Raw genomic sequence first — 124,903 nt, 5'->3', positions numbered from 1 at the left:
ATGATTAACATAAAGGTGGGTGAAGAATGATTGAAGTCAACTAGTTTTTGGAGGATTGTGTTTGTGTCCATAAAGAAAAACAAACAAAACAAAACAAACCCAATTCAGCTTTTATGTGTATATATTTGTTGGGGGAAAATATTGAATCAAAAAAAAAAAAAAAAAAAAAAAACTGGGAGACAAAAAAGAAAAAGAAAGAAGAGACAAGTAAGGACAAGACATTTGGGTTTGGGAACTGTGCAATTGTTGGGCCATCTCAGCCCAGCCCAGCCCATTATCCCACCATCTGTCTCTGTATTTCATCATCATTCACTTCTTTTTTAAATCAATGTGAGAGAAATTACTTTTTTCTTTTTAAGATGATGAGAGAGAAAGAGCATTGTTTGATGTTTCCAAGGTCAGAGAGAAAGAGAGAAAGAGAGAAAGAGAGAAAGAGAGAGAGAGAGAGAGACATTGTTTTCAAGGTCAGAGAGAAAGATGTAGACAGACATGTGAATTCAGAGAAGGCATGTGAATTTTAAAATTGTTTATAATATATAACATCACAACATCCCATTATTAAACATTTTCCAAAATGTCACTATTCCTCATATTTTCTTTACCCTAAAATTCCATTTGGTATTCATAAAAAATACACCACCTTTTCCCCCCTTCAATATCTCATCAATACTTTTTCTTAAATATTGACCATGCAAATGTAAATACACATCATAAGAAACACTTTTTATTCCTTTCTTTTCTTCATGAAAAAAAAAAAAACCCCCTTTTTATTCCTTTAATATTTTCAAAACTTGAAACGAGCTAGTACTCAACGAATATATTATACGTCTTATAAGTATATATATATATATATATATATATATATGAGAGAGAATATACAATTTTTCTTTCTTTTTTTTTCCCACTTTTTTAGAGAAAAATAAATATCGGGTGAGAGAAGAGAGACATGTGATGATGTGGATGGTAATAGTAGAAGAAGAGGATGCTAAAATATTGTACATTTATTATAATTTGCTAAAGCCATAGAATTGTGTGTGTTATTATTATATGTAATTTTTCTTTATTCTTAAGCAATCCTTGTGAGGTTATTTTCTTCCTTACAAAACAATAAATATGACAATCTTAATTATTTACCATATTAATGCAATAATAAAGAAGCTCTATCTTATTTATTTATTTATTTATTTTAATATATATCAATGAAAATATCGAAACTATTTTTGGTAGAAAAAATAATGGAACACCAACCACAATATAATAGAAAATAGGTCAAATAAAAAAAAAATGCAAGATTCTAAATTCTAATTTCTACCACTAAGAGACTTCAACGTTTCTATGATAAATTGTACTCTTTTTTTCTTTAATCTCATATTTTCCAAAATTTTATGAAAAGAAAATGAAATAAAACCAAAAAAGTATTATTGATGATTATAATTAGAAATGGTTTTCATGGGCAAATAAAAATAAAAATAATAATGACCCCACAGTTGAAGGAGGACAAACAAGAGAAACCATAAATTTTTTAATGATTGAAAAATGTAAAAATAAAATCAATATAATTGAAAGAAATGAAATTATTAAATCCCATTTGGATGAAAGAAATTACTCAAAATGTTACATTATCATTTGTTTACTCATTTCCCATGTGGATATGATTATATTTGGTATATTCTTCGCTTTCCTTAGCTCATTAGTCGTTCAAATGTCTTCTTCTATATCTCTTTAATCTCATTGCCAATTAATTTACTCATTTTTTTCTTCATGTATGTATATATATATTATATCGAGTTTATACCAAAATCAGTTTAGTTCAAAAGTACTTTTATTTATTGAAAGTTGATATTTCATTCATTTTCTTATTTGAATAATGCATGTGATTTGTAATCATTAGTATATAATATAACTTATAATGAGAGGAGATTGATCACTGTATGTTACATTTTTATCATAGAGAATAGCAACGGTAAGAGTTACAATTAATTCGAAACTATTCTTTATGTGCAACTTCGATTTACGAGATGGAAATGATATTTTTTAATAAAGAAGTATACATGAAATATTAAGATCGACCCAACTAATAAACAATATATGCATTTTTTGTCTTTGAAAATTAAACTATGACATTCTTTTATATATATATATATATAGTATTGAATTTTGAGAGAAAATTCAGATGTTTAATTAAGAAAAATGAAAAACTAAACGATTATTAAACCAAACCCTAAAACATTCTTGTTTTGATGCATCGTTAACGTTCCGTTTGAGTATCTTTTTCCAAAAAAAAAAAAACTCTTGTTAGAATCCAAACTTTTATTACCATAGTTTGCATTCGAGGACTTGTTTTACGTGATTACGAGTTAAGTGGTTCCAAATTCACAAACCTCCAATAATACTAAAATAAATATATATAGAATGAGACGGTTAGATGATATAAAAATATATTATATCCTTCTCATATAAAAGAAAATTCATGATAACTAATTTAACCTTATAAAATGTCAAAGTACATATTCCATGTAAGAAAAGAGGTAAGAACATAAGAATAATCTTCATCTCTTATAATGAGATATCAATTACTACATATTTAATCTTTTCCCCTTGCTTTTGAGGGGAAAAAAAAAGATTAAGAAAGAAAGTAGTTGTTTACTAATTCTAACCCTGCCATGGCTTCTGGATTTGAGGGTGAAGATTGGAGGAATTAGGAACAATACAATTTCCAAAACCAGTAAGGCTTAGAATATCTCCATGGGAAAGAGGGCGAAGTCCCAAGAAATCTCTGGTTAAACCGTCGCTTCGACCGCCTGAAGCCGGGGCAGTGGTGGGGATGATGGGTACGTTGTGATGATGCTGATGATGATGCATAGCTGCGAAAGCGGTGTCGGGGAAGGAGGAGTTGTGTTGTTGGAGGAAGTTAGGATGAGAAGGAGAAGGAGAAGATAGGGAATTGTTAATAATGTCGTGAAGAAAAGTGGTGGAAGCCGAAGCGGAAGCAGAAGCAGTAGCAGAAGCAGAAGCAGCAGCTTTATTCCCGTAATCAGTACAACTACTACTGCTACAACTCACAGCTCCTCCTCCTCCTCCTCCACCTCCACCTCCTCCTCCTCTACCAATTTCAACATCACCTGACCATAATCCTATCTCTCCAAAATTACCTGTCAAACCAAAATGGTATATCAGAGCCAAATTATCTACAAAATCATAAAGGAATCGAAATGGACATAATGAGAAATTATTTGTCATCATTCTCATGTTAGAAGTTTGAATGCCATAAGCTATTAATTTATGCTTTTGGGTGAGAATTTCTACAATATTATTTCTCATCAATAAATAAAAGTGTTGGGATTATATGATCAGTAAACAATCCTATAATATGGTCACTTCCTGTAGCTTAATTAACATTAACAATTAGAATTCAATATATGTATGAATAAAAGATTTTTTTTTTTGAGAAAGAAATATAAGATAAAGGCAAAATTTTACGTAGATAAGAAAGAATTTATAGTGTTAAAAAGAATATTATAAAAAGGAAAAGAAAAAGTGGATTAGAATGTGAATTAGAACCTGTAGACACGTGAAGAAGGTTGTGGGGCCTTGGGAAAGAGCCACTCGTGGTAGTGGTACTACTCATGGTCGCACCCATCTGGGCTGCCTTCTGCAGCAGTGCAGTCGCTGATATATGTGAAGACGATTGGTATAACTCACAAGGATGATTAGGATTATTAGGAGTACCAACGCCAACACCAACACTTCTCCTGTTGGCCCCGCACCCCCTACTACTACTATTACTACTAGGGTTAGGGTTTACAGTTTCATCATTGTTCTCCCCTTGGCCGCCACTCCCCACCATCAGATGATCTGATGATGGCTGTAGCCACGGTGGAATTTCCACTCTCAAATGGTTGTTGTTGTTGCTGTTGTTGGTGTCGTCGAAATCTCGTTTAAGAGCGAGATTATTACAAAATTGATGATCTTGTGAATTACTATTATTGTTATTGTGGTTGTAAGATGAGAGAAGAGGGTTTAATGCCATTGCTGATCTTGCACTTTCATCTGCTAATGCATCACAGAAAGCTCTATGTGTAATGAAACTATCTCTCCTGCATCATAGAGAGAGAAACAATAATAAAAAGAAAAACACACAAAAGCCAAAGATATGTCAAATAGTACAAAGACAAATTTAGAAGAGCTGTAAACAGAAATCACTTTCAATTTTTTATTTTCCTTTTTTTGTGTAAAATAATTTAATTTCTAAGGTAAAAAATATACATTTTTAATTACAATTCCACATTGGTACCTACGTTTCAAAATATAACACAAAGTTAGTTCTTAAAGTTTACATTTTTACTCTTGGAAAGTAAAAACCATGTGAAGTACTACATTTTGTAATGTAGGGACGAAATTAAGATAAATTATGTAACCCATTTAAAGGTTATAAGATTAAATTATGTAAAAAAGTATTTTCTCACAAACACTCTCTAATTAAGGGAATATAGTTACTAATAATGAATATGTGAAAAAGACAAGACAAATATTACACATACCAAGATTGAAATGAAGACTTTAATTAATCAAGAAGAGAAAGATATGATTCATGATAATAAATGCAAATTAATTGAGAACAATTATACCATAATAATGTGGGGAGAGAGATTAATCAATGAATGAAATAACTATAATTGAATTATTAAAAAAAAATACCTTGAAAAGAGAGTGCCACAGTCACATCTATACTCTTTAGTGCCACAGATCTTGGAATGAGCTTTCCAATCAGATTGAACAGCATATTTCTTAGAGCATTTATCACATTTCCATTTCTTTTCACCATGCTTTCTACAAAAGTGCTTCTTAATTCCTGTTAAATCTCCAAGTGCTCTTGATGGATCGTGATGAACACAACTCACTTCTGGACAAACATATACTTTCTTCTTTATTATCTCTTTGTTTGATCTTTGCTTTAGTTTCCATGGCAAATTGTGTCCTCTTCTATGTAGTTGTAGATTCTGATCTCTCTGAAACCCTTTGTTGCATATCTCACACACAAACCTATTCGTCGCCATCAATGTCTTCGGCGATAACGCTATCACTTCAGCATCTGGGTCTACATAATTCAATTCAATCTAAAAACGTCAAAATCTATTATAACCCAGATTCTCATATACATGAATTATCAAAACATTAAACTTACTATAATCTATAAATTCCGATGAATCAAACTGTTAAACTTACTCTAACCCAGATATTCATATGAATCAAAATATTAACTTTACCTATCGAAACGTTAGATTTACGGCAATTCATAGACTAATTTATAGGTTTGATGAAGGACGAAGCGTCGTAACACAAAACCCAGATGAACAAAAGAAAAGGGTAGAATTCAGTGTAATTCTTCATCGGTGGCTCGAGCAGTGTACTCGATTCTAACATGGTATATTAGAGCTAGCTAGCTAGAATCTTACCGGGATTTCCAGGAAGGTTGCGCTTCTTCTTAGGAGGAGGAGGTTGTTGTTGTTGGGTTGTTTGAGGAGCAAAATACTGATTGGGAAATTCAGATTTATTAGCAGAAGAAACACTAGCAGTAGCTTCACCAGATGCAGAAGTCAAATTGGACAAATTTTCATCCATCACTACAATTTGTTGTTGTTGTTGTTGAGACAAAAAATTACCTTTCATCATCATCTTAAAATATTATGAAATTTAAAAAAAAAAAAAAAAACCCTTCCTATAATGGCTTCATGAGAGATAACAAAAAAAAAAAAAAAACAGATCTAATCAAGAAGAAACAATTCTTGTATTTTGAGTAATTAACAAAAAAAATTTCCAAGATCTAATTCAAGACAAAAAAAAAAAAGGAAAAATTATAAGATGTATATATGCTCTTTAGTGCATTCAATCTTGGATTTGGCTCCAACCAAAGAGACAACTTTTAGTTTTTTTGAAAGCTCAAAAGAAACAAGCAGCCTGCTGTTTAATAGAGAGAGAGAGAGAGAGAGAGAGAGAGAACTCAAACACTCTGCTCTTTTTTCTTTCTTTTTTCAAATTAAAATTAAAATCAAAATCTTGAACTATATGATATAAGAAAGAAAGAAAAGAAAGAAAAGAAAGAAAAATACAAAACCCAGTTCTTGAAATTCTAGAAAGAGAAAAAGAAGAAAAAGAGAGAGAGAGAGAGAGAGAGAGAGAGATATGGATGAGAAATGAAGAAACCCTGTGGAATGTAATCACAAAAACACAATTCTAAAAGATAAACTCTCAAATATACCCTCAAAAAATAAATATATAATATTATTATCATTAGAAAAAAAAAGCCATCAGGAACCCTACGGCTAATTCTGACGTTGCACTTTCTGTCGTCTTTTCCCTTTCTTATTATTTTGTATTAACATTGTTGTATATCAACTTTAATCTTACCCTTATTTTTCCTTCTTCTTCTAAACATTCAAAATACGTCGTCTTACTATGATTCAAACACATATATATACACAAAATCAGTACGTATCTTTTATATTGAAAATTCTTCTAAAAATATTTATAATTAAATATAACAAAATTTCACAATATAATAGCGAAACTACGAAACATACATTATAATATTTTGGTATATTTAAAAACATAGTTCGACCCATATCGTACTGCAATATGACTTAAAAGATTTGTAATGTTTTTGAAACGGCCGATACATGGCTAGTTCTCATCAATTTTATCCGTGCTTATGTATTTTGAATTTCTCTCTCGTATTCTCTCTAATAGTAAATTAGTTTTTATCCCTATCCATTAACGTATAACTAACACATTCTTGATGAATCACATAATTTTTCTCGATTAATTTAATTATTAAAAATGAAACAAACCGTCAAACAAGAATGTGAATATACTTCAACTGATCGTAATTTAACGTCTTAATAGAAGAAATGAGTTTATAACGCCTTAATAATCTTTGAGGCTTGTTCATGTTCACTAGTTCAATTTCTCTCCAATTTAACAAAAAGTTACAAATGAAATCTGATAAAACAAATTAGAAATCGAAATATACAAATTATGTACGTTGTTCACTAACCACATATATGTTAACTATATCTACGAGTTCTATTCAAGAGAATAATACATAACATTCTAATATTAATTATTACTAAAGTTGAAGAATCCAATATGAACAAATAGAAAGTTTGTTAAGTTTATTAAGTAATAAAAATTATTGGGGTTTGTTTTTTCGTTTTTTTTCCCCTAAAACTACCCTTTTCCCTTTATTTGAATCTGATAGAAAGTTGGACAATTTTTTCTCAGCTTACCCTAATGTTTAATCACTATCACCTTTCCTTTCTCTCTTCCCCTAAAGTAAACAAAAAAGAATATATATATATATATATGAATATGGAATATGGTATGAATATTATTATGCATTTAATTTTGATACACTTCCAAGGAATCAAACTCATCATCATTATTATGTTTGCATGCAATTGAAATCCAAATATATATCATTGGTTCATTAATTATTATATTCTTTTTACTTTGTTTTTTCTTTTTCCCATTAATTTTCTTTCTTACTATATGATCTTTCTTTTTCCATCATTTTTTTGTCACATCTTTTATTTCTTTCTTTTTGTTTGGTATACAGCAAGGAAATTTAGTGCAATCCATTATCAATTAAAGTGTCATGTTGTGTTATGCAAATCACTCAGACTTTTATTAATTCATTTTTTTTATAGTTAAGGATAATAATGAATGTTTTAATGATTGTATGATATATATATATATATATATATATATATATATATATATATAGGTGGCCACAATTGGGAGTCGTGTAGTATATAAAGCTACTTTGCTGGCTTCGAAGTGTCTCTAAAGTTAATTTGTTTTCAACCTGTGTGTTCTTTTTTCTTTTGAAATGACACTTGTTATTTTATTGTAGTTACTTGTGTTTAATTAAATATTTTTGTTTTCGAAACGATGACAGATCAATAGTATTCATTCTTGAAAAATGGATTAAACAGAATTGTGAACACAAGGAAGAAAAGAAGAACAATCGTTGATGTCAAAAACCTACAAAACAATATATACTTCTATGTAAATGTGTACTACTTGCTGCAATGCCTTGGTGCCTAAGTAAGAGACTTTCTGTTGTGACAAACATTTTTAGGATGCAAATGAATTTACTAATTTATAGAATTTTTTTTATCTAGGTATCTAAATCACGGTTCGAAGTCAAATTACGTTTATTATCGACCCAAATGCATGGAATGAGGCATGCAACTGCATGCACTACCCGTACCAAATGGTGAACCTTAGCTTCGACTCCATCCTAAATCGAGTCGGTCATTTAAGCTTTTTTCCCTCATTCTCAATAGTTGTGTTGGGGAACACACATTGAAAGAAAAACTCCAACCTCTTCTTTTAGTCGAAGATGAGAGCAAGTTAGTTTCCCTTTGACCCAACCTTTCTTCTTCTATCTATGTCCTACTAGGTCATGGGTGTAAAATTTCGCTCGAGTTTCATCATCTATCTAACTATGTCTTGGTCCAAGTAAAGTCAAACATCCACTCTCTATTCCAAATCTATCCTTAACAACCATAATTTCAAATGATGAGAAATTTTAAAATTTATCAAACGGTAATTAAAAATGGGTTAGTTTTGAGCAGGTTAGGGAGACTTCAAATAGTATATTGAGAAAAAACAATTAAGTTATTAAAGAATATGATTGAAAATTGAAAACCCTAATTATATATAGATTAATGTGACATCAGTAGGTATTATTAGAGCTTAATTAATCAAAGATTATGACTTGAGTTTTACGATGTCCAATGCAGAAAAGAAAAGAAATGCAATTAGTTGACTCTTATGTCAAAAAGTTTGGCCAATTTTGTGACCCCTTAACTGAAGGCCACCCGAAATTGACCCCATTCTACACCCTCAGCCCTCACCTATATATTACATTCCAATTTCTTTTTAACTTATTATCAACTTTCAACAATAACACTTTTTCTTTTCTTTCCTTTTTATAATTATTCTACACCTCCTAATTTAATTCTTCAATTTCTTCAAATAACTATAATAACTTTATGGATTGTTCATTATTCCAAGTATTCAATCATTATTCTTAGACCTACTAACATTATATAGTTGACTCTTCATGTCAAAAACTAGTTAGAGAAAAATTCAATCATTTTTTTAAAACCCTTTTTAACATATCAATTTTTACTAAATAATAAATCCCTCGTAGTCATTATTAGTGTAAATATCGTATAAATCCTTGAAGTAGTAGATTGAAGGTGTTAATCAAAATTTCAAAATATTTTGTTTCTAAGACCCATTGTGTTGACTCAAAACTCTTAATTTTGTGAATATAAGTAAACAATTCATGAAACATATATTTTGCTATGAAAATCTAAAAGCTCCATGTGTTATATATACAAACATAGTTGTGATTCCTAAACCTCAAGAGTATGACAATAAATCAACATTACTCATTTGTCTCTATTGGGTTTTATTCTTGAATTAAATTATATTAATGGGTATAATTTGAGAAACTTAAAAAGCTGGAAAATGCATGAAAAAACAATACTTAAAAAATAAATTAAAGGAAGATAATATGAGGATGTACCATTAGGAAGTACAATATTTCTAGGATTCTTAGTCTGGCTCTTATTTTTAGGTCCCGTGAACTACTTGTGATTGTGGCCTTGCAACCATATAGTATTTTTTTTCCCCTTAGACAAAAAAAGTAGATGTAAATTCTGGAAATGAAATAAATATATATATACATACACAGTTAATTAATTATCTCTATCACATGTATAAAAAATTAATTATGGTCTTTAATTGATTACTATTTGAGTCTTCCAAACGTTTTCAAAAGTAGTAGGTTAGTTCGGTGATTGTTTTATTTCGTTGCTAATTAGTATTCATCTACCCTAATAATCTATTTCAACCAACGACTTATATGACCTAGGCACATACCTTATGTTTGCACGAGGATTTATATGTTAAATAATAGAAAATACTAGAATTGTTTATCCTTTTAATTTATAACATCATTTTTATTAATTGACTCCATAACCTAATCTATCTAATATGTATTAAGAAAGAGGGGGTTTTTTCTTCTTGTATGGAAGGATTTGAGATCATTAAGAAAAAGTGGAAGATGGAGAGTGTTTAAAGTATGTTATAATAATAAAGATAATTAGAGTTAAAAGTAGGAAAAAGGGAATAATTAGAGAGTGATTAAGAAGTGATTAAGAGAAAGAAAGAAAAGGGGAGAAGAGATTGGAGGTTATATGGGAAAGGTTTTACGAAGGGTGAGAATAAGGAAGCCCTGTGCGCCCAAAATTGGATGGGAAGTGACTGAATAGAAGAGAGAGAAAGGCTAATGATAAAAATCTGAATCACAAGCACTGAGCCTTCACGAGAAGGCATAACCCAAGTTTTAGGGTCCCACATTGAATGATTGTTCAATATAATTTTAAAGATTCCCAATTAAAAATATATATACTTTCCTTTTTCTTTTTATTTTATGGTTCAAAATCAAAACATCTATTAAACCCTTTCTAAATCACATTTTATTATTTCATACCATCACAAATAGAAATTGGATTGAAAAGCCTATTTTAGGCACACAACATAGATAGACGATGTACGATGCTTGTTCGAATACGATGAACAAGTCAATCGCTCAAAATTTGAAAGCGGCGAAACCTTCATTCGTGTTCTTGAAAAAATTGTTTATAAAACGTGAGAAATAAAGAAATTCATCGAAATCATCTATTAGTTGTATGGAAAAAGGATTTGCTCGCAAAAAGTGCGACAATACTTAAACGAAAATTCATCTACTATGCATTTTCTATAGTACATTTTAAACATTTTTAGTTTTGATAAACTTACATATGAAAATATTGAAATGTCACACCCCAAGCTTTCTAATTTAAAAATTTAAGTAAAGTAACTAACAAGACTAAATACAAAATATAAAGGTAAGATAAATTCAACAATTTGTGCATAGAACCACACATAAATAAGGCCCATGTGACACACAACACATTTCTACTTCTTGAATTGTGTTTCATACCAACAAAATAGTATTAATAATTATAAATCAAGAAATTTGAAATAATTTAAAATTTCAATAATTACATTAGTTAACTCTAACAAAGAATCAAACTTATCTAAAATAATATACTCTTTTTATTGTATATATTTATAATTTAATTGATTTGATTTGATTTATAATTTAAAGGAGAGGGAAAGAAATAGAAAAATGAGAAGGGGTGGGGACATGGCTAATCAAGCGGTGGAAAATGTATGGGGTAATGACAAACGATGGGAGTCAACGGCTAATGATGACTTTCAGGAGCACGCTGCTTTTTTCTTATTCTATTGTTATTTTTTACTATTCATTATATTAAAAAAAAAGTTATAGTAAGTAAAAAATAAAAACCCATCATTTTATTTATTTATTTATTTCGGTAAATTGTCAGAAGAGAAGAGAAGAGAAAAAAAGAAAGAAAGAAGGAAAATAGTGTTGTTAATAATATTTGAGGGTGTGTGTGAGTGTCTAGTTCTTCTCTACATGCATGCTCGTGAGAGTGACCTGTGAGGGAAGCCGTACTTGACCCGACAACCACACGTGTCATTCGAAGAGTGGTCTGTGAGGAGCAGACTCCTTCACGGTGCCTGACTGGAGAGGGAATGGGGGCGGCATAATTCCTTTTGACACTTGCTTTCCCTGGGCCCCTCCTTTTACCCAATCCGCTTATCGTACGGCCATCTTTTTTTAAATCTTTTTTTCTTATTACAATATTATATGGCTTAAATTATTTCCTGATCAAATCATAATTATTATATTTTTGAAATTTCATAACCCAATCATATCAAATATTTCCATTCATTTTTTTCAAAAAATCCTTTTACATTTTCCTTTCTTTTTTTCTTTCCCTACTTCCTATTATATCAAATAATTTTGACTTTCTTTTCCTTTTTCCTTATTTGCTATTTAAATAATTTTAGATCTCTAAAAAGTTCATAAAAAATTTTCAATATACTTATCAATTTGCAAAATACAAATGTGTTCGAAATTATATTTGACAATTAAAACATAATTCTCTACGTACTTACTAGATGTAATATAAAAAATTTAAAAATCATACTTAGACTATTTTTTGGCTTGAAGGATCTATTCATTTAAAATTAATAATTAGAAAATACGACGACCTATTATGATTTTGAAAGTTTATAAAAAAAATAAGAAAATTATTTGAGGTAATCTTTCTAATGTTAAATATTGGATTTTTTTAATTTTTTACTTAAGTAAATACAATAACGTTTTGTTGAGAGTGTGTGAGGATGAAATTATTCACAAATACATTGTTTTTTTTGTTTTTTTTCTCTCTAAAATAGTTCAATAGTGTAAAAGTATTTTTAAGGAAGAAAAAAAAGTGTAAATTTTGTCAAATCAAATCCCATCATGATTTACCCCTTTTTCCTTCCAAAATTATAGGGAGACATGTGGGTCTTATTTTGTTAGAGATTTTATTTTTCTTTTTTGCTATTTAATAAAATAAATTATAATTCTCAACCTAAATTACAAATGATAAAATTGTACTTACTTATAAAATCTAATTTCAAATATATGAAATATAATGGTTTCTTTTCCCTCTTTTGAGTAACAATATGCGTGCAGTAATTCATACATGAAACCTCTGCATTTTATTGCATAAGAGATTTGGTTAGGATTATAAATAAATGTTTGGATTGACTTTTTTTAATACAACAATTGTGAGGATGAGAGATCTAATCTACCAATTTTATTCTAAATTGATTGATGATACACAAATTTATCGTCCTTAGGATCGATGGTTTTGGTTTTTAGCTCGGATACAAAGAGAGAAAAATACATAAACATGGAATGGAAGTTTTTCATTAGTGTTATTAATTTATTGTTTTCTAAGAAACAAAAAAGCTTGATTGTGACTTTTGAGCTATGTTTGGCAACCCGTTTAGTGTTGTCCAGTAAAAAGTTACTGTATTCCAGCTTTGGGCTCACTGTGGGCGATCCAAACATAGATTGGTGTCTAATACTAATGGGCTTCGGCCCATATCACTACTCTCGTGGATAGGCCCAAATCATCTCTAACTTTTATATATGTATGTATATTTATGTATAGCTTCACATTTTTGGTCAAATAGACGTAGAAAAAAAAAATGTTGTTATTGTTAGGTATGTGTTTTGTTAAACAAAGTCTAACATCTATTAGTAATTCGATGATTAACAAAGACGTGACACATAGTAACTAAAATTAATTGATAATAAATGATTTATTAATTAACCAATAATAATATTGAAAGTTGTCATTTTCAACCAAGTCCCGAACATTTGAGAGGTTACGTAGACTTGTAGAGAAAATCTTTACATGTCCCTTTTATCTTTACGTTTTTTACAAATTCCTACATTATTGTTTATCGATGGTTGTGACTCTTCTAATGAAATCTTAATGGACTTAGAGTACATTTGATATTAGTGGGATCCAACTCTTCAAAATAAAAAATATATAAAAGAATATTAAAATATTAATTGCTAGAATTACTAGTACATTTTTTCTCTCTAAGATTTTTTTTTCTTGTTGAGAAGAGGATAATAAAAATAAATAAAAATAAAAAACATTACATTATCTAACTTCTCCTTTTTATTTATTATATGTTTAGAAATTACTATTAAAAAGAAACTAATTGAAACGTTTATTAGTAATTAAAAAAATAGAGAAGATATATCGTCGTAATTAATTGGTTTTAAGATCGAACTATAATATTACTCGTAAAACTAGTAAAAACTATATATATCTATACATATCCTCATATATGTATGGTTTTGATATATATAAGCCATATTTAGGTCACAAAGAAAATGAAATGATCATCAAATGGATGGATAAGCACTTCTCCAAGTAAAAGCAATCTCAAATTAAGATCTTTATTTATCTTCAAATTTGATAAGTATCAACCCAACGACCCACCATTTCTATTTCTTAGTTTCTTCCTTTTTCCTCTCTCTATCGTATATATATAACCAATCACAATCAAAACTATATTTACATTTATAGCTATTTGGCCAAAAACCCAAATATATAATTTAATAACTTCTTCTTCTTCACAAATATAATCAATATCCCCTCTCTTCAATGGCTTCTTATTCATCCTCTCTTTGCTTCTTGAATAATATCTTTCTCTTGATCTTTCTCTTATTTGGCCATGAATTTTTGCAACTCCAAGCTCTTCACCATGTTTATAGAGCTTCTCATAGAACATCTCACTTTGTTCTTCATCAGCACCAACAACAACCTTACAGAACTTCCTATCATTTTCAACCTCCCAAGAATTGGATTAATGGTACTTTGTGTCAATTTCTTTTCTTCTTTTTCTTTTGGGTTTTCTTCTTTCTCATTGAAGTTTGAAGCGTTTTTCTTTGACATGTGATATGGCTATGGAATTCACTGCAAAAATGCAGATCCAAATGGTAAGTTGCTAATAATTCCTCCTTAATTTTGTTCTTCTTTTTTTTTTCTAACTTTTTCTACATTTCTCTACCTTACAAACTCAATCTTTTTTCTTTTTACCAATATTTGGTGCATTCTATTTTTATTTTGATAACTTGTGAGATGGGGATAAAACCTCTTGTTTGAAAAATTTTGTATACGTATTTGATATCAATTGAGTTATATATACTCGTTTTATTTGGTTACTAATTTAATTTGGCGGAAGATATCAATAACAGCTCAAGCAACCATTTGTTGAGATCAACTAATATAAACAAAGTATTAAAATAAAAATTTATTGAGAGTATTTACAATTTGGAAACCAAAGTTATAGTCTAATTCCAAATATATCATTATTGTTGTATATCTAATTTTGGAACATTACAGGTCCAATGATATACAAAGGAATTTATCATTTCTTTTACCAATACAATCCAAAAGGAGCAGTGTGGGGGAACATTGTGTGGGCTCACTCCACATCAACGGACCTGATCAATTGGGAACCCCATGATCACGCCATCTTCCCATCTCAGCCGTCTGATATCAACGGCTGCTGGTCGGGATCCGCCACCATCCTCCCCGGGGAGAAACCGGCGATTTTGTACACAGGAATTAACCCTAAAAACCAACAAGTTCAAAACTTGGCTGTCCCCAAGAACCTCTCTGACCCATATCTAAGAGAATGGGTCAAATCCCCAAAAAACCCTCTCATGGCCCCCACCCCACAAAACCACATCAATGTCAGCTCCTTCCGGGACCCCACCACCGCCTGGCTGGGTCGCGACGGGGAGTGGCGAGTCATCATTGGGAGCAAAATTGATGCCCGTGGACTCGCTATCATGTACCGAAGTAAAGATTTCGTCAGGTGGAATCAGGTTGCGTTAAACTATACCAATATATATGTATTGAGATATCAAAACATATCATTTTTGCGATTAAGGTATATTTAAAAGTAATTTAGGTTCTTTTTATAGGTTGACCACCCTCTACGTTACAAGGATGACATGGGAATGTGGGAGTGTCCAGATTTCTTCCCTGTGGCAAAAACCGGTCGAACTGGTGTGGAGATGAAAGTGTCTGGATCGCACGTGAAGCACATACTGAAGGTGAGCTTGGATGATACCAAGCACGACGTTTATACGGTTGGAACATATAATTGGAAAAAAGACATTTACATTCCAAATAAAGGATCAATAGAAGGTTACAATGGGTTAAGATATGATTATGGGAAGTATTATGCTTCAAAAACATTCTTTGACAGCCAGAAGAAGAGAAGGGTTTTGTGGGGTTGGGTCAATGAATCTTCAAGTGTCGATGATGATATCAAGAAGGGTTGGTCCGGTGTCCAGGTAATTTTGATTCATTTCTTAAGATCCCGTTTGATAATTGTTTTGTAAAAAATATTGTCAGTCCAAATATTGGCTATATGCTCTATTGAAAATTAAACTTATGAACGATTGGCTATACTCTATATGTAATTTCATTCTTTCCTTATTATTTGGTTACGATCGATTTTTGTAGGCAATTCCAAGGGCTATTTGGCTAGATGCATCTGGAAAACAACTCATTCAATGGCCAATTGTAGAAATTCAAAAGCTTCGAAACAACAAAGTTAAATTGACAAATGAAGTTTTGAAGAAAGGATCAACCATTGAAGTGAAAGGTGTAACAGCGGCACAGGTATAATAATTTTTTGTTTTTTCAAAAGTTTCACCATAATCAACGAGTTTTAGATTTTGAGTTAGAGCTTTAACATAGTATTAAGTGTGTTCAATCAAAATTTAATCTTTCGGACTAGGCTTTGAATAAGTTTTTCCTGTATAATACACACAACTAAGCCTAGATCGTATCCAAATTTTTGTTTAACATAATATATAACACTTAAATTATTGTATTGTTAATTAAATAAACGTACAACCTAAAACTTTCTAGGTTCAATGAGGGTGATTTGAACATTTCTAAAGCACTAGAAGACAGATATGTCAAAAATGGCATAACCAAGGGGTTGTTTGATTTAGGGATCTTTGGTTTTGTTTTTTTGTTGATATATAGATATAATTACAGGCAGATGTGGAGATTTCATTCAAAGTGGAAAATTTGAAGAAAGCTGAAATATTGAAACCTGAATGGAAAGACCCACAGTTGCTTTGTAGCCAAAAGGGAACATCGTCAACTACAGAAGGTGGATCAGTTGGTCCATTTGGGCTTTTAGTTTTGGCTTCAAATGACCTCAAAGAGTACACTTCTGTCTTCTTTACAGTATTCAAAAAACCACACAAATATGTTGTTCTCATGTGTAGTGACCAAAGCAGGTACGATCCATATACTATTAGTACAAATGAGAGATTTGAGTTGAGCTCAACTATTTTGACGAGTTGAATGATACAAATATATAGAGACATGAGATAAGATAGGATAATAAAAATAAGTAATTAATGCTAAACCATATATTTATTCACTTTTAAACTCTTTTTACTAAATGTATTTTAGGTCTTCTCTTCACTCGAATAATGACAAGACGACATATGGAGCATTCTTAGACGTGGATCCAACTCGTGAAAATATTTCACTAAGAAGCTTGGTGAGATTATTCTATTTTCGTTAATTAATTTATGCATCATCTTCATCCACATATATCCATTAAGAGAAATATATTCGGTAATGGTCGTAGTTTAAATTATACGCCTTCATATAAGCATTTCTATAATTGCTATAAGTTTAAGGTCCAATCTTAACATTGTTTGAAGCTTAAAAATAAGACCGTCAAACTTATATGATCAACAATTGTGAAACAATTACAGATCGATCACTCAATAGTAGAAAGCTTTGGAATTAAAGGAAAGGGTTGCATAACAGCAAGAGTTTATCCCACATTAGCCATTGGAGACAATGTTAGTCTCTATGCTTTCAACAATGGAACAGACAGTGTCACCATTACAAAACTCACTGCTTGGAGCATGAAGAAAGCTCATATCAATTGATCCAAAATCCCAACTACTAACTTTATTAGGATGGAAATTAAATGAGTGAGGACATAATATATATTTTTTCCCCATTTTTTTTTCTCATTTGTGTGTATTATTATGTAGTGGGTTTTGAATAAACCCAATTTGGGTAATTAAATTTTCTTTACCCTAAATTTTGTGGTAGGTTTTAATTACCTACTTAATTATACTTAAAAAGTTGTATTTTACGTTTAAAGAGTGTTTTTCATTAAATAAATGAAAGTTAAAGTGATGGTAATTTAGATTGTTTAAAGTGTGGTTCTAGCTAGTTTTGGGTAAAAATTAACAAATGTACATTAGTAAATTTAACATGATAAGATGTATAATTTATTTTAATTAAGAAAAACGAATTTTTGTATTACAATAAGTTAACCTAAATATAATTAAGTTAATAACCGAGTTAAATGTGAAACAAAGATGAGATTAAACAAAGATCAAACTCCAACTAGACAATTTTTTTTTAGTGATTACTAGGTATCAATATATAAGTTTTTTCTCTTAATTTTTTTTGGGTGTAAGCTAAGATTTGAGTATTTTCTAATAGTTTATATGATGGTTTGTCTCATTAGGTTATGTCAACTTGTTGAAAAAAAAATTATACTTCCATGTTACTAAGTATACAACACAAAAGAAAAAGAGAATTAAATATATATTCTGCATTAAAAAAGAAAAAAAAGCTAAGAAATAAATATATTAATTCTTAAATAAGTTTAGGGTTTAACAATTAATTAATTAGTCAAACTTACCAAACAATATTTAGGCTCATAATCCAATAGAAAAGCATGTTATCATTAGTATTATAAAAAGTACTTTTAATTCAAAACATACATTAATGCTTTTCTTTAATGAGACCCTCAATCATAAAAGTCAAATTAATTCTCTATGATTAAAAAAGCACATTGCCTTTTTGAAAATTCCAAGTCTTGTTTAGTCCATAATTTAGTCTCTCTTTCATACTCTTCTCACATTATAAATTTAATAAATTTAAAATAATAACTTATCGATTTAAACGTTTAACTTTTAAAATTGTAAACCATTTAAACTTCGAAGTAATAGTTATATATCAAGATTTATATTATATTTAAAATATATGTGGGTATTATTTAAAAAGCTAAAATGGAGAAGAAAGGTGGAGAAAATAAACGCTACTAGAAATTTGGATTTTCAACAATACAATTTTTACATCATTGAAGCTCCTGTTAAGAAAGGCTATTTAACGACACTGCTTAGATGACACCCATTGACACAATAAATATGTCACTATCTATTGAGGCTAATATATTATCATTCAACACTCTTACGTTAACATTTTAAATGTATCACCATTATCTATAACTCGACACCAATATATTGTCATTAATACTCTTATATTGACGCTTTAAATGTGTCACAGTTATCTATAATTCGACATAAAAAATATTTTCTTTTTTAGTTTTTTACTACACGTCATGTTTAAATGTTTCGTTATATATAATTCTTGTCAAGAAATGTGCTCTCACAACACTGTTAGACTTTAAACTTTTATAAGTTTATCAATTTTAAATCGTCTATTAAATTTTTTATTTACATGAATATCAGTTGATTGATACGACCACTGACTATTTAAATAGACCGTCGTGCATGAAAATAAGCTTCTAACTAGTTTTGTGACCAATAAAAATTAAGAAGTGTTCCATTTTGCTAATATGAGTTATAGGGTGAGATGTAAAAAACTCCTTAATTAATTACTAATACAATCTATTAATGTTTTTTAAATGATAAAAGTAATAGTTGTTTCAATGATGCTGTTTAGTATATTATTATTTCATCTCATATTGATCATTAAAACTAAATTAACATTTTTTTTCTTATAGCTTAATTTATAAGTATAATTTCATATTTCAATTCCTATATTTATTATTTTAATATTATTTGAAATTAAAATCATACACCAATATAATATATATACCTATATTTAATTAATATGATCTCTTTTTAGTTCAAACAAATTTAATATGAAATTAATTAGTTTATCAAAATACAATATTATTATTCAATAGCAAAATAAATTAAAATATTTATAAGTTATAACAAAATTTTGAATTATATTATAAATGTTACAAATAGACGCATATCAGTGTTTACCAATGTTTATTATTGATAGAATCTGAATTTTGGTATATGTTGTAAATATTGTCAAATTTGTTATTTTTTACAATTCTCTTATTATTTTCTTAAAAGTAATTAATTAAGACAAATGGTTAATATATGTATTTAATAGTTAGAAAAATAATGTTTGTGGTTTGAAGACTAAAAAAGTAGAAACATTTTTTAAAATAACAAAATAAATTAAAGTATTTACAAGCTATAACAAAATTTTGGATTCTATCACGAATAGTCTTTTATCACTATAACATATCAATAACTATCAGTGATAGAATTTTCTATAGGTTGTAAATATTTTGTAAAATTCGCTATTTTTTAAAATTTCTCTAAAAACTATGGTTAAATAAGAATGAAATTTAATAAGAATGAAATTTAATTAGAAGTTACATAAAATTATGTAATCAAGTGTATATATATATATATATAGTAATTAGAGTCCTAAACGTAATGTCTAAATCAAATAAAAGGTTGAATGTTGCTTCATGACTCATCTTTATATCTATTTTTTATAAATTCTTGAAAGTTAAAAGAATAGATAAGTTGTTTATAGTGAGATGTGGTTTTCTTTTTAGATCATAAAGTCAACAATAAATTTTTCAATGATGTAGATAGCCCAAAGTAGAATAGTCTAAAAACTTCTTTTTTAAAAAATTAATCATTCTAGTCTAATAACTTAAACCTCTCAAATTCAACATTATTTCTTGAATATTAATTAAATTACTATGTAGTTGAAAAAAAAATCCAAAATAATCCAAAGTTAGTTTAGAATATTATTAATTCTACGTCTAGCTACAATCGAGCAAGACGTGTGTGTCAGCGTGTTTCTCCTCTTTATCTCGAAGCCAAAGAGATTACATTATGAGTCGATTTTATAAGGTAAAGACAAAGTATATATGTTGATGATCAATATGTTCATCTAACTATTCACTTCTTATTTTTACTAAAAAATAATTCTAAATTATCGTATATTCATATCAATTAATTAATATATATCTTTAAACAATTGATTTATTTGACATTCTTGTAAAATTTATAAATCTTATATAATACAAATTTGAACGTTTTTGGTTTCTTTTGATAAATTTGTTTTTGAAAAGTAATCTTATAATTAAAGACCACGTCTACATCTAAATTCCACACTTATAAATATTTATTCTGCTATTTATTTTCTACTAATGCTTTTGAAAATGTAATTTTTACTTCCGGCTAGAAATTAGTATAAATTTCAAAAACAGAAAATTAAAAATAAAATTACTTAGTATTTAATTGAATTTACAGAAAATTAAAAATAAAATTACTTAGTATTTAATTGAATTTACAGCATATTTGTGATTTTAAAAGTATAAAATATGTAATAATTTCTTACGACTACTCGTAATTTATAATTTATTTAATAAAATTTAAACATGTATAACATATTTGCATCTGCAAAAATAGCAACAACAAAAAAAATTATGATAATTAGGTCCATGTCATTATATTTTTTAAATTGTAAAAATAGCAAATTTAAAAGTAAATAAGTGTTTGATAGCCGTCCGATAATTGTCTGATATCATTAATTACTTGTCAGACTTGTCATATTTGCAATATGCAAAAATAAATATCAAAATAGTTTTTTCTAAATTTTTTTCTAATTTGATGCAATTTTCCTATTTATTTTATACTAATTTTTTGTTTGAAAAATATCAAAATAGTTTATATTAGCAACTCTCTCACCAAAACAACATCCATCAATTTTATTTTATATAAAATAAATCGAATAACTTTCTAACAAAACAAAAACAATGGTAATACTCTCAATATGAGAATCTAAAAACCTAAATTTTACGAAGGCGTAAACTACCTTTGAAACGAGGATTTTAAGATGCTCAAGAATTTCTAGCTGTCCATTTCATGATTTTTTTTTATTCCCAGGAAGAAAACAATCCTCTCAAATTTAGTCAACAATTATACAAAAGCATCAATATGACATATCAATACAAACCCATTGTTTTAAGTTGTTAGCTCGTCACAAACGTGGTAATCCAAAAATCGAGTCCATAATTTTCCTTTTTATTCCCACAAACCAAACCGTCCCCCAAAGACTTAGACACAAACATCAAATTGACTTATTAATATACAAATTCACCCTTTCAAGTTTCTTGATTTTGCCTTTTCTCTCTCTCTAAAAAAGACCAATCAAAATCAGAATTTTAGTTATAAATATATATCTGAAATACCCAATACTGAGTTAACAAATTCCTCTCCAATGGCTTCCATCTCTCTCTGTTTCATCTCTTTCCTCTGTTTCTTGTTTGGCCATGGAGTTTTTCAACTTCAAGCTTCTCACCATGTTCACAAACCTCAAACTTCTACCTCTCTTCCTTATCATTATCATCATCGACAACCTTATAGAACTTCCTACCATTTTCAACCTCCCAAGAATTGGATCAATGGTTTTTTTTCTTCTTCTCTCACTTTCTTCTTCTTCATTTCTTTCAATTTTTGCTTTTTGCTTCTGGGTTTTTTCTCTCCACTAACTTTTCTCTTTTACATGTGCTTTGATAATGAAATTCACTCGAAATCATTCTCAGATCCAAATGGTTAGTTCCACCTCCTCTGTTTTCTTTTCTAAATTTTTTGCTACATTTGTTCAATTATTCAACATAAATAAATACTAAGATTATTACAAATTTGGTTCTTGGGGTTTTTTTCAATACCAAAATGTTGGATATTTCAGGTCCAATGATATACAAAGGAATTTATCATCTGTTTTACCAATACAACCCAAAAGGAGCAGTGTGGGGCAACATTGTGTGGGCTCACTCCACATCAACGGACCTGATCAATTGGGAACCCCATGATCACGCCATCTTCCCATCTCAGCCGTCTGATATCAACGGCTGCTGGTCAGGATCCGCCACCATCCTCCCCGGGGAGAAACCGGCGATTTTGTACACAGGAATTAACCCTAAAAACCAACAAGTTCAAAACTTGGCTGTCCCCAAGAACCTCTCTGACCCATATCTAAGAGAATGGGTCAAATCCCCAAAAAACCCTCTCATGGCCCCCACCCCACAAAACCAAATTAATGCCAGCTCCTTCCGAGACCCCACCACCGCCTGGCTCGGTCCCAACGGGGAGTGGCGAGTCATTGTTGGAAACAAAGTTCACACTCGTGGACTCGCCCTCATGTTCCAAAGTAAAGATTTCATCAAGTGGGATCAGGTTATGTTAAACTACCACTAAATTTAAAGTAGTATCTACCTATCTCTATTTTTACTTACGACTTTTAAACTTTTCTTGAGTTAAAGCTCGAGTAAAGTTATACTTTCTAATATATAATATTATGTGTGGATGAAATAGATGCAACCTAGAATGCACTCAAGTATTGTTTTGAGTTTTCTATATATATTCAACTTGTAACACCGTTTTGGTCTTTGATATATATAGGTTGACCATCCGCTTCATTATGCTGATGGGTCGGGAATGTGGGAATGTCCAGATTTCTACCCGGTAGCAAAGACCGGTCGAAGAGGGGTTGACACGACCGTGAATGGAAAGAACGTGAAGCATGTATTGAAGGTGAGTTTGGATGATACAAGGCACGACGTATATACGATCGGAACATATGATGTGGAAAAAGATATTTACGTACCAAACAAAGGATCAATAGAAGGTTACAGTGGATTGAGATATGATTATGGGAAATATTATGCTTCAAAAACTTTCTATGACGGACAAAAGAAGAGGAGAGTTTTGTGGGGTTGGGTGAATGAATCATCAAGTGTTGAAGATGATATCAAGAAAGGATGGTCTGGCATCCAGGTAATTTTTCAAATCTCCAAGTCAATGATCCAATCCCATTTTCACTTTTTCACCATTAAAAAAGAATATTTCTATATTATATATATATATGTATATATGTTGATGTTGAAAAGAAAAGTCTTGAAACCTACCGACATGAAAAGTGATGGATTTGAATTCTATTTTGTTTTTATTTTACTTCAGTTTCTCAAGGGTTTTATGTTTTAAGTAAACTGAGTAAAAAAATTATATAAATTTATATTTTCAGTCATTAAAAAAATGACATTTATATATAAAAAATTGTATAAAATAGAACCCTTAACAAAATCTTTAAACTTCATACAAAAATCAAGTTTTGTTTTATGAAATGTAAACATGTTATGTCAAATTAATTAACTAGTTAATAATAGTTTATGTTTCCTCTAATGTTTATTAGTTAACTTGTTTATAAATATATTACAAAGTACTTTAGTAGAATCCATTATTTTTTTAAAAAAAATTGTCTTTAAAAGGTTTACAAAAATAGACTCTTAATTTTCTTAATCAAAATCACATTATCCATATTAAAAAAAAAAAGATAAGGATTTAAGAACATAATAGTAAAGTATTGAAGACCAGAGAAGAATCAAAATTGGAATAAGCCATAAACTCTAGACCAAAATAGTTATTTTAAAATGTCAAGAATTAAAGTTAAGAATGAAAATTTTATATTGTTATTATTATATATTTGTAGGGTCACATATGGATTTGATGAAAACTATTTATTTATTGATTTATTTGAAGGGAATTCCAAGAACAATTTGGTTGGATGCTTCTGGGAAGCAATTAATTCAATGGCCAATTGAGGAGATACAAAAGCTTAGAAAGAACAAAGTTACATTGACAAACAAAGTATTGAAGAAAGGATCTACGATTGAAGTAAAAGGTGTAACACCGTCGCAGGTAAAAATTAAGAGTCCGTTTGAATTAAACACAAACAGTTGAAGTTTAGTTGTTTTTTAATTCTTTCATTATAATTACTACAGGCAGATGTTGAGGTTTCATTTAAAGTGAAAAACTTGAAGAAAGCTCAAATTTTGAAACCTCAATATTGGGAAAACCCACAAGTGCTTTGTAGTCAAAAGGGAAGAGCAGCAACTACAAAGGGTGGAGTTGGTCCATTTGGACTTCTAGTTTTGGCTTCAAATGACTTCAAAGAGTACACTTCTGTCTCCTTTACCATATTCAAAAAACAAAGCAAATACGTTGCCCTTATGTGTAGCGACCAAAGCAGGTATGACCATTTATTTAAGGGATTGAAACAACATTATTGTAACAATGAAATATTGTGATAGTTTAATTGAATAATTTATGTTACTTTAAGAACCTTTTTTTTGTGTGGATAGATCTTCGTTAAACCCGACTAATGACAAGACAACATATGGAGCGTTCTTGGATGTAGATGTCGATAGTGAAGATCTTTCGCTGAGAAGTTTGGTGAGATTCTTATGAATTATTATTTATTTGGTTGTATTAAGTTTGTTTTCTTTTGTTCTCTACTGAGTTTTGATATTATATAATCAAGCTGAATTTATGGAATCAATTTGTTCAAAAAAAAAAAAAAGCTTAAATGGGGTTTGGCTTTAGGACAAAGAAGTTGGTTGAAAAAGTGATTTTACACATGAATTATTCTTAGTACACCATTTAATAATCAATTTAAAAATTGCATACACTTGTGTGTATAACATGCAACACCTCGTATTCATAATTTTATTTTCACCGCACGTGAACTATTTGGAATATAGATAGTTTATGTCTACGTATATAATCTATGAATATATTGTCGACAAGAGTTTAGTTTAACTGATATCGATTTGTTTTTTAGCACAAGAGATCCTGAACTAAAATTGAACAAACTCTAAAGTGGAGGAACTAATGATATTTTAACTAAAAAAGAACTTGTAGTAGTTAAACAAGGTGAAAAAGAAATTTAGTTCGGTTTAATCATATTACAATTGTTAGCTTTTGTTGTTACCAATATAATGCACCGTCCTTTTTATAAAAAAGAAATTGTTGTTTAAACGAAGAAATAACAAAGGAACAAATGCAACTAAACTCGAACCATTTATGTTTCTATTTGATCATATTTGTGAACTAATTGCACATGAAAATTTGTGAAACGTTTACAGATTGATCACTCAGTTGTTGAAAGCTTTGGATTAAAGGGGAAAGGTTGCATAACAGCAAGAGTTTATCCAACGTTGGCCATTGGAGACAATGTTGGTCTCTATGCTTTCAACAATGGAACAGAGAGTGTCACCATTACAAAGCTCACTGCTTGGAGCATGAAGAAAGCTCGTATCAATTAAATAGAAGACAGAAATTTGATAAACCATAATTGTTTACTCTTTTTATGCACTTGGACAAGCCAATTGGTAATTGAATAAAAGATCCCTTCTAACTTTTATAAATATATATATATATATAATGTTTAGTGTGACTTCTGTTGAAACTGTCTTGGATTTGCCACTAAATTATGTGTAGGTTGTGTAATCCATGTGATAACTCTGCCTTTCCCATGTGCTCAAGCTGTTCCCTTTTGTGTTTTCTTGTGATGATTAAAAAACGTATCAAAATAGAGTGAAACCCACGTTTTATCTCTCACACAAAAGAAGGAAGAAAAAAGCTAATGAAACTGTACAATTGTTGATCCGATGATACGATTCTCCTTTTGAATGATTTGGTCACATGATCATGAACATCATCATCATCCTACAAACAAAGGGTCCAAGTAGACAAACATCTAAAGATATATCTCCTTTTAACTTTTTTATCCTCTCCTATGGAAGCAGTTGAGAAAAGTTACAATGTTTCAGGTGAATTCATTATTCGCGAATGTGATCACAAAAGAAAGTAGAGATTCGAACCAAAGATATGTTCACCATTCTATTTTATCAATCAAATCATTTCATGTCTCAAAGAAAGAAAAACAACAAAAATAAAAAGAGAATGAAAAATTGTCTACAATATTTATATTACACTTAAAAAATCTCGAACTGCACAGCAACTAAGATGGATAACACTCGTGCCTGTTGAAAATCAATCATCACTTTCTTCACCAAAGAAACCATCTAGGAAAAGTCTGCTCAATACCAATATGGATGAAATCTCTCAGGCATTGAACCACCATTTCCTTCGTATCCTTTTCCATATCCATTAATTCCATATCCAACAGAGGGGGTACCGTAGCCGTTCATCCCATATCTACCGTTCATATACATGGAAGCACCATAACCAAAACCATAGTTGTATGCACCGTAAAAACTGGCGTAGTTTACACCAAAGCCACCATACGGTGCATATAAATCATAAGGACCAAAATCTGTGCCAATTATATCATCATATAAACCTCCACATCTATACATGTCATATCCTGAAGTCTGTCCACTGTTACTATTGAAATCATAAGCAACTCTTTTTGGTACAGCCTTCTTAATTTCCACCTGCATTTGGTGGTGTTGACATACAGAAGTTCTGTAAACAATCTCATAAAGTTTTTTTTTCATGTAAGCAAAATATATATAGAACTTACCTGCTTGCCTCCAAGCTCGTGTATTCTATCACCAGAAAAGATATTTTCAACTGAATCTTCATTCTCAAAAGTGATAAATCCAAATCCTCTTGATCGCTTCGTTTTATAATCTATCATGATTTGGTGTTCTATAATTCTACCAAAAGAAGAGAAGTAATCCTTAAACTCCTCTGCAATGTTTACGAGACATCCAAACACAGCATCTTTCAATTAATATTAATTCTGAAATCAAGAATCAATCATAAAAGAAAATATATATTGACTTTATACAATAATACTACCTTCAGTTAAACCAGGTGGTATTCCTCCAACAAAAATCTTTTTTGTTCTTGATACCATTTTGTCATTCATATCAGCCCTAGGAACTGTCCTCTTCACTTCCACCTGATAATGATATAAAAATATTTCATTGACCATTACCCATCGTATAGATAACAAGCTTAGAATTACAAAAAAGAAACTTATGCTACCGCTCTGCCATCTATAATATGATCTATCTTCAGAACCATGTCAGCAATGGCAGGATCGCAGAATGTTACAAAACCGAACCCGCGTGGCCTCCCAGTGTGTTTGTCTATCATTATGACTGAATCTGCTATCTCCCCGTACTTGCTAAAGTAATCACGAAACGTATCTGAATACCAAATAATAATAATAGATAAATCGTTTCTAAGACATGTATGTCAGGATGATGACAGTTAGAATTCAGAAAGAATAACTTGGAATTAATAACATATTAGCACAATGGCAATGTGACAAAGGAAAGATTATTTTTTCTTTTCCTAAGGATGCCTGGGAGATGGGATTGGGGGACATCCAACCCAAGAAGAGTTATTTCATGTCAACAAGTCTTATGATTACAACAAACATGGGGCATGGGATTTGAACACCAATTATCATTGAGCTATGCTAACGTTAACTAGTTGGAATTAGCAGCATTATCAAATGAGCATAAATCCAATAATTTATGCAACAAGGGAATGACATCTATTTAGGCCCCAAGCAACATAATCAAGATGCACATGAAGTTAATGAGGGAATTAGAAGACAAAATAAAAAGGGCTCTATAGTGGGAACTGGGAACTGATAACAAGACAATGAATAAAAGCTAGACTAATAACAAGAAGACTTGTACAACTATAGAAACATATTTTAGTTGATTTATCTAACATTAGATGTTTTCCTTTTCCTTTTTTTTTTCTTTGGTAGTTCTAGCTTAAAGAAACTGTTCATCTTATAAGAAAAATAATGTATCAAAGATTCTATCTTTCGTCATATGACTTAAATACAAAAAAACCATAAAGATTAATCGTTAACGAACAAAAAGGACCTGTTTTTTTTCTAGAGTATCCCCAAATCCCCAGCAATCAATAACTTACTAAATTTACATTTACCTTCAGTGGTCTCCCAAGCGACACCTCCAACGAAAAGTTTGCTAACAAATAAGAAAAAAAAATGTGTTAAGCTCCAAAAAGGTTTGATTCAACAACTAATTCCCCATAAATTATGAGTGTATTTATTTACCAGAATGACAAAAAGGAACCATAAAAACTAACCCACTGGAAGAAGAGTCATACTGAGTCGTTGAATTCTTAATTTCACTTCTTGTACTATCTACATTTGCTTGTTCCAATTCATTCCCCATATCAAATTGTTTCTGCTGATCGTACATTTGGGCCAAATTTTCGCCATTGCAAGCGTTGAAATCAGGATTGTAATGCCTTTCTCCCGCCATTGAAGCCGGAAATTCTTTGTACTAATTTATGAAAACTATAATCTACCCGTTTATTTTTTTCAAAATGTTTCTCCTCTACTAAGTAAAACCCTAACAGAGGAAGGGCTTCTCGCGCGGAAACAGAGCTATCGTTTTCAGTTTTGAATTGATATGATTCCGATTTATTAGTTATCATTCTGAAAAAAATCAGAAAGTTGGGCCGTCAGCCCATCAAGTTCTTTATACATTTAATGGACTTATTAAATATGGGTCCAAATTCAATACGGAAAGACATGGACCTGCTGGCCCAATAAATACTTTTTTGTGGGCCTTTTTCTATCGTTTGAGCCACTATTGAATCAGTGACGATTGATATTTTATTTTTTGAAAATTTCTTTTTAAGTACAATTAGAGTCAGGGATTTGAACTCGGGATCTTAGATGTAAATTAAGTTCAACTCGTGCTGGCAATGGGTAATAGATTAAAGTAGTTTTACAACTAATATCTATTAACTAATAAATTTTGATTGAGGTGGATAACTGATTTAAGTACAACTATAGTGAAGGATTTGAACCCAAAATCTATTGTCGACAACAAACAATTAGTTAAGCTTAGCTCGAGTTGACAGTTAAAAATTGATATTAATGAAATGTATATGAATATTTTTGTTAAGAATCATACAATCTACTCTCACTGATAAATTAAACTTTGATATCTAAATTAAAAATACACACACAAATCAATGAATTAAAAGAAGTTGGAAAATTACAAAAACAGCTTAACAAACATGTGGTGTGTATCATCATTCTTCTTTTCAAAACAATTTACAAACATTGACTCCTTGAAAATGCACACACTATCTTAAGAACACGTATTTGAAATATTGATATTGTGTTGTTCCTATAATGGTTGAATAAAAAGTAGCTTAAAATGTGCAAACACTTGAAAAAAGAAAATGTGAATGCTTGTATTTTGTATTTAGAGTATCAATATTACATACATCTTCCTCTTTGTCACCCATCACAAGGTTTGTTGTATATATCAAACACACCACACCACCCACAAAAACCACACAAAAAAGAACAACAAGTTGTTGAACTGAAAGGGAAAAAAAATGGAAAATTCAGATCACAAACACTCGCAGCAAACCGACGGTGGCTTGTTTCAGCATCTAACCCAATCTCGCCGCCCAAATGGCACTTCTTGATACATATCACGACACAACCTCCCTGAATTTTCAGAGCATGTACTGTTGCTCGTTTCTCGATTTTCAACTGGCGTTGTCCTCACACTGCCTGGGATTGGTAAATTCTTGCCCCCTCCTCCGCAAGTTCTCTGCTTTGCTTTGATGGACACCGTGGGATACATATAACTTGGCTTGCTTCCCACCTCCTCTTCACCTGTTGCTACCACTGGTGCCGAGGAGGAGGATGATGTGGAGGGAGAGTATTCGTCGTATACAGACTCTGAGGAAGATGGAGTACGAGAAATTTGATTGGATGAAAAGGAGGGTTGTTGAGCCGAGATTCTTGTTGTGACATTATTCTTTCTGGTTCTAACACTGTCTGGATAGTAGCCGCAAACGTTTTCACTTCTCCGAGAAAACGGTGTCATTTCCGGTGGTACAGTGTCCAATGAACCAGTTTCCCATGATTTGGCCGCCATCCACCGGTCTAACCAACCCCAATCCTGTTGCTTGTAATTCTTGTCATACTTCCTATGGTGGAGCATTTGTTTGCTCGTGCCTCTATTTGGACTAGCACATGATTTTGATCTCTGAATAGGAAGAAATTTAGAGAACTAAATCAAGCCATCTTAAAGAATAAACGACTAAAATGTATATTTAGACAACTCTTCTTACCTGTTGTAAGATGGAATAAGCAAGAGCTCTTTCCCTTTTGACAGCTCCCTCTCTTCTCATTTGATGCTTGTTTTTCACTTCTTCCACGGTTCCCCGACTGTCACACCATCCCTTCTGCAAGACAATAACATTATAATGTTTTAGAATTCGAAGTTCACAACGGGAACAGGAGTCATGTTAGTTTCAGAAATTTGCCTCAGCCTGTTTGATTGGATCAACTTCTTCTTGGTCAGCATCTGCGGTAACTGATCTCGCTCTAACTCTGGCTTGAACTCGGAGAAGTGCCTGCATACACCTCAGTGTCACAGCCGCTTGCTTCCTCACTTGCCGACCCCGGAATATGGCCTGAATCCTCACCACTGCCTTCAATGCCCTCAGAGCCCGTCTTGCCTGCAGAACACAAACCAAAGAATGTTATCAAAACACTTCGAAAAAAATGCACATCTCGGAAGCGGTGAGACAGTAGTTTACTACCAATATGTTAGCTACACCTACACCAACGAAGGAAGAACAGTTTTATTACAGAAAAAAAAAAATCCAACAATTTCCCTGCAAACCTACTGGAATCAAGGCATTTCCAACAGTTATAGGCAGACCAGATCACATGGTAACCAACTCCACTTAATCGCAACTAAATCCAAAAACTTAAGTCATGGTGTAAGAGTAGTAAATTATGAAATAACTAGTGGGTCAAAAAATGGCGACTCCTAAGGAGAGTCACAGAATAGTTCTACTCAAATCGTATCACATCCAGGTCCCAAGCGCAGATCCTCCTTGGGGGGGAAAGGCACACTCATTAGCTCACACAGAAGTCTCTAACGTATGTGAGAAGACCTGTCTTCCAACAATTTCCCTGAAAAGTGAAAATGTAATTGAAAGCAAAAATAGCGGCAATTAGTGAAGTTTAAGTGAAAGATTGCATCACTTCTCCTAGCCCAAAGTCCAATTGACGAAAATGAAGAATATAGAGTCAACCATGTGCCCATTATGAAGAGGAGAAGAAAATAAAACAAACTGCACACAATAAATGAAGGAATCCTAAAAATCCAGATTTCCAAATCCATGCTTACAGATTTAGAGAAGTGGGTAAGAGTACTATATACCAAAAAGCCACGAAAAGTCGTCTGGATTCGAACGGCAGCCCAATGTTGCCTCACAACCACGAAATCCTTCAACGGAGCTCGAGCCACAGCAGCCACAGCGTTAGCCAAAAGCTTTGAATCGTGCGATTCTGTCGATTCAGAAAATCCCCTCTTCGTAATTTTACCCGAAGATCCATACCCATCAGACAAGCTCCTCCATAACCTCCATTTCTTCTTGCTCCGATCCCCAACTTTCTCCTACAGAATCACACCCAAAAAACGTCATTATCCGTCGAAATGAAAATCAGAGCATAGAATTTTCAGACAAACAAAGCAAACGCAAGGCTTACTTGCTCGGTAACTGGATGAGACTTTTTGTGACTGATGAGAGATTTTAGCCAGCTTCTGGAAGAACCCATTAGAATCAGTCTGTATAAGAATGTGCAGATTTGTAGGGTTTTAGAAGTTTGTGAATGGAAGGAATCTAGTCTAGAAAAGAAAGAAGAAACTGAGTAATGGCGTTGGTGGAGATTGAATAAATGGAAGAGGGAAGCTGGGCTCCCATTGAAAGAGCCGTTTAAATTTTGAAATTCGAAAAGTCTCTAAAGTGAAAAAGAGAAAAAGGGAAAAACGAAAGGCTGCAATGTGGAATGTAACGGCTACGGAATTTAAATAACTAATTCGATTTTAAATGCCTTCCGGCGCTTAATTTTCTTAATCTAATCAAAAGATGAAACGACGCCGTATTCATTGTCCACAATTAACCTTAACTTTTGAGTTCTTTCTAATTAAAAAACGAGTATAGTTTAAGTGATTTACAACTAATAGTGATTACGAGTCGATGTGAGAGTTTTGAATCTTATCTTTCATGTATTGCGTAAAAAATATTAAAGATTCTAATTAACTTATCCAAAAAAAAAGGTCATTAGATCAAATTTCATTCTAAACATTTTCATAAGAACGATAGAAAATATCATGAGTTTCTCTAAAAAATGACGATGAATTGTTTTTGACTTTCTTCTTGACTTTTGGATTTTTGTCTGTTGCACATAAATCAACTATGCAAAAAATTGATATATATATGATCAATCAATAAACTTTTAATGTATAGTTGTATTAAAACACTTTTCAAAATATTAAAAAAAAAACATGGATTCATTATTTGTTTTTTCTTAAGAAACTAAATAGACACAAACCTTATTTGATAGGCTCTAAAAGCGGTGGAACATTTGGATCTCATATCAATCTTTGGCTACCTTATAGTTCTTCTACTTCGCCAAATACTACTTTCAAATTAATTCAAAATGTTACTTGTGGGTCTCATCTTTCTCTCCACTCCTTCAAAGTGAACGTCGATGCAGTTTTAGTTATTCACGATTCTAATACCCATATCATGTTAGCTTTGAAAAGTTATACAAGATTGATGGATTCAACTATACCTTTGTGAGACAATTACTTTCCATAAAGATGTTTCTAAAGATCTTGAGGCATATTATCTTTTCTTTTCTAGTAGAAAATTATTCCATTTTCATCCACATTCAAAAATCTTCTAATAGTAAAAGTAAAATATGATACTAAAGCTCAAGCTTTTATTGACCTCCTCCTCTGAACACGACATTATGATTTAGTTCATAAACTTAGATCGATTACAACTATAACTTAAATACTCACGAGTTTGCTTTTCAATACTTATAAAATGATAGTTTCTCAAACAAGATGGTTCGAAAAACGTCCATTATCGATGGCTTTCTTTTATTTTTTGAGATCAGCTTTCGTTTATGTTCTCCTTTTGTCATTAAAGAAAAATTGTTAAAAATATAATAATAATAAATTGGAAGGTGCTTCCCATTCCTTGATTTGGGCCGTAAGTGTCCTAAATGTTAAATATTGGGCCCAAATTGGGCTTTATAACATATAGATAGAACGAAACGACAAGTCGTCCCGCAGCTGGAACTGTCGTTACGTCCCTACCGCCCGTTATTGCCTCATCGAAAACGGGGAAAGCGATAGTCCAGCCCACCCAGCGAACGGGCACAAGAGTAAGACCAGGTTAATCAATCCCACGGAAAAGTTCAAATGGAGGAGTCGAAGACTGAGATCAAAGGCTCTTCTTCAGGTATTTCCAAATTTTCAATCTCTTTATCGTTCTCATCAACTTCATTTTTGGCACTATTGTTTTGATTGCTCTGATGTTATGCTGTTTCTGGAATAAAATGAGCTTCAAATCGTTGCATTAAGTAAAGATCATCCAGTGGCATATAGTTGATAACGTATTTCAGCTTTTCCAGTGATTTCTTGTTGGTGATTGTCGTGCAATCGAGCTAGAAAACACTTGATAGTCCGTATTTGCAGTAATTATTGGCGTTGATTGGTTAGCTGTTTGTAAGGCAATGTTTGATTTAAAAGCATTATCTGGTTTATATATTTAGGATTGACCGATTTAATGTGCATTATGTTTAGTGCAAAAGGAATCTGTTGTCATTTCTGAAGTGATACTTTTCCTTTAAGTTTTCTAGAGCAAATTATTTTCAGTGTATGAATTTCGAACTTATGTGTGTTAAGGTGTTGATCCAATTCCTTTTGTAGATTCATAGTTTGATTTTGCTCGAGGTTTTTGGCTGACTGACATGATGTCTCTCTCTCTTTTTTTTTCCCCTCTTGGGGTGCCATGAGAAGAAAGAGAACCAAAATCGCCCAATATTTTTGAGAGAGCGAAAGAAGAGATAGAGGCTGTGATCCACTGTAATAAATCCCCACGGCATCACAAAGAAACACATGGAAGAAGCGATGATATTGACGAGACTACGCCTGCTGATGAAGTAAAGGCCCCCGGAGTGTTTGGAAGAGTCAAGGAAGAGGTTGAGGCCCTCGTAGGAGCAATTCATCCCAAGAAGGATTCTGGTAGTCATTAGTTTCTTTAAAGCAAGGAAGAGGTTGACTCCATGCTGTAATAAGGTTTGCTTTCTTTTTTAGATTCTTAGTTTCTTTTTATTATGCAACTCCATGTCATCTACCTTGTTCTTTGAAAACATTAGCCGGAAAATAACTGTTTGAAGATTGACATGAAAATTGGACTATGTTTGATCTGTCTTGCATTCTGTTTAAAGTATGTAATCAGCATAGAAAGACCATCTTGTATCTTTGCATTCCGAACTTTGTATCTTAAGCTATAGTCTCTTTTCATTATATCAATGAAAAGTTTGTTTCAGTAAAAAAAAATAAAAATCATAGAAACACTATCAAGGTCATGTTTACTTGTGTGGGTACCACTATATATGTATATTAACCAATAAAACCCACATTTCCTTCACCTTCTGTTGGATTGTTTTCCTTTTATACTTGGTTCTTTTTATGGTGAGTATATGCCTATATTTATGTGTTGTTTGCGAAAAAAGGAATTTGTAATGAAAGGTGCCACTCAGCAACATAAACATCACTGTTTGAGTCATCTCGAATTTTAGGCCTCACATTTCAAGGCTTCCAAAACGGAATTAGTAGTGCCTCTTGAATGTGTTTATCCGTAAAAGGAACATTTCTAGAGCCTCTGTTACATTAATCAGTTTCAAACTCTGAAAAGGGAAGGCTGTCATTAGGGATGCAAGTGAATCAGTTTGCCTTGGTAATTGCCATCTCTCGTATTCTTTTACTCTATTTTTCTCTTATGTAGAGGTTGAATCCTTGGTATCTTGAAAATTTGGGAAAGATAAAGGGAATCCTTTGTATCTTGAGAACTTAAATTTTCTCCTATAGAGGTCTTAGCTGTATTTAGATGGGCATTTTGAACTTCTTCCTACACTTTTCTTTGTATTTGAAAACATCGACAACCTAGAAAAGCCAAACATAACTCAAGTCCCAAGTCCAACATACCCCATTCATTTCTTCGTAAATAATATACTCATAGTTTGATGTATCAAATAAGCAAAATAAGACTTGGAAGTATTTGATTGTGTACAGTTTTTTGTGTTTTCTAAAAGGCAACAGCTCAAACTGTCTAAACCCGAATCCATTTCCCAATTGCATTTATTTAGATCGAACAGTTTTGCTGTCCGAAAATTTGACATAGGTCACAACCTAATTTATGAACATCTTGCTTCTTGTATATTGGACCTCTTGGTCCACTCCCCCGTCTCTGTCTATCTTTATTGATTGGGCTTTTTCTTGATCCATTCTGTGAGCAATCAGCGATGACATAGCCATTCACACGTTGTCTCTTTTTCTCTCTTTCTTTTTTTTTTTTTTTTTTTTTGGGGGGGGGGGGGGGGGGTGTACTTTAATGTTAAACGATATTCTTTGAATGCCATTTTGGTAACCTTGTCTCGTGTCCCAAGGGCGATCTGTTTTTACCAAATATATTATTAAATGCCTTTTATATTGTCTACAAAAATACCTTTAGTTTTCAATTTGACCCCGATAGTTTCTCACATGCCTTCCAGTTGTTGCACCTTAGTGGTGGAGTCAATTTTCATTATATTTTACAGAAAAATAGAACTTTCTAAAGGTATTTTTGCTACAAATTGTAGAATCCAACTATGCATACCCCTCCATGGTGGCTATCACCAGTTTCTTTGACACTAAAGTATTTTAAGATCAAATGAAGTATCCATTATAATTAGTCAAGACACTTCTTCACTTGTGAATATAAATTTTCATTTTTCTTTTAAATTAAATGAAACATTTTAAAAGTCTACGAGCATATTTAAACTTATCTTCCATTAACCGGCCCTACCTGATAGGCATCCAACCTGCCTCTATCCATATTTTAAATTCTACTCGACATTACTTATATATATATATATATATAGGAATAGTGTGGGTTTAGAAATTAGAAATGTTTGCAAGGGAGAAATGGCACGTGGGAGACTGAGAAGACCATGAAAGCAGGGGTTTACATGGTTAAAGACAAGATTTTCCTATAAAACGCCAAGCAATATGGTCCACTCTTGTTCTTTATCTGCCGCCCTTCCAAGTTCCAATCCCCAAATCCCTTCTTTGGAAATTTTCTTAATAATAGTACTCATCTCTTCTCTTCTCTTCTCTTCTCTTGTACCATCCACCATTAACTTAATTCATTCCATGCCATTTGGACTTTAGAATTGCCCTTCTTCCATTTCTTTTCTTTATTATTATTTTTTCCATGTCGTGCTGCCTTTAATTCCATCTGGCTCAGTCTCATCTGTACCAATCTTTCCAATAATTGAGTTGGAGAGATTTTGATTATATATGTCAATAATTTTATTGTATTTAATTTCATGAGTTTAGTATTTTGATTATTATTTTTGTAATTTAGTCATATCATTTTGTTTTTCCTTTTCCTTTTCCACCCACCTATATTGAAAGCTGAAACACGTTCCCCCAAAATTTTAATCTTGGGAACTCATGTTCTGGGCTCCACTTTCTAGGTTCCAATTTCCATATTCAATTCATCTATCTCTATCCATTTGATAACCTCACCTCCCACTAATCTCATATAATTTAGTCCTCTCTCACCTTAAATTAGTCTTCTGATTTTGATATTTGTGTTTTTAGCTTCATAGATGATTGAATTCTTTACCTTCGGCTTAATACTTGACAATGGTTAGATATAGGTTACGTCTTCTTTGATCAATTGGTAGTTTAAGATGGTACCAGAACAAGTGTTTATGTCGTTGTTTTCTCTTCATTTAATATTGATTTTTACCCGTTGGATTTTCATATTTCATTTTTTTTTTTCATCTATAAGTTTAAGCTTTTGGATTGAATTAGTAATTTAAAAAAACGTATTGTTTTGGGTGTTTTGAGTTCAAGTCCATACAATATTATATATAAGAGAGAATTTTAGATATTATATTAAATTTACCTTTATCTATTAGTAATATACTAATTTGATATTGGAAAAAGCCTATACATACGCCAGATTTGAGGTTTTCGATAAAAGTATAAATGGATTCACTTATAAGTTTGAAGTTTCCAAAGCAATCATAATTATTTTAAATGATTTAGACTATTAAATGTATTCATTTTACTTGTGAAAGTATTGATGTATAAAAGACATTTGTATTGAGTCCTTCTTACTAGGTAGCATTACTTAAATTGAATCATGGAAAGATGATGTGATGTTTTTATGAATTAATTTTTTTTGTTTCACACTACTTGTTTGAACCAATCAACACTGCATCACAGAATAAGGAACTATCATTACTAATAGTTCATATATGACTTTATTAAATGTATATGTCATCCTCCATTTATGCTAACTTTAATACCCATATCTATTTACTTTATATTAAATTCAAATATCACCATAATATTTAAATCCCATTTTTCATTTCAAGTTGGTTCTACAATAAAAAAAAATAAAAAAATAAAAAAATAAAAAAATAATAGTAATAAAATAGTGGTGTGAACTAAATTTAAATTTATTGAAAGTAAAAGTATAGATTTCAATCTCACTGTGAAAGTATATGAGAGGAGGGAAAGGGAAAATGTTGCTCATTGGTCTAAAAGGCAAAATAATACTTAGGTAATAAGTAAGGTATCAAATACTATATTTATTTATTTATTTTACTAAAATTCCAACTTAGCTCTTTCTTTCTTAGTTGGATATGAAGATGTGGATACTTAACCTAATTAATTTCAACTTATTGAAAATCATCCTTTAATTTATTTATTTTTTAATTAAACTATGGAAGCATTACTACACTAAACTTTATGAATATAAATAAAATAGTTTAAGAATTTGAAAGTCAAATGATATGGTTGGCAAGAAAAGGAAAAATAATTGAGAATAAATGTTATTGTGAAGGACATGGGGGTTTCTAAATGGCATTCATTTCTATGGGCAATCCAATAGGGTGTCTAAAATTTATAAATATATATATATATATATATATATATAATAAAAAAGATTGCAATAAATAAAATAAAAACATCTAGATGGAAATTTTCACCTAACACATTTAGAGGTTTTTGCTTTAACAAATTAAGTTGAATGGAATTGTCAAAATAATGAGACAAGTAAGGTTGAAGCAAAGTTAAATATGAATTTTGATGTTGAGATGACTTTATGTTGTGTCCTATTCAACTATATATTCAAAATTTTCAAATGACTTCAGAAAATGACTATTTTGTTTTTGTTGGGTTTCATTTATATATATCTCACAAATATATGTATATATTTTGTAGAAATAAAATGAAGAAAATCTTAAAGTTATTTGATCAAATTAAATTTGAAAATTTGAAAAAAAAATATTGTTTCTTACCTTTTTTATTGATTAGGTGAAGAATTTCCAACCTACCTATAAATAACATAGAAATAAAAGTTTTATATTTTGTTTAGAATATTGCATACTATACATTGAAATAATAGTTTAAAAAATCTAATGCATAATATGCAAAAATGTGAACCTAAACTATGTAAAAAAATACTATGGTAATGAATCTTTCACTAGTTTGATTTGATATAGTAAAAATCAAACCAAATTTCATTATCACACTTAGATATGAAAATAATCAATAATTATGATAATTAAATGAGGTATTTAATATATATATAGAACAAATGAACTATATGAATAAGATAATATCAAAGTAGAATTATCCAAAAATAATGATACACATGCCATAAGAAAACAATAGAAAAGATATTTTGGACTAAAATAGTCTTGATGATGTTGGATTTTCTTTTAAGCAAAATCCCAAATAAACACAATAAAGAAAGGGACTTTTCTTTTGTTCTTACTTGTGGAAATAAATGGTAGTCAATTCAACCATTTATTTAATTAAAAAGATAGACAAACTTTACCCTAAATTCAGTATACCCAACCCATACTAAGAAATAATTTGATCTTTTTTATGAAATACACCTTGTTAAATTAATCCTCGATCGATCAATTCGTTGCACCTTCAATTTACTTTACATTTTGTAGTTTAAATTAATTTACTTTACATCATATTTTGCTTGAAATTATTTTTTAAAATCAAAACCATCCCTTGATTTTCATATGGTGACAAGGAGATCATTTCGAACCCTACGACATGTCCCACTTTGTTTGCATCCTTATAGAAGTTGAGTAAATCTATAGCGTAATCTTACCAACAAACTCGATAGCTAAAGCTCCGAGTGTCATAGACAATTAACTACAAATATGGGAATTAAAGAAACTAAATATAATTTTTGAAAACTAATAAGTATAGATGGTAAAGTTTTGTAAATTATAAATCCAACTTGAATATACATAATAGATAGATATAAGTATAAAAACATATTTATGTATAAAAATAAATGTTGTAAAAAGAAAAAAGAAAAAAGAAAAAAGAAAACTATCTAAGAGAGAATGAGGGGAAATACAATTGAGTCTAAAATTAAGGAAGTTTGGTTTAACTGCCATGTTTTCCAAGATTAGGTGGGCCCACCCCACTTCTTCCACATGTACATATAATATATATATATATAAATTATATGATTAAAAAAAAAAGAGAAGAAAAAGAAAAAAAAGAAAAAGAAGAAGAAGAAAAAGAAAAAAGCCACGTAGGAAGAAGTGGGTCCCGAAGGGGATGGGAAGGGGAAGAGACTGATTCTTCCCTCTGTTGGGAGTTGCCTTTTCTTCCACTTTGAAAAACTTGACAGGTCATTTTTATTAACAAAACCCACCTTGTAATTTTGTAATTTTGTAATTTTGTAATTTCTATTCTTCTTCTCTCTCTCTTCATAAAAGAAAAATAATTAATTTAAAAGAAAAGAAAAGGAAAAAAAAAAAAAGAGTAAATAAACGATATATATATATATATATATAAATATAGAGAGGGGAGGGCCCGGAATTTCGTGTCATTGGTTTTGAGTTTGAAGGGTAGGGAGAGAGAGGGAGAGAAAATAAGAAAAGAAGAGAGAGACAGAGAAAGAGAGAAAGAGAGAGAAAGGACATTTTGTTTTTCTTTCTTTCTCTCTTTCTTTCTTTCCTTCTTTCTTTCTCTTTTGGCCTAAAACCCTGTTTTTCTCTGTTTCTCTGTCTTTCTCTAGATTTCCTCTCTCTACATAACCAAATAAATAAACACCATTTTCTCTCTCTCTCTCTCTTCTTCTTCCTTCTTCATTCTTCCTCTTCTTCCTTGATCTGCAACTTCCCTTCTTCATTCCTTTTCTTTTCTTTTCTTTTACCCATTGCTTATGGATGGATTTCTTTCCTGATTCTCCCAGGTACCATTCTTTATATTTCTCTTACTTCTTTTTTTTTTGCTTTCTGGGTTTCTTTTTTTTTTTCTGTTTTTTTTTTTTGGCTTGATTCTTCATGAAAATCTCTTCTTTTCGATTTTTTTTGTGTTCTCGACTTAGGAATCTGGTTTTGGTGATGATTGTATTCATGTTTCAGCTCTACATTATTGGTTTTCAGTAATAATTGGATTTACCCTCTTTCTTTTTTCTTTGTTTGAGCCGTGATTTCCCTCAATGGGGATTGAGATTTGAGGTGAATTCTATTTGTTGAGCTGTGTTTTTGCGTCTTCTTTTGATCTATTTCCCTTTTGTGGTGTGGGTAGGATTGCTGGGTGTAATCTCGTTTTAGAAGAAAAATAAATTGGTTTTGTTCCGAGGGTATTAGCTTAATTTTTTAGAGTTTCTCATGATTTGTATTGGTTTTTCGTGATTTACCTTGATGGTTGTGAGATGGATTTTTTTAATGCAGCTCAAATGTTTGTTAGAATGCTTACCCGTCTGGGTATTCGTTTTCTGGGGGTGGATTTGTGTCATTGTCCAACTGGACGATTTCTTTGTTAATTAATTTGTATGGTTGTTATTAGGATGAAAATGGAGAGATTGCAGTAAGAACAGGTAGGATTTTGTGTTGACATTGGTGTCCTTATCATACACCTTTTAAGATGAAGATGGAGTCAATGAGACGGGGAAGGATAAGGCAGAGGATCCGCCGAAGCCATCTTTATACGTTTGCTGCTTGCCTCCGTGCAGACAGCGCGCGGGAGGTTGACGATTCAAATCCTTTAACAGGACCTGGCTTTTCACGAGTTGTATGTTGTAATCAGCCTCAAACCCATGAGAGAAAGCCATTGAAATACTGCACAAATTACATATCCACGACCAAGTATAATGTTCTTTCTTTTGTGCCTAAGGCTCTCTTTGAGCAATTCCGAAGAGTTGCCAATTTGTACTTTCTTTTGGCTGCGTTGTTATCGCTCACACCAGTTGCCCCATTTTCTGCTGTGAGCATGATTGCTCCTTTGGTATTTGTTGTTGGGCTCAGTATGGCTAAAGAAGCTCTTGAGGACTGGCGTCGATTTGTGCAGGATATGAAGGTTAACCTCAGGAAAGCGAGTGTCCACAAAGGGGAAGGTGTTTTTGGCCATAGACCATGGCACAAGCTCCGAGTAGGAGATATAGTGAAAGTACAGAAGGATCAGTTCTTTCCAGCTGATCTACTCCTCTTGTCGTCGTGCTATGAGGATGGTATATGTTATGTGGAAACGATGAATTTGGATGGTGAAACCAATCTCAAAGTAAAGAGAGCTTTGGAAGTAACCTTACCATTGGATGATGATGCAACTTTCAAAGATTTTTCTGGAAAAATTTACTGTGAAGATCCAAACCCAAATCTTTACACCTTTGTAGGTAACTTTGAGTATGATCGGCAGGTTTATCCTCTTGATCCTAATCAGATTCTCCTCAGAGATTCAAAATTGAGGAATACAGCTTATGCCTATGGGGTGGTGATATTTACTGGACATGATAGCAAAGTCATGCAGAATGCTACAAAATCCCCTTCAAAAAGAAGTAGAATAGAGAGAAAAATGGACAAAATTATTTACATCCTTTTCACTCTACTTATATTGATCTCATCGATAAGCTCAATAGGTTTTGCTGTGAAAACTAAGTACCAAATGACAGACTGGTGGTATTTACGAACTACTGGTGATGACCATGATCCACTGTACAACCCTCGTAAGCCAACCTTATCAGGGCTCATACATTTAATCACTGCTCTTATACTTTATGGATATTTGATACCCATCTCGTTATATGTTTCCATCGAGGTTGTTAAGGTTCTCCAAGCTTCCTTCATTAACCAAGATATTAACATGTATTGTGAGGAGACTGCCAATCCAGCTCAAGCTAGAACTTCCAATTTGAATGAGGAATTGGGTCAGGTAGACACAATCCTATCTGACAAAACAGGCACTTTGACTTGCAATCAAATGGACTATCTGAAATGTTCCATTGCTGGCACTGCATATGGTGTTAAATCTAGTGAGGTTGAACTTGCAGCTGCAAGGCAGATGGCATATGACTTCGAGGAGCAGGACGGAGAATTTTCCGATGTCCATGGACAAAAGAATAGCCAGCCGTCTTCAATGCCACATAGCAGATTAGGTTCTGAGATTGAGCTGGAGACTGTTGTTACTTCAACTGATGGCAAGGATCAGAAGTCTGCCATAAAGTATTTTAGTTTTGAGGACAGCCGCCTGACTGGTGGAAACTGGTTGAATGAGCCTAATCATGATGTTCTTTTATTGTTCTTCCGAATTTTAGCAATTTGTCACACTGCAATTCCTGAACTGAATGAGGAGACCGGCGTTTATACATACGAGGCAGAGTCCCCGGATGAAGGTGCTTTTCTTGTTGCAGCTAGAGAATTTGGTTTTGAATTTTGTAAGAGAACACAGTCAACCTTGGTTGTCCGTGAAAGGTATCCTTCACCTGACCAAGTAGTTGAAAGGTAAGATTAACTTTATGTCGCTCAGGTCTATCTTTCCATGAATTTTCTGTGTCATGCATTGCTGATGTGTCTTGGGAATCTGTACAGGGAATACAAAATTTTGAATCTATTGGATTTCACAAGCAAGAGAAAGAGAATGTCTGTAATTATTAAGGACGAGGAGGGCCAGATTCTTCTTCTCTGCAAAGGTGCCGATAGGTGAGTCTCATCAGTAGAGGCTCGTACGGATAATTTTTTAGAATTTTATAGAGATATCAGCTACTTCTTGCAAGTTAGCGTGTGAGAAAAAGCCCAGGTTGTCTTTGGAAGACTGGCTAACAAACTGCACTTTTCTTTTTCCTTTTTTATGGACGAGAAACACTTTTCTTCATTCTGAATCTCTTGCATTCCAATCATGCAGCATCATCTTTGATCGACTATCAAAGAATGGAAGAATGTATGAGGAAGCAACCACAAGGCATTTGAATGAATATGGAGAAGCAGGGCTACGAACTCTGGCACTTGCTTATAGGAAGCTCGAGGAAGCTGAATATAATGCTTGGAACAATGAGTTTCAGAAGGCTAAGACGTCAATCGGAGGAGATAGAGATGCAATGCTTGAGCGAGTATCCGATCTCATGGAGCGAGAATTAATCCTTGTTGGTGCTACTGCTGTGGAGGACAAGTTACAGAATGGGGTGAGAATAATATCTATTTATCTAGAACCATTATTGTCTGTTATCACTCTGGTTTGTTTTGTTTAACCTAGTATTATGTTTTTGGTTGCTCTAGGTGCCTCAATGTATAGACAAACTTGCACAAGCTGGTCTTAAGATCTGGGTTCTGACAGGAGATAAGATGGAAACTGCTATCAACATAGGGTCGGTCTTGCTAATTGATTGAAGCCATTTCTTACAGCTTATATGCCATGTTGAAAAATATATATTCCTGTGTTAAAAGAAATTGTTTCTGTCTTCAGATATGCATGCAGTTTACTACGACAGGGAATGAAGCGGATCTGCATATCAACAACCTCAGACTCCTTAGCACAGGATGGGAAAGAGGTATTTGATACTTTGAGAGAGAGCACAGGAAACTAGCTACAGGAAATTGATTTCATACGAATTAGGATTTTTTGTTTTTTGTTACACCCCAGGCCATGAAAGAAAATATTTTGAATCAAATCACCAATGCCGCACAAATGATCAAGCTGGAAAATGATCCACATGCTGCATTTGCTTTAATCATTGATGGGAAGACTTTAACATACGCCCTTGAGGATGATATGAAGCTTCAATTCCTTGGACTCGCTGTTGATTGTGCATCGGTCATTTGCTGCCGTGTCTCCCCCAAGCAGAAGGCACTGGTAGGACGTCCATTCTCATTTTAGGGCTAACCACCTTGTATACTATCAACTGTTCATATATCATACTCAAGCTGTTCATTGAATGGACGATTTAGTAGTAAACTGGTTTTGCTTCCGTTTCTGTAGGTAACAAGGTTAGTGAAAGAAGGTACTGGGAAAACTACTTTAGCAATTGGCGATGGTGCAAACGATGTAGGAATGATTCAAGAGGCCGATATTGGTGTCGGTATCAGTGGGGTTGAAGGTATGCAGGTACGCACAAATGACTCTCCTTTCTAAACCTTGTCTATTAAATAAATCTCTACCCCTCTTTTTTAACCCCTTATGCTTTCAGGCTGTGATGGCTAGTGATTTCTCTATAGCTCAATTTCGGTTTCTTGAAAGGCTTCTGGTAGTCCATGGTCATTGGTGCTACAAGAGGATAGCACAAATGGTAAAGTTAGACTATGTTTCTATGTTCTGTCATGTTTGCCAAATTTTGCTTCAATGAAGCCAAGGTCAATGAACCAGTTATGAATTATCAGTAGTACGTTCTTAATTTAACTTTGATCTAACAATGGTTATTTTCATTTTCCAGATTTGCTATTTCTTCTATAAGAATATTGCATTTGGATTAACGCTATTCTACTTCGAAGCATATGCTGGATTTTCTGGGCAATCAATTTATGATGATTTCTACATGCTATCATTTAATGTCATACTCACCTCATTGCCTGTAATTTCCCTTGGTGTATTTGAGCAAGATGTCCCTTCTGAGGTGTGCCTACAGGTAAAGACAGGCAGCATTGAATGTAAATAAGCGAACTGATTTGTGTTCCAAGTTCATATGCTAACCAACCATCGTACATTTTGCAGTTCCCTGCACTATATCAGCAAGGACCTCGAAACTTGTTCTTTGACTGGCCTCGAATTTTCGGATGGATGGGGAATGCTCTCTACTCATCTCTAGTTACTTTCTTTCTCAATCTCATCATCTTCTATGACCAGGCCTTCCGTTCGGGCGGCCAAACTGCAGATATGACTGCTGTAGGAACCACCATGTTTACTTGCATCATATGGGCAGTAAATTGCCAGATTGCTCTCACAATGAGCCATTTCACCTGGATCCAACACCTTCTCGTCTGGGGTAGCATTGCGATGTGGTATTTGTTCATCTTACTCTATGGAATGATTATATCCTCTGGGAATGCGTATAAAATCTTTGTCGAAGCTCTAGGACCTGCCCCTGTTTATTGGATAGCCACAATTTTAGTAACGATTACCTGTAATCTCCCGTATCTTGCTCACATATCCTTCCAGAGAAGCTTCCATCCAATGGATCATCACATTATCCAAGAAATCAAGTACTACAGAAAGGATGTTGAAGATACGCACATGTGGACCAGGGAAAGATCAAAAGCAAGGCAAAAGACAAAGATAGGATTCACAGCCAGAGTAGAAGCAAAGATCAGACAGTTAAAAGGAAGGCTGCAAAAGAAGCACTCTTCCCTTGGCATGCCTCCGAATGCTACTACTACTGCTATATCATGAAAATATCTCCACCCTAAATCTTCAAAATTTTTGGAATTTTTTTTCTAGAGTTTCCGGCCCATTTGAATCTTTTTCTTTTATTTTGAATTTTTTTTTCCTGTTATGGAAAATGGGTTATTGCCACCCCCCCATTGGTTATAACAAGAAAGAATGTGAATCCGGAGCTTATGTATGTATCATAACTTAAAAAAGAATTTGAAATGTTAAGAGCTTGTAGAATAGCTGATACCCTAAAAGCTTGTTGCTGTTCCCATTCTTTTCCCCCACTTTGTTTGTTTGTATATCCCCTTTATTCATATTCAGAGATTCAAAAACACTGACTATGTCACCCCATTCAACTCTGTTTCATTCACTCTAATCATCTGAAATTTATATATGATTTATATTTTCTTCTATATATTCAACATTCACTATTCACTGATGATATGACCATTTGTTTTACTGTCAAATTTGATCGGCTCAATCCTGATTCCATATGATTAATAAACTATACATAGTTTCATTAATTTCAGCCGGATCTTTCGCTCTGACTTAGCTTTAAAACGGTGAACTAGTTTCGGATTGGGATAATACAGGCGGCATCCCCATCATCTGCAGCTGAAGATTTATTCTGTTTTACACCGACTCGAGAGCCTAAATAATTTTCAATGCCTGATTTATTAGGTTGGAACATGAGAACAATAATTGTCATGTGAAACTGTCTCCCAATTCTTGACTGAATCATTCATTCCACCTTCTTACTCTTCCATTCTTGTTTGGTGTCGGTAGAAGGAGAGGAGAGAGAAAGCAACTTCTTTGTCATCTCTCTCTCTTTCACTATGCAGAAAAAGATCAGAAAACATTGATTTTGTGAAGAAAAATATCATTTCAAACAGAGCCCAGTTTTCACTTTTCCCATTTACATCAAATTTTGAACAGAAAACAATTACAGAAGTCAATGGCGTTGGAATGAGCATGACATCGAGGGCAAACAGAAACATGAATCGCGAATCTTGAAAACGGTGGAAAAGAGTAAATCCACTTAGGGCGCTCAATTCAAACTGGTTTTGATCATTACAAACTCTCATTCTATGCCCCAACTTTCAAGGCCTTTTTTGTTCTGTCTATTGAGATTTATAGATATCAAAAGGAAAAACAGAGTAAACCGACCTTACTGATAACATAGTTACAATGATAAACTCAATGGAATCTGAGAAAAAAAACAAAAAGCATATTCAAAACTCAAACTTTCATTTTCTTTTTTCTTTCTTCTCACCAACTTGAAGAACAAGAAGATCAAGATTCATATAGTTTACAATATTCAGGAAATTCAAGATTCAAAACAGAAACTTACACAACAAATTTCTATAATAAATCATCACCTCCATCCATACACTACTTGAGTGTAAGTGTTCTTGATCCATCTAAAACTCTTTCTCAAAGACCCTTTCATCTTCCCTTCCACTGCATAAACCTTATATCCAGCGACCCTCGTCTTTCTTTGCAATTCTGGATCCTTAAAACTCCAGCTTTTAGAGGTTGACCCCATATTGCTTTTGCCTTTCTTCATCTTTACCTCTTTGTTTGATTGATTTTGCTGAACAGAACTTGCATAGCTCACACTGTAAGACCTTAGATCTTGCATGTTTGTTGGGGCAATCCTATTCTCATTGTAACGCTCAATCTGCATTCTCTCTTCTCTGCAAGATTTGGATCTGAAATCCTCCATTACTCAAACTTCAAAGATACTAAATTGGAAATAGGAAAAAGGAAAAAGGAAAAAAAGACTTTTGGGGTGTGCTTTTTATGCTGGTTTTAGATGAGGGTAATGTGTATTTATAAGTAATATTGAAGTTTCTCTCTAGATTGGAGCAGTTCAAGATCCAGACCTTTAGTAATAAATTTAGGGATTGCCATTTCAAATTGTCTTCAGTTGAGGGAATTGCATGAGCTGCAAAATGTTGACTCTTTGGCACGTGGAATAGGTCATAATGTCACACTTGTTATTTAAATGAATAACAAACACTTCAACCGAGGCTCACAAAGTACCCTTTCCATCAAGTCAACATCCCCATGAAAGTGAGTGGCTCCAACAGCTCCTCCCTCATAAACAAACATTTTAAAATGACGTGAAAATCACAATGTAAATGTAAAGAAGTAAGTTTTCCTGTAGTTACTACATACTAACCTTGTAAGTTTTATCTTTGTCTGATTTTATCACGACTTAATAGATTACTTAATAGAAAATGAGAATGTTTAGTCTTTTGAAAAATAGATTACTTACCGTGTTACAATTTTTTATTGTTTAACTCTCTCAACAACAAGGTGATTCATAACTAACGAGAAGGAAAAAGAAAGAGAAACATTACAATTGACTTTATCGTAGTTAAAAGAAAAAAGTTGCACATTGGTATGGTGCTAAAAGTTCTCTCAACTATACTGATAAAATATATGACGAAAATTTTCTTGATCTAGTAAGTTCTATTTTGTGTCAATTTGTCACGACAACTTTGCGTATTGGAAATGGAATTGAATGTCAACGTAGAAAAGTAAATTGTCAGAAAAATTGAATGTCTGGGAAGAAAAATTAGAAAGTTGAAACAAAAACAAAAGAAAATTCATACTGCTTGTTCATTGATTGGTGGAGTGAAGTGGGTCTAACTGCCCATCAAATGGTGGAGGGGTTTTTAAGGTATCAATCTCACCATCTATTTCTATTATTGTAGTCTTTAGAGTATAGAGTACAATAAAGTTGATCCAATGGCCCTCAATTCTTAGCTAGTTGCAGCTGTATTCTCTCTTCAATTGAATTGATAGTTCTCCTTTCTTCTTTGATAAAGGTAGAGGGCCCCAATAGCACAACCTTTCATTTAGTTCATTCATTTAAAGCCAGTGAAGTGAGATGGTCCATTAAGCTTAGGCATTGGCTGGCTTTGGTAACACATTCCAATTGATGAATGATCCAAGGTTTTGGCCATCAATTATGGTGGCCCCTAAAGGAGTAAATAAAAGAGTATTGGCTTCAATATAGTAACGAGTTCTTGGGAGGACATTCTGCTAAAGTTTGATTGGTGAAGGAATGTGGAGACAGTCCTAGTGAGTAGACTATCATATTAAGATTTTTGGTTGGAAAGTTGTCTATGTCTTCGCTAAAAGGACGAAGTTATTCATGACTAACAAAGATGAAAGAGAAAGAGGTGACTTGGAGGTACATACAAGAAATCAGTTGTGTGCTGGTGTAGTACTCCTAACACCCTTCAATGGTTATGTGAAATAAATCAGAGTTTATGTGATGAAGCTTAATGACTAATGGTGCGTATAAGGTTCTTGTTTGAAGGGAGTACAAGTGTCACTTTATCATAGTTTCAAACTCAACCTATAGCTTCCTAGAAAATGACTTACCCTGGAGATGAGTGCATTTGCTAATAGATTGGTCGAACAAATTATCATTACCCTCTGATGGTGGTAAGAAGAAGAAACATAATGGAAAACGAATTGATAATAGGTAAATTTAATGTTACGATTACTTCTACATACATCTGTAGTATGTTACAAGCAAATTTGTTTTTAGGAAATAAAGATGTTTAAATCTTCAAATATCTTGAATTTTACCTTCTTTGAAATAGGTGAGAAAAAAGACATAGAAAGATGCTTGGAAAGAAAAAGATAAGAACAAGTTTTATAAAGATATTCGCAAACATGTAGATTGTAAAAACGTAGAGTAATTGTGAGAATGAACAAAGTGAATCTAAATATTTTAGAATTACCAAAATGTCACGACTTCAATAATTGGATAATTGTTTTATCATTTGAATTTAAAGTTAGCTTGAACCATGTTTAATAGAAAATAAACAACGATTTGTGATAGAATAAATTAAAATGAATAATGACCACTGTCATGAAAAAAAAGTAAACAGAAAAGAATCTCTTTAGACACCAAGATCACATGTAAATAAATAAATAAAAGATATCAAAATAGTAGTTATCACGAGGTTGTTTACTAGTGGATAGTATTCATCCACTAATTGACTTTAATAATAAAATTAAAAGCACCATTCTTATCAAGTGGAACTGTATTGGATAAACAGCAGAAGGCATCTTCTTCCTCAGAAAGAATAAAGAAATATAAAGATTTACAAAGATCAAACGCAACAAAACTTGACACAATCTCAATCTTTGCACAGAAAGCAGGAAATAAATCATTAACAAAATGTCAGTTTGACAATACTAATATATGAAAACAAAGTGAAGATAAAAATAGAGAAGTTCAAGTGGGGGGAGGCTAAAGAGTGTCATTCAGAGATAAGAGAGAAATCCCATCCCTATAAACAAAAACAAAAACAAAAACAAACAAAAACCTCATCATAGGAGATCTGCAACATTGGCTGGCAGCTCCTCAATGACCACATTATAGAACTTCTGAATATCAAAAAGCATTCTCTCATCATCATTTGTAACAAAATTGATGGCAACACCCTTTCTTCCAAAACGCCCACTTCGACCAATTCGATGGAGGTAATTTTCAGGTTGGGTCGGCAAATCATAATTTATGACAAGGGACACTTGCTGAACATCGATACCACGAGCTAACAAGTCAGTTGTGATAAGAACACGAGACGACCCAGAACGAAATTCACGCATGATTATATCACGAGTGTTCTGGTCCATGTCACCATGAGTGGCCGATACGGTATGATCACGGCTTCTCATCTTGTCCGTAAGCCAATCAACCTTGCGACGTGTGTTAACAAAGATGACACTTTGAGTGATAGCCAGAGTCTCGTACAGATCACATAGAGTTTCAAGCTTCCAATCTTCCTTATCAACATTTACGTAAAATTGTTTGATACCTTCCAAAGTAAGCTCATCACGTTTTACCAAGATTCTGACAGGCTTGTTCATGAATTTCCTAGTGATCTCCAAAGCTTCCGGAGGCATTGTGGCTGAGAATACCCCAACTTGAATTTTTGATGGCAACAGCTGGAAAATATCATAGATCTACCACCACACAAAAAACATAGAACACAATTAAAAATCTTTAATTCTATGATAAATGAATAGAACAAAATACCAACGTGCAGCAAGGCTAAGGAATCTGACTTTCAGCAGGCACAAGAAACGAATTCAGCACTGATGAACCTAATAATACAATATTCATGTCTGATTTCCTGCCTACTTAAACACATTCATTATGAAAGTGCTAGTTCATCAATAACATGCTTGCAACAAGATGAGAAATTCACCTGGTCTTTGAAACCTCGAGAAAGCATTTCATCAGCTTCATCCAATACAAACATCTTAATACAATCTGGGCGAAGAGACTGCCTCCTCAACATGTCAAACACACGACCAGGTGTTCCAACTACTACATGAACACCAGCTTGAAGAATGCGTTGATCCTCACGGACACTTGTCCCTCCCACGCAAGCATGAACCTTAACTCCAAGATAATCTCCAAGAGCTCTCATAACCTTCTCAATTTGTTGAGCCAGCTCCCTAGTCGGTGCCAAAACTAATGCCTGGCACTGGACTAGACCATAATCAAGTTGCTGAAGTATCCCAGAGCAGAAAGTTGCAGTTTTTCCAGTTCCAGATTGAGCCTGCTGAATCACATCGAGGCCCTTGCAGAAGGGAACTATACCTCTTTGCTGAATTGCAGAAGGTTTCTCAAAACCTTAAAGAATTAGGAAAACTCCAGGAATTATATACGGAACTACAAAAAAATATTTTGGGCCAAAGAGAGTCATAATTGATAGAGAAAAAAAAAATGAAGCAAATAAGTATCTACCATAGGCATAAATGCCTCTGAGGAGGTTCTCTTGCAGCCCCATCGAATCAAAACTTTCATAAACTTCATCGTATGAGGTAAAAAATTCCTGCCCTTCGGCTGAAAGACTGCATCGAGAAAGAAAATAGAACTGAATAAGTCCACAAACATGAAGCAGGGAAATATCGCAATGGAAAAATATAAACAAGGGAAATAAGAGAAAAATCTTTACATCTCATTCATTTTAGCATCGTATTGGCGAGAATCAAATTGGGTTCCTTCTGGAGCTAAACCTGCCATAGCTGTAAGTGGAAAACAATGCAAAATATGAACACAGACCAAACAGATAAAAATATCCAAAACTATGCCGCCAACAAACAAAAAATCATTACCATTTAATCAACCCCACCAAGGAATAAATAGAACAACATTACAAATTTGTTAAAAGCTATCCTGAGAAAGGAAATCTGTAACAGAAAAGCCAAACTTGCAATCCATATAAAGAGGAGAACAAGCATTAAACTTCTGTCTCAATGTAGGAAAAGGACTTAAACGATATCTAATAACTTTTTCTCTCAGAAAAAAAAAAACAGACACCGCATTAACCTTTTCCCAAAGCAAGATACTATCGAAAGAAAAAAAAAAAAACCACAAAACCCAAACCAAGCGTAGACAACGATTCATGTACGAGTTGAACAACAAGAACGTTCTAAAGCAAAAACAGATTCACGTAGATTACAGAAACAATTACAAACCATAGCCATAAACAAACAAACAAGAAATGAATAAAAACGAACTCAACCCACAACCACAGACCAGATTAGCGTCAAATCCTGAGATATAATAAAAGAAAAAAGAAACAAGAAAAAGAAAACCCAGAGTAGTTCAAGGCTAAAGGAACAAGAAAAGGGATATGAAAAGAAGGCGGAAACGTACATACAACCATATTCGTGGAGTTGAATAAGTAGAAGTGGAAGGCAAAATCGAAAGAGAAAGGAAGGGAAAACAAACCTGTGGATTGTTAGAGAAGGTAGAGATGAAGATTGAAGAGAGGAAGCTAGGGTTTGCCAAACTCTTCGGATCTGATCCGTGGAGTTGGAGGCGAGTGTTTGGGCAAAGCGCAGCGAGCGAAAGAGGGAAATTTTTGTGAAGGCTGTTAGGTTTTTGTAGTGTAACCCTTAGACTAAGAATAATTGAGCCAAATTCCGAAATTACCCTTCTCTTGTCCTATTATGTGCTCCTTCCAAATCAAATCTCTTGCATGTACTTCTCTCTCTCTCTCTCTCTCTTTTCTCTTCTTTTTAACTATGTAAATTCTTTTATATAAACATTAAACCAATTTTACTTCTAGTAAATAAAAATTCTCTCTCAACATTTTTTAGATTTATTTAGATTTCTTAAATCTAAAGTAAATAGTCATCATCCACTAAATACTTTCCCTTTTGATTGTGTGTTCTTTTCACTTTGATTGTGATTTTTCTTACTTGTTGGACAATCTATGATAGTAGCAGCTATGTGAAATATAAATAAATTTAACTTTTTAAGTTTTAATGTATAATTCATTGCATCTTTTTTCCTGATGTGTGTTAGAACTCAACAAAACGAAACTTGGAATGCAATTATGTTCTCAAAGATATTCTAAGCACCCATTAGGTTATGGACACATAAAACTTGTATTATCTGAAGTGAATTAGTATTCAATTGTTTGATTTATTTAAATAAAATATAATCCAAATTCTTTCAACTTTTGATTGTAAACTTAATATAAATATTACTAAAAACATAATTAATTAATTATTTTGTAGCCACCATTCTTGGCAATATTTTGTTAGCTATTAAAATTGTGCCTAAACAAAAACAACAATATAAAGTAGAATTATTTACTATAGCTAATTTCAATTTCCTCACCAAAGGAGGTGCTAGGTCGAAAATTTTATGTATATTATAATCTTTCAACTTTTTAGTTGATTTATGTTATTTTACGTGTTAATGTTCATATTAACACGTTAGTACACTCAAATGAACTTACGAAAAAATTATGAGTTCAATCTACGGTGACCAACTATCTATGAATTAATTTTCTATAAATTTCTTTGACAACCAAACGTTGTAGTGCAAGAAACAAAATATGTTAGTATGCATAATCAAAGCTTTGTCATTAATCCGTTAAAACTAGAACAGAAGTAAAGACTAAAATGGAACAACCTCTAAAATACAAGAATTACTATGGACGTTTTGGACATTTTGAAAGTTTACAATAGAGTAAACTTGAAAGTTCATAAATTAAAAAAGTGGTAGAACAGAACATACTTAAAAACTTACAAAGGTTCTTCTGTGTTCAAAATTCAGGTGGGTGCTTTCTGATATAAAATATCATTATTTTCTTTTTTAATCAACCATCTTGTAAGATTGATTAAAAGGTCGATGGAAAGGAATAGCTTCAACTTCAAATGATTTAAATGGAGCTTTATGAACAGAGGAGAAGCTATTACATCTCATTGAAACCTTTTACATACCTCAGCAAACAGTTGATTTTGCCTTTTGTCACATTGAATGCCTCTACTCAACTTGCTACCAAACTGTCTGTAGTTCATATGTCAAAATCCAGTCAAATCCAATGAAATTTTTGTTACAATGACAATCATTTCTATAGCTTCACTTGGGATGATAAAGAAGAATATCCCACCAGGTTGATGAAGACAAAGAATGTGCCTCAATGAGAACATTTGTGGAGTAGGAATTCGGGAGGACCTGCCAGTTCATTTACTGCCTGTAACTGTTAATGTTGCTAAAACGAAAAACAGTTAAACTTGATGTAAAATATCTACGAGAAACGATAAAAGCAATGCACCTGCGAGGATCATGATGTTGATGCACCAAGTGCTGAAAGAATCAAGGGTAGCGTACGGAGAGCTTTAAAGCATACTTTTCCTATTTGGCAATTTTCCGAGTTCAATCAATGTGCAATATCATTTTTGAAGGGGCATTTACCAAGACTTTTATTGTAATAGAAATCAAGATAGCACAAGACTCTATACTCTGCAGAGACACCATTTCATTTGTAACTAAACCAACTACTAGCAACACACTCAAGAGATACCATAATCATTCAAAACGACCCTGCTCAAAATACCACCACCTCTCATTGAAATCAAAAAACATGCCTAACTTTTGCAAAGATGAACTAAATTCCGATCAAAGATTTCAAGTTAACTTGGAAGAACAAAACATATTTCATTTGAAGAGCTTTGGTTTAATGATCAAACAATGGTCAAGAATAAGCAAGGTAAAAGTTCTCTACAACAAAAGGATTGGAACGGGTGAATCAAGGATGACCAGCGATTTGGCTAGGTAAAAGTTACAACCTTGAATAGTCTCACATATTAACACCATTAGAATGTGAACAGATAAGAGATTAAAGTTGAATTCATTTGCTCATACAGGGCGTATAAGACTATCCGAATACCTAAGCTCAAAAGGGGCATTATAATTTTCTACAAAATTCACCATTATCGACAAGCATTGACCACGGAATCACAAATCTTGTGTACTCCATCAAGCCATGAAAGCATCAAACGTGGATCTGTGTTCTGTTCTCAAAAACTTGAAAATTATATATTGAAGCAGCCAAACAATAAGTTACTAATTGATGAGATACGACAACGAACAAACCTCAAACAATCTCATTACTTACAACCAAATCATCAGAAGTAATGGAAATAATTTGATCATTCCCATACCACAAGTCTAAATTCTTGAAGATTATTCATTATCAGAGAACTCGACGAATTACATCACTCAAAGAAGAAGCACGAGTTAAACTCGTATAGAAAATATCAAGTGAATTAGTTAATTCAATCCTCAGCATTCTCATCACAGTTTCACATATAAAACTATGACTCCCTAAAACGAAGTATATCGATCAAAATTGCAAAAAAAAAAAACATTCCTTTTCCCCACATCATATCGGCACATACCGCTTCAACATCTGCTTACCCGTCACCGCCAAACCAACCACGACACCGCCAACAGCTCCAGCCACCGCCGCCGATCTTACCCCTCTTGCTGCACGATAAAGCGCACCAGTACCAAGTCCGGCCGCAACACAGTTCCACACATCGTCCGTATCCCTCACAGCCTCAATTCCGCTCTCCAAACCCGCATATAGCAGCCCAATCACGCCAAGCCGATTTCCCCAGAGACGCCCCGAATGACCAGACGAGTTCAGGATCCGATTGATCCGGAGTTTCATAGTATCACCTGATTCAAAAGATTTAACGCCGGATACAAGTCCTGTAGACGCGCCTCCTACTGCACCGGCGAGGTAACCGCAACCAGTGTAGAAGGTGAGATTCTCGCCCCAAGATCGACGCTGGCGGCGAGCTTCTTCATCGAAAAGAAACTCTGGGGAGGTTGGAAGCTGGAAGTTTCGATATGGAACCTGGAGATCCTTGTAGGGATTGTAAAGACGCGGTTGGGATGAGCTATGATCAAACTCTGAATCAGTATCGCGATTGGAAGAATGGACCGCCATGGTTGATTTGAGTTCTAAGCTTAGGGTTACGCTCAATTCTCTCCAAGAGAGAGAAAGAATTGAAGCGGAGAGAGAGATTCTTAAGAAATGCGATTCTCACTATTTTATGCGGGAAAAGAATCGCGCCGATTCTCGGTTCAGTACATAGCCCGGTAAACCGGATTGCCGGTTCGGATTTTACCTTTCAAGCAGTCTCTGGTATCTCCGGTTGACCGAGTTAAACCATACTTATAGGGCGGCTCAACTTAGCCGAACCGAAACACGTAAGCTACAAAGTCGGTTTTGTAAGGCCGCAGATTAATTTAGTCTCACGTAATGCTTTAAGCCAACGAAACAAAATGGTTATCCTCTTGGTTTCTGTTTTGATTTTGGAAAATTAAGTTTATTCATTTTCAATTTTTTACAAGTCTTTCCCTCTTTCTTTTAAGTAAATAATAAAAAAAATATATCTCAGCCAAATTTTTAAGAATAAAAATAATTTTTTGAAAGAACAATTTATATAAATATAATGAAAACTCAAAATATTTACCATAGATATAACAAAAAAAGAATTATTTTTTTCGTATATTTCATATTTGCTCCTTCGATTTATAGCTTCGTTGAGATTTATTAATCTCAAATTATTTTAGTGCAATTAATCTTAAGGGCAATGTATGGGCGATGAATAAAATAAACGTAGAGCTCTTTCATCTTGAACCATCTAAATGCAATTAAAGTTTGATATCGAATAACTAAAAACATAAATATTTTATCTCATGACAATGTAGGTCTGAGATCGAATAAAATAAAATAAAAATTATTCTATCTCGATGCCATTAAGGTCTGAGATATAATAACAAAACGAATAATTCTTTCATCTCGGAATATCTCGGGACAGGGTATGTCCGAGATCGTGTATCAAAATCACGATCACTCTACGCTATTGTGTATCGCGCACATGTGGTCGATGTATAGCATGTTACTTGGAGTAGTTTTGATACTTTTTTATGTTTAAAAAAATATTTTATACAATATAAATATTTAACATGTTTGTTATATTTTTCGTTTAAATACACATAGTTATGAGACCTAATATTCATTTACTTTTGCCATTGGAACATGTTTTTAAAATGTTAGCTATTTTCAACAAAATTAATTATCCAATGGTAAGAAATTAATAGGTGCACATGAATATTCCCATTAAATTGACATAATCTTTAGCACCATTATCATCCAAGTCAAAGCATAATAATAATAATAAATGAGTCATTTACACGTTGTCATCTCTAAACTAAATAAGAGAAGACTGAGATTTAAGCGTCCTAGATAACATGTACGACTATCTTTAGTCATGTTCTTGCCTCAAATTGTGTATCTTCGTGATAAACTAACCACCATAACTCAACTGTCATTGAGTATATATTAGCGGCCAAGACATATTTTGTTCAAATGTGATACAATCAAAATCGACTAAAAGAAAACTAGAGAGACTAAAAAGAAAAAGAAAGAAACAAATAAGCCTGAAAATTGATTCATCTGTGAAATAGAAAGACCGCTGATTTATAATGAATAGAATAAAACCCAAGTGTAAAGAAATGAAATACAGTTACAAATGAGTTTTTGAGAAAGGAAAAGGGTGTGTGAGAACAAACACCATATTTAATTTGCAGACATTCACAAGTGAGATTAGATGATTGTGAGATAGAACCCAAATACTAAAACAAGAATGAAATTTAGACAGTACAAGTTGAAAAAATCTCATGTTTATTATGAAAAAGACTGCAGTTTCTTGAACCCCAACGTAGCAGCAGAAGCACAACTTCCAAAAGACCAACAACGTTCAGAGATTTGCTGCGGTTGCTGCTTCTTCTTCGATCCATCAACTCGTTTTCCACTGATTGGTATACTTGGTATGCTCCATTTTTTCTTTATCTGTGAAGAAATGGTATTCAAACCGATACCACCCTTTTGGCTCCAAAATCTCGTACTCACTTTCAATCGCTCCCATCTTTTTCTCACATAGATCTACGTTGAATTTCCATTGGCAGGTTAGGATTGTTTCTCATTCCTTCCTGATTATACATAATAAGCAACACATATAAATGCAAAGGTTTTTCTCCTGTGTAAAAAAAGTTCCAAGCCTGGTAACAATAAATATTGTCCAAACTTTTTTGTTCAACCTTTTTCACACAAGCTTTAGCATGACATTTTAAACATGCAATTTCCCATCTCCATTTCATGATGATACTTCCTTTTTTCTCTTTTTTTTAAAACTCTACACATTAACAAACAATTTGCAGTTTTGATTTAGGGACTAAGATGCTAAGTGAAAACTAACCTCGCCTTCTGATCCCTTCAAGACTGGAGCCGAGTTAAGGACTTGTTGATCATGTGCTCTGCTGACAGTTGCGAGCTTGCTCTTCGGTGGTGTTTCACCCGACCCCAGATTTTTTAACCTGGACAGTTCTGGCATTAGAACCGTACAAAGGTCGGGCCTGTCTCTTTTTCTTAGCTCACAGCACTTGAGGGCTAATTGAGCAAGTCCAAGAGTATCTTCAATAGGCCAATCTGTTATTGTCGGATCAAGTATCTCTGGAAATTTGCCATGTTCAATAGCCTCCTCGACCTGATATGAAAGACCCATCGGTGACCTTGCAGTGATGAGCTGAAGTAGAAGAACACCAAATGAGTAAATATCTGATTTCACACCCAACATTCCTGTTTGTTGATATTCTGGATCAATGTAACAAAAGGTTCCAGCTGCAGCAGTCATGTGATATTGAGTGACACTATCAGCAACCGTCGGTGGAACTAGCCTGGCCAAACCCACGTCACCTATTTTGCTCACATAGTTGTGATCTAAGAGAATGTTGGCTGGCTTAAGATCACGATGCACCACAGGTTCTGGCTTCATTTGATGAAGGAAGAGTAGGGCAGTGGCAATGTCACAAGCTATCCTGAAGCGGATTCTCCAAGGGATTGGAGGAGTGTTATCTTTTCGGAAGAGACGATCTTCCAAACTCCCATTTTCCATATATTCATAAACAAGGCAACCGTATTCTGGGCAGGCACCTAAGAGGAGGACCATGTTTGGATGCCTCATCCGGCTTAGAACCTCGATCTGCAAACAACAAACAGCGAACCTTCAGGAACTTTCTGAATGTATGAAATGGGTGAAATTTTACATGATGTCGTTTATTATAATATATGTTTCTTCTTCAGTTTCATGTTATTACAGCTCGTGACAACGAAGTAGCAACCAACTAAACGATGTACTATTACAGGAATCTTATGCATAGCTGATAATTCTGTGTAATTATTTCCAGCCAAGATAAACAGAGAAAAAGGAAATTTACCTCTTGCTGGAATTGTCGCTGCCCATGTGATCTATCCGGTCTCAAGATCTTAATGGCAACAGAAGTATGCTCAAGTAAGGCTTGGTAAACAGGTCCATAGCCACCTTCACCAATCTTGTTTGACTCGTTAAAATGATCTGTTGCAACTTCGATCTGATCAATGCTGAATCGTCTATAACAAATATTACTGCGTTCAAATAACTCCATTGTTTTCTTCCTCTCCTCTGCCTCAATCCTAGCTTTTTCTTCAGTAATAATTCGTTTTTTCTGGGTCTCTAATTCAGCCAACTTCTGTGCCACTAAAGTTGCTTCTGCTTCAGCCTTGTTCTTTTGCTTCTCAAACTCAGCCAATGTTGTTAGAGCCTCATAAGTAGATTTACCGCACTCAATTTTGTTGTCTTCTTCCTTTTCCATCTTCAAATGTCGGAGTTCTTTTGCCTGATATCAGTCATCAAACATAGTATTTTTCTTTCAGGATCAACAGGCTTCAAACAATGTACCATCTAGAACTTCTGAGACTACGAGTATATCATTTGATATAGAAAATTTAGTCATCGGTTCTTACCTTCTGTTTTGCTACTGCAGCTTCCTTGCAAGCCGAGTCATACATTTCCATCATTTTTTTGAGTTCAAACCTCAACTTTTTCATCTCATATTCGATTGTAGGCTACAAATGCAGATAAGCTAACTTATTTAGTTAATCGTCCATTTCTATAACTACATAACATATAGTTTATAAAAATTCATCACCCAAATGTAAACTCAAATACAGATGATGTTCTAAATGTAACTATTAATTGACCAAAATTAGACAGCTCCTTTGCTGGGCAAGAAATTGAATAATTTTTACTTACTGGGGTGCTAGAGGAAACATAGCTCCTCGTACTAGTCTCTGAGGAACTTAGGGAAAAATCTTGGTTCTCAAAGGATGTTTCAATTGATTTGAAACTGAGAGGCCCCGAAAAGTCACTAATTCCTGACGTTGAATCATTACTGGTGCCAGAACTATACCTGCAATTGAAACAAAGTGCTCTTAGTCAATGGTTACAACTTACAACCATCACCTCTAAAGGCAGTTCTAGGCCAGCAACCAAAGCTACTGATCAAGAATGAAGAGGGAAAAGCATTAAAATCCTGTATGCATATCCTATGACTACGCAAACAAAGACCACTGAATGAGCAACGTAAAAAGAAATTTAGGCTTGTCTTAGCAAACCAGTAAAAAGAAGACATAGAAATCAAACTTCTGAGAAAATTTCATCAGCCCTTTGTCTTGGATTGCATTTCAAGTATGCAATTCCAGAGAGCCACTGCATCAGCATCCCAATCAGCTAATGATAAGAATTCTATCTATAGAGGAAATTAGGGAAGGTGCAAAAAAAGAAGTTTAATCAAATAAATTTGTCATATATAAGAAAGATGAATGTTGTGGAATGTTCTATATACCAAAAAAATGTATATTTTGAATTTTTACCTGTATTTATCTTCAGATTGTCCAGAGATACTAGAATATGCTGATTTTTGTGTTTTTGATAAAGACCCGCTGATTCGTGGAGTTCCGGTTTGTGTTTCTGTCATGTCAGTTTGTGACTTATTTCGCTTCCTCAACCTCTTCGTATGAACTTTTCCTCTAGCTATGACATATACAGAACATGATTCTGGAGCTGATTTGAGTAAGCACGTTGCAACATCAGGATTCTTGAGCTTCCTGCATTAATGCAGATGCTAATAGCTCAGATTAATTTCTTAAATACACTACTAAAATTAAATCTTCCGTACCACCGAGGCAACGAGAGTGACAAACCTCATAATAGGATTCCGGTTGGAAGCACCCACAACAATATTGCTAATGGAGTGTTTACTGATATGGTCAATAAGTGCATTTGGAACATCAATATCATGGATGATTATCTCCTTTGCAACTATCTGAAAATTGCAAAAAACACAAATATTTCCTTTAAACAAGCTGACTTAAAATGAATTTTATGGATGAATACGGCAGGAAATAACCCTCATTAAATCGAAGTGTTTCCTAGAACCAACTCAATGTCCTATATGGCATGCTCATAGTGCCTGATTTGATATATGTCGAACTAATATTATAGAATAATAATATTCAAGGAGTGTTTGCTAACACTTTGATCTAATTCATAAATGATTCATCATCGCATCAAAAAAAACAAGAACTATCCATTATTTGGTTATGACAAAGAATTGGGAAATTGTTTACTCCTTTTCGTGCGCAAAATCCTCGATAGGGAAGGAAGAACTGGTGCAACTCAGCTTCAGTTGGTGGCCGAAACTCCTTAGGAATCGTATCCACCTCCTCTGCATACAAAGGCAAGATCACAAGAAATCATTGATTCATCTCCAAACACCAATATACATTTCAAATTTTAAGAAATAATGACGGCCAAACGACGTCAACAACAAGGGAGACGGATACCTACGGGGATGCAAGCTCTGAGTCCGAACATGAATAAGAACGCATTCGCCAGTGTTCTTCCTATTGAACAAATGTTCCACAGCCCATTTAACCGCATAGTGACTGTTCTTGTCCCTACTAATCGCAATCACCGTATTGTTGGTGGAATAGGAATCGAAGGATTCTTCTTCAGCCATGGGAGTCGCCATAGCTCGAAAACTCCACAGGGCACCGGTGACGGAATTGGAATAGGGTGAGGGGAAATGAGGACAAATGGTAAGTTGCGGAAAGGGGAGTGGGGAGTGGGTTTGATTACGATTGTCTTACTAAATTTGGGGAGAAGAAACAAGAAAAGGAACACCATCTTATTCGCTAAGAACATCAAATCCAATCTGTGAATGCTAAAATTAGGGTTTATGAAGAAGATTGTGAAGCTTAACCTCTCTGTAAAGGGGAATTTCTAAACTGATAGCGAAGCGGTTGAGTCTTCCCGCCAATGCAAATATGCAATGCTATGTTTTCCCAAAACTCGCTGGCCATATTATTTTAGTTCTAATTATAAATATCACATTGTAATATTTGACAAAATAATAGTTTAGCGCTACTTTTGGAAAAACCTTTTTTGTACTTACTCTAAATTTACTTTTAAGTAAAAATATATATCCACATATAGTCCAACTTATAATTATATCCATTTCTTTTTTTAGAAAAATAATTCTAATTTAGTACTTAAAAGAAGTTACCAATTTAAATTTACGCTTTCAAAATAATAATAATAATAATACATTATTTACAGTCCATATAAAGAATAACTAAAAAGACCAAATTTTATCATGCTTAAATTGTAAATATTTTATACTATATTTTAAATCTGTCCATGCTCATAATTTAAAATATCTTATAATAAAAATGTAGAACTCTTAAATATATAGAAATATTGAAAATTTTCATTAAAAAATTAGAAAAGGTCGCTTAAAAACAAAATTTTATTAAACTTCATTTTTATTTCGGGGTAAAAAAAATTTCAATTTTGCTATTTTTTTATAATTCCTATTAAACCTGACGAGTTAATAATTCTCAATGAAAAGTTAAAATATCATGTTAAACTCTTGAATATATATATATATATATATATATATTTTGATAACATGTCCACGTGGATGTATAATGAAAAACTTCGTAAAAAAGGATGAAATTTTGATTTTACTAAATAAATACATATTTTATGTTTTTAAAGCAGTTAAATATTTAATATTTATATTATTTACATTTGCGATATTGTATGTTTTTTTACCTTAACTATCTTTATTTTTAAATTTTATGTTTATTTTTAAATTCCATGTATTTAGAAAAATCTATAAATGTTTATTTGGCCTATAAAAAAACAACATTTTAGTGTATATCTTCTATTAGTTCCTTATGGCTTCTAATAGTTCCTTATGATGTGATAAATTTAAGTTGATGAGGCAATTATGATTAATTTAAATAGTTTTCTTGATTAGTCGTTTTCTTCATTAGTCGTTTTCTTTATATTTATTTTTATGTAGTTTTCATTTTACTTTTTCGTTTCCCTCTCACACAATTTCTTCTTTCTTGCAATTCACTTTGAAATTAGAATTAACACTATGACATATCGATAAAATGAATGAACCTAGAATTAACACTATGACATATCGATAAAATGAATGAACCGAACCAACCATTTCGAAACATTTTTCAAACTTGAGAGAATAAAGTGTTGCTTTTGAAATTTCAACAATAAAATGAACATTAACCTACAACTTTCGAGAATAAAAACCATGGAAGGAGAATGTTAAATTCAACTATCGTCAATAATTTGTAAGAGAAAAAAGAAAAGTCAATTGACTTGTTTCCAAATTAGTTTTTGATGATCCAAAGTTTCAACTTCCAAATAACGTAACACCTTTCTAAGCAGAGGTACTTCATAGAAGAAACAAGTCGGCATCGTCATTTGCAATATGAAAGAAATAACACCTGAATTACAAAAAATGACCATTTACCGGTTTCACTCCACAAAATTGCTCCAACTTTGCTGCCTAAAAAGAATTCAGCTTCTTCAATAACAATAAATGTGTAACATCTACAATCCAGCCATCTCGCCTATCGCCGTCGCTTTTGCCTCAACTCGGGAAATTGAAGGGGAATAGGAAGTGTAGCCAATGACAAGTTGTTCTTGCGTATAAACTTGCACCCCAAATTATCAAAATGGAGTCTTAGATCGTAAGGACTAGTTCTCAAATCCTTTGCTATGTCTGCTGGATCGCTGCTGAATTCATCCGCAAATAGCGAAAGCACCAAAACGTGGCTAATGAGAAGATTAATTTTATCAGCTGACAATCTTCTCGACTCGGCGGTCGGAAACATGGATGAGAACTTTTGGCGTAGCATGCTGGGAATTTTATGACCCTTTGCAGAAGAAACATCACCCATAGAATGCTGATCCTTATACTTTATCAGATGAGTGATATATGAAAATATGCAGCAGAGCTTCTTTTTCTCTTCCTCGTCCTAAGATGATTTTAACATAAAAAAAAAGATTCAATACAAATTAATGAAAAATAATAATACTTGTTTCAGAAATCGACAAGTACACCTACTGAAAGAATTTATACTGAATCAATAACAAATGCTTGTTAGTTGTCAAGACTTGAGAGCAAGCTCTTTTTCCACAAAAAAAAAATGAAGGCAAAGAATCAAATAACGTACACAAACAAAGAAGTCAAGTAGTTTCAAAAGGCACGTAGGCATTCCGGATTGAAAACATCAATCAACCAACAAATGAGGCATGATACTTAACAAATAATATTGGCCATCCACATGATTCATGAATACGTATCAGAAAGGATGAATATGTAATCTCAGAATATTCATAAAGGTAATTACAAGTAGAAACTTCTTGACACCATACCTGAATATCTTGCAATTTATAAATTCTGTTGCGAACAAAGGATGGATAAGTAGCACTTATTTCAGCTGTTTCTTGCAAACGGAAATAAAGATCTTCCAGAAAACTCCATTCTCCCTTGAGGATAATCTTATCGAGCGGGTAAGCTTCTTGTGGAGTAGTTGCAGAAGCATTATATGCTGGTATATTACGAGCAACCTCTGCCTGCGTACCTTCCAAGGCCTCTTTGTTTACCACCACATTTTTCATTCTCCCATCTAGATCGCTCTTGGTTTCAGGATCATCCTCTTGTTTCAACGCATGCAGCTTCTGTGCCTGCAACAAATTAACAAGTCCATGTTTGATACTAAGTCCATGTTTGAAAGTGACTTTAAAATATTTTATATCGCTTTTGTGATTTTCAAAACTATTCTTAAAACATGTTTTTCATAGTTCAAAACCAATTTTGATGATATGATAATGTGATTAATGATGTGTTTCGGAACAATTTAAACTCTTTTTAAAATCAATCCCAAACATGGGCAGTCAAAAATTCATTCCAAGCATGCCCAAGGGAAAGTTGGTTGCTAAAGTACTAAAGAGAGAATTCCAGTATTCAATTTCTACCTGTTTTTTTGACTTCTTTGTTCCATAGAGTGCGGTGAGCTCTCTCATTCTATTAGCTTTGTCCTGCCCAGAGAGCTCTTCATTTGCCACACTCGGGGATTCATTTTCAGTAACGTCTGAACCTCTGACTTTTGGGTCTAATCTAAATATCTGCAGACATAAATATCAAACTTAGCAACACAATTATGATCATTTGTTACAGCATTAACAATTAGTGGGGTAGATAAAATGCATCACAAAGGTAAGCCCATTTCTAAAAATTTATGTAGTAAGTTTGAAAAAAAGTGGGAAAAAAAAAAACCGTATCCAACAAAGTTCACAAATAGCACAAACATAATCGTTCAGAAACTTCAGTGGTGTAATCTCCCAGCTTGATGAAAACAGCTCACACCCTGTTTAGTGGTTTTTCCAGAAAAGATCAAGAAAAGCAGATCTAGGAGCCCAATTCATTCAAAAGAAAAAATACTAAAAATTTGATGATATGTAAATAAATAATGATGAAGAACAAGAAGAGGCGTTTATAAATTGAGTATACAAAAACAAAAATGCAACAAGTAGAATTCAAAATTTCACAAATCCTAATTCTCTACATTCACTATGAGGAATAATGTACCATATTCGATGCAATAGGCACTATCTTTAAGCTTTGGGTGGCCTTATCAAGAACACCGAGAGCATAGGTGCAATGCTGTTTCCCAGCGGTAGCCTCGCCTAAATAATTGGTACCAACAAAATCCACATTCGACCCTGTTGGACTCACAACCAGCTGCATCCTATTTGGTCTGTTCTTGTGCTTATAAACCCTAGCCCTTACAGAACGGGACTGTTCCTTGTCAGCATCCTTGTGAGGATCAAACCCAGACGGGAAATAACCAACTACCGGCGGAGTTTTCTGAGGCTGGTTGCTGAGAACTTGGATTTTAGCATCCATTGATAGAACTCGTTTCTTCTTCTTTTCACTCTTCTTCTTCTTCTTCGCTGGAGACTGTGAGCTTGCGTAATGGTTTTCTTCTAATTCAACAGATTTCGTGTCGTCCGCCATTGATTCCATCGAAGAACTCCAAATTTCAAGATATTAATCCGAAGAACCTGAACAGAAAGGAAATGGCTTCGGGAATTACAGTCCGACAGCAATGGACGACGGCGGAGACTTATTTTCCGTCGGTACTGGGGGCGGCTTCAGCGGTTGAAGCAATACACGCTGAATAAGGAAACAAGGGCAAAGAAGGGTCAGGTCCGTCCATGAAAAGAACAAATACAAAAAGGAAACCATTAGAATCACTCAAAATTTACTAGTTAACGATTCTTGAATCGACAAAATAACAAATAAAAGAAAGAAACATTTGATTCAGACATACATCGAAGGCGATTCGTGGTTGGCGTGGCGGCCTGAGAGGCGTGGCGGCCTGAGAGGCGTGGCGGCAAAAAAGATATATGAGAGGAGGAGAAGGAGAAGAAGAGAGAGAAAGGGTTTAGGGGCTTTTCTTCTTCTTCTTCTTCTTCTCTTTCTTTTATCATTTATTTACGAATTTAGCCCATTTTGGAGAAAAATTATAATTTACTACCTTTGTGTGTAAGGGGTTTTTGAAGGGTTTTATCCAACCATAAAACAAAATTTTGGTAAAATTATAAAAAATAATATCCCCTCCATTTTTGTTTCAAAAATATCTCAAATGTTAGGTGACAAATATATTTTTGATTTTTCGACTAATCCACCACATAATTGACTATGATCAACGTACGAATAAAAGTCCATCTAATACTTTGAATTGTTTTTTAAATTTTTTATTTCAAATTTTGCGTAAATCGATATCAATTAACCTCTCTTGTTCTCCGATTAATCAACTCTTGTTTGGTCAATCGAGTTGATTTTTTTATCTATCATATTTTCTAGTGACCTACTACGATAATTTGGATCACTACATCTTTTAGGTCATCAACATACTTGATTTCCAAATGAAATTCCAATATTTGATATTTTATTTCAGTTATCTGTTTTCCTTTTTGCAACATCATGCTAACATTGTTTATTTTAAAAACAAACTATTACAACCTAAATACAATTATGATCTCATTAATTGAACGTCCACACATCATAAAATCTAATAGGTCTATAATCCATGCTTGAGCATCAAACAACCCCAATAAAATACTTTAAAGCGAATATTAGGTATCCCAACACCAACATGTATAAGTTTAAGATTTGAATGGTGAATTTTAAAGGGTTATATACTTACAATCAAAGCTTATCATAGGGATTTGATTTAAGTCCAAAAGGTGACAGCTAATGCGCCCATTTTGTGCATATAAATTTGTCATTATTGTTTTAATGTTGACATTGACAATTAAATGTTGATTTCTTATAAATAAGCAAATGAATTTTAAAATAAAACAAACTTATAACAACCAAAAACCGCGTCGTCTTATCACGCATTCGCCTTTGTTATCATTCCTTTCCCCATACGCTATTGGAAGAAAGTGAGAAAAAAGTTCCCTCCGACCACTTCCAATTTCAAATAAAGAGAAAACAATAATAATATATTATATATTTTTTAAAAAATAACAAAATAAATTAAAATATTTACGAGTAGCAGTAATTTTTTTATTCTATCCATCAATATTAATAATAGAATGATATAAGTTTATATTAATAATAGAATGATATAAGTTTTTATCAGACGTTCGTTATTTATAAGATTTAAAATTTTGTTATAGTTTGTAAATATTTTGTTAAAATTATTATTTTTAGTAATTTTTATATGGTTTAAAATATAACAAATAAAGTAAAATAAATATATTTTTAAAGATAGCAAAATAGGCAAATTAGTTACGACATCTCTTCAAATTAGAGTTTAGTTTTTTTTACCGTATATTTCCTAAATAATTTAACTTTTAATAAATTTTATTCCTAACAATTTTTCAATAAAATATTTATAAATATAAAGAATATTAAATATAACAACATTTTTTTGTGTGCATATTTTGAATATGACAAATATGACTAGTAATTAATAATATCAAACGAAACTACTAATAAAGAGCTATCAGATACTTATCAAGATGGTTATCGACTTTTAAATTTGCTATTTTTACAATTTAGAAAAATATAGTGACATAGATTCCACTATCATAATACTTTTGCTATTTTAGCCAACATCCATTTTTGTTATTAATAATAGTTTTTCTTTTCGTAACATATATAAATATTGCAATTTATTAAGTTAAAAAACTTAGGCATAAAAAATCCAAAAAAAATATCTTAATTTTAATGAAAACAACCAATAGTTGAGTGTTGTATTTCAATACAAACAAGACTATATATATCTATATATACACATTAACGGAAAAATTATATATGAAGTGTCCATTGTGGTGTGCTTGACCTTGACTTTTGACAACCAACATGTGCTTGGAGAAAACGTATATAACAATTGTGACCATATCTATATTTATTACCATGAGTAGATTAAAATTTAGCGTTATTAATCAAAGTTCAATGTATGTCATACTACACTAATATTAGTTGAAGTGAGCATAGCTCAATTGACACTGTCACACCCCGTCCCGTTGAATACTAATGGAACTCAAGACTGAGTGATTTGGTGTTTAACACGTCAAGATACTCGAGTCACATCGCGTCTCGCTAAAGAAGCTAGTAGGTATATGGAGCGAGGTGTGACAGACGTAACTTATGTGAGTTTCAAATACCTCATCTACGTTGAGCTAAAAAAACCATAATACAAAGTCAAAGTAAACCTACGGATATAATGTTTATACTGGGAAATAAAAAACGACAAGTTGATTGACCTAACCCAATGCTCGTTCTAAGTATCACATTCTAAAAGTCAACAAAATATCAACTCAGCTAGTATCTATAATCAACATATTTTCTTTTAAAACGAAGTTTAATGTTATTTTGGTACTTATTAGTTATACGAGTACTCGAATTTTAGTAGAAATCTAAAAACAAAGAAAACCTTTTTAAATTGTGTGTTTTTATTTTTAAATGTTGGGTTAGAGTTTTAAAAGGCATTAGGAAGGTTAATAACAAAACAACTTATAAGCATGTGTCGTACTTATAAACTTAATTAAAAAAAAAAAGCTAAAATGGTTATCGATTATTTGTTTTCGTGTTTTTAAATTCACATAGTAATCTAAATTTGTTTTTACTAAATATGTAAATTACATACCAAACAAATAGCAAACAAACAACATCAAACTAAAAAACTAAAATTCAATGGGTCGTTTGGGGCAAATATCATATAGGATTATAATAATCACCTACTGCTATAGTAAATACTATTTAAAAGTCTCAAATTAGGTTACAGTATATGCAGAATAATATTTCATAAAAATACTCTAAATACGTTGGTTAATATAGTAAACATTATTTCAAAGCTCTCAATTTGTTACATTTGCTACATAATTTACTAATCGACATTCATCGTTTTTTTTATTATTTGTTACCGTACTTGTTTTTTTTTTTTTTATCGAATTAGAGTAATTTACACACCAAATACATACTATTTTAATCAAATTACAATAACCCTTGTTTTAAATAAGAGAAAATTATGAATAAATACAACTTGAAAAAGAAAGAAAAAAAAAGTTAGAAAAGGTTGAAGTTGAAATATAAAATAATTGATAAAGGATGTGATGAAATAAAAAAGCTATAAAATGTGTACTTTCTTATGAAAGGTGTGAATAATATTTATATGTTAACTTGAAGATTAAAAAAAACAACGTCATTTACTTGAATGTCTTCAATGGTTGGTTAGAGAGGAGTTGTACGTGAAGATTAGTCAATCGTAATTAAATAAGTTGTTGATGCTTTTCTTACAAGCACATTATAAGTTAAAAACAAATCAAAGGTTTTGTACAGCATACTTCTTCTCCAATTACACATTTGGATATTTGGATTCAAATCACACAATTAAATCATGTTTATGGGTCTTTTTTAATTATTATTTTGTCCTTTGTCCTTTTTGAAAAAATAAAATAGATCAAAAAGACGTTCCAATCTCTTTAAGAAGTAGTTGTACTTAAACTTTAGGAGGCTTGGTTTAATTGAGTTGGTAGTGCGGTTGACACGGATAACAAAGTGAAAAATGTAAATTGACATGAATATGCAATCAACAGTGGGTGAGTTTTTTTACCTACTCAATCCAACAATCTCGAGTTATTCAAAATATCACTCTTACTCCTGAGTTTATATCGAGAATTTTGATTGACATAAGTCAATGTGGAAGTTTGGTTAAAACATACTTTCGGTACCTTAGTAAAAGAAACTCATTATTCAGTGTCATATTATAAAGTTTGTTTAAAATTCAGTTCCTACACTTCCAACCGATAAATTATACCAAGTTTAAGATATAACCAAAAGAATAAACTAAGCACTTGGAAGAGCACAAAAACCACGGTCTAATAATTTCGTTAAAGTCTTCTGATCTGACTATGCCCACTTATAATAGAGTATCAAATAAATTTGTAGAAAATTAATTCATAGATAAGTAATCAGAGAGTTCATAAACTAAATTATTACTTTTATGAGCGGGGATTAGACCAGAAAATGTATTTATATGGACCAATTGTTGGGGTGACAGAAAAAAGCGTTGGGATTTTAGGGAATGAAAAGTGGGTCATGGTCACATGACCATCTAGCAACTAGCATTTTACCACTAGCTTTTGATTATAAATACTCACACGCAATCAATAAAAGAAACGCAAAAGCGATCTCATAATAATACTCCCACACAACCAAAAACAGACTCTAAGCCAAAAGCAAAACAAAAGAAAAAGAAAAGAAAAGGCAAAACTCCGGCGAAAATGGAGGAAGATGGCAACCCCCGCCCTCCGCCATTTTGGCTTCAGTCCTCCAACTCCTCTCTAAACCAACTTCACCACAGTCGCCGCCGTCGTCTCAGCCGTGCATCCTCTTTCCTTCTTAACTCCAGCGCCTTTCTCATTGTTTTGTTAGTAATAGTTCTCTGTTTCATCTTGATTGTCATTCCAAAATTTGTACAGTTCACTTCTCAATTGATTCGGCCTCAGTCGGTCAAGAAGAGCTGGGACTCGCTCAATTTGCTTCTGGTTCTCTTCGCCATTGTTTGTGGATTTCTAGGTAGAAACGCTGGGGGGGATGATAGTAGAGGTTCTTTTGAAGATCGGAGCGTTTCTTCGAGACGATCAATGAAGTCAAACCCTACGGCTCCGCGTCGATGGGATGATGGATATACCGATCATCGGCCGAATCATTTCACTCTTAATCGGATGAGGAGTAGTAGTTCGTATCCGGATCTACGTTTGCAGGAATCTTCATTTGATGCTGGTGATCACCGCTGGCGATTTTACGACGATACTCATGTGACTAATCATCGGTATTTGTCTTCCGATCAGCTTCATCGACGTCGTGAAACTCAGCCCGAGCTTGAACAGCGAGATTCTGAAGCCAAAAGTATTGTTTTCGATAGATCTGAGATTCGTGAAGATGTATATTCACAACCGTTAATACCTTCTCCGCCACGGTCGCCGCCGCAGCAGGTTTCTCCTCCGCGTCCTCCATCACCACCTCCAACCCCTCCGCCGCCCGCTAATACCATTCCTAAAATGGTCAAACGAAGGCCAAAGAGAACTCATAAGGTCCACAGCCATACACCTGATGAAGAGAATAATCAACAGCACGAAAATGGCGATTCGGACGTAGCGAATTTTCAACGGATTCAGCTTCCACCACTCTCACCGCCATCGTTCTATCGAGAATCGGAGCAGAAAAGCAGCAAAAACGAGAAGAAGAGAACCGGTGCGTCAAAAGAAATTTGGTCCGCACTGAGAAGGAGGAAGAAGAAGCAAAGACAAAAAAGCGTCGAAAGCTTCGAGGCTATCATCGCCTCGCAACGCGCTTCAACATCATCATTACCACCACCATCACCACCGCCTCCTCCGCCGCCACTTCCCTCCCCATCAGTTCTTCAGAACCTATTTTCATCCAGGAAAGGTAAACACAAAAAAGTGCAGTCCACATCTCTACCAGAGCCACCTCCACCATCAATACCCTCCTCAGAACCTAAACCAGAGATCGCAGCTCAAAACCAGATCCTCAAGCCTCACGACCCTCCAATGGAGCTCGACAGATTAAGCAGTTTAAACGACGAAGAGTACAATACGAGCATTGGCGGTGAGTCACCATACCATCCGATTCCCCCTCCACCACCACCACCGCCGCCGCCATTCAGAATGCATGGAGACTTTGACAGTGCAGGAAGCAATAGCAGTACACCAAGAGCCATTTCGCCCGAAATGGACGAAAGTGAAGCCAATGGACCACCGGCGACCAGCGAAAGAAAGCTCGTGAAAGACCCAACAATTCCAATGTTCTGTTCAAGCCCGGATGTCAACAGCAAAGCCGATACGTTCATTGCAAGATTCAGAGCCGATTTGAAGTTGCAGAAGATGAACTCCATCAAAGAGAAGACGGCGAGGAAGAGATCTAACCTAGGCCGTACATCAGGCCCAGGCCCAAGTAAAACGAGATAAGACCCAGTCCATATAGACCTTTTTTTCAACATTTATAATAATAATTCTCAAATTTTAAGATTTTTTTAGAATACTATGAGATGATAATATAAAGTAGAGAGAAACATAGGGTTATATTGCTCTTGTGAAATATTTTGGACATGAATTTGATTTTTTGTTTTCTTTTCTACAAATTTATTTTCTTTAATTATTTGCTTGGTGTGAAATGAAAGAATGTTATAATTTGAATATATATCTTTAGTCCATATCATTGATATTTGTATTAAATAAGACTCATGTATTAATTTAAGCAACATGGAATGAGAAAAAGACATGCCTTCAATTCTTTCAATCATACTAAGAACTTTTTTTTTTTTCAATAAATAAAGTTGAAGTTGAATTTAAGGTTTTTTTTTATATATATAAATATTATTAATGTGGATCGTGTGATAACATGCATTTATTTATTAGACATGTAGAAAGAAAGATTGTGTTCGCAGTTCACACCTAAACTTTATTGTTTAAAGAAATATGTGAATCGCATAAAATAAAACGTTAGGATTCAATCACACTGTCAATATAAACGTAATTAAAATATTCAATGATCTTTATATTTACACAAAGTTACTGACATATTAACAAAAAAAAAATCAGTAATACAAAAAGTTTGTCGATAAATGTCAAATTTAAGTAGCGAATACTGTTAAAATTGAGTTGTTTTAAACATCGGTTTATGAAGTCGATGAATTAAACAATCATTGTGATTTTATTTTCGTCAACGTTGGTACTCGAAATATCTAAACTTTGTAATAGAATTTATGGGAAGTGCAGAGGAACGTAGAAGGGGTGCATATAGTTAAAATGTAGGTAAGGTTGGAGACCAACAAAGCAAAAGAGAAGAGCAACTTAGATAGCCAGGCTGTGGGGAATCCTATGATCCCCACATTGACACTAATATACAACATGTACTTTTCAAATTGGACACCCTAGCAACACATCATCACTGAAGGAATCACCAACTTGCAAAAGTGTTACTAAAAAATAAGTTATAATACACTACTTTCCTATTTTGAAAATATAAATGTGAGAGCGAGAATCGAAACAACATGAATCGGGTCAAGTTAAAAAGTAACGATATATGTATAAAATAATTTGAACGAATGTTGCTCAAAACATCAATGTTGTATTTTGAAACGTGAGAAAAATAGTTGAAACACCATGAATTGAATAACCATGTTTGATTTGAAAAATATAATTGTTGAAAATCATGTTTGGATATGCGAAGCCAAAGAATATGCTTGAGTTTTAAAAAATAAAATATTTTTATAAAATGATAGTTGAACGATTATATTAAATTTGTTTAAACTTACTAACTAGAGATAAGTCAACCTTTCTAGCTCAAAAATGGTAGACAAAGATAATCGAACCGTCTATGAGATGGAAAGTGAATGAAGTTTTTACTCATTCAATTATAGCGCGAATAAGCTCAAAACATTCCTATGCTTATTACATGCACATAAACGAATGTGTAAAAAAAGGTATATACAAATGCATGTTACTTATACACGTGCATACACATGTCATACGTGTTACATACCTACGTATACACATATATTTTACGAAATAAGAAAAACAATAGAAAAGCACGATCAAATATCGTAACTTATTTGTACACGTCTATATAAATGAAAAAAAAGTGAAAAAACTACATAACACACCATGAAATTATTCAAACCTAAAGAAAAAACTATGTATATTTTTTTAAAATTGTATATGTGATATAAATATTACTCAAAACTAGGAAAAGTTATTTAAGAACTATTTGGAATAAATGTTGTGTAATGCTATAATAACCACGTATAATACCGAAATACTTTTTAAAAGTATTCAATTAATTACAATATATACGGTTTCAAAAACTCAAATTATTATTTACTATTTGATATTTATAATATTTTATTTATTTACTATTTCCATCTCGGACTAAAAGAATTTATATTATAAATCCATCCTATTATAACTTGAACTAAATAAATCTAACACATTTTAGTATTACCCATTGCAATAAGGTATGAAGGGGATAATAATTCTTACCAATAATATAGATTTTTTTAATATCATTAAAAAGTATTTGAAAGAAAAAATAAAACCCTAAACCCTTTCGGCAAAATAAACCCCAACTCTATTCACTCTCATATAGTTCTCTCCAATACTCAACGTCCGGCTGCTCCCCTCCGGTCAGACGACTCCGGCGACTGAAACTCGATCAGACCAGCTGCGTTTCCCTTCCATTATGGTTACTTGCTTCTCGGTTTAAAGGTTTCTCTATCTCTCTCTTTCTTTTTTGTTTTGTTTCTCGCCCTCTGTTATGGTTACTTGGGTTTAAAGGTTTTTCCATTTTTTTGTTTGTTTCTCATCGTCGGACTGGATTGACAAGACACACACACATATATGCCTTTTTATTCATTACTTCGTATAAACATGTAGTCCCAAGGAGATGTTGAAATTTATATGAAGCATGGTTTAAGCCGCTTTTATGGTGCATTTTTTTTTTTAAATTTATGTATTTTTGTATTTATTTAATGGGGAATTTGTTCATGTGAAATTTTCCTTTGACGCGTTATTGATTGTTTGATTTTGTAACATGAACAGATTGAAGCTGGGGAGACTGGAGATTTGGCTTTGGAATTCGTTATCCTTACAATTTAAATTATAGATATTTGGCACTATTTATCAATTATATTTGTTGATACGTTTCATACTTATCAGTTGTATATTTATTATTACAGATTTTTGAGCCAGGAGATATTTTGTTTCAATGGCCATTGATGGTAGTTTCAAACTTGAATCCGCAGTGGAAAGATTTCTTTCCCGTTGCCCATCTCTTACACACCAATCTCCGTTTGAAACGATTATTAGAAAGGTATTTTTGTTTATCACACATGCATGTGATGTTTGATTAGTTTGAGTACAAACATTTTATTTTTCACCTTTTGATATACATTTTTAAAGGGTTTCTCGAATTTTTTAGCGAGACAACAATTTTGATATTGTTACTTTTGAATGCTATTTCAATGAATGGACACAACAAGGCTCTTTGCCTCTGATCGATATGAGAAGTTGCTGTTAAGAATTTGTTTCTCTGCCTCTAATCACATCTTAATATATCACTCCTGTTCTCTGATTTTTGTAGGGATATGGAGTAACTGAAGAGGAAGTTTTGAGTCTTTTGGCTGAGCTGTTTTTGAATCCAAATTATTCAGTATGTTTACTAGGTTGTTTCCGTCCAGTAGCTCAAAAGATCGTGGATAGGGTAATTGGACTGTTAAGGCATGTTCCCAATTTAAGATCAAACTCCACATACTCAGAAATTCATGAAAAGGAGCTGGATGGAGTGGTCAATATAATTTCGTTTTATGATCAGAGAGGGAGGGGGGTTGATCTTCACGAGCTTGCTTGTCTAGCATTCTGTCGTGCCCTTGATTTAGCCCCTTTCTTATTAAGGTTTGTCAGTTACTCTGCTGGATTTTGGATTTGTAGCTTTTAGGGTCTGTCTAGTTTGATGTGTGCGTTCATGTTTTCCATGGTCAATATGCCCTGTAATATATGTTATTTTCTATTTGCACAGGACTATTTTAAATTATTTCAAGTTTGCTCCATGCCCTTTTCACCGTATTGTGGTCAAAGGAGCAAGTTCTGAGGTTTATAACAAGGTATCTATTCTGATTGCGTGCTTGTGCGTTTTATAGAAGATTTATAATGAGCTTATTTGTCTTCATTCTGAATACGATTAGCATATTTCTTAATGAGTTGGTTTTCATGAGAAAAAAAGAAAAAACGAACAGTTCCATCCCTGCCAAGGGCACCTTAAAAACTTGCAGACACTACAGCCAAGGATGTGAGTTTAAGAACAGTAATTTATTGATTTTTTTTAAAAATGAAATGAAACTTTTCATTTATTTAATGAAAAGAGATTAATGCTCAAAATACAAAGTAAAAAATAAGAAGAGAAGGAAATTACCATAGTACATATGAACAAACCAAGGAAAACAAAGACATTCCAAATTAAACACAAATCTTGAATAGAGAATGCTGCAAACGATTTGGAGAAAAAGCACCAAGAGGAGGCTTTAATCTAGGGGAACTCAAACTGATCAAACCGAAGAAGAGACTTTTCTGGCAAAACATGCTGATTCTTTCAAACTAAATCTCCGCAAGAATAACTTTAACTGCATTTAACCATAGGAACTGATATTGAGATTTCAAAAACGGGCCTCCCAATAAATGACGGAGTTTTTAATTCTTCAACAACTTGTAGCATCTCCTTTGTCTTCTTCTGCAATTCAGATTTTATCTGCTTCTATAGGATAATGATTTATTATAATTGACCAGAATTCTTCAAGTTCAAAGAATTATACCTTGAAGCATTTGGAATGAACTTTTGAATATTTCAGGCAAACATGCCCTTTCCACTCTCTCTCTCTCTCTCTCCCTCATTTGAATTTGTAAAGCAAAGGTTCCATTCTCTGGCCTCATGAATTCAGCAGTTGAACATATGCATAATTTTTGGCATGCCATAAAGAAAAATATTTTAAGACCTTATCAGCCATTTGTGCTGCCATAATTTAACCAGATACCCTTGCAAGCCATTTTGAAGAGCGAACACTCCTGGGTGATTTTGTGATTTTCATAATAACAATCCCATCCAGTTAACTAGCAGATAGTCTTTCTCATACTTTCTCGAATTAATATACTAAAGGGGTTCACCTTCTGCAGGGTGTCTTGAATCCTCTTTGCTAATGAAGTCTCATTACCAATGATCAAGGTGCCAGCCTCCGAAGGTGGAGTAACCGTGTTTCCTCTTTCTATTTCCCCTCCAACAGAAACTCTCTAATATTCATTCCCACCGTTTAGCTACTTTGTTAGGGATTTTAAAGATAGAATGGAAATATGCAGGGATGTTACCAACACTGATTGAGCGAGTGTGAACTCTTATGTTGATGGATTTTATTAGAATATTCACTTAAACTTTTGAAGTTGTGTGGATAGAGTGTTATTACGGCTTACTTGGACGGGTTAAAACCAAAGAATTCTACCCAAGAAACAGAAAGACTTCATTTATATTGCACTGTGTAATTGATGTAATCTAAGTAACCTCTAGGAGAAGTCCTCCAAGAACCAAGAACCAAGACTATGGATTTTTTATTAGAATGAATAATATGTTTCATACAAGAGAAGTCTCCTATTTATAGAGTTCTATTACAATTGGGGGTAAAAAGGGAATTAACCTAGAATATGTCCTAATTACCCAATTAACCCTTAGTCTTCTTACATAGTTACATCAGTACTCTTGGTGTTTTTTTTATTAACTTGTAATTTCCTTTTTAAATGGGATTTTCTTTTCTATCCCCCAACCTATAAGGTGCATTCTCATTTTCTTTTTGGCTATAAATCCTGTTTCTTATATATATATTTATATGTATGAACAAGACTTTAATCCAATAATCCATAATTTCTCTGCCTGGCTATTCGTTTTTCTCCAAGAATGTAAGTCATACTAAGTCATACTACTATATCTTTCAAGAACATTAGTCACCTGTTGATTTTTCCTTATCTAGGGTGGATTGCTTGCTGTTCGGTTGTCTTATCGCCTTCTACTGGTGGAGCCTGAAACTTTTACTCAACTATGGGATTGGTCGTGTTTCTTGGACTTTATGAAGCAGCTACCAAACATTGACCTTGATAATGCAAGATTTTTACTTTTACCGGACATAAGATGGTGCGGGATACAGATACTATCAATTTTGCTTAATTTGGGTTATGAAGCAACCACAAATTTGTTGTCTGGGTCTGAAGAAACATTAGCTTGCTTACTGCGGTTTGCTCTTAACCTTGCTGGTTTCTGTTATATAACAAAAATTGCTTCTATATGCTTCATGTTGCCCCTTTCATTTGCAGTAGCTGGGCCCCCTTCCTGTAGTGGGGGTCCCCTGTCTTTTGGGGCTTGGTTTTTTGTGTGCTCGTGTGATCTTTCATTTTTTCTCAATGAAATGCTCTCATTTCAATAATTTTTTTTTTTGCAGATGGGAAGAATTCTGTCAGGATGTATCCATGGAGAAGGCTGGCTCCTATGCTGAGTTATTTGTGAAGGAATCGGTTTCTCAAGGCATGAAAACTGATTTTGACTCAGAAAACTGCCTGCTTGCCAATTCTAGCTTCTGTGGTCCTGCCATTCTCTCGAATCATGATGAGATTGAACGACCAATTAGAAGTCAACGACTTGCTACATGGTAACACTATGACACTTCAATTTAGCCTACTTAGTAAGTTCTGTTTCATTTTTTAAAAAAAGTAAATTGTTTTTTTTTCTCTCTGTTGTCAAGAACAGAAGAAGAGTTTGCATTATTTTGATCCTGTATTTTCTCGTTAGCAATAATTTTGGGATTCCTTTTCTTTGTTTCTTTCTTTATATTTGAGACAATGATTTACTTCACACAGGGGCAGTCCGAAGGCTGAGAATTCATTTTTTATGACATCATCTATAAAGAAAGGTTATGAGATGATTATGTTGGCACTGAGTCAAAAGTGGCCAGTTCTTTTGTATGGTCCCCCTGGAGCTGGGAAATCGGCTCTCATAAATAAGATAGCCAGTGACAGCCATAACCAAGGTAGTAATTGTTTTTATGGTTCAGTAGACATGATCTCTTTATAAGCTTCACATCTCCTGCTTTGTGTCTTGGCAATTTTGTTCAAGTTTGTATGTTTGCATCTGCATATTCTTTATCTTGTTTGTATATTTTATGGTAACCTTTTCTTATCCTACTCGTAGTTTTTTGGTAACTTCTCTTAGTTTTTTTGTATTGTCGTCAAAACTGGTTCAGACATTGATTCCCGTTACTGTCTAAACCTTTATGGAGCATTTTCTTTTTGAACTCATAAGTTGGGGATGGTTGAATTTCTTAGTCATTTTAGATTTCTGTTTACAACATGATTTATGGGATATAAATAGCTTTGGGTTGTCAATTTTTAATTTAAAACTTCCTTGATTCTTTGTTTGAGACTTGACTGACTATTTTGCTCCCCACTTTATTTATTTTTCCACCCGTCTTACTTCTTTCCTCTGCGGTCCTGACACCCCCCCCACCCCCCTCCTCTTCAGTTCTTTTTATCCACATGGATGACCAAATTGATGGTAAGATGTTGATTGGAAGTTACGTTTGTGCTGAACGTCCTGGTGAGTTCAGATGGCAGCCTGGTTCACTTACACAGGTGTGTTTAGTTATCGTATCAAGACATTCATTCTGCTTTCATATATGTTTATCATTTCAACTCTTCTGTCATTCTTTTTATATCTCAGGCTGTTCAGAACGGGCTCTGGGTTGTTTTTGAGGATGTAGACAAAGCACCATCTGATGTGCAGTCCATTTTATTACCATTACTAGAAGGTGGAAACACATTTTCAACTGGGCGTGGGGAGGTATTTTATTTTTCTTTTCTCCATTGGTTCAGCATTCATGCTAACTAGTATTATCAATGGAATGTTTTTTTTTTACCCAAAAGCAAAATATGATTGCAGTCCTTAATGTTTTTATTTTTATTTTCAACTGGGTGTGGGTGGGGAGGTATTTTCTTTTTCTTTTTTCCACTGAGTTCGATATTCATGCTGGCGATATTATTGCTGTCCTTAATGTTGTTCTCATTTTTGTTTTTTGTATTTTTCGTGAATGGGTAAATTTTACACGATTGTCTCTGAGTTCCTTGAATATATTTGGATCGATTTAGATCATTAATTTGGAGGTCTTTAAAACTTCCAAACGTATCTGTTTCTCGTTAGTTTCAATTATTTGTTTCTCATAAAAAGAGGCCTCCAAGGTATGTGGCTTTAGGGGTTTATTGTTATTTATTTGTTTATTTTTCATATTTCCACCTCTATGATGCCTTTTCTTTTTTATTCTACGTTTTCTTCCTTGTGTTCAAAAATTTTGGGTTCGTTTGCAGGAAATAAGAGTGGCTGAAAATTTTAGGCTTTTTGCTACCATATCGGCCTTTAGACTTGATCAATTTCGCAATAAAGAAGGTTTGTTAACTAATATAGTTTAATTTTGATGTCCTTGTCAATTTTGTTTCTGCAATTTTTGCTGGGTAAATATTTTATCCATTGTAAACACTCAACTACTTGCATTTGATTATGAAACATTTAGAACATTGTTTGGAGTTCCAATACTTTGTGTTTGTGTGTTTCTAAAATAAAAAAATTCATTGCACTAATGCAATGCTTCACACATAAGCCCAAAAATAATGACAGTAACTGTAGGACTGATGATGTTATTAAGTTCAGTTGTAGAGCCCTGTATCCGATTATAGGTCATGGTTGCAATGCTTGAACAATTACCATTGGTACCAGTTTCTCCTCCGTCCACGTCTCTGAATTCTTTGGGTTTCAGTCCTCTGTTTTGTCTCTCTCTCTCTCTCTCTCACACACACAAACACGTGCACAAGTTTTTTGAAAACTAGAGAGGTTTGGAGTCTTTCTGTGTGGAGTTATATATCATGGACATGCCTTTACTATATAGTCTATGTTATATTTCAAGTAATTTGTTGACAAAATTTAGCTGCCCTCTGTTCCTCCTTCCACCCATTCCCTTTCTTGCTCTCTTTGATAAATAGATTCACATAGTTTTTCTTTACTAAGGTTTTGCATATTTTATCTGCATCGTTTTGTTGATTGAAGAAGTTCTTAAGAAGTGATTTTTCTGTTCTTTTTTTTTTTTGGTGGCAGGTGGAGGTACAATCGGTATGCTTTGGAGGAAAGTGATGATTGGATCTCCAAACAACGAGGACATGCAGAGTATAGTTAAAACTCAGTATCCAATTCTTGAGTCTATTGCTTCAAAACTAGTTGGTGAGTTATAATTTTTATACAAGGCTTTCTTAACCTTGCCTTTCATTGCCTATGAGTTATTTGTGGATAACCGTTCTTTTTCTCTTTTGCTTTGTAGAAACCTTGGAAAAGGTGAATTCTTGTAGCCAACAACTTCTAGGATTCCGCTGCGAAGAATCTGCCTCTGTTAGTTATCCAAACCGGTTCTCATTGAGGTACTTTTTTGAATCTTTTCTGCGTGATGCTTGGTGTTATCTGAATTTAATTGGTTGTTATGCTTCATGACAGGGATCTTCTTAAGTGGTGCAAACGCATTGTAGGTTTAGGTTTCAGTTTTATGGGTGATGGTTTTTCAGCTTATCAATGCCAGTCCATTTATCATGAGGTTTGATGCTTCATATCTGTGCTAGCTTTTTATTCTTATAAAAGTTGTGTTGCCATAGAAAATCGGTTAACTTGTGATCTGATTCTAGGCAATTGATATATTTGCTGCTTTCTCAACTTCGCCGGAGAACCGGTTGACTATTATGAAGGAAATAGCTAAGTTATGGTTAGGAGATGCTTCAGTACCTGGGACACTGTACCCACAATATAAACCTGCAATTCAGGTGAAAAGCCATTTAATGTTTCATGCATCATTTTTTGCTTATGTTGGAGGAGCTTTTATTTGATTTATTGCATTGCATTGCATTCGTCTTTACCTTTAGAATGACATATACTTTCTTCTGTTTTTTGCAAATATACTGCAGGATTTAATCACAGAGTTAAGAGTTGGCCGAGTTGATATTCAACGAGTTCAACCAACTGTTAAGTTTATTTATTTAGTTTTTTCTCCTATATGTTATGTTCTTTGCTTATTTTTATGTCTGCTTTGCAGTCGAAACATGTAGTGCAGCCTTTTGTTGAGATTCGTAGTTCTTTGCACATGCTTGAGAGAATAGCTTGTTCTATTAAGTATAATGAACCTGTCCTTCTGGTTGGTGAAACTGGTACGGGGAAGACTACGCTTGTCCAGAGCTTGGCAAGAAGGATTGGTCATAATTTTACTGTTTTGGTAAAATGCTTCTTTATCTTTCTTTCTTTCCTTTTTTTTTTTAATAGTCTTTTTCCATCTGTTAACTTTTTCAGTAGACAAATTTTTGAGTTATTACTGTGTTGTTTCAGAATTTGAGCCAGCAAAGTGACGTCGCAGATTTGTTAGGTGGTTTTAAACCTATTGATGCTCGGTTTATATGCTTTTCCCTTTATAAGGAGTTTGAGGATCTCTTTTCAAAAACATTCTCTCTTAAGGTATTCTTAATTATTAAGTCTCTCCTTTTGTGGTTGCGAGTCTTATATTGTAATCCTAATTAACATGTTCCGTTTTAAAATTCAGGTCAATGTCGAATTTTTAGCTCATTTGCAGAAGCATTTTGGAGATAAGAATTGGAAAATGCTACTATCTGGGTTTGAGAAAGGTGTTAAATTTTTCAAGAAGTCAGTTGAAGTGGGGCGAGCTAGTTCTGATAAAAAACGGAAGAAGCCAATTGTTGAAGATTCGATTAAAGCTTGGGAAAATTTTTCTTTGAAGCTTGATGCTGCAAATGTGCAGATTGATGCATCGTCTGGAATGGTTTTTTCATTTGTTGAAGGAGCTTTTGTTACTGCACTTAGAAATGGAGAATGGATTTTACTTGATGAGATTAATTTGGCACCGCCTGAGACTTTGCAGAGAGTCATTGGAGTTCTTGAAGGGGATACTAGCTCACTCTGTTTGGCTGAAAGAGGTGATGTCACCTACATATCCCGACATCCAAATTTTCGAATATTTGCCTGTATGAATCCTGCAACCGATGCTGGAAAGCGTGATTTGCCTGTCTCTCTTAGGAGTAGGTTTACAGAGTACTTTGTGGATGATGTTCTAGATGATGAGGATTTGGCTTTATTCGTTAATCAATTCATGGATGACTGCCAATCTAATCGGGAACTAGTAAATCGAATTGTATATTTCTATAAAGCAGTAAAAAAGGGTTCAGAAGAGAGGCTACAAGATGGTGCTAATCAGAAGCCACAATATAGTTTACGGTCACTTTACCGTGCTCTGGAATACACTAGAAAAGCTGAAAGGCGTTTTGGCTTTCTCAGAGCACTATATGACGGATTTTGTATGTTTTTCTTGACTATGTTGGATAATCCGAGTTCACAGATAGTGAATCAGTTGATTTTATCACATTTGTTGGGGGGAAAGTTACCTCCTTTCCTATCTTTTGATGCTTACTTATCCCCAAAAAAGGATATCCGTCCTGAGCTTTCTGAGAATTATGTATTGACTAAGAGTGTCAAGGAGCATCTTAGGAACTTGGCACGTGCTGTGCTGATTAAACGATATCCTGTTCTTCTGCAAGGACCCACTTCGAGTGGGAAAACTAGTTTAGTTAAGTACCTTGCTGCACTTACGGGCCATGAATTTGTAAGGATCAATAATCATGAGCACACGGATTTGCAGGAATATCTAGGCTCTTACCTAACTGATTCTTCGGGCAATCTTGTGTTTCAAGAGGGTATGCTAGTTAAGGCCGTAAGGAATGGTTATTGGATAGTCCTCGATGAACTTAACTTGGCTCCATCTGATGTTCTTGAAGCATTGAATAGGCTACTTGATGACAATAGGGAACTTTTTGTACCTGAACTTAGGGAAACTATACAGGCACATCCAGATTTTATGCTCTTTGCCACCCAAAACCCTCCCACTTTCTATGGTGGTCGTAAAATGCTTTCTCGAGCTTTTCGCAATCGTTTTGTGGAGATCCATGTGGATGAAATTCCAGAAGACGAGTTGAGCACAATAGTAGAGAAAAGGTGTGAAATCCCCCAAAACTATGCTAAAAAAATGGTAGATGTGATGAAGGAATTGCAGTTATTCAGGCAACGTAGTAAAGTATTTTCTGGAAAGCACGGATTTATAACACCCCGAGATTTGTTTCGTTGGGCATATCGTTTTAAGGAATTTGGATGTTCGTACGAAGATTTAGCTAGAGATGGTTATTATCTTTTAGCAGAGCGATTACGCGATCTGGATGAGAAATCAGTAGTACGAGATGTTTTGGAAAGAAATCTCCGAGTTAAACTTGTGATTGATGACTTGTATAAGCAGGTATTTTTCTCGTTTGTGTATGTGTTTTTTTCTAGTATAATTTTTCAATAAAATGGATCCGTCTCAGGCTAAATACTATATTTACTTGTTAGAAAGGAATTACTAAGACTAAAATACACGTTATGCTTTTGTAATAGGAAGCTTCTTCCTCCTTGCTTATTCTTGTTGGCACCTGTATTCGTTTGGTGGTTTTGATAATTGATGTATGATTGATAGACATTTTGGAGAGCATGAATGTTTTATGTTGACCAACCAAAATGAATAATAATTAAATGTATATCATAAAAATGCACTGGATAGTCAGATGTTATGCTATGATGTGTTTGTTCATTTGATTACTGCAAACTTACGCTGAACAATGGGTATCCACAATCTTGTTCCAGGACCCTAATGGAGGGGAGTTTTCATTTAGGATGAGTGATGGTGCGGTAATTTCAAGAATTCTTCCAAAGTAAGTGCTCAAATACCCTGTTTCACCTTGTTCTGGTAGCTTGGATGATCCATTTTCCTGACTTTTATCTTTAATTGCAGTATTACCTTGACTAAGAGTATGCAAAGGTTATGGTTTCTTGTGGAACGATGCTATAGAAATGGCAGAAACCGTGAACCTGTTCTCTTGGTTGGTGAAACTGGGGGTGGGAAGACTACCATTTGTCAACTTTTGAGTGCTCACATGAAAAAAAAATTACACATTTTGAATTGCCATCAATACACGGAGACGTCAGACTTCATTGGGGTGTGTCATCTATTTTAACGCTTTCTACTTTAGACTATGTGAGTTAAATGTTACGAATTTTCACCGTTCCTTAATCTAATAACTATGAACTGTGTTAGGGATTTTATCCTAATAGAGAGAGATCAAAGCTTACATCACAGTATGAAAAAGAAGTTCACGAATTAATATCGAAGATAACGAAGTACAACCTTGGGATTGTAAGTTCTTTTTTGCCTTTTTTTATTAATTCTGGTTTATGTGAAGGTTATCTAATAATTTTGCATTTCTAGTCTATTTCTTCTGATATAGGTCAAACTTCCTTAAACCTTGATTCGATGGACCGGATCATAAAAATTCTCAGAGAAGGCAGGGGTAATTGCCATAGTCTATGCGTAAAGGAGATTGAGCATATTAAAACAAAGCTTACAGAGTTGCATAAACAGTGGCAGACAATTTTCACCTGGCAGGATGGGCCTCTGGTGCAAGCAATGAGAGATGGTGATATCTTTCTTATAGATGAAATTTCTCTTGCTGATGATAGTGTGCTTGAAAGAATTAACAGCGTGTTGGAACCGGAAAGAAAGCTGGTAATATTACTAACCTATTCTATTTTTTTTGAAAAGGAGATAACCTCTTTGCTAATATTAATATAATATTAATGAGACAAAAATTCGTACTACAAGAGAATTATACAATGAACATGTAACCATGAACCAGGATACTAACCTATTCTACGATGACCTGTTTTGCCATTTTGAGCTTAATCTTTTTTACATGCTCATACTTTTGTCTCATATAAGAAGTTGCGAGATTGTAATAGTTTTGCCGTTCTTCTAGCTTGTATTGTGAAACAGGTTTTTATTCCAGTAATAACAAAAATATCCTTCTTGGGCTCTTTTCTGGAATTGACATGCAGATATCATGCAAGTATATTTACTTGTGCCTGTAGTTCTCTTTTCTTTTTTAAAAAGCTTGCTTTCAAATATAATTCAGCTGCTTGATAGAATAGCAAGATTTTTTCTTCAAAACTATTGATGGGCTGTCGTTTTTATAGGAAAGGCTAGTGAGTTGTGGATTTGCTACTGTAGTTTTTATCTTAGATATTCCAAGAAACTATTACACTTTAAACATTGGTGGGGAAACTTAGGGAAGAAATTGTAGGACTACTGATGCTTTTGGCCTTGAAAGGTCTTATGACTTGTTTGGAAAATGTTTAAAGAGTTTCTCTTCATTAAAAAAATTCTCGATATGATTTATGTTTTGTTTTCATTATTGGTTTATTTTCTGACCCATTAATTTGTTATTTTCTCTGTATTGGTTTTGTTTTTATTTTATCTTATATCTTTGTTCACAGTATAGATGTTATTTCCCCCTCTTTGCATCCTCTCTGCTTCCTCACGTGGGATAAAAGCAAACACAGTTGAATGCTATTTCATAGTTTTAACTTACATTAGGACAGTTAGCTTTACTGTTTTACATAGTTGACAATGTGATCGGCAGATGATGTGAAATTCAATTCTGGTTGGAATGTTTCTGCAATTAGCAATCACTTCCCTCGATTAATCCTTTTTGCTCTATATACAAGTTTAAGATTCATGCTACTTTACAATTGCTGTACCTATTATGATACCATGTTGATTTGAATATTGCACTATTGTTTACTTTGTGTTTTATTTTGTAGGCTTTGGCTGAGAAAGGAGGAGAGTTTTTGGAAACAGTGACTGCTCATCCTGAATTCTCTCTCTTTGCAACAATGAATCCTGGTGGTGATTATGGCAAGAAGGAGTTATCTCCTGCACTTCGTAATCGGTTTACGGAGATATGGGTTCCTCCTGTTGGGGAGCTGGATGAGCTCAGGAGTATTGCGCTGACAAGGTATGGTTTCAACATGTTTTACCATTGCCCCAAATTTTATTGTAATCTTCCATGGATTTTACAAGCACATTTTCTTACAGGATTTCCAACCCTGGAGATACACATCTGGTGGATCTAATGCTAAATTTTTGGGAGGTATGTTCCCTTGCTTTATGAACAAAATTTGTTCTTTTAGGGATGTATTGCTTTTGCTTAGTGTATTTATAGTTTATCATTAATATTAAACACTACTCACCTTCGGTCTGGGTGAAACATTTCATTGATGAATGAAATAGATGGTTTCTGATACTCCAGCTAGTTAAGAAAGCACCTCTTTATTATGTCAATTCTGCAGCTTGGGTTATTTATTTCGATTTAATAGTTTGTCTTTCCTACTACAGTGGTTCAATCACCTTCAGTCTGGGAGAATGCTCACAGTGAGAGATCTACTTTCTTGGGTTTCCTTTATTGACTCAACTGAGATGAATCTAGGGCCTGAATATGCATTCCTTCATGGAGCATTCCTTATTCTTCTAGATGGTTTAAGTTTAGGTAAATCCTGCAGTGTTACTTCTTTATCTGCTTGTTAAGTTCCTTGCATTTCTTTAATGGTATTCTGTAGAATATTTATGCTTATGTCTAGGATCCCCAAATATGACAAATTATTTTATTGATGAAGAAACACAGTCAAAATCCTTAATAAGGGACTAAACTTGATAGAATAATAGGAATTGGATGGAAAAAGTGGAAGCAAGTAGAGTAAAAATAGGGTAGTAAGCAGCATGAAGCCTAGGGAACACATACTTTATTAAGCTGATGGCAAACAAGTGAATGCTATTATAATGTTCTTTAGAACAGAGAGGTTGAGGCTGGTCTGCTTCAAGTTTTAGTGTATCATTTCTTGATTCTCGCCTGTGTTTTATCTCTTGTAATTACTGTGAAGTCAAGGAAAAGTTACGTTCTAATGTTAAAAATTGTTGGAAGAGACTTCAGGTGTATAATTGATAAGAGCCTTCTTCATTAATGGGTGTATTGGTTGCTTGGTTATCAAATGTGTTAGGATGGGAAACGATCTTACTTGAATAGGATCAGTTCTATAGGTTGTACATTTGTTTCCTTAAGTTCTAATTAGTCAAGAACCAACAGGCCATGGTCCGGCGGCTGTATTAAAAATATGTGTGGGATGGAAAACCTTCCCCCTCCCAAGTTGTGGGAACTAAAAGAAACTGGAGCCGCATGCTTATTTTTGACCTGTGAATTGTGTTATTGTCATGTCCTTTCCTTATGTTGGTTGTGTATGATACTTGCTTGTATGTTATTAGCCATTTGTTTACAGATGTGTGGCTTTTTTTCTTCTTTTATAATGAAATTCATTTTCTTATATTGATTCTCAGGGACTGGTATGTCAAAAAGAGATGCAGAAGAATTGCGCAAAAGATGCTTTTCATTTCTTTTAGAGAAACTAAAGGTTGTCAATCTTCTGTTAACTTCATGTTATATGACTTCGGTATAATTGCTCTGGAGTTGTTCTCTGTGTTCTTTTCTCTTGATAGTTAATTGTTATAAAGCACTAAAATAATTATATAAATGAGAGGGTTTGTTTGCTTTAAGAACAATAAAATAATTATATCAGTGAAACTCTCGGGGGTGTTTGCCGAACTTTAAGTTTGTGGAGAGGGATATTATAGCCCACCCCATTATTGGGACACCAAATGTAATAATGGTGTTTACAACTATTTATAACATACAAGGATCATATCCCAATTGTCCTTTGTTATGAGTTCCATTTAGTTTTTTGTTGGTTTGTTTGTATTTTTTTTCAAGATGAAGGTTGTTTGGAAACTTTGAGAGCATGTGGTAATTTGGGATATTTTGGTTGAAATGACCTAGTGAACCTTTGATGACATCTTTTAAACTCTACAATAAAATAAAATAATTTTTGGGTGTATTCAGTGTTTTTTAAAGCTCAAGGCAAGTCTTCTAGGGCTTATGTGCAAGGCACCAAAAAAACACGGGCTTTTTGTTGTGAGGCGCACTCGACATAAAAGTGCTATTTAAAGAAGAGAAAGCAGAGTTGAAGTAGAAATATGAATAAAAAGACCCCTAAACACAACTTTTTTTTTTTTTTCATTTAGACTTTGTAAATTTGATTTTTTTAGTTAATTAAGAAGGAAAAATCTTAATTATTATTGCTTTGAGCCTTGGATCGTCACATACTGACAGAAGACATGCGTATGAGGCATGGCTTCTTACCATTTCAAGGTGATCACCAAACCTGCAGCTTGAGCCTAGGCGTGTACCTGAAACATCTTTTAGAACAAAGGGTGCATTCTCATGTGGAGTTTTGTAGTTATTTATTTTATGAAGCCAATTGAATTTTGATACTTTTTGTTTGATGAGAGGTTTCTTCTTCCTTTGTGGATTTTCCCAGCTCTTACAATCAAAATTTGGTATTGCAGTTGGATGACACCCTACATGAATGCTCGAAACTTGTGAGACTTCAAAGTTATGGCTGGGGAGAACTTAGAACAGCTTCTAATTTTTCAAACACTGATTCCATGCAAGACAGCAACCTCTTTGGTATCGATCCATTTTTTATTGAGAAAGGTATACGTTTTACTGTGTTCATAATGATGGGAGTGAAGCCAAATTTGATTTTTTTTTTCTTTTTATTTTAGTGTAGAAATATTCATTTTTCGTATCATAGTTAAGCAATGGTGCCTTTATTTTTAGGCTGTCAGCTTGGTGACACTGGTAAATATGAGTTCATGGCACCAACGACATACAAAAATGCATTAAGGGTACTACGAGCTATGCAGCTTTCAAAACCTGGTTTGTCTGAGTAAACTCATTTCTTAATTTCATATTCTATGAGATTCTCATACTTAAGCATGCCTAACGGAATTGTACTTTTCAGTATTACTAGAGGGTAGTCCAGGTGTTGGGAAAACAAGTTTGATTGTGGCATTGGGACAATTTTCTGGACACAAGGTTGTACGCATAAATTTGTCTGAGCAGGTAATGATTTTCCATGTACCTATCTTTGCTCATTTTTATTCAGTCTATCATTTGGCTTGTACCTAATTAATGCTCTACCTTTGTGATACAGACTGATATGATGGATTTGCTTGGGTCTGATTTACCGGTTGAAAGTGATGAGGGAATAAAATTTGCATGGTCTGATGGAATCTTGTTGCAGGTTAGAGTCTCTTGTATTGGAAATAACAATGTCATGAAGTTTCATATATAACGTTTTCCCCATCTTTCTGCAGGCTCTGAGGGAAGGGTGCTGGGTTTTGCTTGATGAACTGAATCTTGCTCCACAATCCGTTTTGGAAGTAGGGTTTGAAGATCCAATAATTTCTCATACCTCTTGATATTAATTTTTTATGCAGTTGACTTTCTTCCTCATATTAGATATGTAATGAATGTAATTTTTCTTTCAGGGACTGAATGCGATATTAGACCATCGAGCGGAGGTGTTTATTCCTGAGTTGGCACTTACTTTTAAATGTCCACCATCCTTTAGAGTTTTTGCATGTCAGAATCCTTCGTATCAAGGGGGTGGAAGGAAAGGCCTTCCTAAGTCGTTCCTCAATCGGTTCACTAAGGTATTTTTACTGCACAGATTTACTGATTTGAACTATTTACTCCTATTTTTATATAAATCAGGCTGGTTGAGTTTCAATTTGATTTCAGGTATATTTGGATGAGTTGATTGAGGACGACTACCTCTTCATTTGTAGCTCACTTTATGAATCAATCCCTAAGCCTTTGCTATCAAAATTGATCTTGTTTAATAAAAGGTTACATGAAGAAGTTATGCTGCATAAAAAATTTGCTCAGGATGGGTCACCTTGGGAATTTAATCTCCGTGATGTTCTTCGATCTTGTCAGATTATTGAAGGTTTGAGATCCTCTTTCGACTTGATTGGTTCCTTGCAAATATTCGTGTTTATTTATTTATTTGTTTTTAACCTTTTCTAGGTGCACCCGAAAGATTAAGAAGTTATTGCTTCCTCAACATTGTCTATGTTCAGCGGATGCGAACAGCTGGTGATCGCAGGGAAGTTTTGCGGCTTTATGAGGAAGTATTTGGTGCAAAATATTTAATAAATCCTTATCCACGAGTTCAACTTAATTCTCGGTTTTTAATTGTGGGCAATATTGCCATTGGAAGGAATAGCATTCAAGCATGTAATGTAGCAAGTAGCCAGCTTAAGATTTTGCCAGGAATTCGTCAAAGCTTAGAAGCTGTTGCACATTGCATTCAATATCAGTGGATGTGCATTTTGGTTGGCCCATCTTCATCTGGCAAAACTTCTCTGGTAAGGTTGCTTGCCCAGCTCACAGGCAATGTACTAAATGAGTTGAATCTTTCGTCCACAACTGACATATCAGAATTGCTTGGTTGCTTTGAACAATATGATGCCATTCGGAATTTCCATCATGTTATTGATCAAGTTGGCTTTCATGTCAACAAATATTGTAGTGTGCAAATACGATGTTCTAAGAAAGAGTTCGATAGGGATGGAAACTGTATAATGACGAAATGGCTATCTTTCTCATCAAAAATTAGCTTCCAGTTGCCAAGTTCTGCTTGTGTGTATGCAAAGAATTGGAAGAGAATTGTGTGTTCTCTTGGTTTGCTAGTTGATATCATTAAACAACTAATGTCGTTCGTGCAAGAGGTTCCTGCCAAAAAGGAACTTGAAAGATGCTTGAAGACAGTTTTAAAGTTGGAAGAGAGTAATCAGAAACATCCATTCTCAGCGAAGTTTGAATGGGTAATTGGAATACTAGTGAAAGCTATTGAACGTGGTGAATGGATCATTCTTAAGAATGCAAATTCTTGTAACCCCACTGTAAGTGAGAGCTATCATCATCCTTTGTCTTTCATTTCCTATGATAAATTACACTTCCTGTTGTGTAATTTACTTTTTCTTTGTAACATAGGTACTTGATAGAATCAATTCATTGGTGGAGTCGTGCGGCTCAATTACTATCAATGAATGTGGGACCATTGATGGGGAACCAGTAGTCCTGCATCCACATGCTAATTTTCGGATATTCCTTACGGTTAATCCGATTCATGGTGAGGTTTCTCGTGCAATGAGAAATAGGGGAGTGGAAATATTCATGTTACAGCCTCATTGGCTCCAAGATGGAGCTCTGTGTGGAAAAAAAGACATTGAACTGAATGACACTCGGAGATTTCTTGCTTTATCTGGTATTCCTGGTGCGAAATTGGTTGAATCCATGGCAAATTCACATCTCTATGCAAGGGAAGAAGGTTGTCACCTTAATGTTCGCTTAACCCACATTGAACTTGCACGCTGGGTCCAGTTGTTCCAGCAGCTCATCATGAATGGCTGTAAGCCACGGTGGAGCCTTCATGTCAGTTGGGAGCATACATATCTTTCTTCTTTTGGTGAGGCCGAAGGGATGCATATTGTTGAAAATGCAAAACGTTTGTATTTATCTGATACTTGCCTCTCTGAATCTGATGTATTATTTGCACCACTGAGTTTGCCTGGAGGATGGCCAAGCCCTTTAAAATTGTCAGATTTTGTCTGGTACTCAAAAGAAGCCTGTGTAAAGCAGAATTGTATGTATTTGGAGTTCCTGGGAGCTCAATGTGCATTGCATGAACTTGGAATTGCTAAGGGTTATTCTCTTGACTTTAACCTGTCTGCTGATGGATATGCTCAGAGATATTTAGTGGATTTCAAAACGTTACATAAACTACTGTTTCCAAAGGCTTCAAACAGTATGAAGTTGAACTCTCAAGTAAAAAATGAATTCAACTTGAAATTAGATAATAACAAGTTATTTTTTGCTGCCAACTGGGCTATCGAGCAAGCTTCCGAAATGGATCTTGATCTCTATATCATCTGGTTTAGCTGGTTTAGCTCAAAATTGCAGCCGTTTTGCCAATTTTTCAATTTGTATTTGACATCAATCAAACAGGTTATAGAGCATCCATTGTGGAATTTTATTTGTCACCTTCGCAGTAAGATCAAATCTCTTCTTGGAATAGATTTTGATGTGCATCCAATTCCAATTTTATCATCTGAGTTTGTTGCTATGATGGGTGAAGAAGACAAGATTGCTGAATTAAATGTTTCAAAAGGCATATTAGTATTGCCAAAAGATGAGCTTCAGTTGTCCTGCTCATCCCTACGTAATGCTATTAAGTGCATTGGTCTTTTAATGCTTACATATCATCAGTGGAATGTTGAAAGCAGGCATGAGCTAAGTAGTGAAATTCGAGGGTTCTTGCCAGTTTTGAATTCTCTGCGAGCACTGGAGCAGGAAATCTTTTTCAAGCTTGTTGATCCGTCTTCTATGCTTATTGAGTCTGCTTCTTTTGACATGCTTATTGAGTCTTACAGCACTCTTCTTGATGATCACATATTGCTCTGGGATGGTCTTGTCTCTTTGAATTCTGAGCTGTTACAAGTTTCTGGGCGATTTTTGATAAAAGATATCCTCCGATTCAAGGATTTCTTTGCAGACACCGTTGAAATCATACTGGTAAGCTGGTAATGAATTGGAAAGGTTGTTAGTATATTAATATTCTTCTGTTGGTAATGGATTTTCTTATTTGTAGAGAGAGATTAAGAAACTTGAAAAGACTTCCTGGTCCTTTCACTTGGAAAAGTCCTTACTATGGATTCATGGTGGTCACCCAGCAGTACCTTGTTCTGCTGATCTGTATCATAAACAACAGCAACTTTGTAGACTATGTGAGTCTCTATGGCCAATAAAGCTAAAATTACATGATCGAGGTAAGGGACTTTGATACTCCATCCTGTACAGTTTATGTTCATCTGTTATCTTCTATATCTTTATAAGACCAACAACAAGCTGTATTCATTTTGTTTTGCACTCTCAGCTGTAGCAGGGAAGGATCTTTTAATTGAAGTTTTCACGTCATCCAATCCCGAGCTACGCTGCCTTGCAATGGAAGGTAGGTTTTTTGGTATCTCCTTGGGACTTATTTCTTTGGCAGAAACAAGAGGGTGCATGTAAGAGAGTGTGTGTGTACATGTGCTCACTTGTACATTTTTTGGTTTTGATAACCGGAACTGGGTCGTCCTTTTTCTTATTTCTTATTTCTTCTTTTCCATGTGAAGATCAAAGGACATGATACGCCTAGTTCTTTAGAATGGTTGAAAGTACATATTAGTTTTCTTTGTGCAAAATTTGGACCTATATAAAATATCTTCATGATGTTTCTTCACTATAAAATTCTAGTTTAAGTCTCTTATTTCTGGAAATTGCCGCTACTGCTGGTTTAACTGATGAAGTGGACATGTTTTTGTAGGTCTTTCCATGTCTTCTTGTATACTTGGTAAATCTGGTGAAGATGATGTCGCTAAAAATATGCAAGACATTTATGAGGTTTAGTATCACCTTTTTAATTGTACAATTTAATATTTTCATTAACTGAAAGGAAATCATCTTTGTTTATAAATAGGTGCTCTTGGCAAGGTTCAAACATGAGAAAAACAATGCAAAGTGCATTCTGGAATCAAAGGACCGGCCCATTCAGGAAAAAATGTCATTTATCTGTTGTCCGTCTGGCTGTGATATATTTACAAAGGCAGATCCTGATGTTTGGTTGGACACTCTTCCTATAAATGATGGTACCAGTTTTTTCCTAGATATGTTGTTGCTGCAGGAGCTTTCATCAATTCTTTTGGTTGATCGGGGAAGCCTGAAGCAAGTATGTCTATAATCCTTATGCTTCATAATATGCACACAATCAGCTCAACAATAATTAATTTCTGTGATTTCGAAGTTTCCCTATAATCCTCTTTTATTTGATTACATTTATTTATTTTGATTAAAAAAGAAACAACACATTTTTTTTAAAATTACTTGTGTATTCTTGTCGGTAGTGATTATTTTTTTCCTTTCATCTATCAATGAAAAATTGTAGTTATGTATCTTATTGGGGAATTGTAAAAAATGGCAGAGTGGGCAAAATATTTACACTTCATGGAAATCAAGTAGACTGGATTCATGCTATGAAGTGTAAATAGTTTGTTTTTTTATTATTCTTAAGAAACCCCTATCTTGTTAGAAGAATAATTCTTTTGATTTTTTTTCTTTGTGAAAATTGCACAAACCACCTCTGTATTATGGGGTTTGTTATGACCTTAAACTTTTAATGCGATCAATTAGGCCCTATAATTTATTAAGTGTTGCAAGAAGCCTGCTATGTAAAAAAAGAAGAGTGAAGTTTATGTTGCCATTAATCTGCAGATTGTTTCCTTCTTCTCATATTATGTCTTCTGATACTCCTTCCACTGAAAGAGAGTGGAACCCTAATTGTTTGGGGGGAAAATGTCGAGAAGGGAGCGAAATCAATGAGCAAATTGGAAATTTTTGGAATCGAAGCAATTGGCAGCAGCAACCAGATTTTCGAGGAAATCAGGAGATGGGTTGTTGGAATTGGAGCCCAAATTGAAGAATTGATGTTTTGGAGGATGGGGGGAGTGATTATTGGAAAAAGGTTAAAACCGGAAGAAATCAGAGGGAAGGAGGTGGCAGTTTGATCCAAGGATTGGAAGTGGGGAAATCAGAGGGAAGGAGGTGTCTGGTTTGATGAGTATGTTCATCTCAGTCTAGAAAAGGATTATTATGGCGGTCGTTGTCTGGCATCACGGGGGAAGGGTTGTGTCAGATATTGAGGATGGAGGTGGGTTTACTACAGGTTGTGGCAGCAGCAGCAATCGAGTGTGGGTTTTTATAGAAATATGTGAATTGAGAAGTTTGCCATTTTCTGATTGATCTTCAATTAACACAAGGGGCTTATTGCAACACTTAATAAACTTAGATGACTAATTGATCAAATAAAAATTTTAAGGGGGTAATTGTAACAATCCTATAGTTTAGCGGTGGTTTGAGCAATTTTCCCAATTTTGTTAAGTCTTAAAATTGTAAAACTTCAATCAAGGCAGAAACAAGCTCTTTTCCATTGTGCATATTGGTATTTCTGCAAATGGATGTTAGGGTTTTATATATTTATTTGTTTCCATGTACTATGTTTTATAAGCTTCAATCCCAAGTTTTAGTTATACATGCTTTCATTAGGATATTTCTTTGATTTGATGGTAGGCACTATATGGCCTGTCCAACCTCATGAAAGAGACTTTACAATTTTCACTGAAATTCTCCTCAAGACCTCCCCAGACGTTTATTGCTCATCAAAATTTGCTATGGACATTGGATGAGTGTGATTCTATGGATACAGGTTTTGTACAACAATTATATTGTAATTCTTTCACCTTTATGTTATAGTTATTGCATTTCAGTAGTGGATGAAAATTTGAAACTCACCTATTATGCATGCATTTGTGTAGCACATATATATGGTTCCGTTACTCATAAAATTGATCTGCCTTGCTTTTCAGTGCGTGCGAAGGCAGCTGGTTTTTTTCTTGAGATGTGGTTTAGATGGCATCAGTCCCTGTGGATTCATTGCCCTGATTTTGTAAAGGTAGGTTTACACTCTTAGATTGATTATCATTATGTACCTCTGGTATATAATTAGGTACCTTTTGTATGATTTTCTTGTGCGCAGAACTTCACAAAGGTTGTTGATTACAGAACTCCAGTTCCTCATGTACTTGTTCAGCCTGTGATTTCAGCAACAGTTTCACAGATTTTGTAAGATTATTATTATATTACTATTTATGTAGAGAGAAATGAAACTGAACTGGCATTTTCTGTCAGGAGATATGATATTTAGCCTAGTATGCAAAAGGTGGAAAATTGCTCGAGAGTGCTGGTTGATGTTTGTTTGGGTGCCACTAAAGATTTACACTAGAATCATTTTTTGTATACCTTTGAAAGGGTCTCTTTTATGGTTCACATTTAAAGGTTGCTATTTTGTAGAGTGTATTCATGATTTTCTCTCCATTCAGGTGGCGTCCTACTGCTATCAGAGACTTTTTTGCTAAGAGTTTGAAGATACAAATAGCTGCTTGTTATCTTTGGCACAGACCATTAGGGGAAGTAGATGCACACTCTTCTCTTTTATCGGCTGCCTGTAATCTTTTCCAGCAGGTAGTTTTACATTTTTTGTTCTGGAGATCCTATTTATCATGTGTGGAAGTCAGAGTTTTTGACTTGACTCCTGCTTTATGTGTGCTTGCAGATTATTTTCTCTCATGAAAAATCTTTTGATCCGGACCAGTTTGTTGAGATAAAGTCCTTTGGATTCTTTTACAACAAAAAAACTAAGGTTTGCTCCTTGAAAGCTATTGACTTATGCACCTTACAAAATATTCCATTAATATCATGTTCATGGGATGTTGTCTATCACCCTAAGTGGTACCCTATAGGTCAAGGCATACTGTATAGAGTGTGGATGTGTGTTTATAATGATGAGAAACAAGTAGATTAAATATGAAATAAGAATATCCAAAGGAAGGGACAAGTAGGATCAATTTAAAGGCAGGGAGATGCCTTGCATTTAGTTGAGTCAAATACTTTATCGTTCAATTTTTTAAAGAAGTGTTTGTATAAAATGGTTGCTTGCTTTCTAGGTTTTACAAATATGATCCATCATTGTCCCTTCAAGTTTCTACTTACTTTTTTACCAGGAAGAAAACATCCAGTTGTTTTGCTCCCGTGTTGCAAAGTCAAGGCAACAAAGATTGAGAAACTCTGTGCATTTGTTCATTGAACCGCTGCTTAAAGATCTATTTATTCATGATGTCACAACAGGTAAGCACCTAACAATATCACTTTGCATTGTGTCAACTACTTTAAGTGCATTATCATTAAGAAGCATATATTGAATGAAGCTGACTAGATACTAAACCCAAGCCTAGAGCAAAGGAGGTAAAAAAAAAATACACGTAATTGGCTATTAACAAAGGGGTTTAGTGAAATTCGAGTTCAAAAAGGTTCAATCATTCTTCAAAAGCTCCATATCCCTACTGAAAATATGTTCTATCCGATGAAGTAAAGTTTCTAAATCACAGAAGAGGGAAAGGTTTAGGGTTTAGGCCCAACAATCTTGAGGCATAGGTTTATTGCCAAGATCCTTGATTCTTGGGGTGTACCCTAAACATAAATGCAAATAGACATAATCCACATGTTTCTGAATGCCTCAGTGTTTTGAGATGGCCACTGCATAAGTCTCTACCACAGTATTTTACTTTTATCTTATTTTGAAAATTTTAATATGATTGACATTTATGCAGATAAGTGACTATTGATTTGTTGACCAGAATCCCTTTATTGACACAATTGCTTAACTTTAGCCTTCTCCGTTGTGTTTTCTTACAACTTCTGTTTTTTCGTTCAAGATCTGCATCATAACCTTGGTCGTGTGTGGTTAAGACTTGGAGGATTGCGATTGTATCTGTTGCTCAGTTGCTGTCATTTGGACCCTTCCATCAAATATTATTACAAATATTCACAATTAATGGAAAAGAAATCTTCACTTCAAGTTGAAACTGAGGTATTATCTCATGCTATTCAAAATTATTTTACTTTTTAATTTTAATTCTGTTTTTAAAGTTCCTCCATGCACCCATTTCCCTTTCAAAACATTATCTTCTCAAGAGAAGATTAGTTGATCTTTCAAATCTTACATACCAAACAAGCCACGCTAAAATAAGGACAGTATTTTAGTCTTTACATCCACAGCTCACACATCTTGCTGTGTTTTGCTAGCAACATTCTAAACCACATTGTATTGAGTGCAACTACTTCCCTCAGGCTCATTTGTGTGAACTCTTGTCTAGTCTCAATCAAAAGCCAACCTTCTATTTCTTAGACGATAAGTTGAAGCTGCTAAAAAATGTTGTTTTAGGTGAGGCAAGAGTGCGAACTTTTGGCAGGATTGTTTTCTATCGTCGGAGAAGCTGATAAGGAAAGAAAACAGACCCTTGAAAATCTTGAACTGGAGTGCACCAAGTTGCAGAAAAAGGTTTGTCTTTTATCATCAAGTCTATGTATCTGGTGTTCATTTAAGATAATATTTTGCTTGCGTTCTATATGCTGGTCGATTTTGATGGTAAAAACCACTTCCCATTATACATTGTTTGACCATGTGTTGGAAGCCAAGTTGTGGACTTCTGGATACTCATTTATAGTCACTGATTTGTCATTGTGATAAATTTTTTCGTTCAGGTTGTTTTCCGTGTGGAACCTGGGAAGTTTAAGAAGCTAAAACACGAGTGTGAAGAGTTTTTTGAGTTTGTTGATATTTTGTTGACAAATATTGAAGCAACAGACTCATACCAAATTGATAGACTATGCAACTGGGAGGTATTTGTTGCATCTCTCTAGTTTATTATTTTCCTCAGTAATATTATTGATTTTTCGGCTCATTTTACATTACATTGTTTTAATACACAGGCGATGGCTACTCGCTTTATCGATCGATTATCGGATGAATACATTGAATATCTTGATATAATTCAACCCATTCAGCTTGCAGTTTATGAAATGAAATTAGGCTTGTCTCTTATGTTATCAAGTTTGTGTTTTACTGGCACAGTTGAACCATATAATGGGAAGCGAGTTATGGTATTCTATTTCAGTATTTGCTTTTATTTGTGAACTTTAATATTAAATTTCATTAGTCCAAATATTGATCCTGAAAATTGTGCCAGAAATCAATTTATTCCTTCATGAGATTTCCACGAGGGCTTCCTTCCAATCAGATGTCTGTTGGGTTAAACAATGGACTGGCTGGGTTTTCTTTCAACGACCCTAGTGCTGATACAGATTGTTTCTACCCAATGGATGTGGGTTTGCTGGAAAAGTTGGTTATTAGTTCGAAAGAAACTGTAGATAATGATACGGTCTGTATTTTCTATTTCACTTTAAATAAATAATAATAATTAAAATCTGATCTTTACATCATTTGTTCTAATACAGGCCTGCATAATGCAACTTAAAAGTGCCCTACAGTACAATATTTTGGTTCGTGCTTCACATGGTGTTGCTGATTCCAGGCTGATGGATACTTCATCTTTTCTGGTGAAGCTTCTTACGATGTTTTATTACAGAATTGCAAATAAGTTTAACTACATCGTACACGTCTTGATTTTCAACAATCTTTTTTATATATGTACTCTACAGCTATTGGATAAAATTTTCAATGAATTTGCGAATCTCTGGATGAGTATGAAAGTTCAGTCAACAACTAAAGAAGACATTAGCTCTCAATTATACAAGTTTAAGCCCCGTATATTCAAAATTGAAAAGGTTATTGAAGATGATGTTGGCAAGTCATTTGATAACGAAAATTCTTCGGAAACGGAGTTACTCTCAGAAGATGAGGCCACTGAGATGGTACTATCCCCCTGCAGATTTATTAGCAATTATTTAATGCATTGTTGTTCTTGTGTTATTTTCATTTATTAATTGGTTGAAGTCACATGGTATCTTCCAGAGTGATGCTAGCAAGCAATATGATAATTCAGAAGATGAATGGACGTCAATAGACGAGTCTATGATCGACCAGATGATCCATATTCATAATCAGCTGTTTGGCTCTCCTGATCTTGTTTTAGCTGTAAGTTCTTTCCTTGGTAACTTGTACTTCTAGTCCTTCTGGGAAGTTGGTGCTTTTTTATAGTTTTACTTGAGATACATTATTGCACCACTTTTTATTTTACTGCTGGCCTTGAAGAAACTTTTAAAGTTGTATCTGTCTAAACACTAATGCAAATTCGGATGTCATTTTTTTAAGGATGTCCTAGCACTTTATTATCTGACATGTTTCTTTCCTTTGGTTTCAGCCTGGAACTTTCAAAGTATCGGATGCATCCCGGTTACTTTCTTTTTCTGGTTCATATAATTTGGGTTTAGCATTACTTAAAGGTATTCATGTCGAGACATTTGGTCATACTTTCTAGTCATTATTTTCTGCAACTGTTGAAGTTTGGTCATATTTTGTAGTACTTATTTTTTTGAACTGTTGAAGTTGAAATTTGCATGCTGTTTTTTCTTCAGATTTTGGTGGTTTGTTGATGTCAAGTCTGGATGCCAAACTTGCACCAGAGCACGTATTACGTCTGTGTTTGGAGCATGACAGAAACTGGGGTTTTCCTGAAAGAGTAGCTGGGAAATATAATTTCTACAAGGTTTTGCAAAGTGATTTATGTATTGTTGTAATTTTTAACATAGTATGCAATTCTTTTAATTATGGTTATAATACTTTTACTCAGGATTCAAATCCTTCAATGATAGCAAACATGGTGAAAGTACTTGATCCTCTTCGACAACGTGTTTCTTCACTTTTGCTGGATCACGAAGAACATCATGTTCTTCAGAAGATCTTGGATATAATTGAAATGCTTCAAAATTTTTCTACGGACACTCCAGTAGCAAAGGTATTTTTCCTGCTATTTATTGCTAATTTGTAATAGTGATAGGTTTTTTTTAAGGGGGTGTAGATTGTTCACTGAAATGACTTTTAGTAAGGGCAATCCATTAGGTCATCCTTAATTATTGAGATTGGGGCATTTTTTATATATCAATGTCTCAGACACCATAGATAAACTCTTATTCAAGAAAGGGAAAGAATGTAACTTCCTTCAAAGATAATTTGTCCTTGTTTGAAAGCTATGGACTCCAGTAATAAATGGGAATTCTAATTTTCTTGTGGTTATGTTTTGTAATAAGAAATGATTTCATTGATTGAATGAAATATTCAAAGATATCCAAAGATATGATGGAACAAAGAGACTCATTCAGAGAGTTTACAAAAAATGTTTCCAATTTGCAATGAGAAAGGAAAAGTCATGGAACTCGGTTCCAATAACAGAATTCAATGAGCAAATTGCTTTTATTTTCAGTAACGAAATCGAATTACAGTAGTTAGGAAAGATCGAATTGATAGAGATATCAATTCAAGAAATACAAAATTGAACTCTCCTATTATGCTATCTTCTCTCTCAAAGATGAAACAGGATTTCTTCTCAAAACTCTAACTAACTCTCCCTCCCTTTTCATACTTCTATTTATACTAACCTACTCCAGACTCTAACTCTCACTGTGGTCCCCCTTTACACATGCTACTCCTCTCTTCCCTTTTCTACTATATTGTAAAAATCCTCTCTTCCCTTTTCTACTATATTGTAAAAATCCTCTTTTCCCTTTTTTACTATATTGTAAAACTATCAGTGGTCTAACAGAAAGCTATGGCTATGAATAGCCAGCAAATCAATACACCGAAAAAAAGCAGCATAGATACAGTTGTTGATGATATCCTTTGTCGTTCTATAATTTTCTTGGAAAATTTTATGTTTTTGTCCTGAGATTCTCACCATGATCTTTACAGGCTTTATCAGGTTTGCAAATCCTGGTTAACAAGGTGCAAACATTACCAGAACACGGGTCAAAGTTTTCTTCCTCTGGTAAGGACTTTTGATTAAATTTTTTTGGATTTGCTCTTGGAAACCCATCTTCTACAACTCTTTTATAATAACTTGCAGAGCAACTGGAGACTATAATTGAATTAGTTTCATCATGGAAAAAGATCGAGCTTGACTCATGGTCAGCATTGCTCGATGAGGTGCAGGACCAGTACGAACTCAACTGTGGAAAGGTGATATTATGTACCAATGTTGATTGATAAGACCACTTTTGTTCCATGGGATGAGGGAGGGTCCTAAATTTCACTTTGGCCATAGAAAATCTTTTCTTTCAGCCTTGATCCGTGCTTAATATTGAATTGTTTTAGTCTTGACCTCCTAAATTTCACTTCTTTGTGTTTTTGTTTTCACTTTTATTATTAGCACTATTATTTTAATAAAGTCTGAAGTGGCTAAAGCACAGACATTTTCGTTTCTTCTTCTGCCCAAAGTGTCTCTTGTCCTAAAGAAACCTATATGATACATTTTTCAGTACTAATAAAACTCTTCTGTCTCATATTTGCTGCAGTTATGGTTTCCTCTTTTTGCGATTATACGGCATTGGCATTCTGACTCTACCATCAGTAGGCATGTCCTTTACCCTAAAACCTCCTTGCACCTCAAATGTTCTTTATACTTCTGCTATTTATCTCATACAGTATCATTTATTGCAGTTTGGAGGATTTCATTCACACATCAAGTGTTGGGGAATTCAGAAAACGCCTTGAACTTCTATTTTCATTCCTTGGACAAATTAGAACTGGTGCATGCGTTAAAGTTTCCAGGTACCAGAAGTATACATAGAAAGATAGCAAAATGAATTGCTTGTGATTATTATTCGTTCTATTAAGATCTGGTACAAACAAATTCAAGCATATTGGCAAAAACAACCCTTCTCGCTTGATGTTTTCTAGTTTCTGCAGTTAGCTATCTGTGTTCTAAATTCATTCCTTCTAATTATGAAATCGTCCCAAATGTTGCAGTCCTTATGAGATGGAACTTGTGAAGGCCTTGTACAACTTATTTGGATATTATGTTCAATTTTTACCAATGTGAGTTTCAGTAATGTTTTTTCCACCCATTTTAGAATACTGAATGCTTCTTTTATTGATATATCATGAGATATGATTTTTTTTCCACTTCAGAATATTGGAGCATATAGAAGGTTGTCGGAAGAAAATTGAAATGGAGTTGAAGGAAATTCAGAAATTATGTCGTTGGGAACGCGTTGAGAGTTATTGTTCTCTGGAGAACTCAAGGAGAAGCAGGCTGAAGCTGAGGAAACTTATTAAGAAATACAGTGTAAGTGATAAACAATAATTTCAACTTGCTTTTATCTGTTACTGGGGTCTTGGGTGCCTTCACTGAAAAAATCGGTTTATCGATCAGATACTGATTCTGTAGGTAATTTCTTCTATTCATGAAATCAAATCTTGAATTCTGGGTAAATGCAACTCTTGGGTTGCATCCACTATTAGAAAGGATGATGGACATCAACATGAAGGAAGCCTTGACGTTGTTCTTATACTTTTCCTTTTGTTTCTACTTTTTTCCTTTCCATTATAGGATCTGTTGCAGCAACCTGTGTTGCTTTTCTTCAACCAAGAGGCAGCAAAAAAAGGGAGCAAAATTCAAATTCTTCAATCTAGTGCAGAAGATAGGTTAGCTTTCTTCCTCTTCCTCTTCCTCTTCTTATTCTTCTTTTGGAAAAAAATTGATTCTTTGTTACTGTGACCTAAACCACGTTGTAATGGAATATGGCTTGTATGGTTTTTAGGTTTAATTGGTTTTCCGACTGGAGAAAAAGTGTAGGAAGTGTGCTGCAGAATGTGTGTCTGAATGGAACTCCTGAATACAAGCGATCATTCTCAAGTTTAAAAAGTGTTGAAGGTTCTTATCTCATATTTATATTATTTATTGTTTAGTTCTGTTTCCTATTTAATGCTTATGAACATAAGGATATTTCAACTTTTCAGATTTGATTAGTGTAATTCAGCAACAAGAATCTCAGTCGCAGTCCCTTTCCTATCAAGAGGAATGGAAATCTTTAAGTTGCACAGTTGAAAGAATATACCAAAGAGCATGCTATTGTGACGTTATTTGGAAGGAATCAAAAAAGAGCCAAGGGAAACGGAGGGCCTTGTCTGAACTTCTGAAGCTTTTGGAAACCAGTGGTCTGTCAAGGCATAAGTCTATTTATTTGGAGGTAGTAAACGTCAGAAGAAAATTTTTCCTTCAATTTTGAAGCTGTCTAGAATTGTATGTTGTGTTTGCTTAAACATTGGCTTGGCTTTTTCAGGAGAATCGTAAATCCTGGTGGTTCCTTCAGCAATCAGATGACATTCAGTATTTGCTTCTATCTCAAAGTAGACTACGTGGAGTTTCAGTTGATACTCCTTCCAGTGATGTAAAAGAATTTCAGAATTTAGGATTAGGTGCGAAAAGAAGTGAAGCCATTGAATACTACTTCAAGAGTGTAAAAGCAGTGTTGCTCTTGCAGCAGACTTGCTTGAACTCTCATAAAGATGTTACACGTGAGCAGGTAACTCCTATTTTGAATCTGTGGGTAATTAATAATTTAGAAATTCAGCTGTCAGGTAATCAGCAGGATTGCATGTCTTTCTCTGGGACATCGGTTTTCCTTACTAAAACCATTCTTGTTGCTATGGGACACTGTCTTGCAATAACATAATGCACTGTGGTTGGATTTCTACTGTCTTCTGTTTTTTCATATTTTGTGGATCAACAACTTAAACCTGACCCTTATATCCTGGTTTTCTCTTTTCCAGGTGGAGCGGTCATGCTCTTTTCTGAACCAACTTATTGTAATACAGCAGAAGCAGCACACTGCTGCTGATCACTTTGCTAAGCATTTGAATCACTTGAGAAGTTGTGTATCACTTTTGGAAAAGTTGTACTCCAGTTCTAAGGATTCCAGTGCTCGGAATGGTTATGAAAGCAGAATTAGTTGTAATCAGGAAATCATATATAGATGCATGTGGCAGCAGAAGGTCAGTTTGATTTTCATTGTGTGATGTCAATGCTATTTCATCCTTTTGAGTGAAGTGTTTGACATTCTTTCTTGATTTTTACAGAAAATCTTTGACAGTTTGAATACAATGGCTCAAGAAGAATTAATCCTGTTAAAATCTTTCAAAAATGTGCATTTGAAGTCCTGCCGAAGCATCAAATCTGAAGAACATTGGATTATTGAAGCAATAGAGACATATTTGCCTGGGTTCCAGAAGTCAAAGGTTCAAAATTTAATACATAATTTTGTATTATTTGGATGCAGTGATGTTCTATATTTTTGCAATTCATGTTCAATCCTTCTTGCACTTCCATTGCACCTTTTGTCCTCCCTATGTAGGGGGGCTCTCATTTTTTGACTCTTTGGATTATTTCGTTTACCAATTAGATTTTTTTATCAAATAAAAATCATACAATCCATATTGCAGGAATGCCTTGATAATTACCTTCTTGGCCAGAAGGAAGTTATATCAACCCCTGCTAGTATCTTGCAGCCATATGTTGTTACGGAACAAATGAAAGAGCTTGTCAGTCAGAATTTTGAAGTTATCAACATCTTCAAGGAGCATCTCTCTACTCTGTCCAAGCGTGTTGCTAATCAAAGATCAATTGAAAATATTCTGCTTGGTCATTTTGATGAAGTATTTGAGAAGGTATGCCCGAATAATTTTCATCCCCATCATTCCTGTGGGTTGATGCCAAATGCTTGCAAGTGAACTCAACTTTTTGTTAAAGTTGGATTTATTCCTATTTAATATTTCCCATATTTGTATTATTCCTTTATTAGTATTTTGGTCTCTATTTATTCACCAATGTAATGTACACTTTGATTTATTCAATATATTATATAAAATGATGACTTTTCACATATGGTCATATGAAAACTAAATTTTTTTGCAGTCGAGTATTGTTGAGGAAGAGTTCAGATCTGGTCTGGAGGCAGTGAGTAGTATCAGTAATGGGGAGAACTTTTCTGAGATTTGTAGCAGATTTAATGAAGCTCTTGAGGACACTTTCGGACATATTTTCAGCGCATTGGGAAATTTTAATTCATCGTGCTCTGAGCATAGTCTGCCAGCAGAAAATATAGGGAATGTTACCTCCTGGGAACCTTTGTTGGGCTTGTTTATGAAAAATCTGAGTTTGGACACTTTGTGCGATAAACTTCTCAATACAATCTCTTATGCTGTGAGTTGATATATCTCGTTTTCTGCATTTTCTTTTTGAAATTATGGTAGGTTCTCATTTGGAGTTCTGTGTCCAGGATAAACTGCTTTATACTTCTGGTATGAAACTCAATGGCAATTCTCTCTCTGAAGATCGCATGTTATCATTGCAAGTGGGCGCATATTTTCAGCAATTACATGTACTTCTAGACTTAATAAAGAATATTGGTGAGCGTCTGCTACAAGATGTTCTTGACTTCAATTGCTCGGTAGGTTGGTCATAACTCAATTGTATTTCTTTTCAAATTTTGCTGATGTTTAGATGCGTGGCACTTTGATGATTTTGTTTCTCTATTTTATCTCTTAGTTGTTTTGTGAATTTGATTTACCATTAGAAGTAAATCAATGGCATTTTCATTTCATTAATTAGCACAGTTACCTCAGACCCCTGGAGTTCACCTTTTTTTGGTTTTGACGAAATTATGCCAGGTATCAGTGACAACCAATGTGTTAGCAACAGTTTTGGCTAATTTGTATTCTGAAGGATTTGGCCTTCCTACGGAAAATCCAGACGATGATGTTACTGATAAAAAAGATCAAGACGTGAGTGGAACTGGCATGGGGGAGGGTGTAGGATTAAATGACGTGAGTGATCAGATGATTGATGAGGATCAGCTGCTTGGTGCTAATGAGAAGGTATGCATAATCGTACAAGTCCGCTGTCTCGCTGGATACTGTTTTTTGTTTTTCATTTCTCAAATCTCGAATTTTTTTTCTTTCGAATAATTAATTACTTGTTTAGGCAAGCGAGATGGATGCTCCAAACCCAAGTAAAAGCGACAAAGGTATTGAAATGGAGCAAGATTTTGATGCAGAGACATATAGTGTTAGTGAGCATTCTGACGAGGAGGAGGACAATGAAGATGAGGGAAATGAACAATTGGAATCCACCATGGGAGAAACTGGTGCTGAAAGTGAAGTAGTTGATGAGAAAACGTGGAATAAGGAGGAAGATGAATGTCTTAATAAGGAGAATGAAAAGGTTGAATCAGGGCCTCCAGTTGAGAATGAGGATGTCAACTCTTGTGAACTTAGAGCCAACGATGAACTTTCTGCTTCTGGAGATGAAAATGGTGAGAAAGATATGAATGAGCATAAAGAAAGGGATGTTGAAGGTGAGAATAATACTGACCCTTCGGATGCAGAGGGAGATGAAAACATGACTTTTGATAAAGAGCAAGAAGTCGCTGAACCACAATCAGGATTGAAGCATGAAGAGTCAAATGAATGTCCAGATCTGGAGATGGATGAAAAAGAGGAGGCATCTTCTGTGCAAGATGATCTTGACGAGGATGAAAATTCTACTGAGAATGGGAATATTGAGGAGAACACGGCAGATCAGATAGATGAAAATATGACTGAAGCGGAGACTGAGCATGAAACCACTGAAATGGACACTGAGGGTGGTGACCATGAGGAAAATAATCAGCTGAATGTTATGGCACCAAGAAATGATGCGTCAGAGGCAGGTGAAAATGCACAAAATGCAGAATCTGCCACACAACCAAATGGTGGCTTGCAGTCATCAGACTCGAGGAAAACTGACCTGGGGAAAAGCTGGTCTAGAAGTAATGAAATACAAAATGATGGTACTTCTTCAAGAAGCATGCCTAGTGGTGATGGTTCTGAGACTGATATTTTGGCAGCAGACTCATCAAGTGGTGGGAGATTCACTGACGATCCTTTAAATACTCAAATGTCTCAGCCTGAAGCATCAGCTTTACAGAAAATGCAACCAAATCCTTACCGTAATGTTGGTGATGCACTAAATACGTGGAAGGAAAGAGCAAAAGTTTCTGTCGATCTCCAGGCAAATAATGAAGATGTACAAGACGAGATGGAGGACGAAGATGCAGAAGAATATGGTTTTGTTTCTGAATTGGATAAGGGTTCTGCACAGGCATTGGGACCCGCAACATCTGAGCAGATTGACACAGATGCCAATGGTAATAACTTCGACAAAGATAGTACTGCTGCCATGAAGTCTGACATCTCTGAGCCAATGGAATCTGAGAGACAAAATCTTGAAACTCGTGAGTTGAGTCGTACCTCCATTCAGAAAAGTACAGCAGATGATCCTGTACCTGCTTCAAATTTGCAGAATCCGACTGAGGAATCCCAGGAACATCATAACACTGAAGATGTTGAATCTACACCCATTTCTGATAATTTGGTATCTGTCAATAGAACTTACTTGAATGAGCCAATGCGTAAATTTGAAAAGCTATCTGTTAATGATGAGGAATTGGGGAAAGTGAACAGTACTGAAGTAGTATCTAACGAGGTTAAAGATAGCGCAACTGCTCTCTGGAGGAAATATGAACTGCGCACAACTAGGTTATCTCAGGAGTTGGCTGAACAACTGCGTCTTGTCATGGAGCCAACTCTTGCTAGCAAGCTCCAGGGGGATTACAAAACTGGCAAAAGGATCAATATGAAAAAGGTACCTTCTATGAAATCTTGAACTTTTTGTTTTCTTCTCTTTTTTCTTTTCACCCTTAAAAAAACTCATCGACTGTAATCATCCAGGTCATTCCCTATATAGCAAGTCATTATCGTAAAGATAAGATATGGATGAGAAGGACGAGACCTAACAAACGTGATTACCAAATTGTTATTGCCGTGGATGATTCTCGGAGCATGTCCGAAAGTTGTTGTGGAGATATTGCTACTGAAGCTTTAGTGACAGTATGCCGAGCCATGTCCCAACTAGAAATGGGAAGCTTAGCAGTTGCAAGCTTTGGGAAGAAGGGAAACATAAGGTTACTGCATGATTTTGATCAATCATTCACAGCAGAGGCTGGTGTCCAGGTATCGACTTTTCCATTGCTCATCTAGAAAATAGGATGTTAGAAATGAAAGATTCTTTATTCTTTTGTTAAACTTACGCCTTATCTTACACCACACTCAAACTCAAAACAACCATCTTTTTTGTTTGATGAATGTGGATACAGATGATCTCCAATCTAACATTCAAACAAGAGAATAGCATCACCGACGAACCTGTCGTTGACCTTTTGAAATATCTTAATGACACATTGGATAGTGCAGTCACCAAAGCTCGCCTTCCATCTGGACACAATCCTTTACAACAGCTTGTTTTAATCATTGCCGATGGACGATTTCATGAGAAGGTAATACTTTTTCCTGGTTATTATTCTTAGTCATGAGCCAAACTCTCAGAACTTGTTTGGTAACTAACTCTTATCATCAGTTTCAATAAAAACATAAACGCAGTGAAAAACATACCTTATCTTGGGCCATTTTCTTCTTTTTTTGGATTATTTCTATAAACACTAATTTTCCCTTTTGCAGGATAAATTGAAACGTTATGTGAGGGACATTCTAAGTCGAAAACGTATGGTTGCATTTTTGCTTCTTGATAGTCCTCAGGAATCCATAATGGAACTCATGGTATTCCCTTCAATATCCTTTTCTTCTTTTTCATTTAGATACAAATCTTCTTCCCATTCACTACAATCCATTTCTCTTTGGTTTTTCAGGAAGCTTCTTTTGATGGTGGAAATATTAAATTCTCAAAGTACTTAGACTCCTTCCCATTCCCATACTACATAATTCTAAGGAATATTGAAGCACTACCTAGAACCCTTGGAGATCTACTGAGACAAGTAAAATTAATTTCCTTTTCCTTTCTCTTTTTCTTTTCTTTTCTTTTCATTTTTTCCTTTCATATAATTCACCTTAATGATGTTCTTTCTTTCTTTCTTTCTTTCTTTTCTCTGTTGCAGTGGTTTGAGCTTATGCAAAACTCCGGGGACTAAATTTATGGAACGTCAGTGGAGGAAACATTGATGTAAATTGCATCTTTTACTCAAAAATGTAATTAATATCACAATTATTATCAATATATGATCACATGTTTCCTTCACTTGCCTTCTTTTATATATATATATCTTTTTACCTCAAATCACCTAAATTTAAGTTATTTGGTTGTGCTGAGCTAAAGTTTAAATGAAAACAACGAAAATTAATCTCTTACTTACGACACCCACCGATTTTAAACTCACTTTAGAGTCCAATTCCCATTGTAAATTTATGAGACTTTGAACACAATTTTTTATAAAACGTACAAGTTCGTGAAATTGTCTTGTCATCAATTTGTGTTTTAGACCAAAACTAAGTTGGAGTCATATCAATGGTGAATTCTTTTTGTTTGGATGATTCAAGTTTTGTTGTGCTAATTATTTGTTTAAATAATTTTGGTTGAATATATTCCTGTCTGATCATTAAAAGACATCAAAGAACAATCAACAAAAAAATAAATAAGCCATTGACTTGGACGTGTCTACCATTACCATTTATAAACTTACATGTTGCCTTTTAAAGATATTTTGATTGGATCACCCATACGTCAACAAGAAAAGAAAGTTTTATTCAAAATAGTTTTAGTTTATAAACAATTATATCATTAACATAAAAAAAAAAAAGCTTAAATCTTGGAGTCTAAACTATATTAAATAATATTTATTAACAATTATACAATTAGAGTCTAAACTCCCTTTAACTCAAAGTAAACATGCACTCTAGTTAGTTACGTAATTCAGAAAAATTTCATCTATTTACTTGAGGGTGGACACTAATTCAAAAATACTTGTTGTAATTTAAAAATTGTAGTGACGTCGATCTTGTTATCATGAAAGAAATTGCTATATTTGTGAGAGGGCTCATAAATATTATTTGCGGGTGGAAGAAAGAATGAAATATGATTGGTGAGGTATTCATGTAGGTGCGCAGCAGAGAATAAAAACAAGAAAAATGTGGTCTAGATGGATAGAGTCGACACGTCACCCATAGGTTCGAACGAGCCGCCGCCTGACGCCCCAACAAAGAAGGAAACCCTAACAATGCAAACGCACCCAATTTTCCTAATCTCTTACCGCCACGTGTCAGTCTTCTTTTTCCTCTTTTTTTATCTTTCCCTCTCTCCTTTCTCCATACTCATCCGGTTTCCTTTCTCCTTTTCCTTTCTCCGACCGCCATTGCCACTTCATCGGAACCCTAATTTTCCTTCTCTCTTCCACTGCTTTTCGACGAATTTGTCTCCGCTGAATGTTGTCGTTTCACCTGAAAATGGTGGAACAATACGTCGTTGATTGTGTTCCATCCAAGACCTTGTTCCACACGAGGAAAAAAACTCTTCTCAATTGAATCCATTCCAGATCCATCTCCTTTTTCAAATTTGTATATTAATCCGAAATTTTGTACAGTTTACCTTAGATTCGGTTGTAGACAGAAGAAATGGCGTTGGGGATTTGAGTTTTGAAGTTTGGAATTCTTGACTGTTTCGTTTTTTCTTTTTCTTTTTTTTTTCTTTTCTTTTTTTTCGATTTGTCTCTGGTTTATAAGCTTAGAGAAGGTGGCGAAGATGAATCTAGGTGCGGCGGAGGAAGAATCGCCGCAAGAAATTCATATTCCGGCCGAAATCGATTGGCAGATGCTCGATAAATCTAAATTCTTTTTTCTCGGTGCAGCGTTGTTTTCAGGTGTTTCCGCTTCTCTTTACCCTATGGTTGTGTTGAAAACTCGTCAACAGGTTTCTCATTCGCAACTTTCTTGCATCAGAACCGCATTTTCTCTTGTCCGCCATGAAGGTTTCCGAGCTCTTTACCGAGGATTTGGTACTTCTCTAATGGGAACTATCCCTGCTAGAGCTTTATACATGGGAGCTCTTGAGATTACAAAGAGCTATGTCGGAACTGCCACCATTAGAGTTGGATTCCCAGAAACTAGTGCAGCTACCATTGCTAACGCCGCTGCTGGATTGAGTGCGGCAATGGCAGCTCAGCTTGTATGGACTCCTGTTGATGTTGTGAGTCAAAGACTCATGGTTCAACCTAGATACAACAATCCCAATTCTTCCTCAACTCATTACATCAATGGAATCGATGCCTTTCGAAAGATCCTCAAGGCCGATGGCCTCCGTGGCCTCTACCGAGGATTTGGAATATCAATTTTGACCTACGCACCGTCGAATGCCGTGTGGTGGGCATCTTATTATGTAGCACAGCGGCTGGTTTGGGGTGGAATTGGGTGCTGTTATCATGCAAAGAAGGTTCAGGTTGATGAAGATAATGAAAATGGAGGATATAGTAACAATGTCTACAAACCCGATTCCAAAACTGTGATTGCAGTTCAAGGAGCGAGCGCAGCAATGGCAGGGAGTATATCAGCCTTGATAACAATGCCACTCGATACCATCAAGACGAGATTGCAAGTGTTGGATGGGGATGAAAATGGGAGAAGAGGACCAACTATAGGACAGACATTGAGGAATTTGGTGCGGGAAGGAGGATGGACGGCTTGTTATCGAGGGTTGGCACCCCGGTGTGCATCCATGTCGATGTCTGCGACGACAATGATCACTACATACGAGTTTTTGAAACGGCTATCAACAAAGAATCAAGAGAGTTTAACAAGCTAAAGCATAGCAGGGGAAGATGGGAGTTTTCATGGTGAGTGAAGATTGTCATTTTTTTTTCAAAACTGTTTCTGATAATTCTCTTCTTGGATTTCTTTTTAATTTTTTTTTTCTTTTTTCTTTCTAATTCTACTTTAATGAATCCAATCTGAATCTACTTTGTTGATATAATGTAAGGCATAGCCATTTGTTCATATATAAAATGTATAGAAATAATTACTTTCTGTAAAATTGGTGGCTTCTCTTCGCTTATTCTAACAACATATGTTGGTTACGTTACATTTGAAAAAAAACAAAAGTAAAATGGATTTGCCATTCAACAATTCAGTGAGATTGTATAGATTGCATGGAATATTTCTTTAAATACTTGTTTTGATCCTCATATTCAAAATGTTAATTAGTTTGATGATCATTTCTTAGAGATTAAAATTTGATCGATTCATCGAAACAAACCAAAACCCAACCGTGCAAAAACCATAGTATTTATATTTCAAAGGGTTTTAACCAATAGTGTTACCAAAATTTTACTGATTCTAGAGTTATTATTAGGATGCATTACTATTTTAGAAATTACTGACAAAAGGTCGATAACTAATTTTGCCATATTCGTAATAGGCAAAAGATAGATATTATTTGTAATATGCAAAAGATAGATATTATGAATTGTTTTTTCTATTAATTACGCTGAGGAATAATCTTTAAGTCTAAACGTATAAAAGAGTAAAAATTGTCACAGTTCATTAAATTGAAGTTTACAATAGATATTTTCCGTATTCTAAAACAAAAGAATGTCGCCAACAAAAGTAGAGGATTAATAAAGCTTATCCAGATGAATTAAAAGATTGTCCTTGTCAAAAGTCCATAGATATAAATGATGGATTAAAAGATTCCATCTTCAAACTTAAGATTTCAATAAAATAAATCATAACGCCGAGAAATGACATTCATGTACTCTAACTATAAGTGGGGCCTAATACCCCTATATCAGTCTTTAAGTGATATTTCAAATTATAATCTCTTGCTGTGGGACCAAACAAATGTGTTCTAGTTTTGGCTATTTGTGGCGTAATAATCAAGTCACACACTAATCCAAAATAAGTTTGTGGTGACGAACGTAAACTTTAATATTATCTTTACAGTAACTAAGATGGTCTCAAGTTTTACTATTGAAAGTTTGAAGGTGAGAGACTTTTACCGTTTACCTAAAGAAAATCTTTCGACGGTAAGAAATAGAATAGTTTCCAGATCACTGAGTATTTCTTTACTAAATCAAAAGATTAAAAAAAAAATGGTTCATTTCTTGAGAGCTTTCAGAAGTTAGAAGCTAACTCTCATGGATCAGAATTAAAAGGAAAGACTAAGAAGCAATCTTACAGACTAAGCGATCTAGACTTTACATAGGAAGCTTAAAAAGGCATTTTGTTACCCAAAACTAGAAGAAACATGAAATGTGCTAAGAAAGAAAAAGCATTTAGGCCCTTGTGATATCAATTTTACCAATCAAAACATAAAGTTTTCGTTTACCATTTAAATGCGGCTTCTCTTGTTGCTGCAGGATGGGCATTTGTACTGCTTAATGTGCTCGGCTTTTGCCGGAGTTATTCTAACGCACTTCCCGTGGAACCATTTCTCACAGATATCACAGCAAATCCAAAATTCATCTGAAGCATAATTCTCACCACATGCCCCACATAAGGTGTCACCGTGCTCGTCTTCATCTTCTTCGTACAACGTCTCTACCTCTTCCCTTGCCTGCGACTGCCTTGCGTACATTCCTTGCATTTCAGCTTCCCTCTGAAAAATTCTTGAAAGGTAGAATAAGTAACCAATCCGAGTAATCAACAAGGTGAAATTACATCACATCAACAAGTGCCGTTAATAAGTAACTGCGAATGGGTATTCTCTTATCATTGCTCAGTTTCTTCATTGAACAGGTGGGAGGGGAAATAGTTGAGCCCCATGAACAGGCATGAAGTAAAAAAAAAATCATTTCTAGCAAAATAGATAAAAAATAAATAAATAAGACATTGTTAACAAACTGAAAAATTGGAGACTATCCAGAACAGAGGATAGCTCAACTGATATCAACTATGTACGATAACCTTGAGATTAGGGTTTCGATTTCCCCACCCCTTAATTGTCTTAAAAGGTCTAGCAGAGAAATAAACATTATCGTAACTAGTATCGGTGTCCCAGCTTCATTCTTTTACCATACTTAAAATCAGGGCCCAGGGGGAAATGCTTAAGCTACATCATTTAGTATAAATATGAAATAAAAAATAAAAAAAGTTCCATTCAGAAATAGAGTACCACAAGTAAAATCAATTAACCAACTGAAAAAATGAAGATCAAGATACACATACCGATTTAAAACTTGACTTGGATTTGCTACCATTAGCAGTTGATGATTTTTCCTTAACTTGTTTCTTTGCAATACCAGTGACCACTTCAAATACAGTTGGCAAATCATTTATCATATTAAATAGCCGCCGCCTGCATCAAAAGAACATGGAAAAACTTTTTATAGCAAGATCAACCATCATGGTTATTGAAATAACTCCTATATGAACTAAAGTCAAAAACAAAATACCTATCAGATTTATCAAATCCAAATCTCGCACCAAAATAGTAGGCAACAGAGAGCAACCAAGAATCACTATGTACAGCAACCAAAGCCAACCAATCCCTTTCTTGCATGCCATCTCTTGCAAAGTTAATACCCAATGCTGGCTCTGGAAGTTCTGGGGGTACTTCTTCAGCAGGTAGATTAACTTCCCATACTTCATTTGGAAACCCATACAAGCATAGATTTTCCTTCTCTGTAAGCATCAAAGAACCGATATACATAGCTAAGAAGGGAGTTCTAAACTTAAGATCAAGAATGTAAAATCCAGTACTTGTGATTAAGAGACAAGAAAAAAATGGACAAATTAAATGCACACAATATTAAAAGAAAGGAGATGGGGACAAAAGTTAATATTCCAGATAACAATAACACACAACTCAACTTCATTTACAATAAATTTGTAGCTTAGAAGATAAGAAGACGCAAACAGAGACACAAGCATGTACCAGGATCACATTGTTGATAGAACTCTTCAACATCTGCAATGATAAAACTGAAAAGAATTAGACATTCACAACTCCCAAATGTAACCAAAACAACCAAGCGTTTCTAGCTCTCAATCAAATTTACATGAATAAAGCCTCGAGCCATCACCTTTCTTGAACAAAAAAATCAGCAAGACATAAAATATGGACAGCATAAAACTAATAAAGAACTCTCCACTACCTGAACAACGCAAGTAATGGAGTTTACATTCTACATTTATCAAGTACTTCATCCAAACACAAATTAGTCCATTGTTATAAAAGTCGTGAACAAACTATAAAGAAACATACACTCGTAAGTTTTTGCAGCAAATCACCCAAAATTCATACTGCAAAAATAAGTCGCAACAATTTAAGAATTACAGGCAAAGGAAGAGAGCTCTTCGGCTACAATACCAATACTCTCTCTTATTTCGACAGCCCCGCATGTACACAAAAATCGATCCGCATTCAGGAACAAAATTCATAACACATTTCAATGCTTGTACAGGAGAAAACTAGACTGAGATTCAAAATTTCACGGCGACAGTCATGTAAAGCGAAGAGTAGCACATTAGACAACACAAGTTCCTTCATCCAAGTTTTCTAATAAAAATCGAACAGCAACATCACGAGGAAAAACGCAAAAAATCAGCCAAAATAAACCATAAACAACGAAGGAGAAAAGATTCGATTCCGAAAAGAAAGGTGAAGAACGTAAAATACTTAGTATTAAAGCGATAAAAAGAGCAAGAACATACAATGAATTCGCAATCACGCGTAGTTTCGAAATTCCGAGTCCTGGAGAGAGTCAACGAGAGAAAGGGAAAGAAGAATACCTACGGTGAGGGCTTTGATGACGCCATTTCTCCGTCCTCTAAAATCACTGAAAACATCTTCAACTGAGCGATTGTGCACTGCTCCACCTCCATCCATGGCGGTTTTCTTCAAGCTCCTCCTCGTTCTGGAGACGAAATAGAGTCGAAAAATGGAAAAGAAAATCAAAGAAAAACTGCAGATTACCTAAAGAATGAGAGAGAATCGAAAACAAACAATTTGCGAAAGGAATATATATATATATATATATATGGTTACGGATCGTGAACAGAGAAATTTGAATTTGTTGAAAGGGTAAAGTCGGATTATTGAGATCTCTCCATATCTTTCCATCATTGGATCCAAATGCTCATATTATTCTAATTTTAATACAAACTTTAAAATATATGTTTTTTTCATTTCCTTTAATGGTTTATTCTTACAATAATAAAAATATAAATAGATCTTTGTACAAAAATAGATGTTGATATTTTATTTTATTTTTTAGTAAAATAATGGGACATTTTCAACCAATAAATAATAAATAATATTAATATTAATTAATTAATTAATTAGAATATTTATAGCAAAATTTTAGATTTTATCAACAAAATGATTGTAAGACTTTTATTAGACGCTGATAGAAGCATACCAGTGGTTATCAATGTTTATAATTGATAGATTCTGAAAATTTTTGTTATGTTGTAAATATTTTGTCAATTTTACTATTTTTGGCAATTCTCCAAAAGTAATTGTATCTTAAGCATTTATTGTCATTATATTTAAATTTAAATATTATTATACTTATCATTGATAAATTTTGCTATATTTGTATTTTTTTTAGATGTTTGCATATACTTAATTATTATTCTTAAAATTGTCACTCATTATAATTACACTTACATGATAAATTGTATAATTAATCGATTTTAAATCTTTCTGTTGAGTCTTATGCTTTCGAGTTTAGTACGTTATTTACACCTTTTAAAAGTGAATGAACTAAAATGGTCACATTTAGAATCATATAGACTAAAATCAGTAGTCTAGATATTTGTATTTTAAAGGGACAAAGCTTTATTTTAAGTTTTAGAAAATACAATAAAATTGCGACGTTCGCTTAATTGAGAATATCAAATTTGCACCAATAATTTAGAAGTTTTATACATCAAGATATGAGAATTCTAATGTTTACAATATCAATTATGTAAAACAAAAACAATGGTAAAATGAAAATTTTGGACTTAGCTAATTCAACAAGTTCTGATGGAAAAATACATGAGATGTAAAAATGATATTGGACAACCAAATTAAGGAGTGGTTTTCCCATAATCCTAAAAATTTCCAAAGTTGCTTGAAATGATACAGTTTCAAGCTTTTTTTTCTTTAAAACTTTTTGTGCGTATGCTGAATTTGCTATGATTTCAGAAGAACATATATAATCAACTAACAACTAAGATCATCACAGAGGCAATTTGATCTTCTCTGACCATTTAAATATATCAGAATAGACTTGATCACCTCCCAAATCTTCCCCTTGAGCTCCTGATGCTATTCGAATTATATCTTCGATCAATGCGAAGTTCCCCATTATATCGACATGAGCGCCGCTTTGCGTTCCTCGTCCTTCTAGCAAGTTTGATGGAGGAGAATGATTGTACTCTCTAACATATGTTCGGATTCCTGAAGGATTAAATCTAGTTTTGCCTCTCCAGCCTTTGGCACACATGTAACCAGCACTTAGAACAGGCACGGTTTCGTCTCCATCGACGGTGTAAACTCCATCCTTCAGACAGCCGTTTTCATCACCATCGTTAGCTGCAGTGTCAATCTGAAATGGAATGTAGCATTCAGCAGCAGGAGATAGCTTATAAACATAAGCTCTTTCGGTCGGGATCCCAACTCCATACAAAGAAAAGATCTCCATGTCCGGAGCATTTGGCAATCTGTAGAGCAGTTTTAATATCGAACAAAGTTTAATATAACATTAGAGAGGATAAAATACAAGTCTTAGGCAATTCAAGAGGCATAAGTCTTCTCCAAAATTGCTAGAAAAGAAAACACACAATAATATGTGTTGTCCTACATTTCTATCACACTATCGACATGCTACCACACAGTAATAATGTGGTGGCTTCCAAATAACTGTACGCATGCCTTCTATCATACATTCAAAACAATTTTATATATATATATATGTGAGTGTTAGGACCATCTTATGTGCATCCCGAATTATGTCATATGAACCTACAATATTTGAATGTCAAGGAAACTTATTATTAAAGATTAAGTATGTGACTACCATAGATTAAACTTATTACCTCTTAGTTCTTTTTATCTTTTCTTTAAATCACTACTGAACAGATTATATAAGCAGGAGCCAGAAAAGCTATCAGAGAATCCCAATATGTGATATCTGAGAAAAGTAATACAGAGTACAACTCAAATGATTGATGAGGTTTGATCATCAAGGTTGAGAAAATAGCTCTTTCTCTTTGTCGAACTCAAACATTTTATTTACTATTAGGTCAATTCATAATGGTCCCACCAATGATTTCTCCTGTAGCAAATTTCCTTCCAAACTCCCCACATCTTCGTCATTCTTTCTTCTAACGTTAGTGTATTGGATAGGAGGTCTATCCGAATGGTGTTACGAAACCTAAATCTATATATCTATGTAAAATCAAGAAAGATAAGATTCTCACCTCATCTCCAACGGGTTCGACCAATACTTGTAGTGGTTGTATTTCGGATCATCAAGGTTGTCGGCAATCCCATAAGAGAAATGGGCGCTCCCACGTTCCATTGTATGTGGGGCAACATAATGAAGTAGATCTACGACAGATCCAGCTGTATAAACTTTGTAATCTGAGATTGCTCTGATACCCTCAATTCCCATGTCATGGTATTCTGTCCAAACGTCCTGGCAAGTAGCATTCGCAACATTGTGTCCCTTGATAGCATCCTACAAGATAATAAAATGTGCAACATAAGAATTTTGTGAAGAAAATCATCCAGGATTGATTAATTAGACTAAAAATCATTAGGCTAAATAATAGAGCCTTACCAAAAACTCAGTCCTCTCAATCTCAGATGAATCTGCCTCTGCTATGTCTTTCCCAAACGATATAATTCGTCCGTAGTGAACTTTCTTTGAAGAAGTATCTCCATCACCATTACGTGTCTCATCGTTTTTGTTCTTCCTTTTGCTGGGAACATGGCCATCTTCAGGTGACCAATCAAGGCCACCCCATATAATATCCCCTCCTTTTGGTATCATTGACATGGTTGAATCCCATGTACGAGTCATCTTCATAACATGCTGTAATGTCTGAATGCGAAATAGATCATTGTCCAAGAAAACCGGTGCAATAGCCCTGCATTGTGGAATGCAAGAGACATGAACTCTTTCAGTCAACAAAAACGTAAGAATTCAATTAGATTGATAATCAAACAAAACTATTGTCAGTGAAGTGATCTAGCAGAAATTAAAAGCTGTTAGCATTTTATTTTGCAGAGCAGCCTTCTTACTGAAAAAAAGTACTCCAAAGTGTACTGCAAATATGATTAAAAAAACCATAGGTATTTAACAAAATTGGAAATCATTGTGACTTGAAGTTCATCAAGGCACACTAGGAGAAATGCACAAGCTAAGAATGAGAGCCTTATAACTGTTGGCATAGACTAAGGAGTGGCATAGCTTGCGATAGCCGAGGATTTGTGGCATAAAAGCAGGTGCCGACTTACTAAGTAACCTAGACAACTCCACCCTAGAAAACTTCCAAACTTATGAATTCAAGGACAAGGTACATGAGCCGAACCGACTATAGAAGTAGGAATTTTCTTCCCTAACCATGGAAACACATAGGCATATACAGAACAGCCAAATTACCCAACTACAGTGAATGAAAACGATAGAGACCTGGCAAACGCAATATCCTTGGCTTCAGCAGAGAAAAGCCCAGCAACGGCTTTGGGAACACCTAGAAAAGGTCCACCAATATTTATAACTGCTTTTATATGTTTAGCACACCAGTCTGGTCCTCCCCCACCACCCATTGGCGCTGGAGCTTCAACCCACTTCATAAAGTGCATGAAGTATAAAACACCCATCGAATGTGGAATTATCACGGCCTTTTTTCCACCATTGGTAGCAACCATCAATTCTATGTTACTTTTTATTCGGCTGAGAGTTTGATCTCTAACCTACATCATTTGAGAATTCATGTAATTAACAAGAAATTTCAAACAGTTAGTAATGGTAAAAATGGAACAACTTGCTCAGCTGGAAAATGAAGATATGTTTATCAAGTATAAAATTGTATTCCACCAATTGATTTACCTCTGTGTTCTGATATGAAATTCTCCAGTCATATGCAGCCATATACATAGTTTTCTCCTCGTAACCAATACGAGCCAGGTTAGCAATCAGGACTGCCCACACAAAATAACCCGGAGCGAAATAGTCAGCAGCAACAAGCCCGCTGACAGGCCTGACCCTGATTCCTGGAGGATCTAATCCAGATTCATTATCCAATGACATATGCTCTACCCAGCAAGAAGGTCTGCAAGGGAAAAGGTTCAACAAGAATACCAAATTCAGTTATATAAAACCAACCGGCATGGCAACAATTTCTTTGAATGGGCACATCATTAAAGAAGTTCATTGCAAATATCGAGCTCATGACGAATTCATAATATATCGACCACAACCAGTAACCACAACTTCAGATATTCTAATACATCAATGACCTTAAAGCCTCATAGGATGTAGCTCTTGTAAATCAATATTCAATTCATGTAGAAAAACTACTAAAACCTATCATTATTTATAAAACTCTGACAATTAGACAACCAAACGTGAAAAGATTAAACCATCAAAACAAAGGTACAGAGGAGGGTCATATTATCAAATACCTTTTATACACTTCACCGAATGTGCCACCCCACAGACGCTTCCTGAATAAACCTTCTGCACATTCATGGCCTTCCCAAAGTTCAAGCCCACCGGTGACAATTCCCGGCACAAACACCACAGGGTGCTTCGCCTTCAACCCCTCTTTCTTCAATTTGACACCCGGGGGATCCGGCAACGGTCCCGTAATTGCCTCTGTCACATACTGAGGCAATGATGCAGGCATCGCATTGTACAGAAACAACAAGAGCCACCATGTCGTACAAACACACCCAACAAACCAGCAACAACTGTCCACACACGACCACTTTTTTTTGGCCTTAGTTTCCTTTACTTTTCCGCTAATCTTCTCCTTCTTATCCTCGTCTTCATCCTTCTGAATTTTGGGATCTTTTTCCGCCCCCTTTCTCCGACGAATCAAAGACATATTTAGCAATACTCAATCACAGAACCTCTAACTAAAATTTCACAAATTAACCATCTCTACAACACCCTCTAAGTTGAAATTCTTCATACCAAAATTTCCATCAAAGTTCTCTCAGAAACAGACAATAAGAAGCAAAACAATCAAGATAACGAAATCCCAACAACCCAAAAAATCTGTAAATAAAAAATCTAATGTAATGAACAAGAAGGAATGTATCTTTCCCACCAGGAAAAAGTTGCTTTTCTGGGCAAACAAACAGCGGTAATTCAAAGCTAAAAAAAATACCTAAAAAAGCTAAAGAAAACGCTGTTTTAAAGAGATAAATAACCGAAAGACTTCCTTGGAAATGAAATGGAAGCTTTGACGTCAATTTTTGCAGTTACAAACAGAAGCTTTAGCTTATCTAACCAATGGCGGGTCGGATCTCAGAGCTGCCGACTGGCTAAGCAAGATAGCAAAATTATGGCGAAGAAACGAAACTGTGCTGGCTCTACGTGTTTGCTATTGCTTTCAGATTTTGACTCAATCGTTTTCTTTATCGATACAATTTGCAATTTAAAAAAAAAATTAGATATTCCTTTTATTACGTGGCTGTCTTTTATTGGGTTAACTGTTTTGTTTATTTTATATATTTTTTAATCGATTTTGATTGGCTAATTCAGAGACGTGATTGTCGAGGACCGTTCTTTTTTCCGTGTGCGCAACTGCACTGGATTTTAATTTCCAATGTCTCATGGCCCCCCGCACGTGAAACATGTGTGACTCGCACGCGTACGTCGTCGTATTGTCCTTACGGAAAAATGTAATAAGATGTGATGCCTTCATTATCCTACTTCTCGATAATTCCTTTGTAACCTCCAACTTTCCCCCTTCTTTTTCAAAAGTTATATTATCCTTATTATTTACCTTTATTCTTTTAATATCTATTATATATACCATATTAAGATAATATATATATATAGAAGAGGGTTAGAGATTTCTTATTTAGGGTTTAAATTATTATCCATTGGGCCAAGTCGAAGCCCAACAAATAAATGGATCCAAACTCATGTAAAGCCCATGCCCATGAACATTTCCTCTTTGCAGAGACTATCTCATTTATTTTTTAGATTTTTTGTTGAATAAATAATTGAAGCTTTGAACATAATAATATATATAGAGAGAAAAAGGTTAGAGATTTCTTATTTAGGGTTCAAAATTTGATGCAAGTCTACACTCAACAAGCAAATTGGTATAATCTTACTTAAAGTCCATAAAAATTTCCTACTTTTAGAGACTTTCTCGTTTATTTTAGAGATCTTTAGATAAGTGCTAAGGTCAAGTTCAAACTTCTTTTAAAATTGGTGAAAACTTATAAGTTATTATCAACCTCAAGATCACAATAATTGAAGATTTTAAATATTAAATTTATTATTAAGTTCAAATAAACTTGCCATTACAACTTTAGAAAGATCGAAAATCAAAATATTCTAAATTTTAATTTATGTTTGAAAAAAACATCATACAAATTTTAATTTTACAAATTATATTTATCCGAAAACCTCCATGAACAGTAAGTTATACGATTCAATTTTATTTTGAGAATGTCACTTTTTTATTTTATTTGTTCTATTTATTGTTTGAACGTCCTTATGTATCAAT

The 124,903-nt window shown here is 34.0% G+C and overlaps 15 protein-coding genes, 1 long non-coding RNA gene and 1 other non-coding gene across 19 annotated transcripts; 7 read left to right on the top strand and 10 right to left on the bottom strand.

Moving 5' to 3' along the window:
- Window positions 1-2,449: 2,449 nt before the first annotated feature.
- LOC101220200 (protein indeterminate-domain 7) lies at window positions 2,450-6,154 on the bottom strand. Its single transcript, XM_004141636.3, has 4 exons — window positions 5,457-6,154; window positions 4,699-5,098; window positions 3,562-4,097; window positions 2,450-3,152 (listed from the first exon to the last, which is right to left on the bottom strand). Exons 1-4 carry the CDS (start codon window positions 5,674-5,676, stop codon window positions 2,653-2,655), a joined length of 1,656 nt encoding a protein of 551 aa, XP_004141684.2. The 5' UTR covers window positions 5,677-6,154; the 3' UTR covers window positions 2,450-2,652.
- A 7,930-nt stretch (window positions 6,155-14,084) lies between these two features.
- Window positions 14,085-17,758, top strand: LOC101209367 (beta-fructofuranosidase, insoluble isoenzyme CWINV1). The gene is made up of 8 exons (XM_004141757.3): window positions 14,085-14,376; window positions 14,495-14,503; window positions 14,910-15,397; window positions 15,497-15,871; window positions 16,044-16,202; window positions 16,587-16,834; window positions 17,013-17,103; window positions 17,324-17,758. The coding sequence occupies exons 1-8, from the start codon at window positions 14,169-14,171 to the stop codon at window positions 17,501-17,503; spliced, it is 1,758 nt and encodes a 585-aa protein (XP_004141805.1). The 5' UTR covers window positions 14,085-14,168; the 3' UTR covers window positions 17,504-17,758.
- A 4,011-nt stretch (window positions 17,759-21,769) lies between these two features.
- LOC101220437 (beta-fructofuranosidase, insoluble isoenzyme CWINV1) lies at window positions 21,770-25,949 on the top strand. The gene is made up of 8 exons (XM_004141637.3): window positions 21,770-22,107; window positions 22,246-22,254; window positions 22,392-22,879; window positions 23,105-23,479; window positions 24,242-24,400; window positions 24,484-24,731; window positions 24,844-24,934; window positions 25,627-25,949. The coding sequence occupies exons 1-8, from the start codon at window positions 21,921-21,923 to the stop codon at window positions 25,804-25,806; spliced, it is 1,737 nt and encodes a 578-aa protein (XP_004141685.2). The 5' UTR covers window positions 21,770-21,920; the 3' UTR covers window positions 25,807-25,949.
- A 402-nt stretch (window positions 25,950-26,351) lies between these two features.
- LOC101220676 (protein gar2) lies at window positions 26,352-32,287 on the bottom strand. The gene is made up of 11 exons (XM_011661340.2): window positions 32,037-32,287; window positions 31,708-31,944; window positions 30,800-30,994; window positions 30,605-30,718; window positions 30,036-30,519; window positions 28,586-28,778; window positions 28,424-28,464; window positions 27,500-27,663; window positions 27,311-27,413; window positions 27,030-27,199; window positions 26,352-26,940 (listed from the first exon to the last, which is right to left on the bottom strand). The coding sequence occupies exons 1-11, from the start codon at window positions 32,103-32,105 to the stop codon at window positions 26,584-26,586; spliced, it is 2,127 nt and encodes a 708-aa protein (XP_011659642.1). The 5' UTR covers window positions 32,106-32,287; the 3' UTR covers window positions 26,352-26,583.
- A 1,356-nt stretch (window positions 32,288-33,643) lies between these two features.
- LOC101220909 lies at window positions 33,644-34,911 on the top strand. The gene is made up of 2 exons (XR_180804.3): window positions 33,644-33,802; window positions 34,363-34,911. It is a non-coding gene; the product is annotated as an uncharacterized LOC101220909 (long non-coding RNA).
- A 5,693-nt stretch (window positions 34,912-40,604) lies between these two features.
- LOC101221220 (probable phospholipid-transporting ATPase 4) lies at window positions 40,605-46,655 on the top strand. Its single transcript, XM_004141639.3, has 11 exons — window positions 40,605-40,858; window positions 41,458-43,385; window positions 43,473-43,583; window positions 43,786-44,062; window positions 44,157-44,245; window positions 44,344-44,428; window positions 44,521-44,730; window positions 44,857-44,982; window positions 45,065-45,163; window positions 45,308-45,499; window positions 45,586-46,655. The coding sequence occupies exons 2-11, from the start codon at window positions 41,536-41,538 to the stop codon at window positions 46,258-46,260; spliced, it is 3,714 nt and encodes a 1,237-aa protein (XP_004141687.1). The 5' UTR covers window positions 40,605-40,858; window positions 41,458-41,535; the 3' UTR covers window positions 46,261-46,655.
- Window positions 46,656-47,617: 962 nt separating this feature from the next.
- LOC101209615 (hypothetical protein) lies at window positions 47,618-47,968 on the bottom strand. Its single transcript, XM_004141758.1, has one exon. The coding sequence runs from the start codon at window positions 47,966-47,968 to the stop codon at window positions 47,618-47,620; it is 351 nt and encodes a 116-aa protein (XP_004141806.1).
- A 2,429-nt stretch (window positions 47,969-50,397) lies between these two features.
- On the bottom strand, window positions 50,398-53,302 carry LOC101221456 (eukaryotic initiation factor 4A-11). The gene is made up of 5 exons (XM_004141640.3): window positions 53,018-53,302; window positions 52,239-52,308; window positions 52,028-52,134; window positions 51,483-51,913; window positions 50,398-51,237 (listed from the first exon to the last, which is right to left on the bottom strand). The coding sequence occupies exons 2-5, from the start codon at window positions 52,304-52,306 to the stop codon at window positions 50,602-50,604; spliced, it is 1,242 nt and encodes a 413-aa protein (XP_004141688.1). The 5' UTR covers window positions 52,307-52,308; window positions 53,018-53,302; the 3' UTR covers window positions 50,398-50,601.
- LOC116405334 lies at window positions 52,472-52,560 on the bottom strand. Its single transcript, XR_004218537.1, has one exon. It is a non-coding gene; the product is annotated as a small nucleolar RNA snoR98 (small nucleolar RNA).
- Window positions 53,303-55,624: 2,322 nt separating the features above from the next.
- On the bottom strand, window positions 55,625-56,627 carry LOC101221925 (mitochondrial import inner membrane translocase subunit TIM23-1). The gene has a single exon (XM_004141642.3). It carries the CDS (start codon window positions 56,538-56,540, stop codon window positions 55,968-55,970), a length of 573 nt encoding a protein of 190 aa, XP_004141690.1. The 5' UTR covers window positions 56,541-56,627; the 3' UTR covers window positions 55,625-55,967.
- Window positions 56,628-58,034: 1,407 nt separating this feature from the next.
- LOC101209859 (U-box domain-containing protein 35) lies at window positions 58,035-62,820 on the bottom strand. 3 transcript variants are annotated; one of them, XM_011661336.2, is made up of 9 exons: window positions 62,326-62,820; window positions 62,106-62,203; window positions 61,680-61,801; window positions 61,350-61,583; window positions 60,730-60,886; window positions 60,441-60,542; window positions 59,876-60,313; window positions 58,858-59,640; window positions 58,035-58,544 (listed from the first exon to the last, which is right to left on the bottom strand). In XM_011661336.2, exons 1-9 carry the CDS (start codon window positions 62,507-62,509, stop codon window positions 58,287-58,289), a joined length of 2,376 nt encoding a protein of 791 aa, XP_011659638.1. In that variant the 5' UTR covers window positions 62,510-62,820; the 3' UTR covers window positions 58,035-58,286. The 3 variants fall into 3 exon arrangements, with proteins under 3 accessions (XP_011659638.1, XP_011659639.1, XP_004141807.1); XM_011661337.2 differs by having other exon boundaries at window positions 62,322-62,819; XM_004141759.3 differs by having other exon boundaries at window positions 58,402-58,591; window positions 62,326-62,818.
- A 1,293-nt stretch (window positions 62,821-64,113) lies between these two features.
- On the bottom strand, window positions 64,114-67,354 carry LOC101221697 (DNA-directed RNA polymerase I subunit rpa49). The gene is made up of 5 exons (XM_004141641.3): window positions 67,191-67,354; window positions 66,446-67,033; window positions 65,833-65,982; window positions 65,230-65,541; window positions 64,114-64,829 (listed from the first exon to the last, which is right to left on the bottom strand). The coding sequence occupies exons 2-5, from the start codon at window positions 66,881-66,883 to the stop codon at window positions 64,422-64,424; spliced, it is 1,308 nt and encodes a 435-aa protein (XP_004141689.1). The 5' UTR covers window positions 66,884-67,033; window positions 67,191-67,354; the 3' UTR covers window positions 64,114-64,421.
- A 4,304-nt stretch (window positions 67,355-71,658) lies between these two features.
- On the top strand, window positions 71,659-73,365 carry LOC105436213 (formin-like protein 20). The gene has a single exon (XM_011661335.2). The coding sequence runs from the start codon at window positions 71,659-71,661 to the stop codon at window positions 73,363-73,365; it is 1,707 nt and encodes a 568-aa protein (XP_011659637.1).
- A 2,140-nt stretch (window positions 73,366-75,505) lies between these two features.
- Window positions 75,506-111,467, top strand: LOC101210104 (midasin). The gene is made up of 78 exons (XM_011661333.2): window positions 75,506-75,663; window positions 75,997-76,267; window positions 76,538-76,848; window positions 76,973-77,057; window positions 78,963-79,222; window positions 79,428-79,634; window positions 79,843-80,012; window positions 80,504-80,613; window positions 80,702-80,821; window positions 81,343-81,421; window positions 82,124-82,246; window positions 82,344-82,440; window positions 82,514-82,610; window positions 82,699-82,833; window positions 82,975-83,031; window positions 83,103-83,279; window positions 83,390-83,515; window positions 83,601-85,358; window positions 85,742-85,809; window positions 85,890-86,094; window positions 86,193-86,291; window positions 86,364-86,660; window positions 87,755-87,948; window positions 88,029-88,083; window positions 88,329-88,479; window positions 89,322-89,395; window positions 90,387-90,534; window positions 90,661-90,759; window positions 90,845-90,945; window positions 91,037-91,126; window positions 91,200-91,265; window positions 91,374-91,538; window positions 91,627-91,834; window positions 91,915-92,792; window positions 92,884-94,464; window positions 94,541-94,718; window positions 94,826-94,900; window positions 95,258-95,334; window positions 95,411-95,659; window positions 97,057-97,192; window positions 97,353-97,438; window positions 97,523-97,608; window positions 97,866-98,007; window positions 98,099-98,185; window positions 98,547-98,670; window positions 99,258-99,412; window positions 99,767-99,883; window positions 100,087-100,224; window positions 100,315-100,485; window positions 100,572-100,763; window positions 100,840-100,941; window positions 101,044-101,256; window positions 101,357-101,479; window positions 101,706-101,787; window positions 101,920-102,050; window positions 102,135-102,299; window positions 103,250-103,325; window positions 103,404-103,516; window positions 103,852-103,910; window positions 103,997-104,107; window positions 104,306-104,374; window positions 104,468-104,624; window positions 104,889-104,983; window positions 105,100-105,212; window positions 105,299-105,528; window positions 105,622-105,864; window positions 106,112-106,333; window positions 106,418-106,576; window positions 106,781-107,005; window positions 107,253-107,540; window positions 107,617-107,787; window positions 108,008-108,214; window positions 108,321-110,021; window positions 110,108-110,389; window positions 110,533-110,712; window positions 110,894-110,992; window positions 111,082-111,207; window positions 111,328-111,467. The coding sequence occupies exons 2-78, from the start codon at window positions 76,163-76,165 to the stop codon at window positions 111,358-111,360; spliced, it is 16,284 nt and encodes a 5,427-aa protein (XP_011659635.1). The 5' UTR covers window positions 75,506-75,663; window positions 75,997-76,162; the 3' UTR covers window positions 111,361-111,467.
- An 846-nt stretch (window positions 111,468-112,313) lies between these two features.
- On the top strand, window positions 112,314-114,248 carry LOC101210602 (solute carrier family 25 member 44). The gene has a single exon (XM_004141762.3). The coding sequence runs from the start codon at window positions 112,965-112,967 to the stop codon at window positions 114,018-114,020; it is 1,056 nt and encodes a 351-aa protein (XP_004141810.1). The 5' UTR covers window positions 112,314-112,964; the 3' UTR covers window positions 114,021-114,248.
- Window positions 114,249-115,242: 994 nt separating this feature from the next.
- Window positions 115,243-118,295, bottom strand: LOC101222322 (PHD finger protein ALFIN-LIKE 3). Its single transcript, XM_004141644.3, has 5 exons — window positions 117,947-118,295; window positions 117,090-117,122; window positions 116,608-116,836; window positions 116,381-116,510; window positions 115,243-115,811 (listed from the first exon to the last, which is right to left on the bottom strand). Exons 1-5 carry the CDS (start codon window positions 118,041-118,043, stop codon window positions 115,545-115,547), a joined length of 756 nt encoding a protein of 251 aa, XP_004141692.1. The 5' UTR covers window positions 118,044-118,295; the 3' UTR covers window positions 115,243-115,544.
- A 745-nt stretch (window positions 118,296-119,040) lies between these two features.
- Window positions 119,041-123,769, bottom strand: LOC101222563 (phospholipid:diacylglycerol acyltransferase 1). Its single transcript, XM_004141645.3, has 6 exons — window positions 122,838-123,769; window positions 122,263-122,485; window positions 121,843-122,126; window positions 120,988-121,297; window positions 120,626-120,885; window positions 119,041-119,866 (listed from the first exon to the last, which is right to left on the bottom strand). The coding sequence occupies exons 1-6, from the start codon at window positions 123,260-123,262 to the stop codon at window positions 119,383-119,385; spliced, it is 1,986 nt and encodes a 661-aa protein (XP_004141693.1). The 5' UTR covers window positions 123,263-123,769; the 3' UTR covers window positions 119,041-119,382.
- Window positions 123,770-124,903: the final 1,134 nt, after the last annotated feature.

This window comes from Cucumis sativus, chromosome 7 (genome assembly GCF_000004075.3).
Source record: "Cucumis sativus cultivar 9930 chromosome 7, Cucumber_9930_V3, whole genome shotgun sequence".
NCBI lineage: Eukaryota > Viridiplantae > Streptophyta > Magnoliopsida > Cucurbitales > Cucurbitaceae > Cucumis > Cucumis sativus.
This window is presented reverse-complemented; position numbering and strand designations above follow the sequence as displayed.

Bases quoted from the DNA above. Each gene is read 5' to 3' on its own strand.
- LOC101220200 (XM_004141636.3), bottom strand. From the start codon at position 5,676: ATGATGATGAAAGGTAATTTTTTGTCTCAACAACAACAACAACAAATT. The intron at 5,099-5,456 runs GTAAGATTCTAG...TGAATTATGTAG, and splicing joins CAACCTTCCTGGAAATCCCG to ACCCAGATGCTGAAGTGATA. The intron at 4,098-4,698 runs GTATTTTTTTTT...TCTATGATGCAG, and splicing joins TGTGGCACTCTCTTTTCAAG to GAGAGATAGTTTCATTACAC.
- LOC101209367 (XM_004141757.3), top strand. From the start codon at position 14,169: ATGGCTTCTTATTCATCCTCTCTTTGCTTCTTGAATAATATCTTTCTC. The intron at 15,872-16,043 runs GTAATTTTGATT...CGATTTTTGTAG, and splicing joins AGGGTTGGTCCGGTGTCCAG to GCAATTCCAAGGGCTATTTG. The intron at 16,835-17,012 runs GTACGATCCATA...AATGTATTTTAG, and splicing joins ATGTGTAGTGACCAAAGCAG to GTCTTCTCTTCACTCGAATA.
- LOC101220437 (XM_004141637.3), top strand. From the start codon at position 21,921: ATGGCTTCCATCTCTCTCTGTTTCATCTCTTTCCTCTGTTTCTTGTTT. The intron at 23,480-24,241 runs GTAATTTTTCAA...ATTTATTTGAAG, and splicing joins AAGGATGGTCTGGCATCCAG to GGAATTCCAAGAACAATTTG. The intron at 24,732-24,843 runs GTATGACCATTT...TTGTGTGGATAG, and splicing joins ATGTGTAGCGACCAAAGCAG to ATCTTCGTTAAACCCGACTA.
- LOC101220676 (XM_011661340.2), bottom strand. From the start codon at position 32,105: ATGGGTTCTTCCAGAAGCTGGCTAAAATCTCTCATCAGTCACAAAAAG. The intron at 30,719-30,799 runs GCAAATTTCTGA...ATTGTCTTGCAG, and splicing joins ATCCAATCAAACAGGCTGAG to AAGGGATGGTGTGACAGTCG. The intron at 28,779-30,035 runs GTGTGAGGACAA...ATTAGTACAAAG, and splicing joins GAATTTACCAATCCCAGGCA to AATTTCCGGCTTCAATGGCG.
- LOC101221220 (XM_004141639.3), top strand. From the start codon at position 41,536: ATGAAGATGGAGTCAATGAGACGGGGAAGGATAAGGCAGAGGATCCGC. The intron at 43,584-43,785 runs GTGAGTCTCATC...CCAATCATGCAG, and splicing joins CTCTGCAAAGGTGCCGATAG to CATCATCTTTGATCGACTAT. The intron at 44,063-44,156 runs GTGAGAATAATA...TGGTTGCTCTAG, and splicing joins AGGACAAGTTACAGAATGGG to GTGCCTCAATGTATAGACAA.
- LOC101209615 (XM_004141758.1), bottom strand. From the start codon at position 47,968: ATGGAGGATTTCAGATCCAAATCTTGCAGAGAAGAGAGAATGCAGATT.
- LOC101221456 (XM_004141640.3), bottom strand. From the start codon at position 52,306: ATGGCAGGTTTAGCTCCAGAAGGAACCCAATTTGATTCTCGCCAATAC. The intron at 52,135-52,238 runs GTAAAGATTTTT...TTCTCGATGCAG, and splicing joins GATGCTAAAATGAATGAGAT to TCTTTCAGCCGAAGGGCAGG. The intron at 51,238-51,482 runs GTGAATTTCTCA...GTGTGGTGGTAG, and splicing joins CTCGAGGTTTCAAAGACCAG to ATCTATGATATTTTCCAGCT.
- LOC101221925 (XM_004141642.3), bottom strand. From the start codon at position 56,540: ATGGCGGTCCATTCTTCCAATCGCGATACTGATTCAGAGTTTGATCAT.
- LOC101209859 (XM_011661336.2), bottom strand. From the start codon at position 62,509: ATGGCGACTCCCATGGCTGAAGAAGAATCCTTCGATTCCTATTCCACC. The intron at 60,887-61,349 runs GTAAAAATTCAA...TTTCAATTGCAG, and splicing joins CAATCTGAAGATAAATACAG to GTATAGTTCTGGCACCAGTA. The intron at 59,641-59,875 runs GTAAATTTCCTT...TGTTGTTTGCAG, and splicing joins AGCGACAATTCCAGCAAGAG to ATCGAGGTTCTAAGCCGGAT.
- LOC101221697 (XM_004141641.3), bottom strand. From the start codon at position 66,883: ATGGAATCAATGGCGGACGACACGAAATCTGTTGAATTAGAAGAAAAC. The intron at 65,983-66,445 runs GTACATTATTCC...TTATGTCTGCAG, and splicing joins TGCCTATTGCATCGAATATG to ATATTTAGATTAGACCCAAA. The intron at 64,830-65,229 runs GTATGGTGTCAA...AAATCATCTTAG, and splicing joins ATAAATTGCAAGATATTCAG to GACGAGGAAGAGAAAAAGAA.
- LOC105436213 (XM_011661335.2), top strand. From the start codon at position 71,659: ATGGAGGAAGATGGCAACCCCCGCCCTCCGCCATTTTGGCTTCAGTCC.
- LOC101210104 (XM_011661333.2), top strand. From the start codon at position 76,163: ATGGCCATTGATGGTAGTTTCAAACTTGAATCCGCAGTGGAAAGATTT. The intron at 82,834-82,974 runs GTGAAAAGCCAT...AATATACTGCAG, and splicing joins AATATAAACCTGCAATTCAG to GATTTAATCACAGAGTTAAG. The intron at 94,465-94,540 runs GTAAGCTGGTAA...TCTTATTTGTAG, and splicing joins ACACCGTTGAAATCATACTG to AGAGAGATTAAGAAACTTGA.
- LOC101210602 (XM_004141762.3), top strand. From the start codon at position 112,965: ATGAATCTAGGTGCGGCGGAGGAAGAATCGCCGCAAGAAATTCATATT.
- LOC101222322 (XM_004141644.3), bottom strand. From the start codon at position 118,043: ATGGATGGAGGTGGAGCAGTGCACAATCGCTCAGTTGAAGATGTTTTC. The intron at 116,511-116,607 runs GTATTTTGTTTT...CTTTTGATGCAG, and splicing joins GGATTTGATAAATCTGATAG to GCGGCGGCTATTTAATATGA. The intron at 115,812-116,380 runs GTATGTGTATCT...AGAATTTTTCAG, and splicing joins CCAAGTCAAGTTTTAAATCG to AGGGAAGCTGAAATGCAAGG.
- LOC101222563 (XM_004141645.3), bottom strand. From the start codon at position 123,262: ATGTCTTTGATTCGTCGGAGAAAGGGGGCGGAAAAAGATCCCAAAATT. The intron at 122,486-122,837 runs GTATTTGATAAT...TTTCCCTTGCAG, and splicing joins TTCGGTGAAGTGTATAAAAG to ACCTTCTTGCTGGGTAGAGC. The intron at 122,127-122,262 runs GTAAATCAATTG...CAAATGATGTAG, and splicing joins TTTCATATCAGAACACAGAG to GTTAGAGATCAAACTCTCAG.